Source organism: Caloenas nicobarica, chromosome 4, assembly GCF_036013445.1.
Source record: "Caloenas nicobarica isolate bCalNic1 chromosome 4, bCalNic1.hap1, whole genome shotgun sequence".
Lineage (NCBI taxonomy): Eukaryota > Metazoa > Chordata > Aves > Columbiformes > Columbidae > Caloenas > Caloenas nicobarica.
Window position 1 is genome coordinate 14,810,805 of NC_088248.1, and position 144,179 is coordinate 14,954,983.

A 144,179-nucleotide genomic window follows, 5' to 3' on the forward strand; every position below is an offset into this window, starting at 1 on the left:
ATAAAACGAAATAATGCAGACTACAGTACAAAGAACCTAAGCAGTGCTGCATGTTCACTCCCATGTTGTGTTTCATGATACAGTATCTGCAGACATGCAATGTTAAATTAATAGCAATACAGCCAAAACCAACGTCAAGACTACAAAAACAACTGAGAAAGTTTCATTTTTCCACTCCACATCCTATCTCCTGAGCTCACTCAGAGTTTGATTTGCCAGTGTGAAGCCAGCACAGAGCAGGTATTTCATAGAACAGAAAGGCCTGTTCAAAAGACAAAAACGAACTAACGCACAAGGGTAGAAAGGACACGCTACTGCAGGCACAAGCCCCCCTCACTTCACGGGCATAACATAACTTCTCGGGCTAGGGTATACATGTATGAATGTCAGATAACTCCCTAATAGTGCAAAATATGAAAAGACACAGAAGGTAAAGATGAATTGCTGATTTGAACTCTGCTACATGAACTCCACCCCTACATGCATCCCTCTAAGGAAAACAAAAAAATCATCCCAAAATCCCCTTATGTTTAATTAGCCCTTGGCTAAAACAAGCTGTATTGTCTCCCCAATGTTTTGTTATCCAGATGTAATTACTCTCCCCAAGAACTAAGGCTATGCTCTCAAGCCGTTCTCCCTGACTCTTCAATCACATTCATTAGTCCTACATAAAATAGCAATGGCATAACCAAATACCACAGGTGAAGTGAGCTACAGAACTAGAAAAATACAGAAAAAAGGCACAATAAAATGAAAAGGTTATGGCCAAATAAATCCTAATCTGATACTTTATGCCCCTAATCTTTTAGCACAGACTGAAGATAAGAGGGTAAAATACCAAGAACCACCCACAGCTCAATACCTTGAAGTCAATACCTTGAAGTCTTTGTTTGGGTACCTCCTGGCCAGAATGGCATTCCCTGCTCTGAGCCTAGCCTCTGACAGACAGAACTATATCTTATTTCCAAACAGTTATTTTAGGAACATAGAGGGGTTTATCCTGTATGGACTTACTCTGATATAAATCCTTGCATCTGATTGCAATAAAAAATTTGCGAGTACTTTTGACCAAGCAAACTTCTGAAAGAAGTCTTCCAGATTTACAAGCCTCCTTTCCCATACCCTGCTTTGATGAGAGTGAATGGAAAAGAGCAGAACAGCTTTTGGTGCAGGCTTATGACAATTGGCTTTGTGTACTCCATGTATTTTTGTCTTTGGATTTGCAAATGTAAAAAAAAAAAAGAAAAAAAAGAAAAAAGTATTCATGTAATTCATGTAAAGGCTTTTAGATTTGGAGGCAGCAACTTACTGCAGCTTGAGGCAGGTCAGCTGTGGATTTGAGCAGACTGATGGTGTGCAACAGACTACAACTAAAGTTTCCTCTAACTGAAAATCACATTAATTCCTCTACCATGGAGTATTAGAGACGCAAGAAGCCATAGAATCCAATGGAGGTGCTGCCTAGGGAGCACAGGGAGGAGGTGGGTTCTGGCATCACAAAAAGCAGAGAACAAGTTGTGCTTTAGTGCTCCTTCCTCTGCAGAGGGAAGCACAGCACACATCCCTCCTGTCAGGCAGAGAAGTGAAACCCTTCTCTTTGACAGCACAGATGCTCCAGGGAGTCTGATGGAAAATCTCTCAATCAAACCCAATCCCTGTGAGTTTCCAAGGAGTCCCAAACCTCAATGGTCTGTCAGAAATGATGCCTAGCTATTGCTAAGCTTTTCTAGAAAAATGCAAAGAGCCAGCTGTATGTCTTTGGCAACAATCAGGGAATTACAGCAAAAGCTTGCCTTTTTAAATGGAGTATTTATATTAATATAGTTGCTGCTGTTCTCTTCCAAAAGTTTAGTTTGCAATGGTGTCTCAATCTCAGCTTAAAAAAAAAGAACACGTAAATCCATATCATGTGATGCACTAACCCATCACATGAAACCTCTCTCTACATGACAAGCTGAGACATACTGCTGTATATACACAGCAAAAACTGTGAGAAATTGGGATCCAGAGAAGTGCTTATCTAGTTCAAAGTTGGAAACCTTGTCTTGATTCAGCAGACATTTTACTCAGACTAATGTACCCTCAACTCAAGACACAGACTTAGGCAATTTTTTCACAGAGTACAGCTAGTAGATTCTTATAATCAAGAAATACCAGACCTGCAAAGCCAGAAAACAGAGTCACCTTCGCAAGCTATTAGTTCACGAACTTACCTAAAAGGAAGAACAAAAAACTGTTGTTGTGCATGACAACAGTGCTCAACTCATGAATATAGACCATGACTTTAGTAAACACTGCTTCAGTGGTGTCTGTGTACACATGTGCCTACTGCACACACATACACCAAGAGCCAGCCCTATTTATAAAAATCAGAATGCCATTTGGCATGCTGCAAGCCTTCTGTGGGTACAAGAAGGCTATACATTCTTAGGGTAAATATAACAATAAACTACAATTAACAGCAGCAGTGGAAGTTGTCAGGAAATTCTAATTAAAAGTAAATTTTGAGATTTAAAAAAAAAACACTAGAAAAAATATATATTAATTTCTAAGAGAAGACATACTTTCTATTCTCCTGTACTCTTTACCAGCAAGTATTGGATTTAGCGACAAACATATTTATGTTCAAACACCACACTATGAAGAACATTACCAAAACCTTTACAGTCCTAATATCATATGACTGCCATAAAACCTCCTGCCTATCCCATTATCTATTACAGGAACACACAAAGTTACCATGTAAAGGCAGTGTTCCAAAACCTACTCTCAATGATTTCTGAATTTCCTCATAGCAGCTACACTGACAAAACCAAAGCCAGTTTGGCCCCACAGTTCAAAAGGAGAACTCAAGTCTCTCTCACTGAGTTTGTCACTGAGGTCCCCATAGAACAGTATTTTTCCCAGGCTGAGAAACTTAAAATTCATACACAGAAGATGACGAGATAACTAAAATTGGTGCCTCCCACTGAAATCAATGGTTTCTTTTGACTTTCAAGAAAAGCAGGCCTTCCATCCATGGCCTTTACACTCATATGGAAAAATCTTTTAGAATTTCATAACAGGGAATAAAACAGAAGTCCTTTAAAATTTGATAGTGACTAATCCTTAGGAATAGATAATTTATTAGAATTATAAAATAACTGCTGTAAAAATCTGTAGAATTAGAACTGAGCATCTGTTCTATATAACTTTTTAATTGTCATACAGAATTGGAGAAGAAGCGTAAGTTTTCTTGTTCATATTTAGAGGTTGATTCATAATTCATGTAGAAAGGTTATCATTTTCTATTAAATGCTAGAATACTTTTTCACACAGGAGTCTTATTCTTTTCTTTCTGCTAATGTCTTATTTGAGGAGGTGAACGCAGTCCGCAGCCAAGTCTCCATTATTTGCTTTGGACAGTCAGTTTTGTAGCTGAGCCCATAGGGTTTCTCCACCAAATTATAAAGCATGTCTAAATATTTCAGTGGTGGGTGGACAATTACATATGTCAAAACTTTCGTCCCAGATAATAACAAAGCTGCATGGATAACAAACCTGTTATATGAACCTTCAAATTAAATAATCAGCATCATATCAATTCTTCAGCTGAAATACCCTGCTGGGCAGCACACATGGAAATTACCTTACGTGAAAGAAAGAGCTATTCACTAGGGCAAGTATTAACACTATCTGGCATAAAAATCTTGCTTTGGCATAGGTTTTAGGTCAAGAAAGAATAAACAATGGTACAAGAAAACCTCCCAACTGAATATGTTAATGCTAGCTAAAGAAAGTAAGAGGTGAAAACTACCTACAAGACCTTTCTTCAGATAGCCTATGAATTACCTGAACCAAATTCAATTTCAGTCATTAATTCAAAAGCATTATCTCAAGTATCATGAAAAAGGCATCATCCTGACTCGGAAAGTATACTTTTCACTTCAGTCAACTCAAGTGCCTACATTAGCTTTGAATCCTCTGCTTCCTGCTTTCTATGGTTTTATTACAATACTACATGCATTTTTTCATAGTGACAGGAGTTCCCTCTGCTGCACATGGAGCAAAATTGATGATAACTGTAGAAAAGTACATTTCAAAAATGCACTTGCATGTGATGATCATTTTAAATGGTGACACATGAGCAACAGGAAAATATACTGACACCTACCAAACTAAAGATTCCTAACAAAATAAAATGCTCATAAGGTAAGATGTTTGATGCCCTCCACAACAACTTCCAGACAGGTCTTCAAAATGTAATCTTTCTAGTAAAGCTATAATAGTTCTGTAAACAAAAAGCAGTTTATGATTGCTTCTTTATGTATCAAGACATTTGGCAATGCATTTTGCAAAAGGGAATTTCCTGTTTACAAACTCATATTAATCCTGAATTCAAATGCATACTTGAAAAAAACCCTTCCACATGACTCCTCATCTGATTTCAAATGAGGAAGTATTTTAATGAGCTTTTTTTGCTTTAAGTTAACCATAATATTGCAACAGTCTGACTCCTTCATTTCTTAAAAAAAAAAAAAAGTACTAACAAATTAATAACAAAAAATGGGTATTACGGTGTAATATGCAGATATAAACAACTTTGTAGATGTGAGAAGCTCTATTTAGTTCAATGAGGCAACTCTACCACATAGTTGGCCATGTGTAAATGTAGCAAACCCAAAGCTTTTGTTTGTCAGATTTTCTCAACAGCTGTTAAGCTTCATTCACATAAGTCTGACTTTTTGTTATATTTATAATAATCCATACATTATTTTAGACAAAAGACTCATGAAATCATGCAGAGACATTAATTTACCTTCTTTTCCTGTTTCTAACATATCCAAAAAAGTCTTTTTTTTTCCAATGTTTTTTACCCGTATAGTCATGGAAGAACATGCGTTAGTTACGCTTTCACTACATAATCATCTAAGTTCAACGTTAAAAGGTGTTATATTAATGAAACCAAGTATTTATTTGTGTAAAAGAAAGGTGCCAAAGTCACATGGATGGAAATTAAGGTGAAGTCTACAAATACAGTATGAAGAGTATGATTGTGTCATCCACATACCACTCAGAACATCGACCTGGAGCTGTTCCTGAGAGCCACAGGACAACTCAGCCCCTATGTTATCGATTTCCAGGCTTCTGGGTTAAGATAGACCAAATTCCTAGTTTATTTGCCGGAAACCAGTCTAACTCTGCTGGCTTCAACTGAATTATTTCTGATTTACAGCAGCATAAAGGACTTATTACAATAACATATAGGATGTAAACTAGCCACAATACAATCACAAACCCTTGGTCACTGGTAACCTCTTTTAGTATCATGCCAGAATCTAGCACTGCTGCATACACTATTGAGGTTCAAAATCAGCCTCTTCAGAAAAGTGCCATATTTACTTACATGGACATTATATCATCTGAAACAGCTACCAGATATAGAACTTGTTATTCTGCTAGTTATGAATTTGGAGTCTTAGAAACCTGTTTCATAAAACTGTGAAAAATTACAGTGGCATTTGCCAAATGATGGTAAGCTTGATTTAATTTTTAAATGATATAACAACTCTGTCTCAGGCATTCTGGAAAACAGTCACTGGGCTAAAGGCTCAACTGAGTCACTTTCTGTAACACAGAAGAGTTTTTAGACATACTTTCAATAGTGCTTCTTATTACAGACCCTTACTCGGAAAAGCAATATTTTTTTGTATTTGCAAGTGAATCACTTTACTGAATAAGTATTTTTACATCAAATATATCCAGTTGCATGGGTACTATGATAGAAATAACACCCACTGAGTTAACAGCATTTTTTGGTATATTGTAAGCAGAATTCAGATCTGGTATGTATTGTGCTTCTGAACCTGGTGTGGCAAGGCTGCATAAAGAACAGTAAAGCTAATCAAGGCACTATAGAGCAGTAAAACTCAGACCTATTAAGACTGGATTGACTCATCTCACTTCTTCAGATAAGCAGACCAATGACTTTAAACCTAAAGTTTGTCCCCTTGAAACTTAAATACTCAGATAAAAAACACCTATTGCCAGCAGTCTTGAACTTGCTCTGCAGGATCCATAACTCCACTAAGAAATATTTAAAGGTTTGAAAATTGAAAACTGATGAAAAAACCCATAATGATTGGGCTCTGGGTAGGACTAGTTGCTTAATACTTAGGAAGCATAATCCCTGACCATTTGAATTACATATTAAACAAACATGAGGCTTCATTAGGTCATCCATATCTCACCCTTATGTGGCTTTAGGTGGGATGTGCTGAATGAGAGGAATCTGCTTTGGGAAGCACAGCTCAAATCCCATGCAGAGGCAAGTAGAGCCACTGCCTGGGAATGGTAAGCAGAGCAAGCCAATTTAATATCTTTTAAAATGTACATGTTTGGCAATCAGAGTGTACATTAACATTTTCAGGTGCAATTTCTTTTGCTTTGCAAATACCGTGGTAACTACAGTAAAACCTCACGAGCATTTAGAATACGCCACATCTGAGCACGGGAAGCAGAGCTGTGAGAACCCGTCTTCTGACTGGGGTAACGTGCTCAGAGCCACAGCGGACACAGCAACAAGGGGAATCTTTGGCTGATGCTCTCTGCTATTTTAATTGCATAGACATAAATTAAACATCTTCACCATTTCTCGGCAACATATGCTTCCTTCATTCCAGATGCTTTTATATGGAAATGAACAGAAAGGATACTTTGTGCAAATGTTCTTTTTTCACTTGGCAAATGTTCATTTTGCAAGGAGCTGGAGCAGTTAAAGATGCCGTTCCTAACAAATATTTGCTATTATCAATCAAGCTGCTCCTTTTCTGTGATGCAGTAGTTGACTTACAGATGCACTCTTAGCCCATTTCCCTGCAGGGAACAACAGACTTCTTTAAACCACATCAACTGAACAGTGGAAAGTCTTACACAGTTACAAATTCTCAATGTCTGACAATAGCCACAGTCTTAACAAGGCCAAACAGGTCAAAATTTAGCTTACCTGAAATCAATCAGGATTTAGCAAATAGGAATCAAACTGTCACTCCTCAAAGAGTTGATCTAATAGATGTACTTAATTTGTAAATATATAAATTCACATATCTATTCAAGAGGATAAAGCTCCTTGCAAAATGTAGCTGTAACAACTGCTGTGCTTTAGACTGTAAGTTGTGGTTTCATACAAGAATCTAATCATCAGAGCACTTACAACGTGGGAGACCCGAGCCCTTCTCTTTTACATCTGCCACGACCCGGGTGAATGATCTAACCACCAGACCCCAGAAAGGGCATTCTTCAGTCTTTTTGTGGAATTGCTGCCATGTTTTCCTGTAAAATGTGAGACTCACTGGCCCAGAAAAAAGCATATGAGAGACCATGTTTCTAAGTCTAAAAGTTATGTCACTTACTAATAAAGGGACAGTCTGGGTTCTAGTTCCAAGACTTTGCCTGTGTTTCACATCATTGTATTGAATATATAAACACTACCTAATTCCTTCCACCACTTTTTCTTTAAAAGAAAAGGGCAAGCATTGTTGAGTTCTTTGAGAGGAACGGTATTTTCAGAAACACTCACTGGACGTGCACCCGCTCAAGTCACCAGCCTTCCTCCTCAGTGAGGTGCCTGAATCTCAGAGGGTGATTAGAACCAGATACAATATTCTGCACTTCTGCCTTCAGCATTTTCTGTTAACTATCTTGAACAATCTCCCCACTCAAGGTGTTCCCTTTCTGAGACACTTGCTTCACTGCATGCCTCCTCCACAACACCAATGCACCCAGCATTTGGATTCCAGACACCCTTTGCAGTCAGACACTCAAAGGTTATAACTCCCACCTCTATAAGTTCATCTCTGCTACCCAAGTAAAATGTCTTCTGCACTCTCCAAAAGCTAAAACAAACACGTGCATATTTGAGCAGCCAGGCTCTGGAAGCCTGCTTTCCTCTAGATCTGCATCTTCTGTCTTTTTCTCCTGCCTCGATCCCTACAGCTTCCTTCCTCTTCCAGGCAGGACTCCCAGCTGTCTTATCAGATTGGCAAGTTGCTCATCATTGTAGCTCTGCTGACCAGCCAGGCAAGATAAACTTGTGTTATGACTCCTTCCCCCACAAGAAAGCAGGCGTTCCTGCCTTCTCTTGCTGGATGCATTCAGTTGGAGCTCTCATGCTTACCAGCTCCTGTTTTTCACAAAACATGCAGCAATTTAAGACCTCTAAACCATTAAATCTTGCAAAATTTAGCTTAATTAAACAGCAGGTTCTAAAGTTATTGGAAAGCAACATCTACATATGGACAGAGATTTTAACTTCGAGAGAATCAGCATTTATATTTAATAAGCAGGTTAGGCTGGGAAGGTGGAAGAGAAGAATACGTATTAAGCACGTATCTGGACATTTCTAAAGGCTACATTTACCCAGCATTAACACTGCAACCCTCTTGAGCAAGAAACCATCAGCTTAACAGTCAGGTCTCTGCAGAGACGGGAACAGAGACTACGTCTGTGTCAGCAAACTAAACAGGGTCAGGGAATGAGCTCAAGCCATGACATATTGTCCAGGCTGCTAAAATCTTAGCGTTAAAATCTTAGTGCTATGTGACACCACCTGGCTCTCTGCACACCAAAGCACTCTGCGAGGCAACACTCGGGTTGAGCCTGAACAAGGAGCACTTTTTCAGCAGTACTTTGGATGCAGTCACTCTCTTCTGTGAGGGTGACTTGAGCTGTACTGCTGCAAGTCAGGCTGGGCCAGTTGGCTTCAGGACCAGAAAACAATCCCTAAGGCTTTATATTTACTATGTAGAAGTAGCCAGGGAAACTGAGACAACATCATGTGTTAACGTTGGCCCAGCTTCTTGGTCACGCAGAGTGGCTGGGTAAGTCACAGGGAGAGCACAGCTCTGTCCACCACTGCTGCTCTTTGGCTCTTCCCAAGCAAGCTGTTCCGAGCCTGCATTCCCGTGCGGAGAGACAGTGCTCTGGTTCCAGGAACTCACTGTTCCCAGATCCTGGGCTGATGTGCTCACAGTAAAACGTGCACTCAAAATATCCCTCTTAGACAGTGATCTAATGTTTTTCCATAATACAGGGGCTGCTAAATCAATTTTTTTTTCAGTCCTTCTGTGAAAAATTGGGATTCAAAAAATTGACAAAAAAACATTAATAGAGCCCCATAAACAGCAATTTCTGTTGCCTATAGGAGTTAAAGTTCAACCAGTGCTCAGTGACTTCATTCATGAACCAGAAGACAGGCACAGTAACATGAGTTAGTGATCTGTTAGCCCTGGAGTTGAACCCTTTTTCCCCCACATTTCACATTCTGCACAGAGATGGCAAACTATAGATACAGAAACACAAATGCACCCACCTATTTGCATAAATATCAATACATATACATGTACCAATGTGTTTACACAAATAGGCATACTTGTATCCACCCAAATTCTTAACATATGCTGAGAATAAATATCTGAGTACTTATTTGAGTATTTAAGTTTGTTTAGACATATGGTCACATGCACATACACAATATGGATAAAATACATTAAATATTTGTTGGGGAACAGTTCATTACACACAACCTGAAATATTTTAGCAAGGGTACTCTTAAGGATGAAACTGGAGTAGTAATCTGCTAGAAAAGTACCTACAACTGTTGGCCTGACTTTGTGCTTCCCTGCACTACACACATGTACATACACATACAAAAACTCCCACAAAAGCCAACAGGAGCTTCGGGCAAACTTCAATACAGAAGTAGCCCTTTATGAGCACTTCAGCAAATATAAAGCATGTTTTGAGTCATTTCCATGACTGACAGAATAACCATTCTAGCTTGCATAATGAATTCTATTCTAATTCCTCCTGGATTTTTACAAAAAAACTTTCACAAACTAGAAAGGGTCAGGTAATCACCTTCTCCAGCAGTAAATCACACATTCAGAAATGAAAAGAATGCACTGTATTTCAAAACCTTCCAGCTTTACTCAACAGTAACCATTTTTTGAAGCTGACCTTTTCGTTAGGTTTCAAGTTCCTATTCCCAATATACTTCATATTTTATACAGGTGAATTCAGGAGCATGTCATTTTTCTGGAAATGTCCATCTCTGAACTCTGTCCAGCCCGATACCTGGTTAGAATTGGAAATACTTCCCTCTTATTGATCACACTCAGTTTTGTACTCTGTTGTGTACCTGCTATAAGGCCACTGAAACTGATTGCTCTCCCTTCAAGTCAATGTCTAACTTTAAAATCTGGGATCACTCAGTTACTTATGCCATAAGGTCTATTCTCCTCTCCTCATACATCCTGAGCTCCAGTTGTCACACAGATGGCAGTGTTGTTATTAAAAGTTTTAACATTAACGTCAGTAAGAGCATTAACCATTAATGTTAAGATCAATGCCTCTGGCTTTGTTCTTACCCTTCCCATCACAGTGTAATTTTATTAGCATGACTTTTAACTCTTGGTTATATCCAGTTCCACTATTAGCCTAAAAGGCAATACCTTTCTAAATATCTTCTTCTTTATCATTGACTGATAACAGCAGAGAGACAACCATTCCTGCAATTACTTTCCCACAAAATGCAGCCCAGACACTATCAATGAACTCTTTAGTCAGTGACAATTTCTGTAAAACAGATGACATCTACCGTTTTCTGTAACTGTGTTTACAGACTTCTGAAATACATCCTAACTGCCTCTTTCTAGTCTCTACAATATGGCAACAAGCTAAATGGCAAAGTTCCTTAGGAAATTAAGTAATTCAAAAGTACGGCACCATGATCATGCATATGCAACATATTGAAAACAAAATAAATGGGGCTATCCCTATTAAAAAAAAAAAAAAAAATTAAAAGGGACAAAAAAAGACAGAAAACAAAACTTCACAACCATTTTGAAAGAAAACTGACGATAGCCAAGTCTATAGAACTTCATTTCCTAACAAGCAGAAGTTTTTTATTTGAGACTTTTAGTCAGAAAATTGTAAAGCTGGGGGAGAAGCAGCTGGGTACTTCAGAAAGGAAAGGAGAAGGCTTATAAATTAACCAGTTGGCACAGTCCTAACTATAGTATCATGAACAGGGCTGTTATAATATTATTGCTGTAGGTTAATGTGATCCTTTATACAGCCTTTTTTTCTTCCACAGTAGCCCATTTTCAAGAAGTAAAATGGTTTCATTTGAATTGCAAATCCCAACACATATATAGTTTTATTCTTTTGGATCAGGATGAGTGACAGTGGTATATGAGAGCTAACAAACCTTACCCACTTTTAAATACATTTCTGGTATTGAAAGCTAACAGAGCTGAAAACTGAATGGGTAAAGGCTCTGCTCTGGCATTCATTCCTTTATTGGCGCCTTGAAAGGACCGTATGGAGGGAACTTGATAGAAATTTCGTGTCGCTGCTAAATAGAACTCAGTCCAAGGTAGAAAAATAAAAGGTTAGGTCTGCCGTCTTTTATAACGTTTATTCCTGGGGGCCAGCGCTTTCAAAACTGAAAATGGGGGCTGCACAGCCTGTTTGATTCAACTGGTCCCTCAGTTTAATGGACTACAGGCCTCACAAAATTGCTGAACCAAACCTTTTGAAAGACTCTACCTCCTGTACACAAATCCGTTAGTGTGGGTGGCAGTGACAGAAGATGAAAAAAAGCTGCAGGAAAATGTGCAGTGTGAAGTAGAGAAAAGTCTCCTTCCAACAGTCCTGCACTCACAAAGCCATTTTTAGGTCTAGTATGGAAGCTTAACCAACATACAGCCATACACAACAACTGGTTTTGCTAGCATCTTCATCTTTTCCTATTTCTCCCCTGCATGTACGGAAACCTAGCTTTCAACAGAATTTGAGGCACACAGGGAATATAGGAAGCAGTAGGCTTGCACGCTAACACAAATAATCTTACTATCTTCTCCATACAAAAGGTTTAGATAGAGCGTAGTGGCCCAGTAGTCGATCAAGTATTACGCGACAATAAACTTGAGGCGCACAGTAGGCATGCAGACACAGGACAAACAACACAGAGGTGGCAGAGAGTTGCCAGACCGAATTGATCTGTCAGTCTTCACCTTAACTTTTTTTTTTTTAAGAAAAAAAGAGATACACAAGCACATTTTTGTAGGAGAGAGAAATCAAATGTGTGGCACGTTCAAGAGGACAAACAGGACCCAGACCAAAGCTGTGCTCAGGTGCTCTATAAGAGGAAAATCTTTGCAATACCTGTCCCGTACCAAGCAGGAATTAAAGGCAGAATAGTTCAGTATCACCCTCAATATGCTTCCAAAATTTAAGGAAAAGATCAGCAGTAGGGCAATTGTAAAAATTGTACAAATATTCCCAGTTTAAATTCTTCTATAATCAAGCTACCCATCTGTTGAAAGTATGGAGAAGTAGAGCACTCCATACCATGGGCACACTAACACAATGTGTCCCAACAAAGATTTTTCATGTTTTCACCATTAATCTTCCATTCAGCTATTGCACTTTGTCTGAAGTGCCCTGGAAAAAGAAAGTTACCCACACGCCCTTCAGGCTGCAGCAGCTGCAACACTGAGGAGTGAGACAAAGAGGCAGATCTAAATCCACGGGACGACAGAGACCCAGAGTCTGTTTGAACCCAGTAACTCATTCTGCCATTTGAGATCCAGTGTTTAACAGACAAACAGACTTACAATCAGAAATAGAAGAAGTCATGCAAGTGAGAGACCTATAAAAAGAAGAAGTTGCATACAGGAGGAAGCATTAATATAAATATACCTTGATAGCAGCTTAACTGAAGAGTGCCTGATCACATTAAGTTTTCCTATTGATATTCAATAGGTTTCAGGTCTCAGTCATAAACAAGGAAATCTTTTATATTAACTCCTGTTTCTGTAAGACCAACACCTGTAAAATTCTTTGAATTTAACCTTTCACAGTCCATGTGACTTAAATGCTGGACACAAACACAGAAACTAGCATTTTTAGTGCTCTCATCCACTCCCACCATGTGCATACCAGAGACACATACAAGCCAAACATTTACTTGCCAAAATAGGTCAGAAGACCTTACTGCATTTAACAGTGTAAATATGTTATTATCTGGGCCATTTTACCTTTATTCTACCAACTACTGTAATAATCACTGTCTTGGGAGCACATCTCCCTAAGTGAAGACCAAAAATGCATCCATTTTAGATGCTTCAGGAATTAATTTTCAAGGTAATTTGAAGGTATATATCCAGTCATTAGTGGACATTTACACTTTTTTTACTATAGGCTTTCTAGCCTGAAATAGGGCAGTGGCTTTGTTTACTTCATCAACCTTAAAACCAGATGGAAAGTCAAAAAATTGTTAATAGCTTGCTAGTGCAATTGCTGCACAGACCATGTTTTTCATACATCCCTCCTTTTATGCATTGTCTCGATTCAGTAGTTCATGGGTTTCCAAGACATGAACGACAGATGTAGCAGTTAGTTTTAGCTGCCAAAACAAATGTCGGTCACTCCACTCACTGTCCAAAGTCTTTGCCTAAATAGATCCAAGATGTTAGTGCAAGGTGAAATTCTGCTCTACATAATGTATTGTAGGTTTTGGAATATCTGAAAAAGGACAGTCTGAACACAAAAATCGCATTTTAAAAACTGATTTTGAACATGTCTCATTGGCAGCACAGATTGTAGAAGTTAAAAGACAGAAAAGACCTTTCACAAAATCCACTTTTTTGCTAATGAAGGTCATTCCTTCCAAAAGACGCCTAATATACTGTTGTTTCCAATCTATGTTTGTGGAACAATTTGGATGATCTTCACTGAAAGACCTGTAATCAATACATCAGATCACACTTTTCCTCATATTCTCCCTGATGTTTGCCACTTACATCATTTAACTCTTGGTTTTTTTAATAGCCTAAACACAAATGCTTTCATTTTAATAGTTACTACTTAAGATTGAACATAGAGCAAGAAAGCTCTAAGCCACATCTGATCCCAAAATGTAATGAGAAGACGAATCTTTGAATTTTCCTAGAGCTATGGAGAAAGAAGCTATTATCTCTCTTCGTAAAACTTGTAACTGAACAAAAAGAACACACATTCACTTTGCAACAGAGGTGACTGAAACGAGTTTGGATTTTGATAGTCAAATTCAAGGACTGGGAAAGAAAGGGAAAGTAAAAAAAATAATTTCTTATATTCATTTATTTACCTACTATGAAGAAATAGCATCTTCCAATTGATCTGCTTACTTTCCACCTGCACTGCAATGTGCCTTCTTTTTGCCTCTTATGCAAGCAAAAGCTCTTTGTCATGTAACCCTGAAAAAGGAGCTATTTTTCATTGTTGATCAGAGATGTTTAATACAATCTGATTATCATTCAGGCTGTTCCATTAGGCTTGAAGAATATAGATAGTGGTACAATAGTAACAAAACCAGCTGATACAATGGAAGGATTCTCAAGGGGATTTCCACACAGGAAAGATTTCTAACAACATGCTAAATACCCAGCTCACTACCCACATTCATCTTATTACCTGCCAACAAAATTGCAGTGAAATCTGGAAAAATCAGGTTGTGAAGGCATGATGTAAACATTCCTTCCATCATTCAAGCCAGAACCCTGGGAATTCTTTTTTTGTGATGTTCCATAAAAACAAATATTGAGGGAAATCAGAGATTTTAACAAGTCTGCTTCAAAGTACTGAACAATAGACCTCTCATTTTGGCTCCTAATTCCTAGGCTGACATGTGTATCTGGTGAATTAATGTTGGATATGTGAACAATAAACACTTGAGGCCTTTTCTACTACTTCAGTGATGCAAAGCTTAATTAGATGGTTAACTAGGCATATGGCTACTTTGCATCATTGTAGAAGCAGAAAACATCTGACATGCACACCGCTCCTAAAATTTAAAAGCAATGTAATTGTTGGAGGTTAGTCTTCCTAGATGACAATAGCAAATATTTGGGGTTCTAGAAACATGGAGAATATGAAAGGTTTTTCATTATTTCTTTTAAATATCAATAATTATAAGCCGAAGACTGAATATACACAGTGACTATTTTTTATTGTAGACTCATCGATATGTCAGAATCAAACAACCGAAATACAGTGAGTGAAAACCAGCTATTTTAGTGCAGTACTTTGGTCAGTTAACAGCTCCAGTAGCTACTTCTTGAAAGTCAACTCCAGCTTTGAAAACTGATGGCAAATATTGTAACTAATGCTGCAATATCACCAAATGCAAATACAAATTAACAAAGCTCAAAAGTCTCAGAAGGAAATTTTTAAAGGTTGAACATTGTTCATCTGCATGATGGAAAACAATGTTTGTTTTTCAACGCTGAAATTTTCAGAAACTAATCACCAAAAGACTAACAAACCAGAGCTGTTCCTTAAGAAAGCGTGGCTGATCCTTTTCATCATTTGAAGTGGCAATCTAAAGGATTGTGATCTTCTCTAATGTATTCATTATTTAAATTTATTCACCAAACAGGTTTTGTAAAAGATACTTGGTCTACTGGCAATTTACAATCAAATCTCAGAGAACATTAAATATTCAGAACTCAAGCTCTTTTGAACACTGAATTTGTATGCTTTTCTTCTGTTTTTTCTCTGAAGAAAGATAACACTTAAAATTACATTTCCTATTCAGATTCACTTGCCTACAAACTTGAAATTCATGTTTATTGCTATTGTTTTTCAACTGTCTTTATCAGTGAATGTTCCAGCCCTTATGTTTGTTTCCTAATAAAATCACAGAAACTAAAAACAAAGGAGAATACGAAAAAGGAGCTTAAAATTTGAATGCATATCTATCAAAAGTTGTCTGATCACAAGAAGTATCATTTTTAACATTTTGGGAACCACAGGCATATCCAAAGAGCTGAAAAGACACACTAGTGTGTCTGGGTGTTGGTTCATGAGGAAGGACCTGGATTCCACACTTTTAATATGGACTATAAAATTCAGTACAACTTCTGTCCTTCCCTTATTAACTATTATTGTTTTAACAAAAAAAAAGGCTGTTGACTGTTGACATTCAGCTACCTATATGAGCACTTCTGGTGGAGCTTTCTATATGCATAAGAACGTAATAATAAGTCACACAGCCTTTATACCATACAATACTTGTTTCTGCCGAATTAGTAGTATTGCACAACTTGAACTACACATAATCTCCCTCATTAGAAAATGAAGAGGCTAGCAGTGGAGTCCTGCACAGTGTTCTACTGGCATAGTTGAGTATTTGCATGATTTGTCATATTTAATCTACCTTGCAACAAGTCATTTATCAGAACTGATCTACATTTCAAAGCAGAGCAGAAGAGCCAAATAAACGAATTTAGCCAAGTTTGTTCATTCCCCATGGATTTGATTCCTCTTAGTACACATTTTTCCTAACTCTGTGTTAGTTTTATGAGGCATGGAATACTTTATTTCATCTGTCAATAATGTCATTTGAACACTAAAATAACCTGTTTCCTCTTCTTTCACCAAGCTTTAAAAACTTAGGTCTTCCTTCACGTACTGCTGTTAGAAATAGAAACAGAAGAGACTGCAAATTATTTCTTCTAAACCTTTGAAATGAAATCAGTCAATATCAAGAAACAACTAATAGTGGTATATAAAATAATGGCAATAGGCATTCTTTGGTTTATCAACTAACCATTTACTCACGCGAACACAACTCTCTCTAGTACAAGGCTATTAGCAAGTAATGCAACCCTGTAGAAAAAGATTCCTAGAATCAACAGTTGATGCTAAAATCTCATCTATCAAAAATGAACCCGTAAGGTCTTTCAGGCAAGGACCACAGACAAGACATCTACAGATTTCAGCAGGGTTGGTACTTCAGCATTTATCCTTACCTGTTTGCTTTCTGTGACATTAGAACAAGAAAATAAGAGAATCATACAAGCAGCAACCCTCTGCAGACACTACAAAGTTTGCATTCCCTTTGAATGTCACTGCACATTGCAACCACTAATTAAAAAACTTCTTTTTTCTTTCAAAATTACACAGTGAATAATTGGCTTCAGCCAGCTCCTGTCTTTATTATAAAGTGGCTGCTGCCACTTCCTCTTAGTAGGAAATGATCCATGTGAGATGAAGGCTCCAATTCACGTTTTTAAAATAACATTTCTCCCCTTTAATGTGAAGTGATCCTCAGTCATTTTGTGTAGATGAAAGGGGAATTTGAAATGTATTCCAGCTTTTTATTCCCCTTTCCTATAATTAACATTTACCTATCCTGGTTGACGTGTCTTACATGTAAAATTCAGAACACCCTGACATGAATGAACAAGTCTACCTTATATGAGAGTTATATTTAATACGTAAGAGAAATAGTGCTAGCTTCCTCCTTGGAAAAGAAGAATCTATAATACACAGTAAGGAAAATTTTATTTCACTGGAAATGAAATGAAATAAATCTTATGTGGGAAAAATACAAGATTTGTTCCTAAATTCGAAGACTCTGTTATGAACAGCATGAGGCCACCCTGCACTGAAAAATAATAAAAAGCTTCAAGAATTGAAGTGTCTAGTTAGAAATATCTATACCTAAGCACCTTAGAAATTAATGTTCCAGTGTGGAGCAGGATTTGAATTCAGAAAAAGGATATTCTAAGCATCAGTGCAGTAATGCACCCAGACAAAGAAGTAAAAATTCAACCCTGCAGCAGGAAAGAGAAGGAAAAGCTTAAAATGAAAACAAAACTAAAAGCCATAGAAGCAATTCCCCAAGCACACAACATGACCAAACATTCACAGCAGCCCTAAGAAGGAATTCACGCCATGTCTAGCCTGTTCTGTTCTTCATCAGGTCTCACTGCCAGGGAGACTACAGCCACCCACCCAGGACTCTCCAATTTTCACTCCAGTCCCTCCAATATCGGTAGTCCAGCTCTGACGAGCGACCCTTTCCCAACATTCAGGGTAAAGCACAGTCCAGGACTCTATCAGGTGGTGCAAATAAGCACAGATCAAGCCACTTCTGTGGAGCTAACTACAGTAGTTTACACCATCTGGAGGATGAATCCACCATGGTTTATCACCCTACAAGCAATCAGCACCGTGGAGAACTGCAAGGGCTGTCCTCATCCCACAGCCTCCTTAAAAATAAAAACCTTTTACATAATCACAAATCAACATTGTCTCTTTCTCTGTGGTGCAGACTATTCACACGAACACTTTGACAGCCAGAACACGACCCTGGTAGCTCCATTACTGCTGAGAGCAGCCACTGTTGACATGGGCACAAGACCTGCTGGCCAGCCCCAGCCCTCCCGGCTGGCAGGGGAGGGAAACCAGGGGAACAGTATTTAAGGGAGGGGGTGTGCTCAACACTGCATCTGGTAGGCTGCTGAAAACCCAGTGGGACGAAGCTTTCAATGGGATTGAAAACAAGTGCTCCAGGAACGTGCAGACGTCAAGGGTAGATGGCCATCAAAAAGTGGCAGAAGATGACAGTCTCTGGAAAGAATCGTGGATTTTAGGCTGTTTCTAATGTTAGTATTATTACATCTTTTGGTAGCATGCTCTGTGTGCAGAACAGCACTGTGGGGCACTTGACACTGCAGGAAGGCAGAAGTAAACAACGGTTCCTTTCCAAAGGACTGACATTGTCAGAAGGGGGTTTCTGGGTGATGTTGACTTTTTAGGAAGTTCAAGACAACCAGACTTCACTGCCTGGCTGCTCTCAGGCACAGAGGTTAAGTCGCCGCGGGCATGAACAGAGAACGTGGCAGGTCAGGTGAATGCAGGTGAAACCCCTGCAGCGTTTTGTGCCCCCCGCCCTACGCTCTGCCCTGCGTCCCTGGGGCACCTCTCTCCTCCTGGCCATCCTGGGAGGAGGAGCTCCTGCTTTTAACTTAAATTAACTTTGATGCCTAAATTAGGAGCAATAGGAGTGGGTGCGTTAACAGAGTGAACAGTGTCTTTACCAAAAAATACTCTTTGGAGTCAAGGGTAACTGTTCACAAAAGTGAGCTGAAGCAAGCTAAGGGGCCTCAGATTTGAAAACTATGAATTAAAAGAGAAAAAAACCAAAAAACTAATTTCCAAAATGAAATATTATTTTATACGAAAACAAAATTTTATTCAAAAAAGTAGCCAAGAAACACCCCAAGCCAAAACTACCATCTTAAAATCTCTATTTAATTTAATATTAAACTATGTATCTTTTTCTCTTTTGCTTGGGAAAAAAAAAAAAAAAAAGACATTATTTAAATTATTTTTCCCTGGTTTTTTTTTTTCCATTTAGTCATTAAAATTGAAAAAAAATTATATCACCAACAGCCTAGTAATGAAAGGTATACACTGACTCCTTTGAGCCATGTACTAGCTTTCTGACTTTCCACCTGAAACCCTTAGTCCTAGAAATACTTACTGCAGTAATGGACAGGAACATATTTAAAAAACGAAGCAACAAAAGTGAGTAATAAGCATAGCGGTGGGTGACAGATTGCTTCCCAAATCAACTAAAGTGTGGCCTCACTTTTTAGCATTGCAGCTTATCTAGCAATTGAAATCAGAGAGACTTGTAGAAAACTAACTTTTGACAGGTGACTGCAGGAGACAAAACCTATGTTTAGGACACTGGAAAAACTACAAAAAAACATTATCACATTTACAAACCAACAACCACAGGATATTACCATGTGCCAAATAGATAATGCAAAGCTTTAAACAACCAAGGCATGAAAAAATGCTTTCTGTTTGCCAGTGTTATCTCACTGTATCCCTCATTTAACATGCTACAACTCATGAAAAACAAAATCTGTTTTAAGTCATGAATTAATCTTATAGGTACAAATGTATGTTCTACATGCACACATATACAAACACACATGTTCAATGACAAGAATTCCATATACTTCCTCGGAAAATGTGCTTCATATTTTTCCCATTTTTTAACAAAATTAAGTTTTCCTGTATTTATGCATGTGGTATTATCATGTTCTCCTCAGATTCTGGAGTGCACCGAAGTGCTCAAAAACCTCCTAGAAAAATATTTGCAAAGATTGAGCAATAACCTCAGGAAGTTAGACTGACACCCTTGGAATGCAAAGATCAAGGGTTTATTTTCACTATTTTTGTTATAAACAAAGAACTCAGTACAATTGCAGTGGCATCACTGGGGGAGGTAGAAGAAGGAGATGAGGAACAGTTGGAAAGCTGTAAAATATACAGATATTATTTGAAAGCCCTGCGTATATTCCCGCTGTACTCCTCACATCGCTATGGCAATGAATATACCCCAGATTTTTTCACCAAGAGCTTCACTTCTATCTGAATTAAGTAATAAAATCACAAATTGTGAAGGCTGTTTAAAATGCCTTTATGTCAATTAAAATGTGAATTGCAAAACATTTCCCTGTAAAAAAAAAAAGGTACCAAAATACAAAGAAAATAAATTTAAGAGGAAGAAACAAAATAAACTCTTTTTCCTGACCACGCAAACCATCAGGAATTGTTTCATCTTAAACATTAAAAGCCCGAGTCATTGCTAGCATGTAGAGATAAGACATTTACACCTCCACATGAGCTCTCATACAAACTGTTTCTTGTTTATATCCCTATTAGCCATTAACAGCAGTCACCAGGATTATTTCACTTGATTTGATTCCTTCCCTGTTCTCTATGGCTCATTTACAAGTCCTACACAAGGCTATTCACATCCCTTGGAAAGGGCCAAAGTTAGCGTTAGTACTCACAAAAGGCGCAGCCAGATGACACAAAGCGGAGCCCTTGCCTCCACAAAGCCAGTTCTTTCACAGCACTTCACCAACGCTCTCACCAAGGCCATCTTCTAAGGCAAAGGGGTTAAACAACTTTCCGTGCTGTTTCCATATTACTGCTTTTCCCATCTCTTGTCAATCTGTCAAAGTCAAAATGGGGTATAGTGACAACACGACAGGACAAAGAGGCATGAGGTTGATGTGTTTGGTTCACACAGCACTCATAGTATCCCATTTTTCCTGATACAAACTTTCGGCTACAAACAATAATAAAAGTGAGAGTACCTGAAGAAATAAAGTACATTTGGGTAGAACCAAAATACCTTCTCAGCAATCTGTTGAAACACATGGGTTTTCTTTTCATGTACAAGAGCATGAGAAAAGCATGTACTATGATGAGCCACTGTTTTTTTAAGTTTTTGCTTATTCAAGAGCTGAAGAGGATCTTACTCTACTCCAAAGAGAATATACAAAAGCAGTTCCCTCAGTTTCCACACAAAATAAATAAATAAAAAATGCTCAGCTCCAGATAATGTTCGCTGCTAACTGAAAACTAAAACTTCCAGATTATTTTGTGTGACTTCTGGTAAGTTATTGTCAGCCTACTGGCAAACCATATACTTACTGTGGCTTTGTGCAAGGTAGAGCTTAATTGACGTATGAATGCACTATGCATTTCTGCTCCAAAACCTGATGTAGTAGAAAAAGCTGACAAAGAAGATAAATAAATAAAGAATGGTTTAGTTACTGTGAAATATTTACAGTTGTTTCGTGTTAGGGTTTGTCACAGTTCCCGCCATACCACTTTTGTTCGTTGCGGAGAATACCGTCGACACTGCTGAAGAACCACACCAGAATTACTTTTTGACACATACCCAGAGTCCGCAATACTAAGCAAGCACTGGAGACGACTAGGAAAACGACAGTTCAAAAAAGTTTTGAAAAAAAGTAAAAAGATAACCCACAAAATGAAGGTTTTCTTGCATCCCTTCCTGATTGAGAGCCAGCCCGTTTGGATGAACAACCCCTACGAGAGAGAGAGGCTGGTCCAGGAGGCTGAGCATGGGCCTGAGTCAGGCTGCCCATGCTCACAGGGCTACCACTGCCACCCTGCTCTGCCGGTCTTTTTAGATGCAAGGAGACCAAGCCACTTGTTGACAAGGATGTTGCCCCTACCTAAGTTGTGGTCCCTCTCCTCGGCTCCCGTCTTGCCTTCCCCTGCAGAGCTGCCCCTCTCCTGCTGCGCTAACACCCGGCTCTTCAGGAGTATTCAGACGGGCCAAGCTTGCTGCTCTGAAATAGTACAGACTCTTTAGCATACTTATCATTATGGCACTGTATTATCCGCCACAAAATTTGTGGAAACTAACAGTAACTTTTATCTTTCTGTTGTCGGGGAAGAAAGTTATTTATTCTACTCATAAAGGGAGGGCTTTTATAAGAAGTCAAGGAGAATATAACAGCTAGTTGATGGGAATTTGCAATAACGGCAAGTTAAAGCAGATAGGTTGCAACGATCAAAACAAAACATTTCAGCTAGCAATGCTTGAAAATGTAGAAATATTTCATTAGCTACAAAAACTGTCACTTCCTGTGCCCAAGGCACAATGGAAACATTGGAGAGTATTTATTCCAATGCAACTTTTTATTGGATTTATGGAACAGAATTATTTTTCCAGTTAAACATTACAAGAAGGAAATTATTATATCAGGCTTAGAATATTTTTTAAAAAGAATATTCCCTACATCACAGTAATATTTCTTCTTTTCATTCTACCTTTAATATTAGAACTCATAACTGTTTTAACTGAGATACTACCCTCCTCAGTGAGTGTTAAAACAGTTCATTTTTACTGTCTTAACTTCATCAGTAAAATACAAAATGAACTGAAATTATAACACTGAACACTAAGCAACCTTCCAGAAATGCGTTCAGCCTTTAATTTAACCAGATCTCTATATTCATATCACATACTAAAATAGACAGTATATGCCATACTAACTAAAGAAAATCAAGGACCTGCAACTAGAACTAATAAGATATTTTTTCGCATATTTTTGAACGTAACCAAATAACAGAGGCTTCTGGAACAGCATCCAACAATAAATTGTAGAAATAGATATCTAAACTTGGTGTGATTCACTTGCACATGTGATCTGGGAATGAAATCTCGTTGAAGTATTCTGGAAGGAAATTAAAAAGTCAGTCTGAAGAATTTAAAAATAAGAGTGGGAAACAATAAATTATATTTAATCTAGACTAAGGCAAATAAATATAGTAGTGGAGAAGCCAGAAACATTTTCTCAAAGGCAGAGAGGCAGGTAGAAGTCAGTAGTAGTTAAAAAGAACTACCGCTCACAGCAAGGATGTTGTTTTTCATGTGTCTGGTCAGAACTAAACTTATGGAGCCTGCTACAGAATTACTCAGTGTTCATCAGGCTGTTGTGTTTGGGTCCTGCTGTGCTCCAATCTAAGGTTTCCTCCTTTGGTTTGGGTGGCTTCCAGCATTGTCTCCTTCCTCGGCCTCTCTGGCAGAGTTGCACCTTGCCTTGTTTAGAAGTGGGACCTCACAGACCAGGTTTGCTAAACTGAGTGCTGGCTTTCCTAAAAGTCTTGCTAACTTACACTGTAACCTGAATTTGCTGTTAGGATGAAGCTGAGCCACTCTGGAAGTTCAGCAGTTTTCTCCTTCATGGTTTTCTCCTCACTGCTCCAAGATACAAGGCTCAACCTCTTCCCTTGTACTGACAACTAGGTGAGCTGAGTCAACTGCCTAACAGGCAGAAAACTAACCAGGGGAGGGGGAGCAAACAAACAATCCACAGAAATGCTGGCAGTCAGTGAGCTGAACCAGCTTAAGGTGGGGATCCAAGTAGTGCCAGAGGCAGTACAAATTAAGTAGCAGAAATATATGAGGAAGACAAGAAAAGTGTTATGCAGAACCTTCTCCTTTTACCACATCAAGGAATTAAACTGACTTGGCCATATCATATAACTTCACCCCAAAGAGATTTCTGATTTACTATTCACCTCTCTGAGGACATATGATTTACAGGCTTCTAAGAGTTTTTAATAGAATACAATGACTTTTTACTTTAAATAACGTTAAACAGATTTTGATGGGGTCAGAAGATAATTACATGTCATTCTTGCCTGCTGTCTGAGACACACTTTAAAGCAAAATTTAAGGGAATGTACATTCCCCTTGAATGCAAGCCTTTGCTTTTCTGCCCTTCTCTCTCTTTTCTTATACAGAGACTCTTCCACAGCTAATTCTTCAGTCAAGGAGATCTTGTATGTTTGCAGAGTAGAGACTTCTCTTTTTTTCTCTCTATCCTTTGTCTCTTTAAATTCCTGTTAGTCTCTCTCACCCCATGACCAAGCTGATTTTCCAGATCTGCCCCTTCCTCACCAGTGTAATAAGGGCGGTACCCTTGTTTATTCCACATCTTCTTCCGAATATTGGGTTATATGGCTTAGAGGCTCCTGTTAGCCCAGATAATAGATTACACTTCTCCAAACTGCCACAGGGTCCCTTACTGACATCTCTGTACTGTCATAATATGGATGTTAGTACAAGCAGATATGGACAAGTCCTAGGGGGTCAGTGGTGGTGTCTATGATCGCTGACCTGAAAAATCAAGTTCTAGGTGTGGTTTTGTTTGTTATGTTTTTTGGGTTTTCTATGTGTGGTTTTTATTTGGTTTTGTTTTGTTTGTGGGCTGTTTTGTTTGTGTTTTTTCTTTGGTTGGGTTTGGTTTGGTTTTTTTGCTATGCCCTACATAGCTCTCATTTGTTCCTGGATGCTTTGCTAGTGAATGGAAAATCAACATTATTAGAGAGACTCAACCAAAAAAATGGACTTGATCAAGAGGTTGGTATACAAAGACAGAACTATAAATGCAGAACTATGAGCAGATGGTCTGCACCTGAAAGCTGCAAACACATCAGTAGAGAGAAATTCTGAAACATTCAGTCCATCCTTTTACTCCTGTCAGAAAGCAGTTAAACAGATGCTCCCATTTCCTCCAAGTTCAACAGCAAATGAAAAATGATGGTCTGATTTCTTATTTCGAGACTAAAAAGACTTCCCTTAATCAAGAATCCAAAAGCAATTTTTGGAAATACAGTGTTGGGAACAGACGAATGGTGAGAACAAGGTCTCAGTGGAATTGTCCTAGCTGTAATCTAGAAAGAAAATTAGAGAAAAGCTTGAAGTAGACTTTGTGGGATTAAGTATTGTTACACATTATTTCTCCTGCTTATATTTCACTGTCCTTGTCAGCAGAATTTAGCACAAAAATCTGTTCCTCTCTCCCCCTTCTTCAGTCTTGAATATTTTGATCTGTTGCAGACATTTCTTACAACTGCATAATGAAATTGTTTCATTTTATACTTGACATTTTCTTCCATGTTTAGATGTCATAGTGTATTCTTAAAGGAAAAATAGTAATCTACTGTAAATTATGGCAATACTGAACTTAATAGGGTGCTTGCCTGGGAGCTACAACTTTGTAAATTCAGGATGCAACAGCATAAGTTCTCTTGAAAATAGGTCTCTTCTGGGTGATGACCACTGAATTATAGGATTTTCTCTCTAATCAATTCTTTTCGCTACTCCTGAAATAAAAAATAGCTTTGTATTTTGTTTCTAAGCAAGAAGGAAATTATGTCAATAAAAAATCCCCCATAAATAAAACATTAGACATGCAGGGAAAGAATTAAAGGATGATGAAAAATTAAAATGAAGATGTGGGCATCAAACCAACCACATAAGTTGTCCTCCCATTCAGAGTATTTCACTAGACTGTGACCTGACGTCAAGCTTCACCTGTTCCATAAGTGCCAACTTCTGCCTCACTGTATAACCCCATTGTGCTCTGCTTTCTAGATCATAACTTCATGAACTACTTCTGGGTATTTTTCAGTAGGTGTATTACATTACAATCTTCTTTCTGATCCCTCCTTTCCCATTCGGTGCCACTGAGAGAATGGAAAGCCTAGTTTCCTCTTGCCCACTCCTCTCAGATGAGACCTCTCCTCCAGGAGACTTGGAAAAACCTCAGTTCAGCCATGGCTTTGCAATGCTTCCAAATGTAGGACCTTATGCTGAATGATTTTGGCTCTTTGCACAAAGTATGTTATCGGTCAGGACATGGCACTTAGAAGGCCTGAATCCTGTTTTTACTTTTTAAATTAACTCGTAACAGCTTTTCAGGAAAAAGCGAGGGCTAATTTTTTCTACATTATTGCTAATATTGGATGCCTCTATATATAGATGCATGAAGCCAGGCTTTCTGAAGCAACCGAAACACATTTAAGCACCTAAATAAAGGTCAGATTTCCACAAATGATCTGCAGCTGGAAGCTCTCACCACACTCAACATGCTAAGCTCTCGGAAGCCTAGCAATATATTTAGACACCTATATAAGAGCAGAGTTCTTCTAAAAACCTGGTCCAAATTGTGAACGCTTGCATTTCCTGAATATCTGCTCGCTGGAGACTGGTTTCAGAAAAGTTGGCTACATACAGCTCCCATTGATTGTGAATCCCTTTCTTCTCTGGAGAGCAAAGCATTAGTTGCCTGATTGGGGATCCAAAAAAGAAAATACACTTTCACGCTTTTTAATTTGAAAATACTGCTCTGTTGCAGCAGCAAAGTATTTAAATTTGTAAACGTTTTTCAAAGACCAAACACTCCAAGGTAGAAATTACAAAGGATGTACTAAAACTTCCTAATAACACTGTCTACAAACGAGCCACACTTTCAGTGCTCTAGAAGAGTACATTTGAGTTAAACCAGTTTTGTTAGAGGAAATACCACTATATTCTCGGAAGAAAAAGAGTTAAAAGGAGAGCCTTCTAATGGGAATTTTTGGCCAGGTGTGATTATGAATCCTTTTATACATTAGTATTTCATGACTTCGAAACCATCTGTTTTTTCAATTAAGACGTCAATAAAAATATAAGAAATGGATCACACAGAGTTGATCTTAAAAAGCATGAACGTCAACCTCAGTTCCGTGTTGACACTTTATAGCTTATTTTTCAAAAGCTCTAATTCCCATTCTCACAGAACTAACGTTTTCTTCAATTGTCACTGCACCACAATGATGACAGTACAAAACAAGGATTTTCTCATGACTCATATAACATGAAGTTATCCTCAATTTATCTTGTACTAAAATAACACCAAAACCGAAAATTATGTTTCCCATCCATGCTACTCCTTTCATACTGTAGCCCTGCAATGACTACTGTGATAGTTTTGTGTACTGGATTTTAAAAGCGTAGTAGTGGTATAGTTTTAAATGTATAATCTTCATTTCTACATCTAATAAGAAGTAACAGCCTTAGAATTTCACACTGGAATGTACTATTTCAGTCTTGCAACCAAAATTGTTTTCTTCAGGAGAGGAAAAAGAATAGAACTTAAAACACAACAATAAAAAGCTAACATATTAATGAATCTTAATCTATAATTTCTTTTACTAAAGCAACTCCAAACACTTAACAAGAGCTGATGAAATTGTCTCTAAATCAACCTCCCTGAAAGGTATAAGTATTACACCCGTTGTAATTTGAACGGTACCGTTTCAAATGTAGTAGCATGTCTGGATTAGGAGACAGACATCAGAACATTTTCTCACTACGATACTTTTGATGAAGAAAAAAATAAATAATAATAATAAAAAAATTAAGCCAGCTTCCTAAAATTCTCTCAGTATTCCAAACCACAAAGTTCCCTATGATTTTTTTAAGCACATCAAATAAGATACATTTAAACAGATTTTAAAGACTGACTGTCTTTATACTTACAAATATTTTCATAATCCTGGCAATACATGCCAAGACACATTAAATAAACCCATTTTATGTACTTGAGTAATTTTTCTTTATATATAGCTATTATATCTCAGACTGAGAAATCCACTGGGTTAACTATTCATCAAGCATATCTAGATTTTTCCCTTCACAATGACAGGCAGTTTTCTTGGAGGGAGTGTTGGGTCAAGGTTTGGCTTGGGTTTTTGTTCTTGGTTTTTGTTGGTTTTGTGCTTTGGGGTATTGTTTGTTTATTTGCGGGGGTTTTGTCTGGTTTTTGTTTGTTTTGGTTTGGTTTTTTGTGGCGGGAGGGAGCAAATCAGATTGCTGATTTCAGGAATACTAAGAGGAAAGAGTATCTGCATATACACACTCGAATTCAGGCCCCCACTGCAAAATACATTTCCCTGTGATACCAAACTGATGGACAAACATATTTCAGCATGACAGAGTAGAGGATGCATTCAGTGTAGCTGTAAATTTAAGCAGCACAACTGACATGAAGAAAATATTCATTGGGCTTTAAAACATCAAAGGACCATGTTTTTTAATAGTTCACAGAGCAACAGAGAAGGCACAACCTGAAGAGCAGGTTGCCTCCCTGTGGCAAATGAACACAGGAGAGAGAGGCAAGCTACTGACCCTTAGTTGCAGTTTCTTCTTCCAGCAGCCACAGCACTGGTTTACATGCAAATGGATTACGAAACATGAAGGCAAACTAAGACATTCTGTTTCCAGAACTGTTTGAGAACATAACTAAATATTTCTAGTACCATCATAAAATGTCAAGTAGCTATAGCATCAAACATTCCACTGAACAAGCTCTCCTTCCCTTTATACTGTGGCAGAAATCTTCCAGGAAAAATAAATAAATAAATACATAAAATAAAATAACCAGAAATACCACCACAAACAACAATCCACCAAAATTTTTCCTAACCTTGGGGACTGTAAATTTTAAAGGTTACATTCTATTTAGCTTTGTATTTGTTTTAATTAAATAGGATTCCACCAAGCTTCTCTCTCAGGGTCATTCTAACATAGATACAGGCACATTTTTATAAAGCCAGAGAATTTTGCAACACAGAAAAAAAGCTATTTTGTGCTGAGCTCCAATTAACCTCTATTCTTTCCTGCCGCTCCCTTTCTATTCTCTGCTGCTTCTTCTTGCTAATCAGTTCCTCCTTTCCTGCTGATGGCTAATCTTGCGAGAACTTCATAGTGCCTTTACTATAAGTTCCATTTCCCTAACTTTTCTATATCTCCTAAAGCATGTTACTTTTAAAAGTAAATCCAAAAGTTATCACACAGAAATAGCTGCCCCCCTTTCATTATTTTGTTAAAATCTAATCTAGCTAGCCATATCTCTAGAAATAACTATATTGATTTTATCCGAATGAAGACTTCAACAGCAAAGTCAATTACATTACTCAAATTGAATCATCACATACATGCTGTTCAAGTATTTTCACGTTTCTTCTTATTTTGGAAAACAAATACTCCCAAAAGGGACAATATATATATATTTTTTTAAAGGTCTTGTTCTCTCTAGCTTGTTCTTCAACAACTTCCTTTCTTCAATGAGAGAGTAGAAAAATGAAAGAAGGGAAACAAATGGAGGCAAAAATCAGGCACTGCCTAAACAAAAAGTTTTCTGGCAGCTATGATATTTTTGGACAAACCATAGGCTTTTTGTTGGATTAATTATTACTCAGATGGCTTATTATTTTTACAATTATTCATGAGCAAGTTTATTTTAAGGTAACATCAAAACTGGATTTCTTCTTGGAATCTCTTTTTAGCTCAACCTGTAAAATATTTTCCAATTCAAGATGGAAGACTCAGGTTTTGGAGGTGAACGACTGACCCAGAACCACGGCGCTGCCTAATGCTTCACAAGCCACAGCTCCACTCGTCAGATATCACTGCAGCTGTTGCAGCTGCTCCACTAAGTGCCTTTTCCTATGGCAATACAGCACACCTTTATCTAAAATTGCACCTCTTTGCTTTTGGTCATTTAATGCTACACCATCTATTTGGATGGCCTAAAATTTTACACTCCCTTATAGATTAATCTCCATTAAAAAAAAAAAAAAAAACAACCGACCAACCAACTAACACACACATACACACAAACCACACAAAAAACCAAACACCAAACTATTAATATACACTCATGCTCTTGTTCACTGTTTGCAGGTCTTGCTCTCTTATGCTTTTTCTGAAATATTTAGCTACCACTTCTTCAACATGTTGAATAATAGAAGAATCAAAGACATGGAACTGATCCTTTCTTCAACTGTGGACCCATAAATTGACCAAGCACAAATTTTTCATTTCTAGATGCATGTTTCCCCTGTCAAGCTCTGTCTGTTCTTATTGTAACATCAAGGCATGCCTCAAACAACCTCTTTAACTGTTTGTTTTTGAGCCCAGTTCTAGATAAATCATCTATTTATATAAAGCAGTAATAACAAACTGAAATTTAAAAAAAAAAGAAAAATCTTTATTTTATCAAAAGTGGAGGCCAAAAACAGATAGGGTTTTTAAAAATCTTACATATTTTTACTTTTTACAGTAAGTTCTCATCTTCTTTCATCCCTCATTTAGAAGAAAGTTGAGACTAAAACACCTTAGCAAAACGGAATGAGAACAACAGAAGTCAGAGAAGGAAAATATTTCCATTGAGTCATACAGTCTACCCCTGCAGATGCAGGATTGTTCCCCACAGAGCATTTTTAGTTAAAATGGAAGACTGCAACTTTCCAATTGTGTCCAAAAGGGAAACGTTCAAGGGTTCTTAGAGAGGAGCTTGTGCTGATTCAGTTTCTAATGGACATTACTCTGTTCCAAGGAGGGTTATAAATAAAAAGAAACTGGATTTCAAATGTTGGAGGAAAAACTGCAGGCCCATCAGGTGAAGCAGCTGCAGTTGGGTGAGAGGGAGAGGAACACTAAACCAGCAGGGTGGATTTAAGCTGCTGATGGCTAAATTCCTAGTCCTGCATTAAAACCCCCTTACTGCTTCCTGCATCATAGAAAAGAAGGATGGGAACGTGGCACCAACTTGTTCAACCCAAGGCAGGCAGTGACGGCTGGCCAGGAGGGCATTTTTCTCCTTAGCAAGGGGGTTCAAGACTTCTTCACTTTCCATTCATGAATGTCAAAATCTAGGAAATTACGATGAATTAAAACATCACTGTAAATGGATGCATTGGTTTAGGTTAATAAAAATTTGATCAGCTCAGTCTGAAAACTGGTGTTTCCACTTTGAACTGGTATCTCCATTATCATCCATTTGCGTGTCCAACAGAAAGTTGTTTCAACTCTCCAATATTTATTATTTTGATTCAAAACCAGATACAAGTATATTTAAAAACACAAGTTTTACCAGATGCTGTTTAAAACTAGCCTTTCTTTGGAAACAGTTTAGATTTCCGTGAATGGTGTTTCCCAGTGAGAAAAATAAACTTTCCTTTGAAAGTCCCTTGAGCAATTCTAGAGTCCATCTCTGTCAACTCCTTGTTCTACACACGGGTGTAGGTGCAACTGGGGAAATACTCTCATTCTCAGCACAGGCAACACACAAAGCAAAGGCAGATCCTGGAGCTGCACACACCAAGAGCCCCAGCACGGTCTCGCACTGTCCTTGCATCTCTCCAAAACACGCAGGGATGTGGCTGTTCTCAGAGTTACTGCTCTCAGGCACAGCTCGATAACCTTCACAGGGAAAGTCTGCTGGGAAGCGATCATAATGTTTACATCAAGACTGCAATACAGACACAGGCTTAGATGTTATACCAATTGTGTTATGGCGGCGTTTCCCTAAGCTTCTTCAACTCCTGTTATTCTCGGGGCTTTAATTAGCCCTGACGGAAGCAACAGCCAGATCCTGAAAGAATTCTTCCCTCTGTCTGCTGAGCACAAAGGCAGGAAAAATCCAGTCATGGTGTTTCAATAGGATACAGATAACATAAAAGAATAATGAAATACATAGAGTAAGATTAGGAATAAAAATAGCATTGTGTTAATGGAAGGATTTTATTATTTATTCTCACTGTGGTAATGCCCAAAGTTCTCAATGAGAATCAGAGCTCTACTCTGTTGTGTGTTTACAAACACATAGAAGGATCTAGACCCAACTGTAATATTTTACAGTTCAGACAAAAGCATTCTCAAAGCCTGGCACTTCTCTGTCATGGTTGAAATTTGTGTATTCTGTAATACTTCCACTTCAGAAAATAATATATATCTTTTCCTTAAATCAAACTGAAAAGCATTAGAATTTTAATTAGTTTAAGGACCAATGAGTGGATGTATACCCAAATAAGAGGAAATAGGAAATAATCCTGTGTAGTGCTGTTTCTTGAGCCGCCCAAAACTATATTGCGTGTACTTAGAAGAGTCTTTCAAAAAAATTTCAACATTTTTCTGTAATGGCAATTCAGTGGAAGTTACTTGATTTCAAGTCCTGAGATTCTACACATCTTACCTAGCAACTTCAGGAATCAGTTAAAAAAAAAAAAATCTTCAGATTTGTGTTCCTCTATTCTAGAGTTCACTGTAGGCAGATGAAACCTATCATGGTTATCATTATGTTCTGAACTGCTCTAATTTGAAAATAATTTTTCAAGTCAAGGTCTTATAATACTTTAAGACCTCCTCTTCTCTTTCTCTGAAATATTCTTGGATTGACTTAAAAGAGAACTACACATATGGTCTACTGGAATAAACGGGGAGATAGGAAGGCCAAATTATTACCAAAATTATTTATATTTCCTTTTACACTGGCTGTATATTACACGAGTTGTGAGCAAATGAATCTCTCTGAAATTTATAGTCAGCTATACTTTGGATTAAACAGACTATGAAAGGAGATTTTAAATTAACCAGAGAATAGAAAGTATGACCAAAAACTGAAGATGAGGGAATGGAGATCAGAAAGATCCTAACATGCAATCAGAATGCAATTGTTCCTATAGCATATACTTCACTTATTGTACTCATTATTTAAGTTAGGATTTCAAACCCTGTAAATTAGAACTTTGTAATCACATTAGCAATAAAAACAGATTTTTTTTTTCTTTAGCCTCTCTCTCGTAAAATAGACAGCAGTAAAGCTAACTATTCAGTGGATATTATGCTGTACTTCTGCACTTGAACGCAACAGTTCGTTAAAGAGAATTAGTGCTGTCCATTTGACAACACACCGATACCTCTTTAAGGAGTTTCTTGCCAAAATTTCCCGCAAAGATCCCATTACTTAGGATGACCTATACTATATTCAAGAAGCAGAAGTATTTTAAAAGGTGCATATTCTGCAATAATCTTCGCAAAGCTGATTTTTCAAAAACAACCTATGAAGAATAAGGACATCTTTACATAGGATTGAAAAAAAAAAAAAGAAAAAGGAAAGAAGAAAACAATAATAGGAGGGATTTTCTCTTCAGCATTTTTCAATCATCTGAGAAATGAGGAACTAGCTCCTTATAGGCAGGTCATTCTGTAATTACCTACTAAGGGACTTCTTGCACTTTAACCTTGTAATAGCCGGTTTTGTCTGACTGGAGACAAGGAGCCAGTTTGATGCAATATTTCAGTTTCAGCATTTTTGAGGGATATTAAAAGTTCATCCTAAGTAATCACACTGATAAATGTAAAGAAAAGCAACTGAAATTGGTTCAGGGAAGGGTTTTCTTTCCTCAGTAGAAAGAAAACTTCAGGAAGTGCTTTTGTCAATCCCAGTAAGACTTTGACAGCAACATGTAACCTCCATTCTTGACCTTGCAAGTCTGAACTGCGTTTAATTGGTCTGTCTGCAGAGCTATGAAAAATTTCTCTTTGTGTACTGTAAAATAAAATGTATATATTTTATACAGCTGGAAAACAATATCTACTATTCAGAGCTGCTGGCAGCACAACAGAGCACTTTCCTTGTTAAAACCTCTGAAACCATCCCTTTTTTTCCAACCCTGCTTTTAGGTGCATTGAAGAAGCCAAAAATATAAAAGTCAACAAGAGGAGAGCATAATCACTGGAAAACTAAAAGGATATAAATCATTCTTAGTAGAAGCACCACATTTAGTGGAAATCCTGAGAACCTTTCAGATTTGTTGGGCTGGTTTGTGGAGCTGGGGAAGGACCTATCAGAAAAAAACACTGACCAGACTCACTGAAATGAAATCCTCACGTACATCCTTGTCCTTTTTTTTTTTTTTCTTGACTTACAGATCTTCCTCACTGTTGAGATACTTCCCATAAATCTACATGACTAATAGTGCATGGACTTTTATGAGATAAATCTCAATACTACTAAGAATCCAGCTTATTTTTTAAAAAACCTAATCTTTTCAATGTATAATCAAATAAGCTTTCAAAGATGAGGAACTTACACAGGAAAAGACAGAAGCTTTCTCATCTATAATACATATGACTGTCAGTGTGAATACTCATGACAGTTTTAACAGTTTTATTGTTGGAAAATAGAATGGGTTCAGGCGTATTTACAGAGCAAATCAGCCAACAAATCTATGCCAGGAGACTGTTAAGAGACAACATGCTGGAATAGCTACACCAGTCACATCGATATAAACAAAGGTAAAAACAGGACCGCTGAGATGTAGCTACCCAAGACATTTTGCTGGCAACGAAATCTTGGTAACAGGGAGGGAGGAGGACGTGATCTTCCTGCTTTCCAGTTAATATACCTAAAACTAGCAAAATTTATAGCACAGGCAGAGTCTGAGCTGTGTAAAAACACAATCACTGAGAACTTGGGAAAACATTGTCTGGTTAAAAGGAAGTAAATGGTTATTTAAAGTATGTACATATTGATACTGAATGTAGACTTTTTCTCGTACTTGATCCAACAATAAAATGTCTGATGATGTGAGCATGACCACCTTACAGGACTGAAAACAACAACACTGATGTCTTGGCAGGTCTTCGCCAGTTGACATCTGCAAGCACAGACCTACTGTCCCGCAGCCTCCCAATAAAACAAGATTATTCCACATGCAGCACTACAACCTTCAGGGCTCCTATGTGACTACATCCATCAACTGCATTCTGGTGAAAGAGCCACCACCTCTGGCCTTACCTTCCTCCTCAGCCTGTTTCGTTCTTCGTTTAATTAGGGATGCTTTGAACAACGTAAGCCACAGAATCAATTCTGACAAGATGAACGTGTCAAGAAAGCATTATTTATTTTTGACTGTGTGTCACCTCTGAAGCGTAAAAAACTGTTCCTAAACTTACCTTCTGAATTTTCTCATTCCTGAATTCCAACTTCTTCGAGATCCCCACCTGAAATTAAATGACAAACAGGTAGATTAGAGGTGTCCTCTGTAGAAAATATGTTTAGAAGTGATGTACATCATGTGTAAGTTAAATCTGTTTTTCTTCTTCCAAATATCTTTATTTGCAATGATAACTAACTGGAGAAAGGGGGAATTGAAAGTATGCATATCTATGGTTGTAATAAGTACTTTGTTCTTCTGTTTTATCTTTATTTTTCTGCTTTCGCTATAAAGTCTTCAAGGCAGTGCATCTCCCACCATGTGCCTGGAACAATTCACATACATTTATGGAGTTGGTTTCATGGTGCTATTGGTAATGCAGAACAAATACAGCAATATTAATAATAATAATACTAGTATTTAAATGTATCACAAGAACTCTTCACTCATACAATGGTAAAATAAATAATTTACCAAATGCACCAGAAGCTTGCATGTGGCTTACAGAACCTATTCTGAAAAAGTCATGAAGGACAGTGAATAGTCACTAAGACCAGTCCAGAGAGTAGTCCTGCGTTTAAGTGCTGAGAAGATATAAGACCATTTTGAATCTTTAAAAGTGCTCACAATTTTAAAGATGTTGGCAGTATAAAGGCAGAAAAAAAAGTAAGAGTCTCTTACTGCTCAGTGACCTGGACAACCTTCTGACACAGGTTTCCTTATTGTATTTAACTAAAATACATAGCAATAAAATGATAACAGTAATGATAAAACTACCAGGTCCATTTTTCTTTAATCCTGAGTAGAAAAAAGCATTCCTTAAGTATTGATATGGTAGGCACTGAAGACGTGCTAGAATCACCCCCTCCTGTTTCTCCCTGGACATTGTTTGCTGCTGTCCAGTGTTAAATAGCAAATCACTAGTATTTATTTCATTTTATACCTACAGTAGTTTTGGTGAATTGAAGTCATCTTTCAGACTTCTCTAACTGTATGATAGTTACACAATGCAGAAATACACACTTCTGAACACTAATTAAAAACATAACCTGAAAGTACATATCCCGTTTGCTTTGGAGCATCAATTATAAAACCAAATGTTAAAGCCAGATGTCAATGAATTATTTTTCATAAGCCACAGCTTATAGCCATGTAGTCTCCATTTATCATCCCAGATGGGAGCACTTAATTTGACAGCAAACATTTTGGTTAATAGCCAGTTTCAACATTAGCACTTGTTTTGAAATTTTATGTGAAGAGATGTGATAAAACTGTCTATAATGAAAATTCTGTTATTTCAGTTCTGTACCTCAGCATTTACAAATCACGTATATCTGTGCATAAGCTGCAAATGTTTTACACATATGTGAATGTCTGTAGGAGTATGTCTCACGCAGGCATACATCTTTATACATGCAAGCGTGTATAAAATATACGTACAGATAGACAGATGCTGCTGCCTAGAAGCAGTGTTCTTCTTTCAAGAAATTTATCTTAAGACAATGGAAAATTTAAGGTCTTTGGTCCTGAGTTTCTTGAACGTTACAAATGCTTACTGATTTCAGTGGGTACTTTTGGTAAAAAAAAATGTTGCATCCTGTTACTTTTGCTATATGGCTGTCCTAGTTTGTTAAAAAACAAGTTTCTCTTTTAGTGAATTTCCCTGTCAGCTAAAGTCTTCTAAATAACGGCAGTTTTCCTGAAAGCTAGATACATGTTTTGGTAGACAGCAATGGAATGCGAGGTCATTGATAAGGATGGATGCACATCTTGCGAGAGCAGTGAACTGAAACGGGTGACCAAAAAACTGACCAACTAAAGTATTCCATCCCATTCACATCATACATCATATAAAAGTGGGGGATCACGAGGATCTCGTCCTTTTCCTTATGGCCGACATTGGGAGAGGACCTTGCGAGTTGTCCCTGCGAGCTGAGACCTAGTGACAGACTGAATCCAGTTCCAGTTGGCTGCAGAGTCCAGTCCAGGGCTTCGAGTGCCGGCCCTACATCTGCCGGAGCAGTTGCCGGGACTTTCAAGATTGGTTTTGTAAATTTTGTATTATTTTCTCTGTTTTTATTGGTAGCATCAGTAAAACATTTTTAATTTTTCCAGCTCTCTTCTCTCTGTCCTTCTTTCCCTCCCAATCGCCTATCCTGAGTGGGAAGCGGGGAGAGGGAGGGGCTGAAGGGGAAAGCCGGGGAGAGGGGGTTAACAATACATCTGCCACGGTTTTGTTGTCACCCCGCAATCAAACCACGACGATGGCGTAAATGGAAATTTAGATCTAGAACTCTCAGAGCAGCCTAAATTTAGCAACACAAATCCTTTCTTCATGCATGCTTCTTGCATTTCTAGGTAAAATCTATGCCAGATCTTCAGCTGCCATTAAACTGGTCCAGATCCATTGACTTCAACACTGTATTAAAGTTTCTTTTACATTTATGACAGCAAAAATGTAAATATATCCGTTCTGGAGCCAAAAATAGTGAGGAACGGGTTGATGCTGGCATACCTTACAGATCTTCCAATAGGTATCAGTCTGCCCTGATTTTAGCCCTGAAGGTGAACAGTCCCACTGCAAGACTTCCTTTGAGAAGACCTGGATACTCATACCGAATTCTGTGACAGATTTGTGAAAAGAGCAAATTCATTTTCATTTTCATTAAAGCCAAGATTTGATTCTCCAGATACTGAGAAGAGACAAGTACACTATTTTGATCATGACATTTCAAGTTTGAATTATTTTATCCAGACTGCAAAACACATTTTTTTTGGCTGTAGATCACACATTTTCATATCCAGAGGTTAATTTTAGAATAAAATCCTTAAGAAAAAAATCAAGCCGTATCACAAACACGTATTATATTTTACCATTTATACTTGTGAAAAATTAGGGAATGGGCATTTTGGTTTTTCCTATTCCCAAATCAAAGAATGTAACAAAATAATACATAGAGAAACTAAAGGGAAATGTACAGTATCATGTATCAATTAACTCCTACAAATGGGAAATGGAGATGAATCGTAACACACCTGTAATTCTTCAATAGGAGGCATGGTCAGATCACAGACTGTAACTGCTAAGAAGAAAAACAGAGTGTCTTAACTGTAGATTAACATAGGAATCATAGCCAACATCCTTTTGTGCTGACATAGAAGAAATGCACATGCCTGCTGTGTTTTGCTGTTAAAAAGGGCTTCCGAACATTTCTAAAATAAAAGAAGAGCATTTGAAATTTTTCTTCCTAGACTTATCTATCATAGAACCATTTTGGTTGGAAGAGATCCTCAAAAAGGGTAAGTATTCACAGCTTCATTATGTAAGAAGTTCTGAGTGGAAACGATTTTTTCTTCTAAAAACTGAAATAATGTTAGGAAAAAAAAAGGCATAGGGCGGGGAGGGGTGGGGGGAACATCAGCAGCTTGTCAGGTTTCCTACCAGTTTCCTTAGTAAGCTAGAAATAGGAATCCCTCAGCTTCTTTCAGGTTCACAGCTCTAAGTGAGCATCACCACTTAGAGGACCCTGGAATCAAAGAGCCCAGGACTCTTAGGTTCCTCAACCTAGGACAGCTTTGCTACACAGACTGCCTTAACAGTCGTGTCCTTAGGTCATAAAGAGTCACAGATCACTATAGAGACGCTGAAGGCCATAAGCATCCTGGCTGGGGCGATGAACATTTGTGTCTTCCACAAAGTTCAGAGGCGGAAAAGCAGAAGCCCCAAGGGCGATCAGGCTCCAAGAGCCTTCCAGATTCTACACTGATGAAGATGGGAGCATTAAGACTTCTGAAAAATAAAAGTTTTCATTGTTTTTATGATGGTTTCAGACTTCTTTTCCATTATTTTTTTCCTGTCTCAAAGACTGGAAATGACACCTTTCAGAATGGGTGGAGTGCCAGTCTTATGAGTGCTGGGCAGTATCTAAGTAAAACAAAATTGAACGTATTATTTGAGAAAGTTAGTAAATCAGACCTTATGACTTTTCTTTCCAGTTATAGAAGAAAACCAGTATTGAAACATGAGAGTTTCATACACTGAAAAATCAGATTTTTCAATATCCTATGGTAGTAAGTCAGGACAAGGCTTTTAAGTAAATCTCAGTTCCTTTCTTGTTTTTGGATGCTTATATCCAAGTATAATGTAAAGAGGCTGAATTCAGTACTGAATTTTTGATACATGCAAAATGAGGTTCTGACACAGAGGAAAATGCCTGTATACAGTAAATTTAACTTTTGGCTTCAGTTGTTATGGTCTGGCAAAAGGCTTTCAGTGCTCTTATGTCTGCTGGTATTATAGGAGCGGTGCATTGCAATTTAATTAACATGTTAACAAATGCATACTGAATGTGAGGCAATGAGAAAGTAATTTTCTACCTTTTCATATATATTCTTCAACTTGAACAGCTCTAACATTCAGATCATTAGCCTCAAAAAGTTGTTTTTCCAGTCGCCGACATCCATGTTTTTATTTCAGCAGCCATAACACTGCTAATGACTAAATGAGTTTGCTTTCCCAGAGTGTCTGGGAAATGGTTTTGCTAATCTCAGTCTACAAACTCATTACCAAACTGAATTCCAGCATCTTTTCTAGTGCCTAGCCAGAATATCAAGTTTCAGGCACCTTTCACTGCTCCTTATTTATGTAATTCTTTATTAAACCTGCATTTTACAGTCATTTTTTATAACTTGGGCATATTAAGTTACAAGGTTCTGGATAATTGGAGAATATTCAGCAACAGCTCCAGAGGTACCAGAGATTTGGGATGAAAGTGTAAAATAATTTACAGAGCAGTGATATATACAATGCTGGCAGTGGAACGATTTCATGTTGATGCAATTCACATGGCTGCTGCTGTGTGCTTTCCATTTTACACAGGAAGGTGCATTACATTCCTTCCCATCTCATGCTAGTCTAGGAATTTATTTCTAAAAAATAGCTATTTCAAGAGTAATATCAAATTACCACAGCAAGACGACCGACACAGCAGCTAAATAATCTGCATTTATGAAGTAGTGCAGACATTTGCAACACTGTGCAGACATTAACTCACTAAATCTTCACCATCATTTCAATGCAGGAAGGCAAAAGGGAACATACAGCACAAGTACAGTCACATTGTGGCAGCCAAAGGAGTGCAACAGGTACAAGAAAACAGAGACAGAATCTTCTCAGGGGTACACAGCAAAAGGGCAAAGAAGACAACAGACCCAAGCTGCAAGAGAGCAAAAGGGAAACTGCTATTAGGTATCAAGAGGAAAAAGGGGGGGGGGGGGAGGAAAAAAAACCAAAACACCTTCTTACAGAAAGGGTGGTCACACACTGGAACAAGTTGCTTTGCTATGAAGTCTCCATTCTTGGAGCTACTCAAGACTTGTCTTGAAAAGCCCCCATTCAACCTCAACTGACTTCTAAGTTGCATTTAACTATAATACAAAGTCAGCTCTGCTTTAACTGGCCTTGGACCAGACAACTGCCTCTGATCCCTTCCAGCCTAAATTATTCAACGATTTGTTCATATTTCCCATCTGACATTCAGGATTCCACAATTTGAAAATAGATAAGGGAAGTCTCCCCTGTGGAAAGTGGAGGCATCTTTTCTGTAGGAGGCAACAGAAACAGGGCATCAGGCTGAGCAAGGCAGAGGTAATTTAAGCAGCAGATGCAAAATTCTGTTTCCTTTTACATGTTTCCTTTATCCTCTACTACCTTAAAGAAAGATAGCATGCACTAAAATCACAAATATCATTACCCTTATTTTTTCTCCTCCATGTTTTTCTAGAAAAAGTTATGACACGCTGAGCTTTTAATGGACTTCTGAACAGCAATCACCTCCCTGCAAACTGAAGAAAGTCTACAGCTGGAGGTACGCCTGACCCAGGAAGCCTGTCATAATTTTATCCTAAGTTCATCACAGTGGATACACAACTAAAAAAAAAGTTGCTAACTTCTGAAAATAGCTTTTGCCAATTAAATGTTTGTCCTGGGCAACAGCTTTAAGCTGAGGAGTTCCTTTTTTTGGGGGGGTGTTTTTTGTTCGTTTGGTTTTGTTTTCTCCTTCTGAATCTAGTTTTCATGCGCATTTTAAAATAAGACTTCAAGTTACCTACTGAAAGACCAAAAAATAGTGCAAGTATCCTAAAGAATACGATCTACAACAATATAACTCATTTCAATTTTACTGCTGCAGTAAAAATAACAGCTTGGATCTGGCATTCTCCTTACAGTTCTCAAGAAAGCTAAAATTGTATTTAAACTGTAAAAAAGTTCTCATCTTATCAACTAATCTTACTAATTGATCTTACTAAAATAAGTAGTTCAGGTTTCTATCACACCGATGTCTATTTAAGTCTCATGAAGAATAATTCCTAAATATTTGCAAATGGAAATAAACACACTTTTTTTTCTCATTCTTCCCAGCTTCTAGGTTAAATTGTACAATTAGTTTCAAGATATTTCAGGTTGTTTCATTTTGGTTCTAACCGTGTTTCATGAGTTTACCGTGTATTTGTTCAAGAGTAAAATAGAGAAAGAAAATTAAAATCAAATACAGTAATGCCCACAGATAACATGTAGACTAAAAAAAAAACCAAAAAACCACAAACCACCACACATCATTCCATAAATTCTCACTTCACCCAGAGATGGAATTCAGAAAATTATTATGACTTCTAATTATCATATGCAAACAGCTGGCCTATAAAGCTGTTAGTAAGTGACCAAAAGTATAAACAGATCTGCTATTTAAATTTAATTCAGCCTGGAAATTGACTCTAGGAATGAAGTAAGCACATAACTAATTGATTTATACACTCTAATTCATTTATTTCAGCCAGAAGATAGACATTTCAAACACTGCTGAACGTGAAATTAAGTGTGAAATGCCTGATATTTCTTTGTTGCGTATTTTATCACTGTTCTTTTTATTACTGCTTTTTCTGGTGGATACATGAAATACAAAAAAGTTTCTGTTGTTGTAATAGAGATACACAAACAGAAGAATCTGGCTTTTCCCTGACCCATTGAAAAAAAAAAATCACCTATTGTCAGAATTATACATGGCTGTAGTGTTACAAAACTACATTCACTACAGATTATGTATGTGACAAGTCAGGTCAAACAACATTCTGCTCATACACTTTTTTTCTGCCACACAGATTCCCTGTATTTTCTCCCACCACTTCCCAAGATTTCTAGACACTTGGAGCGGCATCACTAAGGAGCCAGAGGGAAAATCCCAATCTCAAACATGCTCTATCATAAAAATTGGAACTGACCTGAAAAACACGTCATGAATAATTAAAAACATATAAACAGCAATTTTAAAGAATCTGACTTCAAAACCAAATACGTCAAGCAGACTACTTAACATTGGTTACTGGATGAAATATGCAAAACTAGTATTTTAAAAGACAAAACTGTAGTAGAGATATATTTGCATATTGCATACATACTGTACAACAACGAGCTCTCTACAATATGTCAAAAAACAAGCTCGCTGACAATTACTTCCTAATATTTTAAGTTGAATTAAAAAAGAAAATTAAAGAGTTTAGGTTTCATAGCACTAGGAGGTCTCATTTTGCATTAATATCATTGCTTAGTTACCTTTTATTTCATTTTTAGCATGAAGATGCATTTTTTAAAACAGAAAAATTGCCAGCAATTTGCCTGTGCCATACTTTTCTTCCACTGCAGAGTAAAAAAATATATCTGATATAGACAACATTTTCCAAAGCAAGAGGAAGCCATATCCATCCTATGTAATGTGAAGTGAAATCAGCAGAGCAATAGAAAGAACGACGGACTCTTAGTGAGCGAAGATTTGCTGTGGCATATTATCAGCACCAAGTATTCACTTCAATGGACTTAATCCTAATTCATGCCAATGTAATTGAGAACAGACATTGGCTTGTCTCCATTTCCCTGACTTTACAACTCTAATGGCATGACATTGGGAGACTTTTTAAGAATTTTTCTTAGAAGTTTTAGAATGGAGTAACCTACTACCTTTATTTCCTGTTCTCTAGGTCACTGCTAACAAATTACCTCAAGTATTACAGTTTTAAAGGTTTTTTGTATCTTTTATCTTCCTGAAAGTACACTTTCAAAATCCCACAAATTTAGGAGCAAAACCTTCAGATTCCTTTTTCTTTCATTCTTACCTTTGTAGGTTTGGGTGAATAAAATCTGCTTTGAATGTAATCCCAGGTGTACTTCAGTCCTGCCTTCATTTTGCTAGCACTTGAAAAACATTCCTGCATTTTGAAGCTTATGAAACAAAGGTGATGGCATGCCAACATCATTCACAATCTAACCCAGCTTCAAGGTTGGCCTCAGTATCTGTCTAAAGACTAGACAGACAAACATTTAAAATTGGAATCCAACTGTAACTACAAGACTTTCTTGCTGCAGTCTGCCAAAGCAGTTTTTGCCCTGCATGTGTGTGTGTATGAACGTACATAAAACTCAGCACAAAAAGCACTAGAAACAACACTGGAAAGTGTCACTAAGGCTAGAAAGAGACGTTAAAAAAAAATTATGTGACTCAAAGTTCAGAAGTCCAACAGAACTAGAAATTACTCTGTTCAGTTCCTGAGTAACTCTTGTTTCAGATTAATTTTAAAGTTAAGAGTCTAAATTAGAGTCTAATCATTAGTCTGGATCACTCAACAAATAGTAAGGGCCTCTCAGGTTACAAGATGCAGACCCTGGGATGAACTGCTCCAGTAGGTTCTCATATCCATTGTGACTGAACAAAATCTAAGGCTGATTGTACCTATGCCATGGGCCAGAAGAGACAATCACACCATCTAGTCTAACCTCCTTATACCACAGATCCTGAATTTCACCCACATATACAAACACTGACCTCAGTATCTTGTTACCAGTAATAGAGAAGCTAGTGTGTTGTGTGCAATACTGGATATTGCCAGCAAAAGAAGGAAGCTGGTTAGCTAAACAGGGAATGAAAAGCTTTATCGTTCAGGAAAAACACAATCCTGAATAAATACTTAAAATTGGCTCAGCAGCTTTGTTTGAGACTGTAGATAATAACTTGATTATTCTTTAAGGAGACTGACCCAAGCAATATAGGTCATTTGCCATGATACAACCCTTGGTTTTTTTAAATTTTTTTTTTAAGAATAATTTAATCAATTGACTGGGCTCTTCGAACTGGCTAAAGAATGTGTTAAGACTAGTCAGTATGAGTTTACACTCAATTCTTCGACGATTTTATTAAAATGTATTAGAACTGTGGTTAATCTTTTCAATCTACACATGTTTGGTTTTTTGGATTGTTTGGTTAAGGGTTGTTGGGGGTTTTGTTGTTTTGTTTATTTTTTTTTTCTTCTCCCCATAAGGTACAAAAAGTAAAATTCTATAAAATTCTGGTTTAACAAAATACATATAAAACCCACAAGCGGTCCACAACCAAAACAAATGCCTGGATCCAGCCAAGTGTGCCCCCAGCTTTAGGAGACTGAAGGCAGAGCTTGCCCATCCTGAACCTTGCTGGTCCCACTACAGTCATAATTCAGATGTCCCAAAGGAGCAAAATGAAGCACTTGAAGCTGCCAGTAACCAGTCTTCTCCCAGTCTCCAGCAATGCCTTTTACAAATCGCAGTCTCACATTATAACGGTTGAGTACTTGTTCTGCACAGACATGTCATTAACCAAGACCTCTTCCAAAATATCAGAGCAACCATAGAAAACCAGACTAATTCCTCCTTCAGCACTGGGCTTTCATCACATACCTGTGACCCTTTCTTGACTTCCCTACATGGTTGCATTATGCCCTCCTGTACATTAAGGGACCCAGAGACTTTCTGTTGTGGTTGCATTTCAGATGCTGGCATGAAGAGCGTGTCGGAAGTTGATGGCTGAGAGGAGCTCATGAGCAAACACAGAGAGAGCTGGAAGAAGTGAGCTGGGCTCACGCATGATTTTTCCACACACTTTCGTAAAAGCTTTAGACTAGCCCAGACAGTATGGGAACTCCCAAATGACAGATGATCTATTTTCATTACCCTCACATTTCCATTGCAAATATAAATCATATTGGACTTGTTGAAAAAAAGCACCACACTCAAAACCAAACAAGACGTAGCACATTTCAGAATACTCTCTTTTTTACAGCTCTATTGTTATTCTAGAAGGAATTTATATAAAAAGTAGCCAGCATGACATCTGCATTAATATATAAATGCAGCACCTATGGGTTTACTCTTTAATTAAAGCAAGAGCCTTTATGTCATTTGTACGGAGTGAGGTAAAGGACATTTTTCCTGCCTGAATAAGCTTTGGTACACCAGTTTCCTCCCTAAAGAGCACATAATAGCTACATTTAAGTAAATCAGGTCAACATGTCCTCCTTTATTTTATGTTAAAGTAAACTAGCCTTCCTGTCCCACTGCAGTCTAATTTTTCTTTATAGCTATTTAAAACCTATTATAGGTTAACATTAACATTCAGACTGCTTCCTGCACTGTCTGATTTTGCTAGATGATAAACTTAATAGCATTTAGTGACAGACAGCAACTGAGAAGTTGGGGGAAGGGGGAATTTCATCTCGAACAGCAGCCTACAACATCTATAGCAGTTTAATAACAACATCAATAAAAATGCAGATCTACTGCAAAATGCCTGTGGTGGCAATTACTCTAGTTTGTTTACTTTGGCTACAGCCACCAGAGCGCAGGATCTATTCTGCTTACTAAGCACCACCTCTTCTTTTCCAGTCCTTCATAACCCACGGCCAGACAGGGAGAGGAATAACTTGGGGTGGGGATCAGGAAAGTATACAGGACAGATACTATACCGCACCTGGCACAGACCACATTTCTTCAGCACACAGACATTCATTCCACTGTTGTGGCAGGATGCATTAGTATTAGTATTCAATGATCTGCACACAAAATATAACCTTGGAAAAGACATTACCTCACAAGAAAAAAATCTTGCACTATATTCATTTTTCAAGATTGAATTAAGCTTGTCTCAGTTAAATGTGAACGTTAGTAGTTTTGAAACCCAAACCTGATGTATATGTCACTCTATATTGCCTCAGAGGTTCTATCAGTGGATGTTTAAAATCTTTTTGCTGGTAGCAGGTAGCAAAAGTCACTAGAGAGACTTAACAATTATTTGTAAAGAGGTTTCTGATTCTCAAAGTTGGTCCTTTTTGTTCTCAGGAGTAGTGTGGCTTCTGGAGGCAGCAGCTCTGCAGTTGTGCTCTGAGTTGCTTTGGAAATATCTTCACTACCCAGAGGCAATATTTATATTATGAATGACCATGTAAGCTACTTTTACAACATTCAATTTCTAAATACACTGAGACTTAGCTGATATCTGACTCTCTGTTTCAGGAAAAAAATTAAAAGGCATAGAAAAGGAAAGCTTTCTTTTAACCATGACAACCAAAAAAATGGCTGTCTTCACCTCTTGGGCTTTCCCCTTTGTAAGATGTCTCCTTCAACCATGCAAAAAGAACACTGGGCTATTTAGACATAGCCTAGAAGGACCAAGCTAGAGCTATGCAACAAATTATTTGTTATTACATACGAAGAAATTCTGAACAATATCTCAGTGAACACCAGCCTAAGCAAAAATCACATTTAGACAGGCTTGATCTATATCAGGCTTCCTATGGTCTCATGCTTGAGGCCTTAACAATAACAACAACAAACTTGTCACGTTTATGATTGTATTTCATTACTACACAAGCCCAACTAGCCATGCCAGCATTTTTTCACCATGTATGCCTACTACATGCATGTTGTAGTTTAACCCAGCAGACAGCTAAAAACCACACAGCTATTCCCTCTCCCCCACTCCATCCCCCTCAAGTGGGATGGGGGAGAGAAACAGGAAAATAAAGGCCAACCTTGGGGCTTAAGGTAAAGACAGTTTAATAGAACAGAAAAGGAATAATAACAATAGAATATATAAGTGATTCACAATGCAATTGCTCACCACGCATCAAACTGATACACAGCCAGTTCCTGAGCAGCAGTTCCCCCAGTCAGCTTCCCCCAAAATATATACTGAACACAACATTGTATGGTATGGAATATCCCTTTGGCCAGTTTGGGTCAGCTGTCCTGGCTGTGCTCCCTCCCAGCTTCTCATGCACTTGGTACAGCGTGAGAAGCTGAAAAGACCTTAACTACTCAGTAACAACTAAAAAACAAACAAACAAACAAACAAAAAGACAAAACCAAAAAAAAAGTGTGCTATGAACATTCTTCTCCTACAAAATCCAAAACACTCTACCAGCTACTAGGAAGAAAATTAACTATCCTAGCCAAAACCAGGACAAAATGTAAACACAGTGTCCATGCTCCAGTCAAATGATATGTTATATATGACTATATGACAGTATTTTTTTTTCAATAGCACCTGTACAGGACAGACACTACATTTAAAATGTAATCCTTAAGTCATATGAAGATAAGTTTAGAACTTTTTATGTACTTATTCCTTATTAAAGATATTTTTTGTAACAATGGCCAGAATATTTTGCACTCATTAAGTTTTGGTAAAATGCAAATTGCATTCTACATCAGAAATTCACAGCTGGTTAGCTCTGTTTCTCTTGGAAGGTGAGAAGAAGCCTGAGGATCACTTGATGGTGAGAAGTAGTAAGTGAGCAAAACCCGATTATTTGATTTATTTTATGTTTGAGTTTTTGGAACATATGATATTAATATGGTACAACTGAACAATATAAATGGTGCTAAGATGATTCTAAGCTGGCTATGGGTCTTCCTGTCCTCAGGTCTATTTGGTACAGGTTAAAATGCATGGAATTAAGTGAAGAAGCTTCAGCACTATAAGAAATTATGGAGTCATGGATTTGCTCTGGCCAACAGTTTCCATATGGACATGGAAAAATAAGGGAATTTCAAAAACATCTACGTGCCTCCTGGGCCAGATTTAGCTACTTTGCTTGTGCATGTAGGGAGGTGTCACAGAAGACACTGCTACCTCCTTGCCAAAGAAATAAGCCAGACAAGTATCAAACTGTTCTCACTAATGCAACAGCACAAAGCATCCCAGTCTTTTTATATTTGATCTTCTTCTTCCTAATTCAAACAGCTAGGAGTATAAATTTTCCTATAGCTCTCTTTGAAAAAAACCAAACCAAAACAAAAAAGTCCTGTAGCTATTTTAAAGCCTCCAAAAAGATCTCCAGCAAAATAAATGCCCATCATAATCATAGAATGTCTCAAGTTGGAAGGGACTGCTCCTTGCTGGACTAGCTAAAACTAAACCATATGACTAAGAGTGTCATCCAGACACCCCTGGAACTCTGACAGGCTTAGTGCTGTGACCACTTCCCTGGGGAGCTGGTTCCAGGGACTGACCACCCTCCCTGTGAAGATCCTTTTCCCAATGTCCAATCTGAACTTCCTCGATGCAGTTTCATTCTATTTCCTCACGTCCTACTGCTGGTCACAAGACAGAGGAGATCAGCACCTCTCCTTCTGTTGTCCCCTTGAGGAAGGTGTAGGCTGTGATGAGGTCACCCCTCAGCCTACTCTTCTCCAAGCTGCACAGACCAAGTGACCTCAGCTGCTCCTACTAAGTCTTGCCCTCGAGGCCTTTCACCACCTTGGTCATGCTCCTCTGAACACTCTCCAACAGTTTGATTTACAAAGAATATCAGGGAATACCAGAATCCTAAGGGTCATGAAAATTCATGTAATCAGCAAAGACAGGTACCATATATGTCCTTTTTGCTTCCCACCCTCAATGCACACATCAGTTCCAGAACACAGTGGTATCCCTGAAGACTGCTGACACTCAGGAGTGTGGCTGGGTCTCCTGCCTCTCAGATGCCCCCTTGGAAACAGTTATGGCTTAGCATAAACTAGAGAAAACCTTGGAATCTTGTCTAAATCAGGATCTAGAAAAGTCTCCAGCCAGCCCAAAAATATGGAAGGCACAAATGTGCTGTAAAAGCACCTTTCCACTCCATCTCCCTTGGACTCCACAAGAACTAAGTCCAGAACCACACAGCTGGAGGAAAATACAGCTGGTTGGAAAAGGAAGACTTAAAGTCACTTGGCAAGCCAATCCCTGAACGCTGAGCCACGGTCGAATGCAATACCTAACACACACGTGCAGGTAGCATGTAGAGAAACTATAGCAAATGGCCACCAGGGCAGAAGCATTCTACTCGCCAGCTAATGCGAGATGACTGAACATTGCCTGAACACAGCCACAGATGGTTTTACTGACTGCAATAGGCAGCCAGCATCAGCCAAGACAGTCTGGCAGGGGAAACCTGGATGGAGGACAAGGTAAAAAGGGGGCAAATTTTATACTCCTTCTCAAAATAAGTTGCTGTTTTCTTTTCAAAGTTTCAGACTTTTTGGACCTAATTAAATTTGAAGAAGGAAATGAGGAGTAAGCAAAATTCTTGGACAAAGGGCTGTTTTTTTCAGCTCTACTGGGACTGCAAGCAGTGCATGAAAGGCAGTGTCAGGTGCTAAAGCAAAACATTGCATACTGTAACAGCAACAAGTAAAGTATGAACAAGAGACCGGATACATCTATTTTAGGAATGTAATTGTTTTATAGAAAACACACCAACCCCAGCATTTTTGTAACATTGCTCTTTAATACTGGCTGCTTGGCTCCGTTTAAACTCCTTCAATCAAGGAAATCAAAGATTTCATCTGATAGTATAAATATTTGTTCCACACCATTTCTTAGAGTTCTTAATATTTATATAAATCTTGGTTACTCAACACTGGTCCTGCGAAGAATTACGGAGCTGTGCCCTTACCTACCCTGTGCAGGCCACCTGCAGCACAGCTCACAGCCCAGGGAAACAGAGGAGCTTCTGGGAACCCCTAGTTAACTACTGCCTCCAGACCTTGGCAGTAGCCTTCCAGCAGCTTGCCATAGAGAGACCAACCCTTACTGGTCTTTAACAGAAGAGAGCAATTCATCTGTAAAGTAAGCAGACCATTTTACATTTACAGCATTCATGCCCATCCAGGGAAAGATAGATATACAGCACCAGTTCCTCCAGGCAAACCTCTTAACTGACTGTTAGTCTGCAAGATACTCAACAAGCCAAAACAGCATCTTCCTTCACAAATAAAATTACTGAAGATCTATAATGTATCTCTTTCATATTAATGTTAAATGGAGATAAAAATATATTTTACTACAGCCTTGTCATGGTTTCTGGCAGGGAGTAAAGCAAAATCATTAGAAGACTTTTTCAGGTTTCCCCTCAACACTTGCCTGGAGTCCGTACATCTGTTACACCACCCACTGCCACGCTCAAGTGCCGTGCACAGACTTCAGTAACTTTTTACCGGCAATAAGAACAGAAAGATACCAGGCTAGATTTTTCTGTAAATGGTTCAAATGGATTCCACCTATGTAATTCCAAGCACAGGCTGACAAATTCACCTCCTGAGACAAGTACTGGGACCTGGATGGCTGCATTTTAACAACTGCAGTGGATTGTGGAAAATGAGGAAAAGAGGTCATGGCACCCTGAAGCAGTGGCATTTCATTTGGAAAAAAAAAGTCATGTGAAAGCTAAGAGAGGTGTTCTTTGTGACCCATAACATCTGATGCACCGTAACACCAGGACATGGTAACACTGACATTTGAAAATATTCTGATCCTCAGCAGTAGGTAAACTGCTTTGATAGGCCTGTCTTGTGAGAAACAAGTATCTATATCTCAGTCTCACCAAAAAAAGCTCTAGTTTCATGATGGAAACAGCTTTGAAAGACCTCTATGAATGAAGGCTGATGTAACAGTTATTCCTACAATATTACCACATACTGCCTGACTACTCGCCCAGTCAAACACAGAGGTCACAAACGAACCAGTTCATCACACATAACATATACCTTATTAGTGAATACAACTACACATAGTTTAGCAAAGTGTTTTCTAGGAATATGTAGAATCTGCTGAAAGGAATTAGTAAGTATCTGTGGGCAACATCATCATATTTTTCAAACTTTTCAAGAAGCCATTAAAAAATACACCATCAAAAAACAACAAACAAACAAACAAAACTACAACATAGCCTCAAGCCCTTACCAATTATAGTTTTATAAAAGTCCTGGAGTATGGCATTTCAAGAGTTTGACAGAAAAAAATTATATGTGCAAAACATAAAGATATCTTCTCTTTGCCTCATACTGCCTTCTTCAAGAGTCTTTTGCGACATCCAATGGTTATAACTCGCCTGCTGAGACAGATTGGTGTGAGCCACCACTTTTAAGTTGCTACTATACCAAGTCTGTAAAACAATCACTTTATACATCTATATATCTCATTTTTGCCATGGATTTTCATGTATTGACTGCCCACTGATGACATAAAGGATTCCTTGTCTGCTGGTACAAATGCCACTGGGCTTCCTCTAAAATCATAGAACACATTAGATCCATTATCCCTTTCATACATTTGGTTTCAGGTCTTTATTGGGAAAAGTGCCCTGCATCAGCTCTTTCTTACGTGAAATCTTGAGTAACACTAAATTTGTGAAAATAAGCATACTGTCTTGGTATCATACCAGACCAAGTATGCTGACATTACAGCACAATAAACAACAATTATTTATAATTAATACCCCTTAAAGCACAGTCTAAAAATGTGGAAGTCTCCTACAACAAAGAATTCTCTGCTCAGTACTCAAGAAAGAAATTTTTATACCTTCTCTTATACTGCTCTTATGAACTAGGTAGAGGTAGTTCTGAAGTCTAGGTATTCAATACATAAGTACTGTTGGAGAAAAAGAATGCACATTAAAAAAAAAAAAAGCTTAAAACCAGCTCAAAAATACATAATAATTAGCTGTGCCTTGGTCATATACACCAATTGATCACAATTCCAAGAAGTACAAAAGGATTACTCACTGGAAGAAAACAGAAGTCTATAAAAGTCATTTTAGAAAGCATCTATTTTCTTTATTCACAAGACCAGACATTATATTTACTTATCGATAGCTCAGAAGTAAAACTAGCATAATATTTGGCAGTATAAGAATGACTACACAATGTCAGATGGAAGTTCCTCCCCAATCTGGCTGTAGCCAACTGCTGCAAACGCATGGAGAAGAGAACAGGACAGAAGCAGAGAGTGGTACCTCCTTGATTTACATCCCAGCAATCTGCAATACCTAGGCTTCCTGAACTTCATCTAATTCTGTTTGTAACAGCTCTGAGTGAGATTTTCTTTCATGTTCACTTTATTGAAGCCATGTAAACTTCTGGTATCCATATCATCTTCTAACCATAGGTGGCAGAGTTTAAATTTCTCACTGTGTGGAGAAATACCTGATTCAGTTTGGTTTAAATCTGCTGCCTGTTAGCTTCGTTTGATCTTGTAAAAGCCTGCCTGGGGAGAAGATGATCAGTGGAACTTTTGTGGAAGCTACATAAGAATCACAGGAGATAACTGCATAAAGAGATGTCATAGGGGCTCTTGCAAATAAAATGCAACTTTCTCAGGTTATTTAAATGATTCAGAACTCTCTGCCCCAGCTGATAATAGTTTAAGATTTTTATTTTCTAATGTCATTTAGTGGCCCACATGAAAAAGACTTCTGTCCTTTTCCATGTTTAAGATGTTAATCTACAGATTAATAAAAAGTGACCAAAACTATAATTGTCACCTTCGTTGGCCACCTCAATATAAAAACCTACAGCTATGTTGATCTAGGGCATCAGTTATCCTTTAAAATTCTTCAATTAGAATCAATACAAAACTTTGGAAAGTCACTGATAGTGCCTTCAATATTTCTCTGATAATAGAAGGGAAAATGTCATGTCTCACAGACTAAATTATTCAAACAGCTATTCTCCTTAGCTCAGCTTTACGACAGAGTTTGGAAAGAGCCCTAAATGAGGTTAGATTTAATATGTTAACAAATCTCCTTTTCTATTCAGCTTTGTTTACTAGCTTTTGTATCTCTAGCTGTTTATACGATCTCTGTTACAGTGATCACTTACAAATCTTAATAAAAGCCAGTAAAGATTTATTTTTTTCTAAGGGAACTCCTGTTTGCAAGCAAGAAATGTATGCAAGTGAGCTGAAATTAATGCCTGGAGCAGGGGGATCTTGAACAGGGAATGATGAATGCCCACACCTTCTCCACAAGCACAGACTGTCAGAGCAGGGGCCCTTGGGAGTCACCTCTGGAGGCTGCCATGTCCCCATGCTGCCCGCTGATCCCTGGAGCCCCTGCTGCTGAGCGAAATCCAACAGCTAGGACACGTTGTGGACATGATGACAATTTCTGTATGTTGTTACAAAGTCATTTCCCCATGTCCACTTTGTGGGAAAAAGTGAAAAAAAAAAAATTGTTTCATCCCAGTTCAGCCAGAAGCATACACTGAGTAAATTCTGAATGTCGGCCAGCTGTAATTTTTATTTAACATATTCCAGTAGCCCCCTCCCCTTTGCCTGATGACAGATGAGGCACAAAGTAATTTACACATGGACACGAAGCAGGACATCTGAACATGCTCTCCCAAGTCTGCTCTGGGTCATTCAGGATACTGCAGTTTGATATAGTATTACAGGTAAAGGAGAGCAGAGGAGATTTCTAGAGCTGTAACATTTTCCTAGAAGAAGATGACTTTCAAGAGCCACCCGCATCATAGGTGTGAAGTAGAATTAAATGCCTTGCAGTTGTGAAAGGTCTCATCAGATTATACTCCCTTATTACTTGGACTTCATACTCTGCTAGATCCTGGATAAGTGTTTAAAGAATAGAAGTGACATAAATGCTCACTCGACCTTCAGTAGGCTTTTTTTTACCCCTATTTCCTCTGAAAAAGGTTAAGCGATCTAGCAATATTCTGCTGTAAGTGCCTGTAGACTAAGTTCTTCTCACACACCACCTTTTAAACACGATCTAGCAGTACAAGTATTTTTGTGCTGTTTTGCATATCCTTCTGTTATAAATCACCTGAAAATTGAAAGGAATTTAAATATGAAGTGTTTCTATTTTTGGTGAAAGTAAATTGGATCTGCATGCAGTGCAACACGCATAGGTGAAAGCAAATATCAGTGTATTACAGCATTTAATAGTTGATCAGGTTTTCAATAATTCCATTAAAAAATGTTACTGACTAAAGCTTGACATAAAACTGAGTAAAAGTAATAATATTTTACTTACAAAACTGCCTTAAGGTTTGAAGAATCTAAGTATTATAAAGAACCAAAACAGTAAAAAAAATGCTCCAAAATACCAGATAAAACTCAGCATAAAGTATCTCAATAAAAATAAAAATCGATACTCATTCCCATAAGACTACAATAGAGATGTCATCAGCTCTACCATTATCTTGACTATTTCTAAAGAACACACGTGTAAGAATAAGATTTCTACTGGATAATTTTAACACAATACCACTGCTCAGTGGAAGCCACATTCATCACTTTCCAAGAGTGGTCTATAATTCATCTCACATATTTGCACAAATTCTGATGCAATGTCCATAACAAATAGCACAGAAGCAGGGTTCACTTTGCTGTAAGCTCAGTCTAAGTACAAATTCATGGTTCTCTGGGTCAGTGCTGTCTGAACAATCCCTTCAAAATAGAAGCAACATAGCAGCGACTTCAGTTATTGCTACATTTCCTCTCAAGCTATTGTTCCAGGATGCAGATAATAATAACTATGAACACCTTGCTTGAAGACAAAAAGCGATAGGCAACACCATCTGTAACAGTGCCATCTGGTGACCACCACTTAAAAAAAAAAAAAAAAAAAAGGCAACCGAAAAAAAAAGTGAACTTCCTCATTTTTCGATTAAAAAGATCAAAAATTCTTCCCAAACCACTTTTGGTTTCCCCAGGCCCAGTTCCCAAACTGTTTTGTCTTTCAGAAGTTGCAAACCCATCCAGATGTGATCAACCAGCAAAGCAGGAAAAGAGAAACTGTGTCAATGGCTGAGTCAGAAACTCCAGTGAGAGTTTCTCGCCCAACCTTAGATTTCCAGGGGAGAAAAAGGACATTCAAACGGCTCCAAGCAAACAGCACTCAGCTTAACTACAGCACTCCAGCTTTGCTCAGAAGATCATTTTGAGAAAGCAGCAAAACACCATCCCAGTTATAATTTGCTCTTTTGTCAAGAGATACTACAGGGAACATGTAGAGTGCACTTCAAAGTGCTTCTTAGATGAAAAATTACCCCCTTTTGGAGCATGCTTTAGATACTACGATGATGAATTTCATACCATATCATTTACTAGTCAAAACAAGAATTAATTATCAAGATTCCTGCACAATTACCTTAGCTTACAAAACTCAAGATGTTTTATGCTCTCATACACCATTGCTGACAACAGACAGATAATAAAAACCATGTTCCAATTCCCCAGTGACTGTTTTTTCATGTGAACCATAAATAGGGAATAATAAATTGAAAGAAAACAGCTAAAGATATTATGAACTTAGAGAAACCTGCAGGGTAACAGGGGCAACCTCTATTGTTTTGACTACCAAAATCTACTAAATTACATATTGTGTACAAACTAGAAACATGAGAACAGACTTCTTTTACTTTTTTTTTTTTAAATATAAAATATGAGCTTGGTGTTGGTTTTCTTTTTCTGAAGAAAGTTTCGCTTCACAAAGCTGTGAATGAGATGTGATTTCTCATCCATTTTATAGGGCTGGCTTTGACCTTTTCTATTAATTAGACATACAACCATAGAATCATTTTTGTTGGAACAGACCCTCAGGATCATCAAGTCCAACTGTTAAACTAACTCAGGCACTAAACAATGTCCCTAAGAACGTCATCTACACATCTTTTAAACCCCTCCAGGGATGATGACTCCACCACTTCCCTGGGCAGCCTGTTCCAATGCCTGACAACCCTTTCAGTTTCCTTGCTTTCTGTAACTTTCCTCTAAATTTCTCTTCAAAAGAAGAGTTTGGTCGCTAAAGTAATGACTACAAATAGGTTTTCAACCACCCAGCACTCTCCACAAAAATTACATACCTGTAAATACAAGTCTAGACCTTCTATTTCTGCATGGCTTAGGCTCAGTTCAGAATAAACATACACTGAAGCCTGTCAAAGTTTAATCTGATTTGAAGCATGACTGCAGAGTCATCAAATATCTAAGACATATTACAGTCACACAAAATTTAAAAAAAACTTAAAGACAATATTATGTGGAATATTTCTGATACATTCGTTTGATCTTATTTTAACATAAGGAATTTAAATGTAAGTCACAACAAAATTTCAATGCGCAGGTTGCATGCCATAAAGTTTATCACTGAAAGTAATTCTGAAAAAACTCTGAAACATTGAGAATTTTATTTGATTTTAAAACAGCTTCAGCAAAATGTATACTACATCTGAACTGACCTACTTAGCTAACCGCAAGCACAAGGCAAGGGAGAACTTTAACACAACCTATAGGCCCAAGAAACTGAAATGCAGGGCAGCATCTGGAACAACGGCAATCTTGACAATATCTGAACCTGGGATTTCAATAAACCCCTTATCACAAACAAAGGCAGATGAAAACCTGGGATCTAAAACCAGGCCAAGTTCTGAACTTTGCTGAAATTGTGACATTCAGAGCTGTATTCAAGCCACATATACTTTTTAAGTTCAATAATCTACAAACAAAATATTATTTTACATTACAAAAATCTACTCTTCATGACAAAACCACAAGTGTTTCGTAGTTTAATTCATAGGCTTGTATCACCATGTTCTTTGGCTATGGCTGCCCACTCTTTAGCTCTCCTAATATTTGTCCCCAACAAACTTCCATAAACTTCCCTCTCATCACCACCACCACACACACACACACAGAGACAACTCAGTTGTCCCCTAGTAAATACATATGTATTTTTAAACAACATCACAAGAGAGGCCAGCCCACATGGGCCACTTCCACAGTACTGGGGTTCATTTCCTGTTTTCTCGCTTCCATGTGAAGTTTAATATGATGATGGTTTCCATTTTTAGAGAGCAATTTTCTGAACTACAATTCAGATCTGAATCATCTGTAAATAAAGATGCCTTTAGCTTGGCATCAGCTATTTTCTCTGCAGCACTAGACTTTGTTCTTGCACTAATGACTTCTCAGTCATAATTTTTCCCAGATTCTGATAATACTAAATTTAGATCACAACAGATATTTTTTATTATATTCTCTGGCATCTTTGCACCACAACAATTGCCTTATACTAATTGCACTAAGTTCCATTCCTTTACTCCCATAGCTGTTTTTCAGAGTGGTCTAACAGCTAATTACATGAGTGAATATGCAGAAAAAAAAATTTTTTCAGATGCTTATCGTATGTTTATATAGTCATATTGTTACATAGATTTTTACCTCCTTTCGTACACATTTATTTTGAAAAGCAACTGAAATCTGATCTTTTATTATTAGTTTTCACACGAAGTTACAAACTTAAATACAACAGATCTCTATTTTAGGCTGGAAAAAAACCCCACAATATAGTTACAAGACTTTAAGCCTGAAGTCTAAAATTCTTAGAAATTTTAATAATTCAAAATCTTCACAAATAAGTGTAAACAAATACCAAGAAAACTTAGAACTTATCTGATATTCTCTCCCCACAGTGACTGCAGTGAGAACTTCAAACTAATTTGTCAGAGGTAGGAAGCTAGTCTCAGGAGATGGGCAAACAGCCCAAGCCTTTTTACCCTAAAGAGATGAGAAATTGATTTAAAGGTCCATCTTTTAAACATGGGAGATAGGAGAGAATGTTCATGTGCTGGCTGGAATAAGATATCACCCTAAAGCTGGTTAGATCACTTCAATTAAATTAGGTAAACCTCAACCATTTAAATGATTAGCAAAACATTTAGATTTTCCTCCAGCTGTTCTAGTAAGGATTTTTTCTACCAGACTGATCAACATGATAATACTGGAAAATCTTCTGGTAATGCATTAGAACTATGTCTACACCTTGGTAAATGGCCACACTTCCTGGTTCCCAAGACACAAGGTCCACCACACATATGCTGACACAAGGTTACGTGCCCTCTCCTGCTTCATGCGTTGGGTTTCTTTTGCACAGAACAGACACTACACACAGCAAGCTCCATTCGTCTCCCAAATTAGATTAATGCACAACCAATGTTCACACACACACTAGAGAAAGCACCTGCCTCACACATTAGACAAAGCTGAAATTGTATCAGCAGTATCTGGCCCTGATCGCTTTTTAATGATTCATATGTGTACTATTTTTGCAATGCTATTGCTGGATTTTCCACATGCTCTTTTATTAGCAACATCAAAGCTGATTTCCTATATGTTTCCTATAAATGCTTTGTGCAGTTCATGTTCTTGGCTTTTTTCTTTATGTTTGTCTTGTGTTGTTCTCCTAAGAGTAAGGCAAAGCAAAACTTATTTGAAGGGAGAAATAAAAGATTGGGTTAAGTCTGAGTATCTCGGAAACAAGAAAATCTCAAAACCCCAAACCACTCCATATGCAAATGCAGTGACCCTCAGAGTTTTGTCCCAGGTTTTGCCCTGTATTTGATAATTTGTTAAAAATTTTAAACTTGACCCTAACTTTATTTCTCTCTTCTACAATTAAGTCAAATGCAAAGAACACTCAAGGCAAGGTTTGTTGGTTTGGGGTTTTTTATTTACTTGTTTGTTTGTTGTCATTGGGGGGAGGGGGCTTGTTTGGGTTTTGTTTTGGTTTTGTTGTTGGGGGTTTTTTGGTTTTGTTGTGGTTTTGGTTTTTTTTTTTTTAGTCGGTTGGTTTTTAATAACATTCAAAAAATTCTGAATCAGACTATAAGTAGTATCCGGCTTTGATTTGTTTTATTTTTGTGTTGTTTTCTACATTCAGGTTATTTAGCAATAACAGTTCTTTGATAATGACAACTATCCTTTTCCTCTTCCAGCAAAGACTGGATTTTAGTCTCTTAGCTTCTTTGTACTATGACTCCAGGCAGTTCACTTCCCTTATCTTCTCACTGTCAACAACTTCAACGATTTTACCAGTTAGCATGACCCCTAATACAGGTTTATCTTATGGTCTGTTGACGAATTTACTTTAGAAAACAGATGCAATAGTATCTTCAGATTATTCATGGATCAATAACCCTATTCGCTACAAGCTGATACATCACTTCTTAAAACCTCTCCTTTTTGTTACCACTATCATCTTATTAACTGAACAGCTCTTTAAAAGTGACCAGCTGCAAGACAGTCAAATGATAAGAATTCCCAAACCACTCAAACATTAACATTTAAACACCCTACTACTGTCAAATCTCTGAGAAAACTGGTTTTAATAAATGAATCTTAGTGGTTTTTAGCTCCAAAATAGGAAGAGTAGCATAAGCCAGGTCCCTCTCTAAATTTTGCAATGATTGCATTTTGTGACTTTTGTGACAGAGCTCATCTCCACTTACCTGCCCAAGATTTTGGCACTTAGACCAAACAAGCTGTGTAGGCAGCCCCTGCAAAGAGCAATGAGAGAACAGCACCTTCAGATCGTGATTCATTCCAACTCTGTACATACCTACAATGCTCTTGAGAGGTTATGTTCATATAAGATGCATCCTCCTCTTCGTTGTGTTTTCGTAGCTGGCAGTCAATGATATAGTTTCTGGCACTGTATAGCTATTCTTTGAAATCCAGCCTACAGTAGGAAAAGAAATCAATCATGTATCCCAGTCCAATAACCCATCCTTGCCTGCAAAACATTTCCTTTTCTATACAAACATGCCATAATCAGCATAATGGCTGCGTGTTCACTCTGTTTCTAAGTAAATGTTTTATTCCAGTAATTTTCAGCCCATGGAAACGCAAGTGTTTCAGAACACAACTCAAAGCTTGATAGACACAATAAATCTTTCTCTGTCTTTTCTTTTGCCAGTACTCGCATCAGTGTGTTTTTGATCAGACCCAACTCACAGCACTTCTATGATTTTTTTCCTGAACTGGTTTATTTCCACTGTAATTAAGCTTGTTTCCTCTTTGAGGTTCTAAGACTCCCACCATTCAGTAAAACTGATGGTATCCACTCTTCTCGAGACAAATATTGATCTCAAGGTTTTCCATTTATTTTCCAGATGTTTTTTATGAAATTGCTACCTAATCAGTCTATGTTTTTATATCCAACTAAATATTTTCTTTAAAGGGAGCCATTTCAACAAGAAGCATTGGCAGGTACTCCACAATTTCTATTTTTGTCTGTAATCTGTGCTATGTTAGTCAAAATAATAAAACAATGACTCTCTTATAGTAGCAGTTCTGAGGTGTCTACAAAGGCAAAAGTTTAGAAACATTTCTGTTAAGAGCTTTCATTTCTTCGCAACCAGTATTTTTACACTCTTGAACCTGACTTATATGAGATTTCAAGACTCTCAGAAAGTTGTAGGAAAAGGTTTTCATTTAGCAGGTGTCCAAACAACATCCTCAAGATTTGCACATAAGAAACAAGATAAAATTTTATATCTTGGTCCTTCCTAGTGTCTATGGATCCATGCAGGGGCTAGAGTCATGGACAAGCACAGAGAATAAAAATTTTAGGATATCGGTAAAGGAACATGGTGGTTTCCCAAAGTCTCATTCCACAAACTCTATTGGAGAAGAGGATGATTGGTATAAGGATTGTATCCTCTAAACAGACCGATCACTTTTCAAGGATAGATCAGCTGGGCCTGTGCTATCAGTGGAAAAACAAAGGCAACATCACAAAAGCAAAAGGTGTATCTTTCCCTACTGATGAGTTCTGCTTTCCCTCTCACACCGAGAGCAATATTTACATCAAAAACAGTTTTCTTCAGACAATATTTTCAATAAATAGTGTGCCTATGACTGAAATGAATACTTACCTAATCATATCTTCCATTATTCTAGGTTCCTCCTCTGAAAGACCTGGTAAAGGCCTCAGTACATCTCAATACAAATAAATCTGGTATATAAACAAGACATTGTAAGGCCTCGCTATGTGATTTATAAGACTTCAGATCTCAGAGCATATTCTCTGATGTGTTCTGCAGCTGAAGTTCTCAACTGGTGGCATCACAGCTAGCAAAACAAGATTGAGCAGAACAACCACACCAGATAACTGGTCAAAACTACATTTATTGCTGTACCTTTGTGTTCTAATGTTTAAAACATACTGTGATCACCAGTTTCTGAAATCAGGTAGTTATTGGTTATCAGCAGCTCAGCATCACACATTCTGCACCTGTATCCCTTCCTAAACATGCTACAGTAAAAGGAATTACTCTTCAGTTTGGTCTAACCAGACAATTTAACAAAAATTCAGACTACAAATGATCATGTAACACTGAACCAGCATTAAATTCTGTTAAGATGGGAGGCTGAAGAACAAAAGACTTCAGATTCTCTAAGTCCTCCTGGGTCTATTGGAGGCAATCACCACTGATCACCTGCAAGACGCAAGCCTACTCCTATAACACCAACCCTTCATTTTATTGCTGTCTATGGGGCTAAATCCTACTGACATCTGCAAATGTGACATTTTCCAGTGCAGCATAAACTCCTGAAGCCAGGAGTTTTGCCTCAGATCCAATCTCTTCTCAAATTCCTGTTATGGCTGCCCACCCCATTCCTGACTCCTCCCCTGCTTTAGCAACTAGACTTGACTGCTATCCTGCCCAAGTCCTGCCATGTTCCCATACCACTTCGCTTCTCATGCTTTCACTCTTTTTTTTTTCCCCTTTCAATACCTCTTGCCACAGTGCTTTGGCCTCCAGGGAGCTCTTCAATCAGAACAGAATTTACCAGTTTTGTGAATATTAACCATAGAAAAACTTGACCCTGGAATATTTTCACACAAAAGAACCTGCTGTACAGCATTAAGGTTAAAGATCTTTCTTCTGGCTCCTGTAACAGTTCAAATCAAGATGCACAATCTTGTTATGAAACAACTAACTTTCTGGAATCCAATACCTTAAGCATGAACACACATGGGGAAAAGCCCAAATTCCAGTGTTGTCCTAATTACTTGTGATTATTAATCACAGCTCAGTTTCAGAGCGTCAGCCTTGCTGAGAGCTAGAGGCAAGCCTTCATCTGCATCTGACGGAGTGGCTGAGGACAAAGCTGGGTGGGAGGCAGCTAAAATGGCTGCTGCTTTGCTCATCTCTCAGCCTGAGAAAGATGCACTGTCCTCTGATACTTTCTGGCAAGTGTCATGTCAGACAGCTTAAAAACTCTGCTTAAAAGCTATAATTACCTATACTTTTACTACCATAAAACTGGCATGACCTTTCATTAAGCTGGTGTGATGTTTACAAGACTGTTCAAGCAGATTATTTAACAGTATGGAGGCATGTTACAGCAGTATTTTCCCAAGTATTTCTTATTTTATACATTTAGGCTATAACTCTAGTTCTATTATTAAGAGCTATTCCCCTTCAAAATAATAATTAAAAAAACTGTATATCAATGTTTAAGTTTTTCAAACTCTTAAATCACAAGGTTGAACTGAAAGACAAATGTAATAGGAATAAAGCTGACTCCTTCACACAATCAACCATGACCTACAGGACAACATGTACTAGAAGTGATGTGTTGTGTGGAAAGAGGAAATGCACTTTACTACCCTCAAGTTTCTGCATCCAAAGCTGCTTTTAAATAGCCTGAATGGGAAGCTGTTATTGTGTTTGAACCACCTTCAGTGACTTGTGACAGTTTTCCAGTCACCAAATCAAGCTCTTTCAGGTGTTATGCAAAAGCAGGACTCCCTACTCTCATCCAAGCTACAGGACACAGGTCCTGAGGGCACGGGCAGAGGGGCTCGGAGCCACGCTCAAGCTCTCAGTCTCTCAGGCTGTAAGAGAGTGCCCTACCTATGAGCCTATGGGCTTTTATGGCACTTTCTTCTCCAGCTGTTCTTCCACTTTTAGATATCTAAGTAAACAATTGGGAACTCAAATTTGCACCAACCAAATCCCAAAACTGGACTGTAGTGTCAGATTCTGGATTTGACCAGGAACTGTGCTCTGGAGCCAAGAAGCTTTCCCAGCTGTGAGTTTTGTTGAAACTGGTAGAGTTCCATCGAAAGTTTAAGTTTTGACAAATAGGCAGTTTTTGATATTAAAGTGACTTCGTCAGAAAAACTCCTAACAAGCTCAGGCTCTAGTTCTGAATAATACAGCTGAGCTTTCCAAAAGGCCACACAGGTCCTTTTGCTTAATCAACTGCTAATTTCTACTTAAAAGGAACAATACACGTTTAAAATCAAGAACTTGATGGAAATATTGGGACAGTGTAGATGATGTTGACATGCCTCAAAATCGTGAGGCTTCCCTCTGAACCAGGATAAGAAACATTGGATTAAATCACTAGAGACTGAATTGGGACATATAAAAATTGAAAGAAACATTGTTAATGACATGAACATCTGAATATTTTGTAGGTATGCTAATTCTCTGTTCAAATAAAAAGTGAAATCACAAATGTATCATATATTGGTTTTACCTGTTTTCAGATATCTCAAGAGGAGAGAAAATTGTAGAGGTAATGTGACAAAGCTGCAGCCTAACACACTTTTTCATGGCCTAGAGAGCCATGAAAGAAGTGCAAGTACTAGATAATAATTTGATTAACAGAAAGAGCTCATCTTTTCATTTTTCTAATCATAAGCTCCCTGATCTCTACTAAATATTTAGGGTATATCATACGAAATGCCTGTACTATACCATATATGACTAAAGGTAGATTCTTAAAGTGATTTTTAGGCGCTCCAACGGGGCTCAATTTTTACGAGTGCTGCACACCTCATCTTAGTCTCCCTGTGAGGTATAGGCTCTCATCTACAGTAAAACCCTGTTCATGATTTTACCTACTGTATTTCCCAGGATCAAAACCTCATCTATGTAGACCTCAATATTCTCCCTCTAGTATGTCATCAAGAATGTGTTGTATTTTCCTCTAAGATACCTCAGGTGCCAAACACAACCTACATGGCAATTTGAGGAAATTGTCTCAGAGGGGATGTTGAATGTGTGCAAGCACATGCTCTGTTTTTGTAAGGGCACCAGCCAGATCCCTGCTGATGCATCAAGTGCAGGAAAATATCTGGCACCAGCCCCTAGTCCCAGAATTTATCCCCTTATAGGTAGTGGAAAAATGTTCCATTTTTAGTTACTCAATTATGTGTGGCCTATACATAAATGAAGCATTCTGTCTGTCTTGTTGTGCAAAGACCAGTAAGTCTATCCACTCGGCTGGTGCTTCTAGGCATGGGAGGCCCACAGGCTGAACCTTTCCTGCTTGTATTTTACCCTCTATTTAAACTGAGCGGTATTTGCCTATGAGAATGAATCATGGGACAGGTGGGGGTCTCTGCGTTTCAATTGCAGGCCCTGATCTTTTCTCTGTAAATAAACCTAGCCCCGTCTCTGCACCTCCCAGTGAGTTTCAACTGTGGGGGGTGTTTTTAAGTGTCTATTCTGTAACTTAAGACTCATCTCTCATTTTACACTGAAAAATTTTTATTATTTGGGAATTGCTCAGAGGCAGAGTACCTAACAAAAGTTTAGCTCACTGGTTTTACGCGAGAGGCCTTTCTGCTGTAGAAGTAATTTCCACTGCTATAAGTAACACTTTCTGCAAGGTAGTTCTCCTCAAGGAGAAACACAGCAACAACAGGCACTCAAACTCTTAAATCTTAGTCCTCGGACAAAGCAACATGGACAACTCACTGGACTGTGCTGCAGCCTCCACAGCGGAAACCAAAATTTAGAGGGGAAAGGACACTGAATGCCTGAAGTTTGTCTTGATATAGAAGCAGAATAAAGTCATGGGAGCTGGGAAGCACACTGCATTCATTAACCTAAAAGATCAGTAGGAAGAAGATTGTCCTAACTGATTGCTGGGGGTTCCCCCTGCCCTGAAATGTAAAAAAACAAACAAAAAAAAAAACCACTATAGATGAAGGAAATAAAACCTGGGATCAGAGAGAGCAGACACTAACATGAGGGAACTAAGGAAGCCCTTAAGGCAGCAGCTGAGTGCTTTGGGAACAGGACAGTGGCAGGGGAAAGGGAAGCAAGGATTGCATCCAGTGAGTTAGGAGTTATTCATTGCATCAGGGAGTAAAAGGAAGGAAGAGCTAAAAATAAAGATGGAAAAGCCAGAAGTAAAGAGAAGGGTAAAATGTGAGGGCAGAATCACAGTTAAAATTTTTTGGGGGAAAAAAACAGAGTGATGAGCTTCAGAAAGACTGTGGTGCTGAAAGGACTCACTCTCCCTAAAATGGTGAACTATGGAGTAAGAAAAAGATACAGACTGAAAGAATGAGTTTCCTACAAAAGAGAGAGGCAAGAGCACAGTTCAGTCAAAGCTAACGGGAAAGACTAAGAGTGCCCAGGCAGGACAAGGAGCCAGAGAGGTTAAAGGAAGAAATATATCATGGCCAGACCTCTTCATTCAATTCTAGTTTTAACACTCATGCCGATATCTTTGGCAACATTATCAATTATATTTTTGTCACGTCTAGAGGCACCAACCATCTGAAGCCCTTCTGCACTCATCTAATACATTTCAGAAAATGTGTCTACATGTATTTGTACTTTAAAACTTGAATCTAATTAGAATAAACTTGTTTTATTTAACTAATTTCTAGCAAAACCAAAATATATATATCTCAATACACTGGAGTTTTTCCTAAGCGCTGAGAATCTTTTAGCTTTCAAACATCTCTGTAATGAACTTTAATAAAAGATTAAAAGGCTACTTTGTAAATGCTCAGAATAGATACAACTAGAGGGGAGACAAATTCCTTTTTATTTTAAACAATGCAGCAAAGTGTGAGGCCTTCGAAATAATAAAAGAATGTTTATGGCTTCCCTTCTTTTTCCCCATAACAACCTTGATGTTAAGAAAGAAAACCTCTAGTTCTCCTTCATATGCACATTTCTCTTCAGCATCTCATGCTGAAAAGCCACAGAAACATAGAAGTACTGACTTGTTTGGGGCCTTGTCTGACAAAAAGGTTGAAACAGCTGTTGTATTGGATTGCACAGAGAAGCAAGATTTACAATATCTGGAGATATACTGTGATGTAAATAACCGAATACATAAGAATTAGGAAACAAATCTGATGTTGCTCAGCTCTCTCCAAGTCATGTTGAAGTGAGGAAGAACATGTTTTCACTTGCACTCCACCAGACCCAGCCCTGAGCAGGTTTCCACTGAAAACAATGACATAATAGAAGATGAAAGTACATGGAGAGTGGAAGCACCTCACTTCTTTCCAGATATCATCTAGATTTATAGTGCACACAGCAGCCATCATGGTTTCTTACCACCAGAATAGCAGAAAGCTTCTGATTGAAGAGGACAACCAAAAGAAGTACCTTTCATTCACTTATCCACTATGAAGCAAAGAGGATCACATGCTCAAAATCTAGCTTTTCCCCCATCTCCACAACATAATGAAGGTCAAAGTCACCTGTAGCATTAAAAGAAAAACAAATTAATGATGAACTAGGCCAGATGGTAATTTTTAAAAAAGCATGAATTAAATATCTCCTGTCATCAATTTTAAGTCTTCCTAAAAATTGAGACACATTAACAAGCAGATCATTATTTTGGCAAAATTATTCTAAATTCTCATCCCATGCTTATTAAGGGTACATCTGGGCATGCTTGAGCTACAGATAATTGCGAGGACGTTTTCCAAGGGCTCCACACGATCCAATATGAATTCAGCTGAAGCCGTTTATTACTTGTTACAATTCTCCTTAAATATCTTTTTGCTCTGTCCACGCTCTTACAGGCTGCATGTCATTGGTTAATAGCTACTGTTCACGCGCCACAAACTAACAAGGGATTGGATCTTAACAGTTAGCACGAGCTCTAACATTCAGCATTACTTCACTACAAAATTGCTGACTTGCTGACTCTTGATTTCTTCACCGGACACACTTTCTCTGGTTCTCGCTCAAGGCTGCTCGAAGTCACGTAAGGCACGTAGGCTGTTTTGCTATTGTTCACATAGGCCTCACAGGCCTGTTCAGTTCAGTTCCATATAATGTCCATTCTTCTCAAGAAAATCCCTCAAATCTCCCACAGATAATGATTGAAAGGTTGCAGTCAACTGAGTAGGCCTTACCACACGTTTGCACGAGGAAGATCAGCACAATTAATCTGCTCTGCTTAGGCACCCTTAACCTTTGTAGGGTAATTCTACCCAAAGAGTAGAAGACGTAGTGGTAAAATCATCTGCGATTCATCACTACACTATGGTTTTCACGCCTGTTGCCCCATCAGCATTACACTTTTGCTCTCAGGATGTGATCTGCATGTTTATTTTCACTGACAGAAATGAAGCTCTAACTGGTGAGGAAATGAAGACAGTATGAGTGACCTTTTCATTAAGACACATTTTCTTGAGTAAATGCATGGATCTATGGAAAAATACAGCCTGCCTTCAATGTATATGTGCCTAGTCAGCTGTACTGCAATTTTGATCATCTCTTCTCTTACTTCATCCCCTACCTTTGCTCTCCTCCACCTCCCCAGATTAAATTGCATCCAATGAAGTTTAAAAATCAATTGCCAAACCATTGCTTTTCTCCCTTTCATCTCGGTGTACAAGGTCGTATATCCATGTTCAAATGAAGTTATTTGGCAGTAGTCTAACTGAGAAACAAACCACAGTAGTGTTTTCCTCTGTTTTCGGCTAGTACAGCTAGCAGCTTTATTAAGTAGTTTCTAATGTATTTTACAGATTAAACATTTAAAAAAAATGACTGACATCAAGGAATGGAAATATAGTATGGATAAGGTCTGGCCTCTGTGATGTATTTTAGATTAAAAATCACTTTGCATGTGCCATTTAAATGTGACTGGCACTTTTTAGGTTGGAAACAAGTTTCCCTAGGAATAGCCAATGGTAGAAGGGAAAAAGTGAATCCTGGCCAACAAAAAAATTGGCTTTCTTAAGAACTATTAATGAGAAATCTGATGAGAAGGGCATTTGTCTGCCCAACTGGGTAAATATGAAGTATTTCCGCCATTAATTTTTTTCATACAGTAAATCACTAAAACATAAACCAGTATCAGAAACATACTCCAGAGCCAACACATCTCTGGTCCAAAATCACTTGGTAAAAATAACTTAATAATTATACCTGTTATAAATACGTTTATGTTCTAGTTCAGAACTATTTTTTAAATGCTCCAGAAAGGCAAACAGCCATACAAACAGGTTGTTGCATGAAGTGCCAACTGAAACAAGTATGTAATAACATTGTGAAAATACATTATCTGACACATTTCAAAAGCTTATTCAGGTGCTTATTTAAGCCTATAAAACCTGTAGGAAAATAAAGGTAGAATGACATTTCAGTCAGCTTATCACAACATTTTTCTAGTGAAACTGCATAGCAGCATATTAACACTGAAAAAAATGTCAGCAGGAATAACAAACACCAATAAGCTAAATGCTTCTGTAGAAAAAAAAATGCAGCTACTAATAAGGTAACATCAGCACATTACAAAGGCATGACAGTCTTAAAAGCAGTTTACAACATCAAATATATGCAGTCAAAATATCGTAAAGCATCTTAACTGCACTCTAAATTGGGAAAACGAGGCAGTTTATACCACATGCTGTGTGAAATCTGCGTCTGAGATCATTCCGCCAATACATACAATTTGAAGGAAACCACCAAACTTTATTATTCTATGAACAAGCAGATGATAAGAATATCTCAGTGTCAGAGCTTTTCATAGACAATATAAATATTCCTCAACATAACTTAGTCATCAATTTGAACACTGAAATGAGACACATCATTCTGTCCAACATGATTTGTGCTCTCAAAATCAAGCTAGAAAGCAGGAATTGGTTGCTAAAAAAGATCTTGTTCATACCTAACTGAAATTCTTTCAGTGACAGAAATATCATGAAAAAGTATCCCCTTCCCCATGGCCCAGCTCATCTGCAAGTTAGTTCAGATGGGACTACACATGGAAAGGGATGCTTAAGGCAAGATCAGATGGGTGATCAGAGAGAGAAGCCTGTAGGAGTATGCTGCGTGAAGTTAAATGAAAAAAATATTCTGATTCTTAATATCACAAGGGGAATAGAAAAGACAATGCTATTCAAAATGCATAAAGTACCAAATCATGAAGTTTTAGTCAGCTGTTTTCCGTAGCTTAGTAACAGTCATCCATGTATTCTTTTCACACCCAAAATAGCCACTGAAGTTACACCACAAGGATCATCAAATCAAGATCTGGATGCTAAATGATTCACAAGTGGAAAAAAACCAAGCAGAATAAGCACTTGACCATCTGAAATTTTGTTCCTCCATGCTCTCTCAAACATGCACCATACTTTTCTAAATCTAGTTCCCAAACCATTCTTTACTCATCATACTGTTTCCCAGGAGAATCATCTGTCGACTAAGAAAAAAAATAAAACTGCAAAGAAACTAAAGAGACAAAAGTTAACCAACTTTGATGGTTACAACTTTGGACACATATGAATAGCAATATGATCTCCTTGATGCAGTTGTTCTCTTCACGGTCTTCATAGTCACTTTTAGTTCATTTTTATATCTCACTTGTGTTGTGTTTCAGCAGTGTCCACTCCTTAAACTCAGTACAAATGGATTAGCACCACTTATGTGGAGCTCACAGCAGCACTGGTGTCTTAGGCTGCAAGTTGCCCAGCTCTAAAGGAAACTCTTTACCTGAAAAACTTAGCACATTTCCAAATACATAATCATGTTTCCATCTAAACTCTTCCTTCAAATGAGGCAAATGATGTGACCATACTAGCAAAAAAGAATTTTCATATATTCTTACAAACACCTGTTTGTTCTTAAGAGTTTCAAACATTTTCCATTTAGAGCAAATAAGTATTTTGCTTGTTAACAATAAAGGAAACACAGTGTGTAGGAAGTATTTTATTTTCATTCTATTAATCGATTACCACAAGCAATGGTGCATAAAGTACAAGACTAGGAGATGAATTCTAACTCTCACAAACTGAGTATATTTGGAGGAAATAGAAGAAACAAATTTTCCTCATTCTATTACACATAGAAAAATACAAATATGAGCTTCTCACTGGAGTTTAACAAGACTGTACCTTTACGACAAAACCAGCTTCTAGAAATTCGTGCCCTCGTATGTTCATCCCATCCACATACTGCAGTTAGTTACATCAGCTGTGCCAATTTAGGCTGATAAAATCTGCCTTTAAATTAACATTTTAAATAAAGGGATAGAAGGAATATTTAACTTGGTGAACAGCGCAGGCCCACAGAGCAGCTGAAGCGGCACATCTGACAAGATGGCAAACCGCTACACAAGAATGTACATGTGGCTGAGGGTAAAGAGAGGGAAGAAAAACTCTTGAACCAGTGTCACAAATACAGTTACTGTCTTGTTATTTCACTGGCAAACTGTAAGAACCACAGTTTCCAAAACCACACTTTAATAGGAAACTGTCCTTCTTGCAGTGAATGAGTGACAGAGGGGAACTGCACATCCACCTCTGCCAAGGGCTGGGCTACTGGTTCCTTAACAGTATGGTCACTCTGGACCTGCTGACTGAAGAAAGTCTGTCCTTGCTACTGTAAACCCTGAACAAACCAAAACACTAAAAAACAGAAGCTGAAGTTCATCTTTGCATGATTCTATTAATACAAGTCATGTACTAAATCGCTCTCTCCAAGTGGTGATGTTTGTTGAATGGCTTGAACATAACACCATTTCCTTCAGCAATAAACTAAAACAGCTCAGGCCCACAAGTGATATCTAAACCTGTCCCCATAGAAGGCAAGGGATATCAGGTTGATCCAAGATAGTCTTCAGATCAAAACACAGGAGCTGGTGAGTACCCATCCAACACACTTGACTTGTCTTCGCCATGAGACAGTAGAGATTACTTGATAAAGGAATGAGGAGAACAGAGGCAAAGGATATTTGAATGAAGAATACAGAAAAAAGAAAAACGACAAAACACACACACACAAAAACCCCAAACAAACAAACAAAAAACCAAAACCACTACTTCCTGCTTTGAAGGAATGTAGAGAAGAATTTGCCTTTGGATATAAACAATGATGATTAAATAGCTAACTGTATTAGCTATACTATTAGACAAAAAAACGTCTAACACAGAAAGCAGAGCTAAGCCCCAATTGTTCTGTTTATAATACTTCTAAGGACACGAAAATCTTAATTACAATAGATCTGAAATAGTACACAATGCCTAGAGAAAAAGTCACACCTCTCAATGGAAAAAAAAAAAAATCGCTTCACTTTCTGCCAGCCCTCATGACGTCAGTGTTAAAGTGAACAAGTACCAGGCTGTGCCACCTCTCCTTGGCAGTCATTTGTGTTCTCACACTCCCTCAGACAGAAGTGGTGACACGAAGACTAAACCTGAGTTATGGGGCAACTCAGCAAGAATACCAGGTTCTTTGAAAAAAGCATGTAATGTGGTAAGTAGATCCTGATTTTTTTCTTATTCAAGCTCCCATCTGAAGCTCACTAGCTTTGGCTAAGCTTAATTACAACAAATAAAAACTCTGAAAATTGAGATATTTAGTAAAGAGATCCAGAGGATTCTCTTTGAATATTTTTTCCTACAGTGAACACTCAACACATCTTCAGAAGGAAAACAGAGAATTTAAATGCTACACAAAAATCATACTTTGTGAAAATATTTAATGCTCAATAGAGTATTGCTTACTCTTGCGCCTTTCAAGAGACATAAATAATGAATCTTCTCTGACTACTAATTAACCTGTAAACAGCCACAACCCTTCCCTATTCAAGGGAACTTAAACAGACTGTAGAATTCTATAAAAATTCTAATGCAATATTCAGTTGTAAATTTAAGAAGGTTCTTAGTCAAAAGAGAATAGATGCACAGCTAAATGGAATTACAGATCTAGTACTGCCAAAAATTCCTTACCTCTCATTCTCTCATCCATTTTTCTATCCACATGAAATTGTGCTATCTTTATAGTGGAAAAAAACTACAGATATTGTAAGATTGTGGTTTTGTTTTAAACTTGGAAGGAAGGAGAACAAGCCAGCATCTGTATCATTGCTTTGGCTTGCAGCAATATCGTGGTTTGCAAGTGAATCCCTTTATCACCCACACTTGCATACTTCGGTTCATATTTTAGAGCACTTTTGTTGAGGCTGACCTAGCTTTTCTTCTAATGAAATCGAACTGCAATGCTCACTCTGGAAGCAGCAGCACACACATGCCCAACCCTACTAGGGACACAAGGGTACAAACCAAACACTTATTCTTTGGGAAGTTTCAGACCACAAGAGGCTTAAGGAAGTGTCTTCCTGAGGACATAGCTAAACCCTCAATACCACATGTCAGGTAAATGCAGAGGACACAGCATCAATTCCTTCTATGAACTTAACCATTTCCTCTTACACCAAATTACTTGTTAATGTGAACACAGCTGGACCCACCCATATCTGAGTAGAGCCAGCTACGGTATGGAGCTTCCCAATTTCTGATGGTAGATCCCACGAAAAACAGAAGAGTTGTCAGAGCTGCTGGCTATTTACCAGAGCTTTGAATGGAAGAAAAAAGAGAGCTAGCAAAGGAAGAGAAGGGTGGGGGATTAGAAAAAAAAAAAAAAGAAAAAAAAAAAGAAAAAAAGCAAAACAAAAAAAACCAAACCCAAACAAAAACACAAAAAAAAACCCCACCGCATCAACAATAAAATGCTTGTACCATTGTAACTGAATGCACAATTAGATGTTGCAAATGAATGCTTCACCTCCATTTCAGGAAATACTTAGGACACAGGAAGCACTAGAAAAGATTGATTTCTATATGCTTACTGTTCCACACAGATTCTTGGGGAAATGATTTAGCATAGTTTATAGACTGACTAAATCCCCACTGGAGTAGTAAAGCTATTTCAAGGTGCAAATAACCTTTCTTTCACAGCAAAGTGAAAATAAAATATGTACATACGTATTTAACTTTCATGTTATTTGGCTGTCGTGGCTTTATGACAGTTGCAGACCACATGAACCACATCAAGGCACAGTCCTTTGCAAAATACATAGAAACAAAAAGGGAAACTGGGTTTTTGCTGTTGTTTTTTTGTGTTTTGTTTTGGTTTTGTTTTTGTCATATATAGACAATATTTGTCTTCCTACAAAAGTAAACTTTTTGAATCACTAAATACCATTTTCAAGCGTCATTTCAGTACTTGAGAGGTTATGCCATAGCACTCATGACTTTAGTTAGAATTTCCCAGGACTGATTCAAACACAATTTACCCTCAGGAAACCAAAGGGGGAAAACAGTAATTAAAAGTCAAGCACAAGATATAAATATTTGCTGAAGTCAAGGAAAAGCAACTCCATGGTAACAAAATTTATTATATAAAGTCAATGAAGGCTTCAACGATACCCTTCTTTGAAAAAAACTTTTCTCCTAACATAAAGCCACCAGATTAAGTAGAATGCTCTCAGAGTAATTCATTGCTCAAACCACACCAGGACCAAAATCTGATAAAAGCAACACTGAGAATTACATTAAGTCTGAGTTGCACACTGGTGACACACAAAGCAGACAGCAAATCATATACCTTTTTCTCAGTTATTTCAGTTCTGCTCTTTCCCCAAAGGATTGTGATTCCAGCCGGAAGCTACCTCTGAACCTATAATGAAGATTACGACAGTGTAGCTAAAAGCTGGAAATACAAAACTCATGGAAGTAATCTCTCAGAGATTTTCAAAGAGAACACCAGGTATTTTAATTCCAAGAAACACTAAAAGGCAAAACCTGACATCTCCACTCTCTTATTCCCATAGCCTTGTCAAAGAACCTCAGCAGAACATGCACATGTAAAGGTTTATTGAATGGTAAAAACTCCCAGGAAAATTCCCATTATTTTCTAGAGCATATATCTTATTTATAGATTCCATTTTCCCATTTAACATATTAATTTCCCTTCTACAGATATCAAGACAATCTGAAATTAGCTTAGTTATATCACTGCAGTGGTAGAGACATTAAAATTCTCAAAACCTAAGCTAAAAGCCAAATAGTAGAGAAACTTTAAACAAAAACATTGACCTCACATCATAATCTCAAAAAAAGTAACACTGTGCACTCTTTGAAGCATTATTTTAGATCAAATCTATGGTAAACTAAGACTTAAGGAGATTTGTTCATAGCACACTTACGTATAATGTCCTAATCTTATTTATTCCAGAACCTTGACCTTCCAGTAAAATAGCTGTCTTTTCCACTTGTACTTTCTTTGGTTTTCTTCAGAAGATTCTTGCTCCTGTATATCTTTTTGCTGTTACTTTCAGACATGAGCACATTTATTATGATTTAAGGGTGACTTACCTTCTCATTTTCTTTCCATCTACAATTTCAAGTTAAACTTTTAGCAGTTTCACCCTCTTGCCATTAAGCAAATATTTAGAGACTCAAATGCTTTAAAGACAACTGGACCATTTGTGCATTACCACAAAAAAAATACAAAACCAAGGCCAGCCTTCATGCTCTTTGAAAGGTGTAGTCCAAATCCAGTGTTTTTAACAACAAAATTTATCACTCATAAAAAAACATGGAATAATATCACAGACATTTGAATTCCAATGTTGCTATGTAGAGGAATTTTTCAGCATTTTCCTATTATATTTCCAGTCATAGAAAACCTACATTTTAATTCCAAGCTGACTAAGAACCCAAAACAAACTCAGACTGGTAATAAGCCTTTTTCTCTTGGCCAACAATATCTTAACCAAACTTTCCATTTCCTTTGTTTACAAAGTTCCTTCTAACTCCCATGTTACATTCAGCACAGATTCTGAGAGTACCATTCATCTAGGAAATTACTGCTAAATAGGGCAGAAAATGTTATGATGTGCAACAACAACACTGTCACTGATCACAGGTCCCCATGCTTTCTTCTGTATTTTAGGTACACAAGTGACAGAATTGATTTTGAAAAGATACGAGTGTGCAAACTCATCTCATTTTGACATTTTATTTGTTCCTTTTCTCCACAAAAACCTAAATTTCATCCTCCTTCAGGAATGCTGCAAAATAGTTATTTAAAAAGCTAATGCAAAAAAATCCATGTGTTTGTGAAAAGCACTAGAACAGTGAAAATGCCAAAAGACAACATGAGTTTATCCCCAGAGAAGGTTCTGCAGTAAAGTCTCCAACTGCCAATAAATCTCAATTCTTATCTGAAGGAACTGCCTTGGAGGCACAAGTGGATAGTTGTCTCCATGCCCATTCATTCCTTGTTAAAGTTGCCAATTTTGTCTCTTTACACAAAGGACCACAAAATCAGTATTTGCTGGGTTTTTCTTAATTCAGCTATGCAGCTCAGCTATGGAAAGCAGCAGAAAAATTCCATATATATTGCAGATTGAAAGCACAAAACCAAAACCTAAATCCAAACCAGTTTCTTTTTGCAGAGTGCAGGATTTGTATGGCGTATTTTTCTTCTACCCCACTCCAAACAAGATACACTGCAAGACATCAAATCTGTCTATTTGTAACTGGCACAAACCATCAAAAAGTGAAACAAATTCCACAGAACCACTTGGCTCCTTGTGAATTGCAACAGATGAAAAAGATTTCAAGTATAAAACTTGCTTTTGGGGAGATTTTTTTAATTGCCAAAATGCTACCATCTGTTCTAGGTTTACTGAGAAAGACGGGAAGGGCTGTTGCAGCCAGCAATACCAGTTTATTTGAGAAATCAGTGAGAAAATTTGAGTTGTACATTTGAGACCTTTCCAACCTGCTCTAGCTTTGGCCCCCTGGGCACCAATGTTCAAACATACGGACATGTCCAAAGACAACACTCCTTGTGAAACTATCTCAAGTTTCTTCTCAGTGCAAGGAAGTACCACTTCTCACATGGTCTACAGGGCGTCTTGTGGGTTTGAAATCTACTGCAAAAAATTGTCTTTTTGTTAGAATTTATTAGAAATTTAAAGGTGGAAGGAAAAATTTCCCCACATTCCTGGCCTAATCAAATAACTAGAAGTCCTAAAAGCTTTAAGGAAAATCAAGGTCATGACTGTGATCCTTTTAGGAGAGACTAGCAGCACATCTTTTTTTTAACTTGTCACCAGCCTAAACTTAAAACACTCCAGCCAGCACTACTGAAAACAGAGCTGAAGTTAATCAACTTCAGGTGACAGAGAAACAGGAAAAGCTGTGGGTGTTCCCAGGGAGGCACAGTGCTTCTTCATACTTGGAAACTCTTCTTTGACATGCTTTGACTCACTGTATCCTATTTTGCAGCTGCAGCATGAAGTACAATCTAACCCTAAGAGGGAAAAGGATGGTTTATCCATGGTTATAAAAGTCACACAGGATGAGACCTAAGTGAGGGCAAAGGGTATGCCACAGCTGAACAACACTGAATCCTTGCAACTTCGAATAGTTGATGCTGGTAGCTGCCAAAAATGAGATAACAAACTAGATGCAATTAGCCTGCCATCATAGCAGCAGTCTTGATTTTCTTATATTTCTAAAAGGAAAAAAGCATGTTGTATTTCTTCCTATAAATCCTAAATACTATTTCAAATATTAGGCCTTTCCCTGTGGATAAGAGAGTAAGTGTTAAAAAGTGTGGCTGTCTCTAAATGAAAAGCTAAAAATTGAAGGAAATATCTTTGCCAAAATATAAAAGCAACCTCTGAACTCTTTCTTTAATTTCATATCTGGCTTCTGTTTAATCAAAACAACGTCTTCCCCGCATTAAAAGCCATTTTGGCTTAGAGGTCTAGAAAATCCAAAGTGCAAAGTCCGAGCTGGAGCTGTTACTTGAAAAAAGTGCCATTTCATGAACATAGGGGCTGCATTGTCACCACAGTATGGCATTCATCATAATAAATTTCATTAATTTGTGAGATAATAAAACTCTATATGCTGCCTTTTGCTCAGGAATTTAGAGTCTTCATTCCAAAGCATAGAGCTTTTTCTGTCTTTCACAAAGTAGAAACCCAGCAGCATGGGTACTTCTTTGTTATAAGCAACAAACTAATACTGCTTACAGCTCTAGTTACAGCCTATTTTCAAAGTTTTTTCACAGACGACAAAGATTTTTGTAGAGATGCTGGTTAGTGATGCTTTGGAGTGGGATTAACAAGTAATCACATGTTTACCAAAAGGAAGATGTATTGTTTTAATTTCTTCCACACCAGCAACACTTGCACACAGAGGAAGACTCTGTGGGTCTGTCAATAGGATCAGTTCTTTCTCATTTTTCACAAGTGTTTTGTTGGGTCAGAGGGGCAAACCTTTAAAGTGATCACAGGCAGAAAGAGGAAGGATTTTACATCATGCAGGGGTAGGCACTGCCAACATCCAGAAATATTTCAGATTTAACTAGCACTGCCTGGTGTTCCTAAGGTTTCAGGGCTTCATGCCTGATTTGGAGAGATATGGAGTTCTTTGATTAAAGCCTAAAAAAGAAGCAGCAGCATTACTATAGCATATAATTTTACTTTCAGAGAAATGTCAGATATTCATACCTTTTTCGTACCAGATTCTCTTACTTTTGTTTAGGGTTACAGTGAACAAACATTTCTGACTTTGGAGACATTTCACCCAGAACAAAATTTCCCATAATTTTAGAGGGTATCATTAAGAAACTCATCCAGGGATCTGCACTGTGCAAGCAAGGAGCTTCAATTCCGATTCTCTGAGGTTTTACTGAAGTTCCCTGAGGCAGCTGCAGTCTGCCCCTGCTTTGTAAGCTGAAGGACCTATAATTGATACTCAAAATATTTAACTTTTTATGGGTGCACTCACTCTAGAATGCCAAAATACATATTTTTAGTGAAAACTCCAATGGTGGAGCACTGAGCTGAGTTACACTGTGTCTTAAAGGCTGCAATAACCTTTTGCCTTGATAGGATCAGTAAACAAAACTAAATAGTAAACACTGTGCATGAAATGTAAGTGTCCATTTGAGGACAGCCCACGATGATATCTCAATACATTTGTATTCTGCTCTAGAATTTCTTGTTCTGTTTCAGTTTCACTCTCTTTTGTTCCATTCATAGAGCAAAATACCATTTGGATGTACTCTGCTACTTCTTGAGGGAAGCAAATATCTTTTTAATTAATTTAGCAAATTATTCACATTCTGCTTTAGGCAGAAATAACCTCTGTACTAATATGAAGTTCAGTAGTCCTTTCATGGCAGCTGTTAACACCTCTTCTCACTGCCAGAAACTTCCGGATGATGACTTGGAACAGAGGCTTTCCATTTCACAGCAAGATAAGCAGTTCTAATTCTTTCTCTGTTGGAGCAAGACGATAAAACAAGGAAAAAAGAAAAAAATCAAAATTATGAACTGAAAAACTCTTAACTGCAAACCAATGCATTCCTTTTCCAAAACCAAGGAAGAAAATGAGCTTGAAGGAGAGACCACAGAGTGGAAGAAAACAGACAAAACCATGGGAGAAAATCAGGGTGGGGAAGAAGCAAAAGTGTGAGTAAGCACCAGGAGCTGAGGGCATTGATAAGAAGGTTATGGTCCAGGTGGAGAGATACAAATCATATGCCATAATTCAACTCCAGCTCCAGATGGACCGAAATGAAAGACAGGAAGATATTAAAGTGCAAAGAGGAGGGAGAGAGAGAGAAAGCGAGAACCACAGAGGTTATTTTACTTTAAACATCATATAGTTTATTAGAAACCTAAATGATAGTCTGCAGCTAAAGAATTGTCAGCTGCAAAGTTCATCTGCTATGGCTCAGCTTTACCCTTGTGTATTTTAGCAATTTTAATTAAAATCTTACATAATTCTAAGTAATTTTTGCTAATATATTTCTGCTCCAACTTCAGGCAATGAAACATGGTCTTACTCAGACACCTGAAACAATCAGTAAGTTCCATAAAGTGTGTACTGTCAAAAGGCCAAAGCCATAAGCCTCATGATTCTCTTATAGAATGTGAACAGAGCATTAGAAAATACACTGTAGGGAATAATCCTGTGCTGGCAAGGAGACAGGCAAGATGACTTAACGGGCCTTTTCTATCAATTTCTATGATGTTATCAGTGCAGTACTTGAACTTTTCTCATTAACCATGTCTGCTGCCACACGGGTGGTTTAAAGAGTTTTCAATGTTTTTAAGTATCCAAGGAGATAAAAGATAGCTGCATCATTAGATCATCTGACCTTACCCTTTGCTGCAGAACAAAAAGGTCCTTCTCCCATTAATAAAAACTAATTGAGGTATCATCTGCATTTCCACACTCAAGCATATAGGACTTCAACCCCCGCTAAAAAGGGCTGAAAAAGAAACTGAGGAAAATCATTCCCGTATCCTAATCAGCACTGGTTTCCTGAGCTGAGGAGCCACAGTAAACCAAGCTGGTTGTTCCTGTGCAAAGGAAAACAGAACATGTCGGTAGAACACAGCACACATAAAGATTAGAGGATGGCTGTCCTCTCCAGGCCATTTGAACTACCTCACATATTTATGCAAACCAGAAGGATACTTTCTCAAGACTATTAGTCCTGTACAATTCTAACATCTATGAGCAATTTCTCTTTTATAGTATTTACTACATTTAGAGTTTTCTGTAGATGTGTACCTCTGCTGCTGCCCAAACATCTGTAGGAAGTGAAAGACGAACAGTTGTACAGATACTCATGGGACAGTTCCCTAAGGGGTTCATGTGGCTGTCTTGAATTCTCACTTGCTTCTGTCACCCTGCATCAGCAAAGAATGCGACTCCAATGGGCATGAACCACGGACTAGAAATACCATATAGCAAAGAGCTGAACAGATTTATTCCCAATGGAATTTGTTCAGGTGGAAACATTTCAGTGTTGAGATCGTGTTCACCTGTCCATAGCACACAGCTAGACTAAACCCAACATATTGAAACACACAAGTCTGTTCACTTTGATCATTTAAATGGAGCAAAGAAGAAAATTTGTCAAATTATCATCTTTGATAGTTCACCTAGAGCCACAATCACTCACTTCTCCATTCTGTTTGGAATTGTCTCCTTCCATTAAGATAAATTTTCCCTAATAGCCTCTATCACGGAATTATTTTGCCCTCACACTCTATGATTCAACTCCCCCACATCCTGAAAGGAAAACAGCTGTCTGCACCCAAACCGCTTTACTGATCCAGCAGAACTACTGTAAGTAAGTCTGAGATTCTTATTGTTGTTTCATTTGGAGACCTAGGGAAGATTATAGAACAAAGCATCCTGAACTTGAACCTCCAGGGGCACAATATTGATTCCTTCTAACCACAGCGAGTTACAAAACATCTGACATGCAGTTCTTGGTGGACCAGCTGCCTTGCCAAGTAAATAAAGTGGAGATTCAATTTAATAATGGTACTCAAAATATGAAGTATCCTCCACCATTCCCGAGTTTTTTTCCCCACTGGTTACAAGTGAAGTCAGAAAGATGATCCCCCCACAGACTGTGCTTTGAGGGCTGGGTATGCGACTGGCAGGTACTCAAGCCTATATTTAAAAGCATAGTGGGAGTGGAGGAAAACCGGGTGAGGCGAAACGGGATTGCTGCAGAGAAGGGCGGGCTATTTTGGGTCACAAAATGACTTTGTAGTTTAGAAAGACTGTTTTTTTCCTGAGGAAATGGGAGGTAAGGGAGAGGGATGGAGGAAAAGAAAGGTTTTACAGTTACTTCAAAGCAATAAAAAAAAATACACATTCCAAAAAATAAAAGGCAAATCTAAAGACAGGAAATCTCTTAAAATCCTAAGTTCTGATAGTTTCTTCCTCAGCAGTACATGGACAAAGCCTGTCACTGAAACATAAATAGTAGCTGAACAGAAAGGACAGGAGTAAAATGGTTTTCCCCCTTAGAAAATAATTCTGTTCAGTATGCATTTTGAGCATGTCCACCACAGATTTATTGAGGTTCTACAAGTGGTCTGATAGTTCCCAACTAGAACAAAAGCTATTCTACATAAAAGAGCATCCCTATCCATCTTGTAAGACCTCACAAATCTCTAGTGAATGCATTAATTAAGAAGGACTAGGCCAACTGAAAGTGAGGATGTTATTTCACTTTTCAATATATTGCTAGAGTAGGAATTTTTTTCTTTGTAACTCAAGTTCACTGTAGATACCTTCTTACTTGTGTGATATATTAAAAAACATACTTTATTTCCTGACTAGCAGACCATATTGTCTTTATTAAAGATTATTCCTCTGACAATAACATTTTTCCACTTGTTTAACCTCCTTTTTGGGAAGTTGCTTAAAGTGCATAAAGATTAGTTAAAATGTGGTTCAGTAGATATCTCTCTTATAACTCTTACTGTATTTTCCCAAGAGATAGATGAAGGGAATGTTAAACTTAATGTAGTATACTGTATGGCAAAATGAACAGCATATTAATTAAGAAAGTCTTTACATTGTAAAATAATCTTTAAATGGTCTGAAAAGGACTGGAAGAATGCCAGAAACCCTTCTAGTGAACAAGGTTGCCTTTAATAAAAATTTGCCTCAAATTTGCCAAATTAGTCATAAGCTCGTTCCCGCTTCTTTTAAATCAAATGAGAACTGAAAAACAGAGAGTAAGAGCAAATAATCACAACAGCTTTTAAACATGAGGAATAAGTTACAGTTACCTGCTTGCCAGGCAGATCTGTAGTGGTCTTTATTCCCAGCTCTGAACCATTTGCTTCACTTCCTTTCCTTTGATTTTTCATCTGTAAATAACATCACTGAATTATTTTACCTCCTTGGCAGGGTGTTAAGATTAATTAGTTAATGTCTGGAAAGTATTAGAAATATAAAAAGCATTATAAAAGCACCAGGTAGCATCTGAGAGCTACAGAAAGGTGAGAACCTTGTTATCATTGACCCAAGTCAGAACAGTAATATTATAAAAACACAACGTGTTGGAATTTCAAGGAAAAGAATAAGCAAGAACAGAGGAGGGAAACCCTGCAAAGGATCGATTCTTAGTTTACAGACACTCCGGACATTGGCCTGCATTCTCATTAAAGCTAGAAGAATCAGAAGTTCTGCCAGATACATAATGTAATATAAAAAGTATTTTAAAATAGAAGTCCGTCTTTCCACAAAATACATTTTCCAAACCTCTTATTGTGCTCTTCTCACTTACCCATTATAACTCTGTCCTGCTTGCTTATAAAAATATTCTCTCACTGGTTTTCTTTTTACCTTATTCTGGCCATCACAATTCATTTTTGTCTATCTCTTGTATTACTATGTCCCATATCAAGATTAAATCCAGATGAGATTTCCTGCCAAAACAGAAATAAATTCTTTCATGGATTGGACCCATCTGCCCAGAGATGTAATGGGATTCGAAACAATAATCCTATAATTTCACTACTGCTCTAAAAAATACACTTCTTCCCTTCAAGACTTTTTTTAAATTTCATCTTCGAATCAGACTTGAAAGGATGGGAATTTCTCACTCTGCCTTTATTCAGCAAAAACATGGCACTTGAAGGGGAAACCATCTCAGAGATAAAGACGACTGAGGGGCAGTTTCCCTTAACAGTAAGTGGAAGGCCAAGTTTCAGATGCAAGACAGGGATGCAAAAAGGACTATACAACATGACAGTAGGACTGATGCTCCAGGGGTTCTCTCTTTCAGGGATCAAATGGCAGATGTACCAGTACATGCACACAGCATTGCAACTTTTGCAAGTCTACAGCCAGTCTTACAGCTTTTGATGTTTTCCTTAATTCCCCAAACTGCTGTTAAGTCACATGATTTTTATTTCAGACAGCCAGATTTCTTACTCATGCCAGTATGGTGAACGATTTGGAAATGTGAATTCCAGCCAATCAAAAAAAAGCAAAAGAACTAAGTTTAGTACTTTTAATGTAGTGTTTTTCATGGCTATATGGCATACACAGATACAGATACACATGCACAAACCAGTCTCACACAAGGAAAAGAGACTTCTTTCTTTCTCTTTCTTTTCTCCTTTCCTTTACCCAAATATGTCAGGCTGAAAGAGGAGAACAGCCAAGAGTCAGCATCTTCCACTTTTTCACCACGGCCCCAGTCTAATTTAATTAAACACAGAAATGTCTGATACTCTCAGATTGCGTATCCTTTTAATAATTAGTATGTCTTTCAGGAAAATGAAGAAAAGAGCAGCTAGAAATCAATCTCAAAAATCAGCCAGCATATCTGGATGTTTTGCCACCTCATCATGGAAGAGGGGTTATGGGTATTTTATGTAAAGAAATGAAAAAGCAGTAGGAAAATTCTGGGAAAATGTCCCAGAAATACTCTAAGCAAGGCATATTGTTTTGTTTCTTTCTTTTTATAATACTCATGCCTTAAGGAGAAAACAGCTGGCCTTCACAGCTATGTACAAAGATTTCCAACAGCAGATAGGCACCAGTAAATGCTTAGTGTCTTTTGCACAACGTGATTGTTAAAAACTTCCAAGGGATAACCTTTGGGTTTTTTTTTTTACATTAGTAAAAGAGCACAAGCAAAAATAAAGTACTCTTGTTTACACCTATATATGAATTACACTTAAGCACACTTTAAATCCACTTAAAATATATATAGCATTCATTGTATACTGTATGTACTAAATTTAGAACTTGATCAACGTCTAAATATATTATAGTAGGATACTCTAACAAGTAAAAATGTACAATCTGACAAAAACTAGACTTCTTTAAAAAGATTTACTTTCCTTGAGCTCATTAGAATCAGTTATGCTCCTATCCTCCACCCCTTTTTTTCCTTTTCTAAAAACACCCCACAGTTCTTGTCAATTTTTGCCCGGCTTTACATGACATGTATTTAACCAGGCTACGGTCCACAAAAATCACCATTTAAATACTGATAAATTCAATTTGTATAATTTTGCAGTATTCTTAACATGTTCCTAGATTTGTAACAGATATCTGCTTATCAAAGACTGAAAGAATTCAAAATGTCTTGCTAGGACACGTGCCTGGGAGTTTTCCTTAAAAATGCTGGACAGTACTATGTAATTTATCCAGCTTCTGCACTGGCATCAAGTACACAAGGCACCGTGTTCTCAGTGGGAAGTGGCCCATTTGGGTCCCATTTAGTAGCCAGGCACTGTCACGTTTCCCTCGAATGAAGAAGGCCTCACTGAATTAATCTTTATCTTGTGTTAATCAGTGCAGATGCACCAAATTAAAACAGTATATTTCAGAACATAGCTCTTCTCATTCAGGAAAGATGAGTAATTCCATCTCCCAGGCAAACCAATAGCACTTGCTAGGAGTCCTTTCCACACGAGCTTAAAAGCAAATCAATATACTGACAGCATAGCACAAAACAACATATTCTGGAGAAAATGTGTGCTCACTTGTTCAGACAGACGTACTAGATGCAGCTACAGGAATGTTCTGTTGTTTTTCTACCAGTATATCTGTAGTAGAAATAAAGAAAGAGCTGTGATCTTCAAGGAGAAAGCAACAAACATGACCAAGTGACAGCATCACCTCTGGAGGCACACTTACCCCAGAGGAGAAAAATCTGGAATTCGCGAAAAACATTAGCTACCAAATATGTGACCACAGAAATTGCCAACACCAACTATTTGACCACAGAATCCAGGATACTTTAACCACAGCCGTTCCCAATTTAAAGCCAGAAATATTAATGTAATGTATCTAAAATAGTCCAATATATCGGATGGCAAATCCCAGCAAGGAGAGGACAGCTTCGCTTGCCATCCCGCACCTGGGGGCAGGTGGGCCGGGCAGCGTGGGCTGGGCTGAGCTCCGGCCAGCTGGCAGCAATCACAGCACACTTCCCGCCTCCCTCTCTTCAGAGGTTCTTCAGCTTTTTAGGAAATTATTCTGAAGCCTTCCCCTACGCCCAGATTAGTACTTGGCAGGCAAGGGAAAAAAAAAAAATACACCGGAAGGAATGTAAAAGGACTGTTCTTATGACATGGCATTTTTAAACATTTATGGCAAAAGATTGAAAAAACTGCCTTCACAGAACAATCAGACATAAGACGTCAAAATCTATTTCATCTTAAAAAATGTTCAAGGTAATGGAACAAACCTATTTCCTTTTAAATTCCACAGAGCAGGATATTTAGGCCAGTTACCTCATTGTTCTTAAACATATACATATTTTTTTGAACAAAATGGAAAAGAACCATATTCATTGGGCCAGCCTTCTTCAACTACTGACAAGTATGTATGAGTCCAGACAAGACTGAATCATAGAACTATAGAATGTCCTGATTTGGAAGGGACCCACAGGATCATCGAGTCCAACTCCTGCCTCTGCATGTGACAACCCCACAGTTCACACCATGTGTCTGAGGGCATTGTCCAAATTCTTCTTGAACACTGTCAGGCTTGGGACCGTGACACCTCCCTGGGGAGCCTGTTCCAGTGCTCCAGGACCCTGTGGGTGAAGAACCTTTTCCTAATGTCCAACCTAAACCTCCCCTGGCGCATCTTGCTTCCATTCCCTTGGTTTCTGTCATTGGTCACTAAAGAGAAGAGTTCAGTGCTTGCCCCTCCTCCTCCCCTTGTGAGGAAGCTGTAGACCGCGATGAGGTCTCCTCTCAGTCTCCTCCATGCTGAACAAACCAAGTGACTTTAGCCACTCCTCATACGGCTTCTTCTCCAGACTCTTCACCAACTTCGTAGCCCTAATCTGATCACCTACTCACTCCTCACCTCCTCCTCTGGCTTCCTCCCCTCAATACACACTAGAGGCCAGGGAAAGGAGCACACAGCATTCACAACAGATGAAATATATCAAATACCAACATCAAGTGTCATGGAGGATAAAAAACCATGAGGGAGAATGAGCACTCTAGGGTTGGACCAGTCTGAGTGCAAAATTCAGCTGTGTCTGGCTTTCAAAGAGCACCTGTTAGAGGTGCTGATCCACTTTATTAATCAGGGAATAACTCCAGATAAGGAATGGCCACCATTAGTGGTTAGGTAGACACTAATAGAATGGTACTAAAAAAAAACCCCAAAAAAACAACCAACGAAACAAAAACATTCTCCAAAAATTCACAAGCAGTAGAAGATACACTCCCTTTAAGGAAAAGTATGTTTCAGCCAACAAGAAATCAAAAAGATGTAATGTGTAGCCATCTCAAAGAGAGAAGTAGCAATTGCTGAACTGAAATGGGTGCTACCTCTTATCAACAGGACAAACCCACTGGAAAACAGGAATATCAAAGCAATTCAGGAAAAAGCCGGCTACCTTTGCAAGGACTGAGGAAATTCTTGCAATGCAAAATCCATTTCAGAAAGTCTTCCCTGTTCATGTCAGAGTGATCATGATCTTAAGAAAAAGGTAAAAAGCCACAAGGTTAGGCATATTATTACAAGAACTGCATACTAAGCAGAGGTCTCAACACAATGGGTATATTTGCAGGTCACTGACACAGAAATACCAGCACCTTATTTCTAAAAAGATAAAAATAAAAATAAATAAATAAAAATATACAAGAAATAATGTTACCTGACACAGAGGTATCTTTCAGATAAGGCTGATGCAGAATTATTTTCTAGAATTAATGAATCAGCAAGTTTTATTACAAAAATCAAAACTTGTCATGGTGTTCTTAGCAGAACCTCTTTCCCAGACTATCGTTTGGGTTCTGTACAGCTTCCACATCGCTTGTCCGGAAAATACAACAGCTGCAAAGGGAAATAATTTCTACACAGAGCACATTTATGATTAGATATAAAAAAATGCAAAGGCACAAGTAAAAGTTGTATCAACGCTCTGAGTCCCCCACTCCTTCCAGCATCATCTTTCAAGCTCCCCTACTTCTTTCCTTACCACTGCAAGAATTTCTCCCTTACAGTTACAAACAAGTTCAGGCTAAAGTGAAAAGTGCTCATGACCAGGATTGCTCCAAAGTGAGTCATGAAAGTGAATGCAGCAAAGGGATCCAGGCTGGCAACAGCAAACCTACCAGTATACCTGCTCCAGACAGCGAAGCAGAAAATACAAAAGTTCCTTGAAGCAGCAAACTGCATAGGGACTTTTTGTTTTTCCCCCTAATCCAGATCCTAAACTAGCAAGAGTGTCAGCTTGCAGACTGGAGGAAAGGCTGGCTTCTGGGAGGCTGCACTAGCACGAGTCACACAGTAAAGTTTTCTACACTGCAAATAAAGGTATCACAGTCTGTCTTTAAATTCCGCTCTTTGTTAAATACTTGCAGGCAGAAAGCTGAGCATGCTTGCACCTATATACTAGAAAAAATATATACTCTCAGCTGTTATGATTGAGGAGGTGGAGGAGATTAAATTCTCTGGTACCTCTGAAACATAGCAGTTGTTCTAACGAAGGTTAATAAAAGCAAAATGCTTTTAAATACAAAAGTTTTAAATTTATTGTCTTCATACTGTGTGCCAGCTAACTTTATCATGCAGTCATGTAAGTATAAAATAATGATTTGCAGTTGCACCTTCTCAGATGATGAGGCAAAGAATCATGGCAAGGAACACAAGCAACTTTTACTGAAAACAGAGACTCTACCTAATTGACTAAGGATGAGCAAAACCTTTCAAATGGAGTCATCCAAACAAAAACTCTCAGCCTTTAAAATATTATGACAATGTAATAGCTTTTCCTCTCACAACATTCCTATTAAAAAAAAAAAAACCACCAAAAAAAATTCAAAAACTTGATTACTGAATAATAGTTAGTCCCAGGATCCCATCTGATGAGAGCCAAAATTGCTTGAACTTTTCCTATCCAGAATTACTTACAGAGCAAGCAGTGCTGAAGTCCAGTTGTCCAGGATTTTTTATTGTTAGAACATACTGTAACTATTGTTTAATTCTCCCACTTTCTGAATAGCTGGCTAAAGTGTTGGAAATCCCTTGTCATATTTATCTATTCCTGGATCCCTGCTATTAGTCCTTGTAAATGCAAACCAGCATTATCACATGCTAAACACCTAAGCAAACTATCACTGTCCGAGGAAAGCAACACGTATGCTACAGTCTACTGTGAAAAAAGTGCTCATAATAGAAAAGGCATGAGTCCCTTTTTACAGTTGTGGTTTGTGGTTTGTTTGGGGGGTTTTGTTTTTGTTTAGTTTTGGTGGGTTTTTTTTCCATCTCTTCACTTTCAACAAAGAGTCCTATGGAAAAGCCATTTTGGCATGTCATAATTAGGAAAAAAAAAGAAAAGTTGCTGAGCTGACATTTGGTTTCTACACAGCTGGAGAGAAAAATGCATTCACCTGTGCACAGTCAAAAAATAGAGAGTATATGTGTTTTAGAATTTTTATATTTGGAAGGGGAGTTCAAGGAGAGGTGGGCTTAGAAAGAGAGTATATTTAAAGAACAAAAGCAAAGAAGAGCAGGGGGTTTGGAATAGGAAAATTTCTATTCCCCATGACTGCATATCATGCATATTCGGACTAAGAACTGGTTTCTGCAAGGTGTTAAGTGTTCTGGCTTGGTTCCATCAAACCACTTAATCACGTACTTTAACTACATCCACAGTCCTGTAAGCATCAATTAAGCAGATCTTAAAAAGACTACTTGAAAATGCTTGAAGTCACATGCTTGTAAACTCCTGTTGACTGGAGGGAGTCAGCAGCCTTTAAAGCCTCCTGCTATTTGACAAGTAAAAGCAAAAGCTGTTAGAGCTAGAACTGAGGGAAATTTAATTTGAATATGGTTTGCCTTCAAAACAAGGTTTCATGAAGTTTTGTATTTCTCATTAAGATCAAAAATTCCAGAAACGATGCTCCCCCTGTTCTGCTGTTACTAAGCACAACAGGAAAAAATAATAGCTCCTGCCCTCTCTTCCCCCTCTCCTCCATTCCCCAATTCTCCATTTTCTGGTTTTTTGTTGTTTGTTTGGGTTGTTTTTTGGTGGTGGTTTTGTTTCTGTTTGTTTTGTTTTTCATTCTATTATCTTGGTTTTTATTCCTCAGTTTTGAGGAATCATGATGTGTCAAGAAGAAAAAGTGATGGGACAAAACCTTATTAATTCTATGGTAGGAAAGAAGGAAAAAGAAAAAGTGAGGAAAACATTAAAGTGTCTACACGTTATATTTAAAGGTCTTAAATTTAAAAAAAAAAATTATTTCTAGCCTCACTAGATGAAGTATTTTTGCTTTATGCATGAGCATGTGTGAGATTGTAACTTTTGGGTTTTTGAAGCTGTCATTGCAATCAGAGTTAGCACTAGTTTAAAATAAAACAGCACTCTGAAATACCAAAGGTCCAGAATAAACATCAGTAGCACAAGAACTGCAAACGCAAGTGCAACAACAGAGGAGCCAAGTTCCTCTGACTCTCAGCCCAGATAATTCTGCTTCCTGCTAACAAGTGCCCCTTTCTGCTAAAACTGTGCTTTATATGGCTGCAAGACAGCAGGCGCAGAAACCACCCCCTAGAAGTCTCCATGCTGGCTCTTTGACATCTCTGGCTACCTTTAGATGAAGTAGGGGGCTCTGCATAGCTGCGATCCCACCACACATCTGGTGCGTACACCAATACTACTGGGGTGAGAGAGTCCTCAGAATCCCCTGAACACATTCCCCGCGTCAGGCAAAAGATCTGCTGGGTCTACGGGTGCGTTTTGAACTGTGTGTTATTAACAAAAAGACAAAGAATGAGTAGGGTCGGAGGTCAGTAATTTAAGGGCTTACCCTCTAGGAAGCAGAACAGGAGAAGAAAAAATTCTTCTCACTCCATCCCATTTCTCAGTTTCCACTTCCAGGTATTTCTCTTCCTCACAAGTTGTGTGCTATCAGCTCTTTTAACATGGGGACATGCTGTTTCCTGTGGATTACATCCTGGAGAATTCTGTGTGGCTTTCCCCCCTGGAAGCAGAGTCATGAATAAAACATCATAAAGACGCAGAGAGTAACTGGACTTGGACCACAGATGACTTTCTATATTACAGTGAAAGGGGAAAATGTAATCCCAGCGCTTTCACAGTCACAAACTATTGTAGATGGAAAGGTCTAGCAGAAGATGTTATGTGACATTACATTCCTGCTGTGGAATTTAACTAGCACAGTAAATATTTCTATCCACAGAGGTTAAACCTTTCTGAGGACCCCTGCATTAGCCGCAAACACTAACTGGTCCTGATGTGAGATATGGAAGACACAGGAGTCACTTCCCAGAACATGAAACTGTCATCCCCAAACCCCTCCCAGTATTTCTGTGTCAGCATCACTTTTGAAAATTTAGGAAGCCTCTGCACATTGGATAAAAGCACTGGATTCTGCTCTCTGCATGAAAAGAAAAAAAAATCTGCGTAACGATGTGTGGTTCTGGAGCACAATGAACAGTCATATTTAATAAGAAAACAATGAAAAACCAAGAAACTGTTCTAACGCAAACAGGCATGATTAACCCAAGCTAATTCTAAGCACAATGTTAAATATTTTAGTTTTATACACTGGAGACAATTTAATCTTTTTCACCTAGACTTGGCTTCTTGCCATATACAACCGTATGTTGTACAAACTTCCCTGAAGAAACTGAAAAACTTATAGTCACTTCCTTCCTAAGCTGCTTCCCTGAGCCACCTATTTCCAGGAGAAATTCTGCTTGAGATGCACAAAAAACCAAGAGTACTAACGTCCTTCATAAAGTGAAAGCATTTTGTATCCACTATCAGCATATTGTCTGCAAAGGTTTTACATTTGATGCATTTTCAGCCAAGAAATGTTTTGCATATGCGTATCAGGCCATGTAACATAACAGACCATGTTTGAGAATTGAAGATACTCAAATTAAGTTTCTGTCCTTTCCACTGTTTTGAAATGTCTTTGGAAAAACAAGTGACACTGAATAGCAGACAACCAAAGGGAATAATTGCAGCTGCACCGTTCCCTCATATTAGTACCAACTTTCAAGATGACAACTTCAAATTACCACAAACCTCTATAGCTGTTTTTGCTTATCTTTTTAATATCAACTCATGAAGTCAAATTATTACCCAATCTTACTATTAATACTGTAATTTAAAAAAAAACCCTTCCTAATTGCATATGAAAACTTTAAAATTGTATATGATTGCCAACTATAAATATTAAATCAAAGTAAGGAAGACGAGAGAGTCAAACTAGTAAGGAAAATAATCTCAGTTTAAGCCAGCGCTCTTTGATTCCTAGGACAAAACCTTTCTTTTTTCTTTCTTTCTTTCACTGTATAGGATTGACACATCTGAGATATATCAAGAAGGAAATTATAAAAGGATCCCATATAAAACTCCAGTATTACATTTACTGTCTTGCCAGCAATGTTTAAATTGGTGATTACATAAAAGCATTTATATTGGTGCAGTGTATCAAAGCACAGGAGAGCAAAGCAGTCTAATGTTCTTGTGTATTACAAGTCTATGCTTAAGGACTGTTGATTTACCATCAGCCAGCTAAGAAGTTTGATTGTTTCCTTGACTCCTATGTAACTTACTAAGTTTGTTCTTCGTATTTTTTTGCTTTTCTAAAAGTTTCTCAATACTAATTTCAGCACAGGCAGTTGATAAAGAGCAAAATTTCAGGGACAGAAAAACCCCAGAGTAATCAATAACCTTGACTATTTTCCATTACTGCATTTGTACATGAATTCCTGCATCTGCACCATACTACCTTATTTTCTGTTTGCCTCAATTATCAAAAACCATGAGGTATGCAATTCAAAGTAGCTGGATTTTTGTTGTCTAACAGGTAATAGTCACAGAGATGCTGAAGGACTGTGCATGGGACGTTCAGTATTTGTCACTGTCACTTGCAGTTCTACACAATCATGATGCCCGTTCACTTCAGCTGCTGTAGAAGTATTGAAGCTTCTCAGGATCACCTTTCATTCATTTGTAAAGCCCCACATTTATAAGTGACAAAACATTTTAATAGCAATAGTAAAAGCCAGTAGTTGTGTCTTATTTACAACTATGTAAACCTCAGGCATTTCACAGTAGAAAAGCTAAATATCAGTGCAAAGCTCTAGATCATCACACTGCTTTCTTTTTGACATCCATTTAGAAATGTCATCCCTTCCCTCACTGCTCAGTTGTTAATCGATCTTGAGAAATGCAAAAGCAAAGCTAGAACATTTTCTGGAATATTGCCTTTTTCCTGAATTAGGTTACATCATTTACATGTTTGATCTCTTCCTGGCTGGAAGAAAGAGTTTATAGCTCTCTCTCAAACTATTAATATGCTACACCCCTGCAATGCTACCTGCTCATTAAAACAAGATCTTTAACCCAGGGAACATTCCCAGCAGCAGACTGGGGGTGTTTGGAAGGGAAAAAGCCCCCTCATTACGCAGCCTGTGCGCTGATGGCAACGCAGCACTGCAGCAGCCAGTCTGGCAGCACCCCCTGCTCCCCACTGCCAGTGTGGGAGAGCAGCCAGAAAACACACACTGCCAGGGCTCTGCTGGCACAATCCTGCCTCCTCCTTGACTGACACCTACTCTGGCCCCCTGGCTGTCTCGAACAATTTAACGTCGGTAAATCCTGCAGAGAGATATATTGGTGCATGCAGAGGATTACTGAGCCCGTGCACGGATCAAGGAGCAGATCCTACATACCACTGTATAACACAGGCTATAGTCAAAGTCTTTCAAACTTGTATAAGTACATATATATGAGCCTATACACGGAAAAAAAATTAAAAGTATATATTCAGCAACGAAACAGAAGCAACCACTGGAGTGTCCCCTATGCCCTCCTATCCATCTAGACTATAGAGATGTATCAAAGTACCCAGTGTCTTCTTTCAAATGCTTTGTCTCCATGAGAAATGTGAGGCTTGTACTCTTTCACAAAGTTCATGTGTTATCTTTCTTGAATGATCCAGCTATGATAACACTACTGTTTTTATGATTCATTCCTTGTATTAATTTATCTTTCTGTCAGATATTTTTACCAGCTGACTACTCAACTTTGTTAAGTGACTCATGCTTATTTAGGATGCAAAAGCTGTTCCTCTAACATAAATTAAAATGACTGCCAGGATTACTTCTGACACTATCAGTTCTTCATCAGAACATACAAATGGCCCCCATTTAATTTCTTACACTATGACAGAATGATAGTTTTGATAATGGTGTGTTGAGCAGTCAAATCAGCAGCTGTTACAGCTGCACCAAACACGGACCCATTCACCTACACTTGCACAGGGCGTAAGGCACAGCACTTTCAAGAAAGCTCATTATCTGTGCTCAAGAGGCAAATCTGAGTTCTAAATCCCAGACAATGTGCTAATAAAACATGACCTATACTGCAACAGTTTTACAACGACTCTTAAATCCACCCTCTTCCCCACGGCAGCCTGAGAAAGGCTAGTGCACAGCACAAATAAACATCAGTCAGCTCTGGAATGACTGCCACAGAGCACTCCGCATGGCTGGCATATTTTGCGTTGCTTGCAAAGCAGCGGGCATCTGCCTTTGTTGCCGATGCAGATTGTTTCCAATCTCTCAGCATGTCTTTCTCAGCCACTTGCTCCTGAAACTTAAAAGGAAAATAGTGCACACTTAATTTGAAAAATGCTTTGCAGATTTCATAGCAGAAGGGGTTGAGTAGGTTGGACGGGGTAAAAAACTGTTTCGCAGTGTTATTGAGGCCATGTGTGACAGGCTAAACAAAACCTTCAGGCAACTCTGTCACAAGTTATTTTCACTCCTTACAATTTGCACAACTGGGTGGGTGGCCATATGTCTATCCCTTCTTGGTTTTCAACAAATGAAATGAGGAGGGTTTTAATTTTTTTTAATAGTTTAGTTCATAGCCACTATGCCTTTATTGTTTTCAGATTGACTATGTGCAACTCAACAAGTTTCCTCGTTAAACACAAAAGCAGAAGATCATCATGCTGATGAGGCTCTTAGTAGTAGTGGATCACTTCTACATTTCAAGCTATATTTATCTTTCATTCTGCTAATAAAAAGGTCAGGAACAGTCTTACATCATGGAACCAGAGCGTATATGTAAAGCCAAAACACCAGCCTTTGTCTGAGATATTCAAGCAAAAATAAACAGAATCTGAACAAAGCTGACAGTAAGAAAAAAAAAGTCTCATTCTTCTTTCCTTTTCACACTCAAGCAAAGTTCAAGATTGAGATAAACATAAATAGGGCTTTTTTTCCCCATATTGAAGCATAGTACAGAACAAGGCTAGAGCTGTCTCCACAGTGTATATGGACTAAGCAGAAACATTACCAACAAAAATCTTGGTCTCAATAATGTACATAGTAACGGGACTATACTCCAAAATATTAGATTTTGAGAAAAGAGTCTCAAGGAAATATAACAGAGCTTCACGTCTCCAGTCTGTCTCACAGCTCAATCTGTTAAAATGGGTTTTTCTTTCTGGCTGCTGATTAACAGCCTTATCTTTTCAGTTCCTGAGCACGCTGAAGCAGCTGAAGCATGTATTTAACTCCGTGATCAAGTTATCCCTAAGAAACAGGAGTGGACCTTTATAATCTTACGATTTTATTGCTTTGCTCGTGTTCTCCCGTTTAAGCCACTTGACTTTTCTCAGTGAGTAGAGAACTACTTTTTTTTTCCTCATTCTGAAGTAGCTTGCTTACACAGAAAAGCAATTGTTTAGGACTAAAAGCAATACGTTCGTATGCATTTTTAATATCTGCTATAAAGAATTTCCAACAATGGAAAGTGGAAAGGCAGTTCTTTCACACTGTTCAGCATATCTATGAGATGTTAAACAGGAGTTCTGGTAAAACAATCACTTATCCTATTCCTCATTTAACTAAAAGCAAGTCAAGCCACACTCTGGGATAAGCATTGAGAATACCATTCTTCAGAAAGGGGTCAATCCGTGCAACACAGTTCAGCCCCACATTATTAGAAAGGTTTTGCATCATAATGTTACTCCCAGGGAGACTGTCTTCTGGAAATTGGTATTCCAGTATGGGAATTGTTTTACATTAAAAAGTGCGAAGTCTTTATTGAGTGAGCAATAAATATATATTCATTTGCTAGGGAACCAAGAAGGAAGTTGTTTGCTTCTCTTTCTCTACCTTGGTTCTACGTTTTCCATCCATTTATCCAAATTCCAGTCTCTTTTCATGCCTCTCAGTCCCTATTTTAAGTTCTTTACCAAGGCAATGCCACTCTTATCTTCCCTCCAGAATATAACTCCCACTCCAGGCACCCATCCTGCATAGGATTCCTTTTCATGTGCTAGTCTTGCTCCTTACATAACATCTTCAGCTCCTTACATACCTTTCTCCTAATCTTTATTTCCTAAATGCCAACACATTCTACCATCTCTACCTGTAATTGAATTTCCTAAACCTTTCCAAGACAAAAATCTTTCATAGCTCATAAAATACCCTAACAAAACTCTAACAGTGATGTTTTTCCCCAGTACACACTATCTGAAACTTGTTTTCCAAAATTTTCTGCTATTTAATATAGGTTATGCCCTTTGAATCAGTGCATTACTGAAAATTACACTGAAAATTACTGAAAATTACACTGAAAATATAAAGCTGTTCTCTGAAAGTCGTTCCCAGTTAAATCACCTTGACTCCGCAACGCAAAATCAAGTCCTGCAACTTTATCTGCTTTTGACTGCTCTCACAGTATCTCAGTTCACCATCAGTCTCTAAAACCTGTTTTTGATCTGGTATTGCTGCCTCCCTGGGAGATAAGAAAATGTATATTTGCATATGTGTATGCATATAATTATACACACGTACATATGTTCAAATATACACAATAAAGAACAAATAAACTCAATGTTGTCAATAATTCTTTCTAAAACTAAAGGCTCAAAAATCAGTTCGTCATTCATTTCCAATTCAAACTCCTAATCCACAATTTTGATTTGAGAGGTACTTAATTAGAAAAGTTGAGTGGTTTCAGCATCCATCCATGTATCACAGAGGATAAATCAATTTGTTTATAATTGACTGGACAGTAATGAATAAAATACCCTCACCTTTTCATCCATAATCCTCTGGGACAAAAATAATTTAGTTTGGCCTTTTCCAAAAAAGGTTGAGATGGCATTATATACAAATACCATCACTGAGTAAATATCAACAAGGGCAGAGGAGTGCTGAAGCCAAAGAGCAATGTTGATACAAAAGCAAAAAGAGGCAGGTCATGAACACATTTAGCTGGAAAGGAGACATCATTTGAGACAAGCCAACTGATGGCGAAGTGCCAGTTACCACCTGCGTCCCCTCTCCAATGGCAACACCTCTCAGACCCTGCTCCCTTCAGCCCCCTAGGCCTCCTCTACCACACCACATCACCCCCTGGCACACATCTCTGCTCCTGTTTGGACCAGACGATGCAGCTTGCATGCATGCAAAGCGGAGCACACAGCAAGGACTTGTCACAGCCTGCCCTCGGGGCACGGACACAGCGCACACAGCAGGACCGGGACCGGCGGGCACACACCACTCAGTGCGGCGACCCTGAGTCGGGACAGCAGAATGATTTCAAATCATCTGCAGAGACTTCCCAAAGGGAACCATATGCCTCTCATGTCATAAGACTGGATCTGATGGGTCAAAGGGGGCATCTTCCCACCCTCCAGCTACTCTGTTTTGTCAAATTTTTCCTTTATTTTATCATTCTTACTAAAATAACAAAAAAAACCTGCCAATATTCAGGAACATTCTCTGGTTCAAATACAACCTAGCAAGGTTCATGAAAGATGATGATTGATGTTTCTGAACGATCACCTTGAAATTTTACAAGCTCAGTTAGGATGTCAGTGAGACCAGGTGCGCTTCCCATTCTAAGAAAAAGTAATACTTCTAATTTCAAAAATGTTTTCAGAATTCTTCAAACTCCTTGGCATAGCTGGAAACTAGATTTTTAAACTTAAAACCCCAGTTGATTTTATTTCAGGAAGACTTCAGAAGTTTGGTATTTGTACTCGGTTGGTATTTGGTTACTATCAGTAGGAAGCAGCTGCTCACCCTCTGTGTCTGAAGCATCATGGTTAGCATTACTTGAAATTAGGAATATATTTTTTTAAGTATATCTCTATTACTTAGATGTATGAAGTATACTCATTTGGAGAAAATAATTGTTTATGAAGCACAAATATCATATAAAATTTGGGGCTTACCATTTCATTTTTAATTTTAAATCTGATCCTGTTTTCTAAGAGAGTGTTGTGAGAACAGGTAAGGACTGCAAAGGATGTTAAATTTACCAAAAATTAGCAGTTCTTGCACAAATTAATAGTACTCTACTTATATTTATCATTAATTGTGCCATTTGCAAAACCCTCACCCAAAAACACTAAAGAGGAAAATACCCTAAATTACCCTTGCCTACTACCTATTAAAAATAACTGACATACTGCCACTGCCTGATTTCTAGAAAGAAAAATTATTCTTCTCTTGTTACACTGACTGGTTACTTGTCCTTACGTATCTTCTCCCCCTACTTCTCCCACCAACCCCAAAGTAGTTCCATTGCCTCAAGTCTTCATTTAGCAAAGCCAACAGTATTTCTGCCACCAGCTCCAGGAAGACCCAGATTGAGCTTTTATATTTAAACATAACCAGATGATACGTAGCATGAAATGTATTAGAGTTACTATGTAAGATCTTTACATTCCAAGCAATTTCTTAGCATAATAAATTTAAAATCCATTGGCTTTAAGTGTTTGAAGGTCATCAGCTAGTATATATTAGCAAGTTCACTAAATTCATATTTTCATTACCTATGTAGTGCTAAGGAATCCCATTTATGAGAGGCTCTATTCTGTAAGCTTTTTAAAAGTTAATAGCCATCCAGACACTGTCTTTTTATTTCATTAGCTCTGTACAGTAATTTACCACAGAAATAAAGTACCAGGCTTTTTAAGAGAAAGATACATTTTCTTACAGAACACTCAATCTTGTTCTCTCTGAAACGCTCACACACGTTTGGGTCACAACGAGAGATGCACACAGAAATGAGATCAAGAACAACAAAATAGACTTGTTTTGACCAAGCCTCCACTTTGCATTCACTACATCCCTAAAAAAAACTTGCCCAAAATGAGTGAAATGAACATCCCTAGGGAAACACTTCTCTAGAGAAAGGGATACATGGCTAACTTTACAATGGGTAAGGTAAATTATTTCCTCCTTGGAGACAGTTCAATACATTATTCATATCTGACAGAGATTTATGTTAGAAAATGCATAGACAGAGTTGCATGCTACTCAAAGCAGGTATATCTTGGAGATTGCAATTTGAACCGTAGTCTATTTTTTTCTTCTTTCTTCAATGGACAGTAAATTAATAGAACAATGATATAATATATAAAGTGGCAGCTTTTATTCAAACAGATACTCAGACAGAATAACTCAGGATTCACAAGAAGTCTGCTGACATACAAGTATCTTTCACCCTTAAGACTCAGGCCCTGCAGCACGCACTCACGTCTACCAGAGACAAACTGCATGGTATCATGGCTGCAGTTTGGTCCAAAATCTGTACAGTTCTTTCTGTCTTTTTTGTAGAAATTATTCTCCTGCTTGCCTTCTGTCCTTTACATGGAGCAATCTCCTGCCTCTTATTTTCCTTAATAACCCCAAACCAACAAAGAAACTGTTTCCTAAAGCAAATAGATCACAGACGTGTAATATGTCGTTAGCACTTAATTCCTTCCAGGAAATTAGCAAGAAGGAGATGATGGCCACAGAAACCTGGGTAACATCACCTTCTCAGGAGGCAATCCAGTAAGCAAGAACATCGCTGCATTCCTCATCACTTCCATTCTGCCTTGATTTAATGAATCAACTATTCCCAGCAAGGAGCAGGGAGGGGAACTAATTTAAATATGACTATCCTTTTACATTTTACTTTCCTATCATTACATCAGAATAGGAATTTTACTTTTGTTTCACATTACCCCAGTGGGCCACAGAACAAAGAAAAATGAAGTCAAAAGATAAATAAATACTATAAATTTATACGCCAACAAATCGTGCTATTTTTCAACAATTGTATGAGAGATTTGGGAGTTTCCTTCACCCTGAGCAGCTGTAACTATAAAAGAGCGATGATGTAATATTCATTAATAAAACTTTCTTAAGAACCTTTTCTTATGGACAGATTCAGCATCTGCAAGAGACACCCATGACATACACTTTTTGTTGTGCTTGCCTTTTTCCATCACATTTAATATATACTGAAAATATGTGGTTGAATAGGTATGAAAATATCATGCTTCCAAACTCTTTCTGCTAAGTAAAACATACTTGTATGTATGTTATAAACAATCAGATATAGTAAAGTATTGCATAGATACTGCACCAAAGGAAATTCATTATATTACATGTGTCCTCAGGAGAACTCAGCTTAAAAGTAAATTGAGAAACAACAAAAAATTGGCCAGGACTTTCTACAGTGGTGTGAAGGAATTTCTCATTGTCTAATTTATAGTATCCACAGCAAGAAATAGCAGTAAAAACATTTTAAGCAATATTAAGTGCAGCATATAAATTCAAACTGAGCGATTTACAATGGGCAAAAATTCATCTGGCCAGTTCACACTTCAGATAAATATCTGTAAAATTGAGACCAAGATAACACACCAAGAGGCAGTGAGATAGCCAAAAGCCAGGGAGTTAAAGACGACCAGGAAAGGACACAGTGTTCCTCAGCCTGGCTAACCTAGATAACATCTTCCAGACATTAGTATGAAATTAAACAGAGAGAGAGGCTGAATTATTTCCAGTGTAGAGATATTGCCCCAGTGAAATGTGACAGGTGATCTACAACATAAAAAATGCACTTTACTGTAAAAACTAGAAAGTGAAGCTAAAAATGAGAAAATTAAAAGCTGTTCTCAAATATGTAGTAAAAGAAAAACTGGCATAACAAAAGGGAGGAGAACGAACAAACAGAAAAGCACCCACCCCATCCAAAAGCTGCACCATTAGGGTACAACCAAATTCTTTGTTAAGGGAAAAAAAGGAAAGGAACATGAATGTGCTCAATAACATTCAAAACAATATTACTTATTAGAAAATCATCTGCCTCAGTGCCTGAAGCAAAGGTTTTGCAGTTTATTCCACTATTTGTTTAACACCTCCAAGCTCAGAGCCTTGATTGCTGCCACAGTCAGTACTTTAAGCACTGTGCTATTACCATCCGCCTTACCTTTGTCCAAAAGCAAATGAAGAGGAAAGCAGCAGAAAGAAGCTGTAATAACAAGGAGTGACAAGAAGTGGTAGGCTCTGCACACATTTCTTCTAAGCAACAGCATCTATAGGTGTGGTTTAAAATTTATGTTTACTCTTTAATAATAAAGGATGTGCACTGTATTTATGGCTGTCAGTGAACTGTGTCCCCAAAAGGGACACATCAGACAACTAAAATTTAGTTGGATTTTTTCCTTTTCCTGAAGCTGTGCCAGTAGGAAAGGTAATATAGAACGTTCTCGAGCCTTCAGGCATTTGCGCAGAACTGGGATACATACTCATGCAGTCAAACTTCAGTTATTTAACTCATGGCCTAAGACATGAAGCTAGGCTGCTTTTAATAAAACATGGAGAGGCATCTGACTCTTCCCTTTTTCAACTGAGCACACAGATACTCAGGACAACATGTACATTCTCTGTAACATAGATTCAGGACTCGAGTGTAAAAACCGTGCCAAGAAGTCACAGTACTAACTGAACCTCATTTTTTTGCATCGCACCAGCAGGAGAGAGAGAGAAAAAAAAAAAGTAAAACCTATTTCATTTATCATTATAGGTGAAACCCTCTTAAATACACAGGCAGAGCAGTTGTATTTTGTAATGTTGTTCTCCATCTAGAAGTAGAACAGAGGCAGGGAAAAGGAGAAAATGAAGAAAAGAAACTGAGGAACCTGAAGCCAAATTTTCAGCCGTCACATGCAATCATACCTCTCAGTGACACTTTACAGAATGGCAATCACTTGCTGGAATGCAACTGAATACGAGCTGTACAATACGGAACTGCCCAACACACGGGCTCCTACAACCAATTATCCTCATACTCTTAGCCCAATATACGTTACAGTTCTAACTGAATGGCATTATAAACCAGGGGAGCATTGACCTTTTGGGGGCAAGTTTACAGTTATCAGACATAAGAACTTATGTAGCTATTTTCATTATTATTTTTGCTATTTTCACTACTACACCATCAAGTTTACTGTAGTAGCCATCTGAGAATCCAGGTTTACTACTACATTAACAATGCAGAACATGGCTCTAAGAGTGCATTGTACTGGATAAGGTATCAACTGAGAACCAAAGATGATCCTCTACCTCCCAGAAAAGGTAACAGACCACATACATGTGAAAACACTTCTTCAAAAATGTCTGAAATATGTTGGAGTAAGTTTAAGTATGTTGTAAAGTTGCATACCACTTTGCAAACAGAAGTCAGCCCACATGATAATTTTGGTTATAAAATCCAAAATAAAATATCTGCTTTAGAGTGCATCTCATTCCTTGGTTAAGGATACTTCATGCCAACATGAAAACAATCATGTAAAATCCACACCAGAAATTACTAAGAACGCATAAACTGTTTCCAAGATCAATTTATCCTTAGAAACTTATACAACCATGGAAAAGTGCGGGGGTGTTAATTTAGAAAAATCAATTCAGTATACAGGTCGTTGTGCTACTAATATATTAAATCAAATTACTCTGCCTTGATACCACCTCCCGAGAAAAGCATAAAGGAAATAAAAGTCATATAGGAGAAACTAGTGTTGGATGTAATCTATTTACTCAGACACAATACAAATGTCTGATTTATTCTCTTGATTTATTGTCTTAAGAAGAATGGATTGATTATTCTTCCACTCAAGACTATGGCATTAATCCTGTTGACTTGAATCAGAGAAAATTCAAGCTCTCCATGAGTTCTAACTCCATTTACTTTTCTTGTAGTATTCTGTTTCAGTGACAAGTAAAAAGAAAAGTGTCAGACATACAAGCTCCTTCCACATGTTTTTAATTTGGCATATTTCTCCATGCGAAAATTTCACTTATACCTGTATGAATTTAATACCCTTTCTTCACTGCACTCGAATCAAAGCCAGTAATTCTAATGACAGTTAAATGTGCTGGAATAGACATATAAGGTGTCTTGTGGAGTGAAGTAATCATATAAAACATTTGGTGATCTCCTCTGCTTCTAAAGCTAGAATCCCTTTGCAAGGAGCCCTAAGGAAGCCCAGATCCTAAGGTTTGTTTATTTAAACAAGAGGCTGTTCCAAATCACCTTTTAATTTGTATCAGAACTGTCTCTAAGGTTTTAGATATGCTCAAATTACACAAACTACGCAATATGTAAGAAAAGTTTTTGTTGTTATTGTAAAGAAAATAAGAAGGAAGATAACCGAGGCAATGGAACTTGAATTTGAAGCTACTACTTAGATGCTTTAGAACCTCAATAGGGAACTCCTACCTTTAGTCTTATCAGAAGACCTATTTTTTATTTCCCAATCATGTGAGCAAAAGGAAATACCATCAGTGGCACAGCCAGTCAAAATGAGGTCCTGTACACTGTAGTTTTGTCAAGGGTCCCTCTCAAAATCAGAAACTGTCCAGATTATATCTGCACAAACAGTGATGCTTTGGCAATTCTTGCATATCTGAACTATAAAAGGATTTTCCAGATCAGGATGATGGGTTTTCTCCAGTCCTAACTCCATGAGCAAAGTACACGCATACAACCTCTCCATAGTTCTCTAATACAAAGATGGAAGATGACAAAAACTATTATTTTTTTTCTCTTTTAAGGGAGAACTCCCTTTCTCATTTGCTTTAGTATCAACGCCAAGGGGGATTTTCCTCCTTCTATGAGAATATTCAATATTCCATAATATTAAAAGTTTTTGGACAAATTGAGCTAGATTTGAAAATGTGTAGTTTTGAGAGCTTACCCTGATATACTTTGAGAAAAAAAATTCAGTTGTGAACATCATTACAGGTGAAGAATTAAATTAGAAATAGAACACTTAAAACTCAGGGTAAGCATCTACATGCAAAAACACTTTGCCTCATCCACCCTTTTTGAAAAGCAACAGACGGGAAAAAAATGCATTGTTTTTAAAAATGATGGGTTTGAATATACACTGCGCACATCTGTCAGTGACTGCAGAACCAATACATTGAAAATGCTCCTACACCGATCTTTTGCAGAAGGAGCACTCTGGAAAACAGCTGGTGAAGACATATAGGAGTGATATGAAAGTATATTTAATTTACTTTATTTTTTCCAGATGACCCAGTAGCAGAACCTCAGCATGTACCAGTCTGAGAATTTTGGAACGGTTTAGATGGTAACAGACCAGTGAATATCACTGACAGTAGATGTTGATAGGGTGCACTGCTTTTGGTGCTATGTCTGGAAGAAGGACACTGTAATAAAAGAAGAATGGGAGTCTTAAAAATCAAAAATAGAAAAGTGGCTGACTTGGCTGTATGCTTTGTGGCAGCCAATTTATGAACTGTTTGAGCAGGCAGATCAAAGGTTCTTTTACTGACATTCTTGAGTGCTTATTATGTCACTCAGACAGCTGCTATCTCTTAGCACAGCTCTATTAACGTTAGTTTGATGACAATGATTTTAACATTATGATTAGGTCAATGAAATAGCCTTGGGAACTCCCTCTTGCTTTACCGCACAATTATCTGTTTTGTTCTTCTGTGTCTCTAAGCTTCAATCTGCACGTTTCTCAGTCCTAATCTGTGTCCACTTTATCCATATGGAACCATTTACTCATGGTGGAGTCAGGGATCTCAATCTGACCTCACACTGGTGTTACACAACTGCACATCCATCAAGGCTTGTAAAGTAATTTACCAAGTTATTCCTAATTTACACAAATAAAAGTGAAAATAGGATGAGATCAAATGTGATAGTAAATTCTCTTAGTAAATGGTATTTTTTAAAGTTAAATAAAAGCATCAAATTTCAAAGTTACACCACTTAGAATCAAGGTAAAACTCTGCTCCTGCAGACATAAACACATTTAGGGAAATGGGAGAAATACCCACCTTTATTATATCCGGATTTATCTCAGAATGTTTTCAAATACACTGGTGTACAGTATTACAGGAACATAGTATCTAGTCTACTTGAGCACCTTCTTGCAGTGAAGTAAAAATAATGTCAATTTCTGAATAAATATGTTAAAATTACGCCATTTCAGTCTGTAAATTAAAAAGAAAAAAAGAAAGTGTACAAATGAAAACTTGGTACAGCACTTTCAAACTTGAATGCTTGTGGAAAGATGTATAAGATTCCTAATGAGAGGTATTAGTATCTCTCCAGGTTACCTAAACTTGGGAATTTTGGTGCCGATTTTACACACTAAGAGCCTGACATTTTTGCACGTAAAACATACGTCACTGACAACAAACATTCGTAAATATACTGGAGCTAGAGTACATCAAAGGTATTAAGAAAATGCATTGCCTTAAACTAGAGGTGCAAAAGCACAAACACTTCTTTTGGTTTAGCATCAGGTTTGCTTCATCTGGGAACAGGCTTTAGCTCAATCAGATCAAGGGGACAGAAAAAAGTACCCTTGAGGCCCCAGCTCTATAAATTCTCTCCTTCTAGCTCCTCATTACCACCCTCGGCTGCACGTTACCTCCCTGGGATGGCAATGGATCCACTGAGTTTCAGTGAAAAGTCAGGAATACTAGCTTAAACTGACAGGTGAGAAAGCTGGTAAATTAACCCATTTTACCTCTGCGCTGAAGGCAAAAGAGGAATGTTTATACACGCAATTCCAACATTTCAAGTGAGAAAATTATAAATCCTGGATGAAGGCCAATAATAAACAGCTGGATAGCATTTTAAAATTAGATTGTCCCCACTCCACACCTTTACAGTCTTCAAAGAAAATTTTACATTCGATTAACATGAATTGAAGTTTAAAGTGATTTTGTTTGATCCACAGGTTTGGTAGTATTTTCCCCTTATATAACGTATAATAAACATAACGTGCTTAATGGCTGAATGTGATATTTACCTTCTCCTGTCTGGAAAGAAGAGAACTAAAAAAAGTTGTCCTGAATACTTGAACAGATTTTTTTTCACAAGGATAGTATCCTAAAGGACTTCATTTTATGGATTTTTTTAAGGTACTTTTTGATAACTAACACAAATTTTGGAAACCATAAATAAATAAATAGAGTACTCATCCAAAATTTAATGGCAAAGTACCTTCTCCAGAAAGAGAAAACTAATTCTCTATAGAGAAATCACTCACTTGAAAGTAAAAAAATTATCTCAATTGTTTTATGCAACTAGGAGTGAAGGGGCTTTCAGGAGTCCCCTGCAGCACATCATGTAAAAATTACAGTGGGAGCCACTGCCTGCAAGACATCCCGAGTGCAAAAATCAATCATCTGCAAAACACACGCTTATATGTTTATTACTCTGGCTTTGGCTGGAAGGTTGATAAAGATTCTGGAAACTGCAAAAGCAAATCTATTTTTTATTAAAAGTTTTGGCAGCAGGATGAGTGCGTGCTTTACAATAAGAGAAGGGTGGGGGGAACAGGGTGCTGAAAAACCTCTAGTCGCAGCACAGAGTTCAAGCACATCTGCTGGAGCAGCAAGCGCTGTGATTTCTGAGAGGCTTGTGGTTAACCTCATGGCATGGAATGAATTATTCCCCAATTCTGACGTTCATTAAACCACCCATTCTCTGAAATGTGTCGATGGAGTCGACACATGGCCAGCTACTAATCAGCAGGATGACGGTCCATTCCCAAGACACTCTCTTTTTGGCCAGAGTAAAACAGAGCTGTTCATCCCATACAATTTTAAGTTGTTTATATTGTGTCCTGCCTAGAGGTATGAACAACTATCATGATTTAAATAGCCTGTACACATTCATATTAATATTGGATGTCATGCAACCTGTCTTGTAAGCCCTCACAACTGCAATTGTAAATATCAATCAGATAGAAAGACTAAAGATGCATTGTTTAAAATGTCCTAAATTTTGAAGGGTAAGGACAGCTCACAACAAAATTTGCAAGACAAAACAACCTCTCACATTTCTACAGGAAAGCCTTAGGACAAATTACTGGAAAGCTAAAATATTTAGATATAAAGGCTTTTCTCTCTGCTTTGTGGTTCATCCCTCCTGTGATATATCTCTCCCTGTGTGGTTCAATAATGACATTAGTGATCAAAAATAATTGCTATTATGTGACACTTTAAATGGCAGAAAAACATAGAGAAAGAGAAAGTAAACACAATTGGAATCTTTTGAGCTATATCTAACAAATGAAAATTGTATGTAATGTTGGGCTACAATTTAAATTTAAGCTTTTCCCAGATGGTCCATTATTAGGTTTCTCTTGCTTTTGTAGTGTTCAGATTAAGAAGTCTGATTTGCTGGAGAACTGTGTTAATAATCGTAACAGGTATTACAAGGAACTAGGCTCTGAATAAATAAATTAAGTACTAAAAAACACTAAGCTCTCTGAGAAACAGGAGATAACATCATTGTATTATCTCACAGGGAGAACAGAATAGGAATAGAAATGTCGTGGCAATGACAGAGATGGAAAACTCCACAAGGAAACTGCTAAAACTAAATTCAGAGTGAGACTTGAATGCTATAAAATAAGTAAGGTATGTGAATTACAAGGAATTAAAAAAAAAAAAAGCATAAGTTTGGTCAGTAGCATGTTCAGTGAGCACAGACTACCTTTGCAGGATATTTGGAAACACTTTAAAATCAAATAGGGTCACCCTATCACGAACAGGTTGGCTGAAGGCTCCAGGCAATCACTGGATCCAGACCTCTTTCGATTACAGTTTAACAATTTTATGAATTCAGCTAAGTGCTCTTGGTCTTCTCATGCATCATAATTTTATTCTTGAGTCTGAATAAAATAGTTCTGTGTCGCTGCTGATTTGAGGAAAATAATTACTATTGTCTAGAGGTGGGGGGTAACCTTCTGTGAGTGTCACAAAATCAACAGATAAATGGCAATGGAGAAGGGATTTTAAAATAAATATTAAAAAAGAGCAAAGATAAAATAGCTATCTGTGGCAGCAGTTTTGAATTCAATAAGAGGGAGGAAGGTTTTGCAAAATGCATTAAGACACTAGGTCAATACTTTTATACAAGAGGCTGTTTCCCTCATATTGATGGCAGGGGGAACTGAACACATTTGCAGAACTTAAAGATTTATGCTTTGTACAACAAGTGGGTGAGATGAAATACAAAGGTATAATAGCCTGTAAAAAAATTATGTGCCTACTTCACATTTTTTAAATAAAGAAACAGAAGTTTCATTAATCTCAGAAGCCAACTAAAACGTATCTCTGAATTTTGGCAAGAACAACAAGCAATTACTTGCTGAATTTGGAGTGGTGGGTAGTGGTGGCGTTTTTTTAAGCAAGATTGTTGCCTTTTTTTTTTTCCCCCTCCTTAACCGACAACTATGAGAAAAGCCCCTCAACGTTGTACAGCAAAGAATGAGTGACACTAGAGGGAGCTACTATGAGCTGGCAAAATTTAAATCTGAAACCATTTTTTTACAAAAGGAAGTTCCAAGCAACCTTAAGTTACATGCAGCAACACTCAGGCCATCTATCATAAGAAGGGTGTTACTCCTACGGTGCGGCTTGGCAGAGCCCTCATTTGAGCGCTCCACCAGCTCATCCTTTACGCCTTCTTCCCAGGCTTTTTACGAACAAGTGAGCCTAAACTACTGTAATATAAATAATGGGCTTGGTTTCCTCACTTTTTCCAGTGTTCAACCTAATGCATTATGAATTAAGAGGTGTTTCAAAGGGATTAAACTTAACACCATTCTGAAACTTAGGCCTCTTCAGCTTTTTTAAACCTTGTACCCAAAAAAAACAAAGTATACATATCTATGTCACTGTTCACATTTAAAATTTTGTCCTGCATGCATTGTATCATCATTGGCTTCTGTCACAGCTTTAAATGCCCCTTGGTATCACTCCTCCTCTCAGGCTATAAAGGCAATATATTTCACAGTCTTTGGCAGTCCTGCATTGCTTCCCTCTCTATCTCAAAATTTCAAGTTGCCGAAATGAAGCAATTTCTTCCACCAGCTTCACAAACACTAATCCTCACTAATCAAATCTCCTTTTCACTTGCTTTACATTTATTACACAAGTCACTGGGATGAAGGAGAGGCTGATCAGGAAAAAATGAGGGTAGTGTTACATTTAAATAAAGCAGTAATAAAATCAAGACATGTACCTAAATGAACCTGAATGTCATTATTATTGTAACCCTGACTCTTCCTTTCCCTGTCCCCCACACATTTGCACATACGCTTCTCCTCTCCTCCATTGACTTCCTTCTGAAATCAGGGCAAGTTTTCATCCTAAGGACTGCAGAATTTCTTTCACATAATTTGTTAAATGCTCAGTGCAAGTACCATAAAAGGAAACAACAAGTCTAACAGCTGGTCAGGTACCAGTATGAAATTAGCCTAGTTCCCAGTAGGCAGGTAAGTTCCTTAACTAATACTTCTGTGGACACGGCCAAAAGCTTTTTCTTACCTTATTTTTGGTAAGATCTTTCATGATGTATATAATAATACATTATAAATTATAATTCATAATCTCTGCTATCTAAAGCTGCCCACTTTCCTGAATACTGTAAGACACATGAAGAAATATCTTTCCTTATTTGACTGCTCTAAGACATGTCAAAATTATCTCCTCGTTTTTAAGAAAATAAATAAATATTAGTAAATAAATATGATATTGTTAGTAGTCATTTAACAAAAAGAAAATAAAGTTTGTTCTTAGAATCCAATTGTCTCGATATAGTTTAAAACTCAATGGATTGACAGGTCCAAATAATAATCATAAAAAATCAAACTCAAAAGTCACACATTAAAATTTGTTTTGAACATTGTGAAATACATCATCCTTATGCTCAATGTTGCTACTCAGAATACAATGCAGAACCACAAGGGGATGTCTTCGCTAGGAGTAAATAAGCTACTGAGCTAAAATAGACATTATAGTTTCCATTTAAAAAACAGACAAATTTCAGCACACACAGTTTTTTGGTGGTGTTATTTAGTTTGAGCAGAGCTCTGTGTTGATGTACCTTTATCTGGCACTCGGAGAACTAGTTCAGGTCTCCCTGAACATGTTTTGCTTTATAACAGAATGACTTCATGAGCTGAATCTTTTCCATTGTAGAGTGGTATGGATGAGTTTCCTTCAGCAGGACTAAACTCACTGGATGTCAGCGAAGGAAAAGGGTGCAGGCACAAAACAGCAGCCAAAAAAAGGATGATCTGGAATGATTGTCTCCGTATGTTTGTATTGCATGCAGTAACCACAAGAAAGTGAGACCCCACTCAGCTAGAGAGGGTGCTAACAGGACAAGAGAGGAGTAAGTGTGGAGAGGAATATATTGCATAAGACTTTCCACTGCACACAGAAATAGATGCTTTGGGTGCAAACTAACACATTTTTCTGTTGCAGTGAGAGTTTCTTCAGGGAGACATCACACCTACCCACTATGTCTCACTAAAGACTAAAACAATAACCTACTCCTTACTGTAGTCTCCATCATTCACATATGTGCATACTGACAAGGCATCTATGAAACTGTGACAAAGGGTGCTTCTAATCTGTTTGTTTGCACATTATTTGAAATTATTTGTCCAGCATGCTAAATAAATACATCATGGGAAAAGATCACATGTTTACCTCACCCTGTGGCATGCTGTAACTCCTCGGAGGCATGGAAGCATCTTCATATGAATGTTTCTTGAGGGCAAGATGAGGCAATAGCCTACAGCATGCAAGTGGTGACCAGAATGCTTCTGCAAAGAGAAGGGAGCTGCAATCCAAGCCCTAGAGAAGACAGAAAATAAGATTTTTTTTTCTTAATATCTTAGAGAGAACTGATTAAAGTTCATTGTAACTCAGATGGCCGTAAAAAGTTGCTGGACTGAGAGCAAGGAGAGAACAGTCCTCCTGCAAGGGTACAGCGGGCAGGCAAGAGATCGGATCGCAATATTTTTTTATGGTTATTTTGCCCTACCCTACAGAACCAAAGTTTTCAATTTCTGAGGTTTTTTGGTTTAGCTTTCTAGAACTCAAAGATTCAAAATCCAGCTGGTAGATTTGTCTCTGGGAAAAGGCACAAGGTCCTCCACATACCCTCCTTCTACACAGTAACCTCCAGAGCAGCTAAGGAGTTGAGACAGTGCTTAAATATAAAGTCCAACCCCATCACACCTTGTAAGGCAAAGAGTGTTGAGTAGCTGTCACTGTCAACAATTCCATAAACATAAACAATCCCAAATAGCTACCGCTATTTTTGGTGTCCAAAATATAGTAAACTAATCAATTCCTGGTATTTTGACTCACAACAGAGATCCAGACAAATAATTGCACAATATTGCTTTGAAGAAAAATGTAATAAGTATTTTATGAAAGGGCCAGCAATACAGGGGATGGCTCTTTGTTAACTTCATTTAAAACAGAACCAGAGATTACCTTTACCTTGAGCTCTGACTTTCATATATATCTTTTACCATGAAGATCCACAAACTATTTCAAATAACTTGCCAATATTTAAAACATCTAACGATATTTTCTGAGACATCATAAAAAGAAGTGGACCAAGTTATGTCTGACCAAAGCACGTATTGTCCATTCCATAACGAAATAAAAATGTTTATCACTTACATCTGCATTAAAATGTATAAAACGCATGTCTTTTCAAGTGATAAATGGCTTCATTTCAGTGCTGACATGAAATGCTCATATTTGTAGAGGGCCAAGACATACATCATGAGGAGAGGTGTGCTGCAACAGCATATTGAAAGTTAAGTACAAATACAGGTGGCTACAACAAACATACATTCGTGGTCTGTAGCTCACTCATGTAGCAACGTTGGACAGTACACCACAAAAGCTGGTCATTATCAACACTGATATCACCACATCAAAACACAGAGACAGTTAAAATATGGTTATTCTTCACAGTGCATAAGATTTCGCAGATTCAATACGCCGGCATGGACCTTCACACAATACAGAATCTGGAGACACTTCAGTCTGAAGAGAGCTATTTCAATTCCTTTTCTATTTAAAGCACGGTGTGCTAAGAAGCTTTAGTAAACCCTAAAAATGAACAGGATCCAAATGTCCTGCATTTCCAATGACTTACATTCAGTCGGTCCAAACACATGCAGAAGCATTCAATTCCACCCAACAGTGTGGCTCATCATAGTTCATTCCCTGAAATACCAGCTTTACAAGAGGATAATTCTAGGTAAAGTAGTAGAAGCCAAAACCCTTAAAAAAATAAAATTGCAACATTAATTTTTTTTTGAGTAAACACTGTCTAATCTGTCTTTAATAATCAAATCTGCCAAAGTATATTTCCAAGTGACTGACCTCTTCTACCTGCACCATTATATTTATATATTTCTCTCAAAATGAGATGGTCAGCTTGGTGCTCTCTCCTGTTCTTAAGAGTTCGTGAAGGATTATAACAGATAAGAAGTTGCTACCAAATAAACTACTGAGGGGTAATGGATATATCAACAATAGGTACAATGTGGTCACTAAAACGAAATGATCACGAATAGGACTATAAAATACTTCTACAGATTTAGATTAAGTGGAGGGAACAAAAAGCCAAGAAAACATCCACTTAAAGTAGATATTTCCAAACAAGATACAGATACCACAGATTATACATATAAATTTGTTGCGAACAAAAGTAACCTCTTTCAGAGTGAAAAAGACTATACCAGTGCAAGCTTACTTATTTCCACACTTTGTGGGTATGGCAGCAAATGGGGAGGGGTTGGAGCACTTACCACACCAGATCCTATTTCCAAACCATTAGTCCGAATGACACAACTGTTGGCCAATACTGAGTTCAGAGATGTAAAAGAATCACCAAGCTCTGCTCTGGAACAGGAAACTGTTTCCCCAGTGGACTGATATGAGACAGAGAAAGCATAAAAAAGGGATGAGAAATAGCTGGGCCCTCCTGACTCCAACAACTAGTAGCCTCAGGACAAAGCTGGCATGTGTACAAATGGGCTTCGCCAATCATACTATGCTTATATGACATGGTTTAAAAACGTTTTCCACCTAAAGTGACTTTAAAATCTTGAGTGTTGAGTACCTAAAGAAGGCAAATTAGACAATCCAAAGCAGTCTGCTGTTACCTGGTAAACACCTTGAGCATTCTGCTAAATTAATTCTGCATTGCTATGTCCAGTGAAATAACTGATCAGTCCCAGCCCACAGCTGTAGCTTCAGGTAAGTTGAGCAATATGACCATATTCAAGTATTGCCAGCCCAGCCATATGTTCCCCCCGCCCCCAGTTGTAGTAGAACAAATGTCAGCAAGATTGCTGGAACTGTATCAAAGTACAAGGAAAATATAATTGCAGGAGTATTTTTACATGGGAGCAGTTCTTCTGTCTGTTTCAGAAAACAGTTCCACAGTTTTGTTTCTGCAGCCAAGGAAACTGCGTGCTGCACAGCAAAGGCAGCATAGAAATGCATTGAGCTAGTTACTGTCACTGAATTTTGCACACAAATCCATAGCTTATTGCAAAAGATATGTGAAATGGGAATATCAACAGGCAACTAGTAAACTCTATGAAAATTAGCAAATGGGGTGGGGAGCAGACAGAAAGTTTGGGACTACAGTGCCCATCACAAGATTTTTTTCCTAATCATTTCCAACTCCCTGTTTAGTGTTGCCAGACTTTTCAACAATGGGTGAAGAATTAATATTTATCATCCTCTGGTGGGCTAATTTTCAACTGATAGCAATAAATAATTTTCATTGTGCAGAGTCTTTGCAGGTCCTGTTTCACTGCTGTAGTAGTCACTTGACAAATTTGGAAGTGGAATCGAGTATCGATAGGATAAAGAGATTCATGGCAATAACAGAGAGTCAGAAGGTGTCACAATGAAGTACTTACATGAAGCAGTTCTTGGCTAGCTTGCTCATACATATTTACACTACAACTAGACTTAAGGTAGGATTCATAAAGGTTCCCTTAAGATGGACTAGACCGGGACAAAGGGGACTTAAAGGTTGTGCATGTTGCCAGGCTACAATTGACCTCAACTGACTTCAAACATTTGTTACTTGTTAGGCTTTTCTTCTCAAGAGGTGAGAGGAACAAGCACTGATGCCTTATGTAGTAGAGCAACGAGTCAGATGTTACATCAAGATCAGAGCAAAAGGTCAGATGCTGTATCAAGAATCTATTTACAGTTCCAGAATCTATTTTCATCAGATTTCAGTTAAAAAAACCCTCATTCTACTGTGATCAGGTTCAACTCCATGGTACAAGAGGCTACAAGGAAATGATGTCAGTCAATTGCTTTATTCAGTAAAAATCTCTTTCCTGAAGTGAGAAAATGAAATAAAACATGCAATAGCTTCAGAATTACTTGCTAGGTTACAAATGCTGGATAGCTATCTCTTTCTCTACGGTGCCAATTGCTCCATATTTACTTAAAAAAAAAAAAAAAAGTGACCTTTATTCTTCAAGGGGTAGATACAAGGAAGCGCGTGTACAGTGGTTTTAACTATATTACTGCTTAGACTATCTTTTCTGCAACAGCTTTGGTTTGTGTTTTGTTGTTGGTTTTTGTTTGTTTGTTTTCCATAATAATTAGATATGGAATAAAGAGTCTCTGATTAGACTCCTAAGATTTCAACTATACCAAAATTCCTGGCTTTTTGTCACAGAAGGATCATTTCCTTTTTTTTTTTCTCCTATTACAAAATTTGGAGTGTAACACAGAAACCATATAACACTGGATTAATTTAGGTGTTCTTTGTTTGGTTGGGGGGTTTTTTTGATGTGGTATTTTGGTCTTGTTTCTGTTTTTTACAATATCTGAGGTCCCAGAGACAGGTCAAAGAATGACTCATCTGATCTAGAGAACCTTGGAGAGCTCCACACAGACTCCTTGACCCCAAAAAATGTTCTAGGGCACACCTATTAGATACTCAAAAGAAAACAAACAAACAAACCAACCAACCACCGAAAAAAACCCCCACCCACTCATAAACAAATGCACCAAAGGCTTAGAATGAACTTCTTAATTATTTTATTAGTCTCTTGCTCTGTGCAAATTACTTCTAGAACACTTTAGCAGTTTTAATCTCACTTGTTTCAGTCCCACTGTGGTTATTGCAATGCCTTTGTGTGTGTCTGTGTGCATTTTTATTTAAAACATTCATGCAATTATTGGTCTCCTATTTTCTTCCCAACTCAGAAAGATCTATCATTTGGATTTAATTTAGAAACACCAAGGTAAAAGTAGAAACAGTGAAGTCTGCCAGTCTCTGCTTAATTTTTATAGGTTATTCTATGTCATATGCATGTGAATTCATATGTTTGTACATACATATGTATACACAGACATGAGTTCTAGCTAACAATAATTTTTAAATTATTATATCCATGCAAAATTCAGCAGTGGAAACTTCTAACATCTGTAGTAACATAGAAGATATTATGTTGAAAATGTTACTATGACATCTTTTTCTTTCCGAATTTGAAGTGCTATAAAGAAACCCAAAATAGAAACATTCTTTATTCCTTTAGAAGATCTAATTTTCTCTTCAATCCCAATCTCTTTCTAGGCTGTGTCTTTAAATACCATGCTCTCATGACTGGCTATGGCCACTGTCTTCACATAATGTCCAGAAAAAATAATCAAATCAAATCACATTCGCTGAAGTGAGCCTTCTCTCTCTTTAAAGTGAAAAATGCTTCAATAGCAATGCTAACTATTAACAGCAACTTTATGTCTCTGTAAACATTCAGAATACTGAACCTGGTTACACAAAGGTTAAGCAACAGGCCTTCTCATTAAATAAACCAGAGGAATTTAAGTTGGAAGGGACCACTGGAGGTCATCCGGTCCAACTCCCAGCTCAAATACAGCCCACTTCAGTGTTGCATCAGGTCACTTAGGATTTACTATATGCTTTGTATTAAGCCTGAAATCAAGGACTTCACTTTGTCCAAGATGCTATTGCTGGTAATGGTGCAGAGGAGAAAACAACATAGCTGAGAAATGCACAAGAGGACCAAGAATAAAAGCAGACTAAGCACTTGTGTGCAGAGCTACTGAGATACAGTTATTAGCTTTGCCTATACAGTTGGAAATGCACCACCAACAGCTCATGTGGGGTTATAATTCCACAAAGAATTACTACTGTTCAAGCAAAATTTACTTCAGAAGCTAAAGCATCAAGACTGAGTTCTTATAATATAATTCACAGCACAGTATCTTATTTTTACGGTTCAGTGAGTTCTAAACTCAAATAGAGCTTCATCAAAAAAAAAATTAGGAAGTCTATAAATAGCAGCAGAAAGAACTATAAGTCATATGCCTTCTGTTCTTGGTAAAAGTAACAAATTCCACTATTAGAATTCTGTAGGATCAAGCTCACCTAATAATGTTTTTTATTGATAACATCAGGGCTACAACATCATGCTCTTCTTAGACTGGGTTTCCTCTGGGATTCACTTTTAGAATTTGCTCATTGACTCAACCCAGATAATAAAAAACACACTGTTTTTTTCAGTTGACTGAATCATACATTTTTTGAGTCTATATTTCTGCTTACCTCCATGAAAGACACAGAAACTAGTTGCAAGCCTAACAAAAAATCAGAATCTATAGGAACCAGATCATAAAGTAATTACTAGCTGTTACTTAATACACATAGGACAGTATCACAGCTTCTAGCTAAAGATAACTGAGAAATTAAATTGAAACTCATGCTTCCCCTAGAGCTTGGACCCATATTCTACTCACTTCAGCTCTGCAACAAAATATAAGTAAAAATAGAAGACGTCAGTGGGTAATGGGGAAAATACTTTGATCAGGTAAACAGACAAATACAAGAGAGTCATCCATTTGGAAATAAAATTATTTCACACTTATAGTAAATCACCCTGTCTATTACATGACGTCAGGGCGCAGTAAAACTGAGCAGATGTTTATACCAGAGTATCAAATAGTACTCCCTCAGACAAGCTTGAAATCTTCTGATTTTTTTTTTTTTTCCATATTCTTGGGGCTGGATGCAAAGATGGATTTTGTTGGTTTGGGATTTTTATTTTAATTAATTCAAATAAGACAGTCCTCTTTAGCCAAAATTCAAACTGAATCAGTATCAAAATTCTTTAGAAAGATTCTATCAGTATTTGACAAAATATTTACCACTATTCATATTAATAGCACCCAAGTCTATCTATGCCTGTATGTACACCTATACATTAGACCATCAAGAAATCTCTGATATTAAAAAAGAAAAGCTAACAAATGGAATTCATTTAATACTACAATGTATTTGTTTTCCTTTTACTTGGCCATTGAGATTTCTTTCCAATGATGAGTGACTGGAATTACAATACTTCATATTACTTTTCTGTGCAAGTGGAAGCCTTAGCAAACATAAAAGAACATTGAAAGGAATTCATGGAAGGTCCAAGGCTGGCATTAGATCAAACCTCAATGTGCCGTCTGGCAATTTTTTTTTTAATTTTCTTTACTTCTGCTATGTGAAATGAGCAGGTGGATGAGTAGGAATTTGCTGGATTTTTTCCATCTTTGGTTTGTTTTTTTGTTTGGTTGGGTTTTTTAGGGGTTTATCTTGCTTTGTTTAGTGGGTTCTTGAGGTGTGTGTGTGTGTTCCTTTGGTTGGGTTGTTTTGTTTTGTTTTTAAATATGCATGACTAAAGAATCCCTATAGTTGTAGTGGATGACTGTGTTGCAGATTTACCTCTTATGGATTCCACAGTTGTGTTTCTCAGTTGTGTTTTGGTGCGGATGTGACATTACCTATTTGTCACGTAGGGCATCTGACCCAGCCCTGTAAGTCTTTTTTGCTTAGTACCCTCTGCTGCTTTTTACATCCCTTTGCCCTTTGAAAGTATCAGAGAGCCAGGGCAGGGTAAAGCTTGTAACGCTCACTATCAGGCACACGAGAATGTTTGTTATGAAAAGATGGAAAAACAACACTTGGTATGTGTTGGACTCAATTTGTATTTGTCATGATATTATCCTATAGGATAGTTCATAATAGGATACGAATTCATGCTTTTCTTGATCACTCCTGGGATACTTTTCTCTTAGTTGCCATTTTGAGTCACCTATAAATAATGAAAAAAAAAAAAAGAATCTGGCATTTTCTCCACTTACACATCTGCTTTAAGACATTCTCTCGGTGAATGTTTTACTTCCAAAAGATCAAGACTCATCTTTTCACATAATTTTTTTGTGGATGAAATCAAAAATTCCTTGGGAATAAGGACAAATTTCTGGATAATGGGTTACTGGAGGCCAGCTACCAAGTTTGCATCATTTTTTCCCAAATATTTCTAAAACACAGTGTAAGTAAGAGAAACACACCCTCTTCTATATTGTGACTTCTGGCACAAGAAGTAATATCTTTCTTTAATGGCCAAAAAAAAAATTCATAAATATTAAAGACCCAAAGAGACATTTTTGAAAAATAAGTATGTTAACCTCTGTCTTTCTGACCTAATGTATGACACTATTCTGATTCCCTCACCAGTTTCACATAAGCTAAACTTTCCGGCTTAAATTATTGCATATATATTAATAGATATAGCTACCAATATTCAGTCAACAAAAATCCACAATTTCATAGGCAAAGTGATCCTTCTATCTACCAAATGAAATTCACATAGTGTTTTGCAATGAAAGTATGCACGTGTGTGTATAGATTTGTTTTAAATACATAATAAAAGACAAACGTATAACTTTAGAAGGGCCACTGTAGTATCATGTATATATGCTCCACGAAGTTAAGTTTCTACAGGCACCGTCAATGCCGTATGCTGCACACGGTTTCCATTCTGCTCCCTTCAATGCTTTTGGAATCAATTGAAGTCAAAACATCCTGGAAGAAAAGTTCAGGTTTTGCACCCCTGGTTTCAATTATTTTTAAATCTGACACACAAACACAGCTTTTTAAGATATGTGAGTGGAGTGCCAAATAAGGATCTTTTGATTTTTTGAAATACATGTGGTTGAAATGTGAGACCTGCCTGCTGCCAAGCCACAGTATTTGGAATTGAGTACTGGCACAGGAAAATAAGCCATTGTTCAGAGTATAATTTTAAGAGGAACTATTCTGCAAAAAGGAAAACTTAAATTCCCATACTTTAGCTCATGGTTATAGGACAATCCCATAATCCTTTGCTAAACACTTGAAAGTCGAAATACAGATTCTAGCAATGTTTATCCAGGCTCTCAGAAGTAATCTTTTGATATAAACTACAGTAGAGCCTTCTCAAATTTTTCTACATTATAAAAAGAATCAAAATGGTGAGATGGATTAGTCCAACTCAATGTCATTTCTAGTCCTGTACTATATGTGTTAGCATTGCCTGGTTTTACACACAACTCTCTCAGCATTTTTGCCATTGACTGTAGCAGCAAAAACAATAATAGGCTCCTACTAAGATAAAAGTACCTTAAGGGAAATACCGTATTCGTTAGGTAAGGTTGAGCAATTTCACATCCCTGCTTTCAGATGCCAAAAGAGCATATTTGCTATATGCTTAAATACTTAAACATTCACTTGCAGCCATTCTAAGGAAGCTGGACCTTCAGGCACTGCCACTCCCAGCTTCGACTAAGAAAAAAAAAAAAAAACCTGGAAGGCAGAGATTTTTTCCTATGTTAATGAGTGCTCAGAAATGAATTATATTGCAAGTAGCTCTTCCTGAGATGATAGATAAGCAAGAGAGACATGACAAGATATAGCATAAAAATAGAGAAAGACACTATTTAGCTTTTGTGAGGGCTAAGCTTACAACATAAAGCACACAGTTGCATACCATGGATGTTCACATACAAAACCAACGGAAGTCGAAAGTTTAAACTAACTAAAAAGAGAAGGCTGTCATCCTGAAGTTAAAACTGAGTAACTTGTTCTAATCTCAGGTAGTGAAACAAAGGAAAAATAGAAAAGTAAGAAAGCAAATCATCTTTCAGTTCATTGAACAGAAAAACATACAATAAGATTTGGTGACAAAAAGTTTAATCTTCTAAGAGAAACAATACAGCAAATGACAAAAAGCACAACAGGTCTTTCTCAACAAATCTAGTAATGTCTCCACTAGTGTGGGGTTTTAATGACAAATGTGCTCCTTCCAGTGCTCAATGCCAGAGTTACACATCAAGTCACAATGTTTAAACTGGGCTTGGAGAAAAAAAAATTAATCTTATACTCAAGACTCAAGTTTCAGTTTTCTCACTCTCCTTTGTGAATACACATGCTCGCTCCAAGTTTTTTTCATAAGTTTGCCACTCAGGTTTCACTACAGTCAAAGTTGAAGCCTAGTGAAGACTCAGGTCTATCTTTGACTAGAAGTATCATTTTTAGCATCATGCCATTTTATTTTTCTCAAAGAACAATGACATCACTGAATTTTAAGGTGCATACATTAAGAGAACGTGCCTGCTTGAACAACCAAAAAAATTCCCTAAATTAAATATTCCAATTTGCCTCCTGGAAGATTGTCTCAATTTAGCCATTTGGTCTAGAAACCTTAGGAAATCCATCACTGTAATTAGTCATGGGTATGTTTCACTCTGACAGCTGTTACTGGCCAACAGGACAAAGCGGTGCCTTAACTCCCAATGACAAAATGCACATGGCATTACACATTACTGGGTTGCCTGGCAGAATCCCTAGCTGAGCATCCACAAAAACCAGACCAAAACTTCACTTGCATTGTAGTGTCTACCAGCCATCTAGACTAAGGTTAACACCTAAGAAATCTCCATTTCATTGTTTATCTTCTGGGTGCTTCTTGACAACATTAGGAATCCAGGCACACTCATGCCCTGGTCCATGTTACCTTAGCAAAGAGAACTCCATATACCGCACAGATTAGTCTCTTGTGATTTAGACAATACTAGGTGGACAAGGAGTTCAATTTATAAAATATTCTTGAGGGAAAATGGAACAAATTCCACCTTCAATATATAAAGGGGCCAATAGTTTTGCTCTATGCAACCAAGACCAGAGTGAGGACAGAAGCAAAGCCTGCTCCAGCAAAGGCTCAGTCAGGGGAGACACCACACTGAAAGGATGAAGTATTTTTGCCAGGCTGTGCAGGCAAAGCAGCCTCTCTGTGTGCAGCTCAGGCTGGCATATAAAGCACATGCAAGTACAGAAAAAACATCTCTCAATCTGAGTGTTTGTACACCCACATCAATTACTTTTCAGTCCAAGTTTGCTGCATATATTAAAACCCCAACTTGAAACAAGTCTGGCCATGAGATAAAAGAGGGTTATAAGAAAAAGAGAAAAATTTTTAGTTTGCCTTACAGTCAGGACACTGGTTCACAACACCAACATACTTCTCTCTGTCCGTGGCATAGATTGATTTCACTTAGCTTCACCAGATAACTGTCTTAAGGCATTTACATAAATGGAAACTGCTCCAGTGCTTATGCTGTCCCCAACAGGTTTTTCTCAGAATGCTTTGTTTCATAAATAACAAACTCTTCCTTTTTCTGCTCATCTTACATTTGGATTAAGACTCAGTATACGATATGTCATGTTTAGAGTGACATAGTGTCAGTATGTACTGACATAGTGTGGACAAAGCCCACCACAGATCACCATAAGTAAAATGGGGGTGTATGTTGTGCCCGCATGTGCATATGTGTATTTGTTTGCACAGAAATGAAACAGAGCTAAACTTACAGCAATGCTTGTCATCTGGCTTCAAGCCTTTGTTCTGTCAATATTCTGAAATAATCTGTTTTCCTTTGATGCAATAGAAGCATCAACACAGGACAGATAAATTTGGAAATTATTTATCACTCACTAAGGATTCTCTAAGTAGAAATTATATGAAACAGACTACATGCAAGGTCTACAAATTGACTTCCTCGGTCACTGAGGTACTAAAAAAAAAAAAAAAAAAAATCTCACGACATTCTCAGAGCAAACAATGTTCAGAAGCTGCCAATAAAAAGGCACAAATATTAAGCTGTGTTCAAGCAGAATCTTTCTTCAGGCTTGCATTTGTTCAGAGATACCTTCATCCAGGTACTCCATTCCCCTTCACTCATTGTGCCTACTTGGTCTTTTAAACAGAAGGGGTTTTTTCAACATGTGGTATATGGTGCAATCAAATAAAACATACCTGGGAAACCTAAGGGGAACACACTAATGTCAGGCAGCAGGCAGCCGGGCCAGTAGGGGATGTGACCTAACAGAAAGGTACTGACACAAACAGCTGGCTGCTTCCAACACTCCTCAAGCAATCCTCAGGAAGGTATAGTGACCTTGAATCATCCGGAGGCCTTCAATTAGCCTCCTTTAATTAGCATCCATTTTCTAAACTGTGTAACACCATTTCAGGGAAGTCATTATGCAAATGGTTTAAAGCAGTTAAGCAGGCATCTAATGCTACTCACAATGAAAAGTGATCTCTTCAACAGGTGCATAGTTTCTGGACGTGCGGCTTTTGTTTATTGACTCCATTTTATTATTAGAAACATGCAGATTTAGGTCAGTTTGGGTTGTCCTCTTTAATTATGCAAAGTGTCAATCACACTGCAAAAGCAGAAGGTGGATCTGTGCTTAGCTTATCCGCCCTCTTCACACAGAATCTATCTTGATACAACATTTCTACTGCAGGAAGTAAACATACCACTTCTCAACATACTGTTCATGAAAAAAAGTTAAATTATTCGAGAAATCTTAAATAAAATTTCTTTTTCATGATGGATGAACTTCACTGTGGAAACTCCAAGGAGAAAGGCTGTTCCTAGCAAGACTCCCATGAAAAACTTCAGAATCTGTTTCCATTTCAGGTATAATTGCAACAGTGTTCACAAACTAGGTTTATGAGGTTAAGCAGGTCTATTAGCATCAGTACAATTAAACATGAAACTCAACAAGATTCTGACTATGAACCACATGACCACTGGCCAAATACAGTAATATTTTGACATTCCAGACAGAAAATCAAATAAAAAAAAATCCAGCTGGCAAAAAAATCAATTATTCAAGATATTATAGTATGTGAGAAAAAAAAAAAGGTACCCTTATGGTACACCTTTGTTCACTAAAACTGCTGTACTTCTTTGTTAGCTACAATTAAACCATCACCAACAAATTCATAGGATGTGGTACAATCAAACTGAAGCCCGACGTGCTCAATTGTTCCAGTTTGCACTGTCAATAAATACATTTAACAAAATAATGCTTTCCATCTCTCCACTGAAATGTTTTCCATGTGGTGAGAATGTTCAAATCTGACTCTGAACTCATATGTTTTAATGCAAGGCAAATTTAAAATGAATAAGGTAATGCTGTGGATTAAAAAGTCAAGGATGACATGTCAGTTCTGTTGACAAAGGATTTGTGGTTTCCTACAGAGCTAAATATGCATTCCTCACTTGATAGGCAGCTAGACTCCAGTGATACATGCCTCTCCCAGTACACTTCTGTTCTTTACTGAAGGCCATCTATATTGATACAAGCTTGTTATATTTAAACATTATTACTAGAATCAGATTAAATATACGGCGGCACAATAAGGGCTGGTTATGTAGCAACATCCAGTAACACCACACACTTTAATAGCACTCAGTGCTCAAGATATTTGAAGTAATTTTTCATTTGCAAGTTAAACTTCACATCATTCTAAGCATAAGGAATATTATCATTCCCATATTTCGGATTGGAAAATGGGGATACACGTCCTATGTGAAATGTCCAATATCATAAAGCTTGTTGGTGACAAAGCTGGAAAGAGAACTCGACTCTCTCAAGTGTTTAAGCCAATAGATGAGGGAAATAGTTTGCCAGCCTCACACACACACAGAGTTTTGCTGTTGATCTATTCAGTTATTTGACACTGAAAATATTTTCAAATTTAACAGTGACATCCATAATTTCATTACGCAAAACATTGCACAAGTATGACAATTTATTTATAAGGAAACCTACTCTCCCAGTAACACGACCCACTGCCCTGACACCAGTGATGTAATCCAGGGCAGAGGCTCTGAGTAGCATCTGGTAAAACATGATGATTCAGTGGAATCTGGTAAAACTAGAACTGGAAGGGCCAAATACTTCTTTGAAGAAATTCCACTGAAGCTTGAGAAGGAGGGAAGCCAGCACAAGGATGCCAGTAAGATTACATCAGGGATTAATCTAGCCTGAGATCGACTTCATCTTCCTCTCTAACTACTCCACTTAGATCCATTAACTGGCTCAATAGCACCATTCCTCTCGGATTAGAACAGCCTCCCCAACTTCAAGGTTTCGCTCACCTCTGCTCCTGACAACCTCATCTCAATTCCCATGACTGTCTGGCTCGAACGCTGCACTAGCTCCCCTCCCCTTTGCTTCCTTCTTCCCCGTCTCACACAGCTACAATCCCATAGTTGCAGGCCACATGCTGCCTGCACAAACCATACGCCAAGGGGAAAGCTGCTCTTTCCTTCTGCTCGACTTTCTCTTTCCACACACAGGCTGTGCTAATGAGCTTGGGAACCCATCACATCATATCGGTTCTCCCTTCATAGCCCTCTGGAAGAAACTTTGCAAGCTCCTCCCAGTGATGTCTGCTCAAATCTCTTCTAGACCTTACTGCAGAGAGAATTACAGATGTTAACTGAAACTGTTTCCACTGAAACTTCTCTATAGTTTGCAAAACCAAATAAAAACCACAACACACAAACAAAACAACAAACTTCTATTTACTGAGCATTTTCACAGCCAGTCTATGCATTTCTTGATCAAAAAAATGAAAAACATTTTGCAACGGGCTTTATTGTGGGGACACAGCTGAGGAGGAAGTTTGGAGTTTTGTTGCTCCCAAAATGATCGTGTTTCTGCAACCATCATTAGGTTTCTTTGTTTATTGGGGTTTTTTTGGTTTGGTTTGGGGTTGGGTTTTTGTTTGGTGGTTTGGTTTTGTTTTTCTTTTAAGGGGAAACCCAAAAACTGCACTGGGAGAAAGGAAAAGATACCAACTGAGTTCTAATAAAAGACACTGATTTCTTCCTCTTCCCCCCTTCTCTGGGCCTCCATCTCTCCCTCGCCAGCACTGGGCAGAGCGCTTGCTTGGAAGGCAGAGAATAATCCAAAAAGCCATAAAAACAGTGAGCTAAAATCTTCCCAATAAAACACCCAGATAAAAGAGTACGAAAGTAACTCAATAAAACAGAGTACAAATCTAGAATAACTGGTATACTGGCTACTTGACATAGTGTGAGATATGATGTGCTTTTTTTGTTTGGGGTTAACATCATCTTTATTTCTTCACTGCATGATTCAACAGAGACTGAATGGATATTTGGGAGGGGAAAGAGATCAAACAATCATGTTAAATTGGTATTTCGAGGTTGCACTTCTAAAATACCCTGCACTTATGGTTTCAGAGAAAACCCTCAAAATTCCTTCCACTGAGCCTATAGACAGTTTGGAGCTACTAATCAAAGAGCTGAGTTACCTCCCCTTTCCTCTGTGGGACTTAAGTTAAAACAATTATCAGGCTTGGCAACAAAATTTGCCAATGTAAATCCACAAAACTTTTGTGCTGCTGCAGGTGAACTTAATTTTTTCATAACGTGAACTATCTCGTTATTTAATCTAGTGTCTTCACAAGTACCTGACCTGTCAGTCAACATTACTTGATCTCACTCCCATAAGACATAAAGTCAAATCGAAGGGAAAATTCCTCCCCTTCCTGGAGAGAATTCTCTAAAACTCGTAATCCACCGGGAGATAAAGAAACAGGATCTTCTCTTGGAGACCTTGTTTTACCACAGTTCCCCCCTCAGTCACATATGCTCACGCACTTGCACACACATACTTATATTCCCCATGACAAGTGGCAATTATAGCAATTGCTAACTTGGAAAGTAAGTGGGGAGGTGTTCCATTTATTTTTAGCAGACTTTAATGTAATTTAGCAGCTGTAAACAAATACAGGCAGCAACATACAAGCAGCCTTCTGGAGACCACAGTTTGGGAACCTCTGCACTACTGTCTCACATCTAACACACACACAGCCCATGGCTGTACTTCTATTCAGAGCCAACGATCCCAGTCCAGGAGCAAGAAAGACACTTGAATAAAAATAATAATGATACACCGGCCAGGAAGAGACCTAGAGATCTCTATGGTCAGGTAGAAAAATATGAAAATGACTGAAGAAAGTGTTCGCCCAGGATGCTCCCAGTGTCTCCTCCACGCTCCACCTGGATGCTGGGCCAGGAGGCAGCACGAGCCTGGTTGCTTCCAAAGTGCCTTAAGAGTCCACCAAGGGTTCGTATCAAGCGACCCAGAAACAGCACATTAAGAGACAACTACGAAGTTACAGAGTAACTTTTGTACAAGGACAAAAAGTGGGGTCCCATGTGGGCTTTTTTCACCTTGCCCAAGCGCTGGTTTCTGCAATACTAGTAGGAACTTCCTGCCTTTGACCTGCACCCTTATCTCTAGCAACGCATTACAAACAGAAAATTATTATACAAGTGGGCACAGCATAACTGCATCAACATCACTTTCCTAGGAAAGATGGCTAAACCCAAAGAAAGTTTAGAGGAAAAGAGGGAAGAACAAAACCTCAGAAGAGGTAGAGTTAAGACACTATCAAGAAAAACAGATATTTATCTACGATTGGCAATCTCTCAAGAGGCTGCCAAAGGAGATGGCCTATCCTGTATTCCTCGCTGTCTTTCTAAGGAAGGCAATTGTTTGAAACACTTTTCCCCAAGAAATAAGTTAGCAAACAAGCACACTCAAGAAGATCAGTCTTAATGTACATATTTGGAATCTCATATTTCACATAATTCTAAGGTACAAGAGCCATAAGGCAGTATCCAATTGTTCAAGATTTGCCCCTTGGAAGGAGGAAAACGCATGGGGACAGACAGACCATGAATGTTTCAAGGCATTACTAATGCATACTGCTTTTCTCAAAGAGCCACTATAAAGAATAGTTAAAAAAAAAAAAAAAAAAGGCTTCTTGAGAAATAGTCTCTGTGGTCAAGTAGAACTAAACTCTCTCCTGGTACAAATAGGAAATTTCCAGTGAATGGAGCTGCTTTCTTTTATGCTGCAGAAAATTTGTCAATTGAGCTGACAGAAGCTGACAGAGTCCATCACAATATACAACAGGAAAGATACTGCAATAAAATAGTTTTCTTCAAAAATACTTAAAGAAAATAAAATGCAGTTTTACACTGGGCTTATGCACATTTGATTTTTAAAAATGCCCAAAATTTGCTTGTTTGGCATTAAAAATATAAACTTTTCCTTTAATATTTGAAGGACAATGTGTTTAACTACTGCCAGACACATCAAATTATGCTCAGTGCTCCACACTGAAAAAATTAGATCCACTGGTGTTTATTTTAATAGCAACACTACCATTTAGCAGGAGGGTCAAAAAAGTTTTCTGCCATAAAGTGCTGTACTAGTGATCTGGCAAAGCTGACGAATTGTCAGCGAAATTGCAAATGTAGGTGTTACCAGTACAAACTTAAATCCTGAGTTCCTTATTATCACAGATCTAAGCATTACTTCCATGAAGCAGTTAATTAATGACAGACATTACCTGCATCATGTTCTTTCTTGTTGATTTTATTCTAGTGAAAACAATCTTCCTAAAATTGCAGAAGACACCGACAAACATAGAACTCTTAGGGCACAACTCAAACGCATTTCTTGGTGTACTAGGACAACTTCTATTCCCTTACTCTCAGCAGCTGAGGCCCATGTTGCCTACCTGGAAGGCAAGAAAACAGACATTTGTGAAACAGGCTCAGGGTGTTCGGTTGCCACAGAGGTGGCACCACATTACTGGGGCATCTCAGATTCTTTGGTTAGAAACATCACCACTGATTCAGCAGGTACCAGCAACAATGACTCTTCCAGCGCTATCACTTTTCCACAGGGTTCCTGCAAGAGCATTCCTCACATTTAAAAAAAATAGTGGCTTGTTATTCCTCCAAGTTGCCTTATTCATTCCTAATTATTTTAAAGTACTTTGCACTTTCTTTAACATGACATTTTCTGAATTAAGAACACTTCAAAACAGATGCTTGGGACAAAAACATCTGATATTAAAAACATAACTTTTTTTTTCCTTCAGCACTAGACTGCTCTCATATGGGAAGTGAGTTTATATGTATCATCTGTTTGCAGAATGTTGCTTTAGGGATCAAGCACTGGAAGCATTTAGCAATTTTTTTCTGATCTCTGCACTAGAAAAGCTCAAGAGAATTCCAGGACTTTGGAACTTGCTGGATGTCAGCAAAAATTATCAGAAATATGTAATACAAAAAAGTCTATATTAAAAATATCCAAGCTATTTACTACAATGACAACATCTTTATAAAAATCTATTCTGTAATGTATATTGGCTATTCTGAACTGCCCATAAATGCTGTTGCTTTTAGGAGAGACCCTGACTGGGCCTTTCTTTTATTGCCTTACAGTATCAAAATTGCCTTTTCAGTACTAGTTGCAAAATTGTTTCCCCTCTATTACAGATTTTAGTTGTTGGCAGTTATGCTATTGTATTTTCTTCACAGAGCAAACAAATAAGTCGTTACTTGTGTTTTTAAATAGTTGCATACATTTTTTTAGAGGTTGGCTACAAGTTCAGAATCATATCACTCCAATTTCATGAGCAATAAGCAACAGCATTAGTTCCACAAATTAGCTATTAAATGTATCTGCAACGCTTGAAAAATAGGGAGATGAAAAAGTAGTCTTCTGTGTTCCCAAAAATGTAATGTAGCTGGAAAAGTCAAGATTATTAGGGAACTAATGGAAGTACCAATAAAAACATTCATAGGCCACAGTACCATTACGCTAAACTTTAAACTCTAATGTCAAAAGGTCACTAATTCGAATCTATTTTTCAGTATTATTGTTTTAAGTTCAACCACATTTTCCCACCTGATTGGAAGTAGTGCCAGAGTCCACCCCTGTGAGCCAATTGCTAAAATCCAGTTTGGGACTCATGCAGAGCACCTAGGTCTGCTGTTCGCAAAATGTGTCAGATCGCTCCATAAAAAGAAACAGACTGAAGCATTCTGGTAACTGCCTGACATGTTAATTTACAAGATTTATGACTTTTATATAATGGTAGGATTAGCACAATGTATAAAAATTCCGATCGCTGACAGAACATTCACAAAAGAAAAAACCTAATGTTTTCAATAATTTGGAAAATAAACTGTAACATTTCCCCCACCCTATGCATTATTCTTTTTTTTTCCCTGAAATGCTCCATATCTTTCATCACAGCACCTTTACAAGCAAAGGCTCCTCCCCTGTTTATTACATACCTTCCCTCTCCAGGGGAAAACTCTTCCAGAACAAGGTCTTGTAACTAATGTGGTGCAAGTTCAAATGAGAAACTGAAAATCACATTCTGATTTCCCAGCCTTTCGTTTACTTGCCTGTCCTTAGTTAGTCCCCAGTTCTCACACAATGTCAGCTGTTTGAAAAGCTCATTAAAAATTCAAACCTACTAATATATACAAATTTGCTCTGATATATATGAACATATTACAGATCTAAACATAAGTAACCACAGATTCCAATTATAATATGCACTGTTCTTCTATTAATACTTACTAGTTCTCTCATTATTGTAAGTAGAAATATGTTCGCATTCTCTGATGAGGACCAAGCAAAGCCAACTGCTTGAGGCAGTCATGTGCTTAAAGACAAGAACTCAGTTGCAGGCTGAGGTGAATGCAGATTCCACAATTCTACATCTCTCATTACCACCAAAGATCTCCCAAAGCCTGATCAAAGGAAATTAAAAGCCCACTACACCTTCATCCCGATATGAGCACTAACATAAATCCACAGCAACTCCTGGTAGCCACGCAAAACTCATTCTACTGAATATACAGCTGGCCTCTGATTCCCATCATGAAATCTAAATTATAAAAGAATCAAACAGATGTGAGTGAACACTATACAGCGTATAAATTGAAAATAGTCATTTGAGTGTTAAACAGACTTCAATTAGAATTGGCCGCGTTTTCATATTTATTTTCCACAAAAAAGAGTCTCATTAATTTGTTGCTATTATAAACTCACTAAAAGAAAATTTAATTATAAATACCTTTGACTATCCAATTCCATACGTAATTGCAATGGACACTGCTCTATTTTGTAGTGCAGCTTATCCAATCAAGAAATAAAAACAGCTCTGAAACTGTAGTGAACAAAGAACCATTTTCCAACACGCTCTACTGCTGTAGCTCAAATCCAGGGCTATTACAGTATTGGCAATCTAGACAGAGAAAAAAAATCACTGGTATTTTAAGCATTTTTTAATTTAGATCTGCCCTGAACAGTTGGGTGATATGGTGGTGAACAGAGCAGTGGCCCTTAATAGTATGTCATATATGGCATTATATATATATATACACATACCCAAAAAAAGGCTTAAAATGAGGTTAACAAAAGTGTAACATTTATGCACAAATTCTCCTACTACGGAGAACTCTATATACACAATTACAGAGTCTGCCAAATGAGAAGTTGTTTTTTGAAGGAATTTCACAGGTATTTTCAAAACATGAAGGTATGTGGGATACTTTGGCTTTTGTATGAAATCCAAAAAGTACAGTGAAATTAGTTAAATATTCACTACAAATCATCTTTGTTCTACTTTCAGACTTCATGACCAGCGCTTTGAATTATATCAGGAAGAAAGTAGATGGCCGCAATGTCCTGAAAAGCTCAATTTACTCTTGATCTATACCCACATGTGAAAATAAGGCAAGGATTCTGGACAAGCATTGCCTTTAAGTGTACGCAACTGCCTATGGCACCAGACTGCTTGGGAAGCAAAATTCCCTCCCACCACAGTCCATCGATACTACTTGGGATTCAAGACTGACAAAATATTTGCCTCCACTAATGAAACCCATAGTGCTACCCACAGCAAGGGCAGTAAGCAGGAGCACATTAAATTATTTTCAAACTTGAAGTACCATAATTATTTCTTAAAGTCTCTAGAAAATATCCTTACAAGAGTAATGGCCTCCAATCACTACAATCTCAGAAGTTCCATCTTTAAATCATTTTTATACTACAATTTTCTTTTTTTCCCCACTAAAAGAAACCACTGTCAGGAAAGCTCTCATTTATGACAGAGAACATGTTTTTTTAAGTGGAAGATAACTTGGGCAGGGGGATGCCACACAGCAATTAGTGAATGAAAAACTAGTGAATGAAAACTTTTTTTTACAGATTTTTAGATACTATAATATCAGAGTCCTGAAGTCATCACCTCTGACCAAAATCAGCGCAACTCTCACACATGAAATAAATTTCTCCATGGAATATCCACAACAGTGCTGAAAGCAGCTAGCATTACATTCTTGGTTTGAAATCCTTTCTACCTCACTTAGAAGCAGCATTCTCCACTCCATAGTGTTACAGGTCACCAATTTCTTTCTAGATAAACTCTACTGCCCTAACTGCAGATTACCGTAAACTTGTGTCAAAAGGAAAATAAATTAAGTATATTACACATATTACTGACACCGTGTCTGGGTGTTCTGGTTGGAAATGATTTAGTCTTTGTTGTATGCCACAACACAGAGGTCAATGGAATGGACAGGGAGAATTCCCTTCTCTTAGTATTAATATTCTTATGGCAAAAACACAGCAGAGGAATTAGGGGGTTTATTTATAGAAAATTAAAACACATATTGAACAGTAATCATATTGAAAGCTTGTGTTTTTATTAGTGTACCATAGAAAATTTCATCTGCCATCCAGACAGCCAAAATGAGAAAGGTCCTTACATTTTCTAATGCATGTTCTAATGTAATGATGTGCATAAACTATGCAAATGTTAAAATACTTGAGCACTAGGCACATTTTGAAAATTCTGGCATAGCAAGTTATCTGGCACTTGTAGAATCTCAAAAAGGTCTTTTTTTAATTAGGAAATTTCACAGGAAATTAAATGAAAATGTGTTTTTCTAACTAACTGGAAGTGCATAGCGTTAAAAAAATATATATAATTTAATGCTAATATATGTCTGCTGTCCTTACGTCCTACTAGTTCATGAAACCAAAAGCTGTCGTGCATTCAAAATGTGCTAACCAGCAACTCATAAAAGTATAGTATCTAGATGAAAAACAAACTTAAAACCTCAGTGCTACTCAAATCAGCCACCCACACTTTTTTGCATATTCTGGCAAAGAAGATGTTGTTGCTACCACAGAACTGTCACTCAGTTACTCCCTCACCACCTGAGAAGTCTAACATCTCTTTTCCAAAATTCTACTTGTGATGTATCACAAGATGTCAGGTAGCCAGTCCGAACTGAAGTACAGCATCTTGGGACAGACTGCAGAGTCCCTGGATAAATATCTTAGCTACTCAGAAGATCTCATGTCATCACTTCAGCAGTCCAGCTTCAGCTACACACTTGGCAAGGTACCACGAGTTACATCACTGGAGCAGAAGAGACAGTTTGCAGATCTGGAAGAGCAAAGTGATGGACAAGGTGGTGAAGAAAGGGAGATTAAATCCCCTGTTACAAAGTGCAAGGCTCAAGAGAAGAGGGTGTTTGTGGAGAGAAGAATGGTGAGGGAGAGAGGGGAATTCTCCTTATGATAAAGATGAATTCCAGTAATTGATGGCATTTCCTAAGGGTTATATGAATGCAAACAGCAATCATAAATCTCTGCTGCTGCACACACGCACAGTAACACCTCTTCCCTTGTTTTAGCTGTGCACCAGAAGACTGAGAGTTTAGACCAAAGCAGGTACATAGGCACTAAAACAAGTGTAGGGACCAGAAAGATGCTTGGTGGAATTTACCTTGAAAGAGAAAGCTAGATAATATGGCATCAAAAATGTTTCTTATTACAATATTCATAAGGTAAAATGACAGAAAACATAAAAGGAAATTTAAGTCAAACTGAATCATAGAAGAGTTTCAATTTGGAAATCACCAACTAGCAGATTTTATATTCTCATTTCAGAGAAACTTAATTTTAAACTGTGTGGTCGTTAGTGAAACTTAGCTAGATGACAGATGTAGGCAAGTTCCAGACATCTCATTAAGTTAAACCTCTGTAACTACACTTTGATAACTGGTGTGTACAAACAATCCTGTAACTAAGTCTTAAGAGATTTATCAAGTTATATTACTTCTATGTTGTTTAAATACCACATAAATACAACAAACAAATGTAGCTAATATGTTTACTTGTACCTAGTATTCCATGATTAAATCTATAGAAATGTGCTCGTAATAAACTTTTGTATTTATCATAGGGGAACTGCATTAGTAGGTCTGAATTAAATCCTGATTTATTAAATTATCATAAGTGAAAGACAAAGTGCTACAGCTATCAGAACCACACACAATTAAATGCAGTAAATCTGCAAGTTACATAACTATGAGGGACAACACTAAAAACACAAGAATCAACATTTTTCTTCTATACTTCCTACCAAAAATGCCTTCTGCTGCTTTTAACACTTTTTAATTCCCAAGCAGCCAGGTGGTAGTTCATTTCTCATTCATAGTTTGCACAGGTAACTATGACCAAGAACATGACATTTTTCTTTCTTTTCCATGGAGCTCTGATATGCTCACCTGGTTGGGTTCCCATTAATTAAGGGGTACCCAGTGAGCAGCCCTTGTCTCCAGGGCTGCATGGTGGCCGGTGCATCCCAGCCAGCAGCTATCTGCTGGCTCCAGGAGCATGAACGGTGCACTCGGTACTGGGAAACACCAGCAGGAAGGAAATGCCGCGAGAAAGCCTTCTCCAAATAAATTCCTCTTGTGCACAATGTTGCCTCACCGTTTAAGGGTGAATCACCAGATATAAAGATGACATCAGGAGGGAATGGAAAAGACATGAAAAATACCATTTAATGTGCCTAACTTTCTGCACTTGCAGCCAAGAAAAACTAACTTCACATGTTCACAGAAGAGCTTTGATCAGATGTTGGATTTCCAGGTGTTTCAGCGCTGTTCTCTATGGAGAGCAGTGAAATTCCCCCCACCCATTTTTTAATCCAGTTTATTGAGGAAAAATCATCTTCCAGAGCATCAGATGTGTGCCTCTAAATTACCTTGCGGGTGACATACTGGGCAAATGTCTCAGAAGGTAGTTACCTACCAGTTAGCAAGCCAGATTATAACATGCAGATATAGTTGCTGTTCTTCTGCTGTGTGCAATTCCTCCATACGGAGAAGTTACGTTGAGTGGCTTGTCAAATAGCAGCACAAAACTATGCTGTTGAGCAAAGAGAGTCTTCTGATTAATATACTCTGTCTTACTGTAACTGGGTCCGTTATCTCTTCTGTTACAGAGTAAGCATACTGCATACTAACAGCCAACTCCAACCCTAGATTTTCTTAAACGCCACAGTGACTGATAGTTTTCTCCTATTACGTTCTAATAGTTGATATGCCAAATATTGTCATTTCAGTTTCATACTGTGTTCATTCTACTTAGACAATATATTAACTCATCAAACAATGCACAGGGAGCCCAAATGAGTATATAAACTTCTTTTAAACACCATAGACAAGATTAATTGGAGAGATGGCTCTGAGACTCTGGAAAAGAATGTTGATTAATCCAATAAATTCCTTAAAACAGGCCACATGAAATGACTTATTAAGCACATTTTGCAAGAAGCTGAGAGAAGTCCTTGCTTCACAGATGCTATTATTTAAGATCTCAGTTTGTAAAGTACTCAGAGATAGCAAAGCACGTGTGTAAGACCTCTGCCTAACTGGGGCCTAAATGAACATAACCACAATGACATAAAAATCTATAGATCTACATAAATAAAAATTGACCTCAAGCTACAAAGGGTTGTAAGTGATACAGTGCTCAGCATCACAGTTTCTAAGCAGTAATCACCTGGCCACCAGCAGAGATAGCATCCCATGCTTCCTCAGCCTCGGGGCAACCTGAAGCAGCAGGATGCCTCTTACTGCTCAGGATTCACAACTTTAAACTCTGGCTTAAGACTTTTGCTTACAAACCAACTGTGGGCTATGGTCCTTTATTTGCTTGGATTTTTTTCTGGATTGGAGGAAAAGGAGGTTGTTTCTTTACATAAAACACATGTCAACAGCATCATCCTTTATACAACAGAAGACTCATTGGAGAATCCATCACCCACCTTGCTAAGCCAACCAAACCCACATCCCCACCCTTCAGGAAACACCCCCAACAATCAGGCACAGGCTAAAAAAAAGCAAACCACACAAGGCAGGGTAAATGAAAAACAGAAGCCTAAATTACTTTTGGCCACTACTGTGGTTAAAAGAATAGTCATAATCTTAAACAGCACAACGAATTTTAAATTACTCAGGAGAGAAAGAAATGGGCAATTTTTTTGAATCTCAGTGGGAAAAGAACAGGAGCTGTGTTTAGGGAGTCAGACTAATATTATTTGTGCAGCCTAAAATGGGAGACAACCAAGTCAAGCAGAAGTCTTCTAGCCAAAACAAAGGAAAAGCAGATATGGATTTTAGCAATCATGCAGCATAATAAAAATGGGACCAGTTTTGTTGGACAATGACCTGAACAGACAACACATGGCCAAGGTGCTTTCCTGATGACAGTCCCCTGATTGCCAGGACTGAACAGGAAGGGAAAATGTCACACTTTCATACATTGGAACTCTCCCTTCCAAATAACCATCGCTGAACAAATCAATTTATTCGGTAGCTTGCTTGCTTTCTCATGTTCAATGCTAAAGTGACACAGTTTACCTTCAAAAATAAAATTCCTCATATATTGTCTACGTACAATTTGAGAATTCATCTTCCAGCTACCAAGGTTAAGTCATCATGTTACCTTTCATTTCATAACTGCTTGAGATAAACAATGGCTTATAAGTAGTATGTACTACATAGATAAATATTAAAATAATGTAGAATAGAAAACAAGATGGAAGACACAAATGCTGTTCTACTTTCCTTTGGTAATGTCTACTTGAAATGAAAATACCTTAATCGCTTCAATATTTTCTTTTCCCATGAAAATATTTCGATGTGATGTTAATGTCTCAAATCCATTATTAGTATGTTCTTTTCATATCATAAAGCCAGAGATTTGGGCCTCATGGACTAAGAAAGCACTGCCTAGGACTGTATGTTTCAGTCCAAATGATATCATGGGAATTACTATTTATTAAAACAACCAGAAAATAGGTTGTTAAATTTTTCAGTCTCTAAGTAAGAGCAATATAAATACTCGACAATATTGCTAACAAGGATTTCAAGAAGCTTGCAACTAACAATTTTCAAAATAAATCCAAGAAGTCAATGCAATTTAATCAAAATTAATGAGAAGCATGCAGTTTTGCATCAAAACTACATTAAACTATGCTGGTTAATTGGAAACCTAATCCTGTACCAAGTTTTTATCAACAGGAAGCCAACATCTACAATTATGGCTTTGTTGTTTGTTTTAAATCTATGCTAATCTTTTTCCTTTCTTTTTTTTTTAAAGAAAGATTGCCTGAAGTTCATGAGCTGAGCCACATCCAAATATAGCAGAGTCAAAACACAGTGTGATGAGGGAAAAACACTTTCAGCCCTTGTCACAGCCCTGCCTTTTCTGCTTTCTAAGCTGTTGGACCAGCACAAACTGAGGAAAACTCCCTATGGGGCTGGCTGCCCACCAGCCCTCTGAGGCTGGGGTCCTACAGCAAAGGCCTGGCCCTGCCTTGGTTTGGCCAGGCTTCAACTACACCTGGACCCATGCAGGCTTTTAGCATTACCCACAACTTGCTATTCTCCCCTGGGATTATCTGCACTGGCAGCTGCTACAATCTTTACCTACCCAATTAAGGTGACTTCTGACTGCTTTGCGTTGGCAGAGCTGGAGTGAAGCCACAGAAATGAGGCCAGCTATGGAACATGTGTGTATATATATGTGTTCTGAAAAAAAATACTTATATCAGAAGAGTCTGAAAAAATTGGAAAAAATATTCTCCTCTGATCTAATCCTGACCTCTCCAGAAATTTGTGACAGGCAGTTTTGCAAAAGAGAAGTACAACTACTAATAGTTAAGAAGCATCAGAGACTGCTGGTACTTGGCTATTTTTGAGGTACAGGTAACACTACAGAGCCTCTCAAAAAGGGTTAACCGTATTTCACATATGTTTGCATTACGTTTGTTCATTCATGCAAATGAAATAGTCATTGTGTTCTTCTGTATTGCCATTAAAAAAAAAAAAAAAAAAAATCGCTTGACTTGCTATCGTTATAACACATTACCAGTTTCCACTAGGAAACCCACAGCTGGATTAGTTTTCCAGTATGAAACATGAAAGGCTACAGATCACCACCAGAAGTTTCTCAAACATCTTTTTTTCAAAAAGTTCAAATAATTACACCATGACATGATGTTTCTTTATCAGATGGTAGCCATTTGTAATGACCTTGTGCTTGTTAACGCCTCAAATATATAGCCACGTAAGGTTTGTAGATACTTTTCCTAAAATACTCCTACAACTTAAATGTAAAGAATGAAAAAGGAGATACCAAGAGAAACAAAAGCGTAGACTATAAAATTGTAACAGGAGGTTGAAAGTATATTTCCATCAATTTATATTAAACAGTGAAGCTGTCAAAGGGGAAGACTTCATATCAAAGGTCATGCTTTATTTCAGTTCTTTTTTTCCCCCTATGCTTTCAATAAATTGCTTAGCTTTAGAAAAATAAAAAGTGGCTGTGTTAATGTAACAGCCATATGTTATACTGTTAAAAAGGTTAGCCCAGCTTTCACAGATTCTTGAGTTCAGCTACAGCTTGCTTGCATCTGGTCTTTGTCTAGATTTATTAATAGCATGGCAAGAAATCTAAATTATGCAGCAGTGTCACAGAGATCATGCAGCATACATTCACTCCATAGTGAAGTACAATATTTAGGAGTTTAAACATTTTAATGGGCTTCTTTAAAATAGAACTGGACAATGCACCAGAAAATACATTTGAGAACAATCCTCCTTTGAAAAAGGCTGATGAATTAGATGGTCTAGCCAGTATTTTCCACGATCCATTTCATTTTCTGTTATCTCATTATTCCAGCTCAGGATCCAGCACTAGTCAGAGATAATAATCTCTAAGCAGCCCAGAGGTTTGGAGTGCTGACTCCCAGTGGTTCGAAGAACTGTTTGGGAAATGTACAGCATCCCTCTCTTTGCCCCCTTCCCCACCACTGCAGCGGCACAGCTCAAGCAGTGCTGAGCTGCAGGCCCTGCAGAAGCGTTCCTCCATCCAAGCACGGCCCAGCCCACACACAGGCGCTGCTAAGTGAAACACAAAGATTTCCAGCCCCCTTTTCCTTTTCTTTCCAGGGCTCACACGCACTGGAGATGACATTTCCTTTCCCATCCCTTAGGACATTTTCTGCAGCAATAGACGAACGAGGGCTGGCAGCGCAGTCCATGATATGCAATGTGGCTGCAGAGAAGGCTCAGCTTCAGTTGCTTCAGGGCTCTTTCACTCCTTCCACACATACACACTCCTACCTACCTTAGGAGAGACTTTCTCCTTGGTCCTCCAAAGATCAGCTGCCCTGTTAATGGAAACCACGATTGAAAACATTCTTGGTGAACCACAACAGACACTTAATCAGGCCAGCAGGCTACACTTAGAAACCCCATGTCATGTCCAAAGCTCTGTTCCACACACAGAAGGACTTAACAGCTATGTCCTTCATGGTCTGCTGAAAAGCAGCCTCAGGCACGATGCTTGTGACTGCACACTTCCTACCCGCGCTTTCCTACCTGCCTGGTTATAGTTCAGGCTTAGAACATTAAAACATAAAAAAAGGCAAGCTTAGGATACCTGTTCGTACTGTAACAATTCACCCAGACCTGATGATCAAGAGAGTTGGATCCATTTTGGCTCCATAACGCTCAGCCTGAGCCCAGAGCTGGAAGCACGCAGATAAGGGGAATGCAAGTAAGTTCTGCATATAAGAATGGGCTTGGACTTGTGTTTCACTGGGAAAGACTTTTTCATTGCTCCCAACAAGAGAAGCTCACAGACACTTGTATCAAAAGCTTCATCACAGCTTTGCATTACATCAATTTAGTAGCATCAAGTCACCCACACAAAGGGAAAGCACTCACACCCAAGTGAAGGAGAAAACAAATCTCCTATAAGCAGCCCATTTCCCACCTTGTATGAAGCAGAGGTGGCTTATACGTAAAGGTTCCTATTTTTCTTCTCATCACTTTTGGTGCCTCAGCCAAGATGCCTGGAAAGTAGTTAAAGCACAAGTATTAATAAAAAGGGAGATGTGAGAGTTTTCAGAATCAGGTATCTAGATGCTACAGCATGAAAGCTCCATCAGAACAAGAGGCAGAGGTAGTTAGACATAAAACAGTTTTGGCAGGGAACAGAATTGCCTGGTGAAGGGATCCACCGGTCAACAGAATCCTTTCAGATCTAGTGGTAGAATTATTATTGTCAAAATTACACATGGGAACTTGTACTGCAGCACCATACCTCCGACATCTTTTCTGTGGCTGGAGGAGTACTATGTTAAAAATTTTGCCCCAATGATTTCCACAACCATATGTATAAATTCTTCATAAGAAAAAAAAATAAAATCTCTTAGCCTCTCCTAGGTAATTTGCTTTAACATCATCATGGAGCAGCCATGAAAAAGCTACTCAGATAGTGTCAGATATTATATTACTGTTTTTCTCCATGTGCACTTTATGTAGTTCTTGTACATAGGTAAAAATCAAGATTAAACAATCTGGATTTCACATTACTTGAATTCAAGAGCAAAAAGCCAGTATTTTCTGAAGTGTGGGCACAGGTGGGATGCTTTTATAGGAGAAGGAAGTAGAAGAGTTTTCTTTTCAGCTGTAGGACAGGAATGAGCACAATGTGGGATGGTGGAACAAGGATATAAGGCCAAATAGCAGAGAAACTTAAGTACCAAAAAACCAGCTGAGTTGGCATGCATTATAGTTTTCATCTGCGAAGTACCTACAACAGTTCCACACCAATATCCTGTGTTCATCCTGATATATTTACTGTACATGTCATTTTCAAAGAAGTTTCACTTGGAAAACACCATGAAAATCATGAAAAGCCAGCCAAATGCTTGTGTCTGATTTTCCCCTCTAATTCCCAATGGCCACAGTTACCCTGTTTTTATTCTTGATGATTGCTTCAGACTTGTCAGAACTGCAACAGGTACAAATGTAATAAATTAACGCTGAGTGTCAGTTGTCAGGCAGAGAATCAGTCTGCAGTGAGAATCAGAGTCTGCTAGAACCAGATGGGAGTTGTTCTGTACTTCGGATACCAGCTGCACACAATATTAGGGATGATCAACTTACAAGCTGATCAAACTAGAGACTCTGTGGTTCTGGAAGAATTTAGTCTTTTCTGTTTACAGAGGTCCATGTTCTACCATGTGATCTTCCAATAACAAAAGCAAACTGTGGCTGCATATTTTCCTTTAAATGCAGGGATCATTAAAATAAATAACTTTAAGAAAAACAAATGCAAATCTTAACAAAACAGAACAAAAAAAAGGGTGGTTTTCTATCCCCTCCCCAAAATTCTGTCTTCAAAATTTATTAATGTCACTAATTTAAATGAAAATGCAATCCTGGAAATATTTTTGTTATAGAGTTTTGAAGCAAAACATGACAAAAAAAGTCGATGCTGCATCATCCTGAGAATTCACCTAAAAACAAAGATGTTACCTTGATGCGAATCTAATGTGGAAAAACCAGCAATGACCTCTTAATTTTACACACCTTGCTCGGAAGAGAGAAGATGGCAAGCTAAAGACATGCCAAAGGAAGGGAATAATGATGAAAACAACTCCACAACTGGAGACCCTTTTCCTACTCCTTTGTTTTATGAGTAGAAGAGAGATGGGTCCCTACTTCAAGTTCCATAATCGGCTAAAAGAGGAAAAAGCCAGAAATTTCAGATAAATCAGGCTTGGAATTCTTCCAGTATGAAGGTTTCAGTGCACAGGCAATGGGCACTATATCTGGAGCCATGATCAGCAGCAAGAAAACAGTTAGAAAAGAGGACACATGTATGCAGCATTTGCCAATAATAGGTTATTGTGGCTCTATCTCACAGGTGATGAGGTATGGCACGACAGGATTTCTGCAAATGAAGTCTATTTTTCAATAAAAACATTGTCTCAAGTTCACGATAAAAAAGAGCAAAGATCTAAATAAAATTTAAAAATGCATAATTAAATCCACCTCCATTTACAGTAAATTCCTTACACATATAGGTAATGAAAGCTGCTGTAAGAAGATCATAGAAAAAACACCAGTGACCAGCCACACGTGCCACAAGTGTATCAAAGTTAGCTCCCTGGGTGCATCTCTAACGCATTTGTTGTAACAGCAAATATTCATCGATTTCGTTACCTGAATCAAAAAGCATGTGCTTTGGGTCAGGAACAAAATCTCCATTTGACATCTCAAAAGCATTTCCAGGCAGATGGCATGAACTTATCCATGAATCTGGCTCTTTGACCCAGCATTACTGCGAGGTGCTTGTCCAATTTCATATAGTGTCATTTCCAAGGAGTCATCCCTGGAGGATACAGGGATGTTCAAGCTTGAAAAGTGCTCTCAAGAAGACCAGAAGGAAAATATTTAACTACTTACAAATATCAAATAAACCTAATAAACTTCTCAAAAAAATAATGATAGCCATGTATAGATTTTCCTGAATGCCACACTGCACATTAAACTAGTATAATTAAAATCTGGCATTTTCCACCACAGCGTGGAACAGGCTTATAGTCTGAATTCCTAGAAACCATTAAATCTACAGAATTCAGGAATGCATTTTAAATTATATAACTCCATCAGTATTATTGGAAAACAGCCTTTAACCACCACTGATGCACTCTGCAGCAGCAACAACCACCACCAAAAAAAGATCTGGAATTAGATGAGAGCACCACATAGGAGCTATTGACTTTCTTCCTCATACCAACCTGCTAAAGACTGACTGATCTTTTGTAGTTGACTTCTTTTTTCCTTTTCTGTCCCTCTCCTTTTCTTTCCTAAGAGACAACTTTCTCTATTGTGAAGTTTTCCAATGCTGCTTTCCAGGATGACTACTCACAGTTATGCCCAGATGCTGTTTCAATGGCAAACCAATTAACATAGAGTATGGTACTTCTGCGAAGCATATTGATAGCAATTGTTCGAGAGTTTCGTCTGTTCCGGTTCCCTCTGATATTTAACAGCATCCTGTCTTTCCCAAGACTTATACGGCTAAGAAATAGCAACAATCCTTTTATATCATGCTAGAAAAACTCAGAATACTTTTGGGATGCTAGTTCCTTGCCCTTAACTAAACATAAAATTTTGTTGCACCTATTTTAAGGGCCCTGACTGAGATAGCGAACAAGGTGTGTCTTGCTCCAAAATTCAGAGAGCAGTGCTTAAGCTGTCTAGAGAAGGCTTGGCTGTGAACTGAGCGGAGACTGACATGATGCACCTCTGCTGGGAGATCATACCCCTCAGGCCTGCCCTGATCAGACTATCAGCTGCTGAACAGCTTTCAGCCTGATTTGAAAGAACAGCCCAAACAGCCCAATCCCATCATTGCTTTGTAGCTTATATAGCTGTGCAGCCAGCAAAATAACCACTCAAGTCTATCTCCTCTTGCACAAAGCTGGTATTTTGATTTTCATGTTCTCAACTACTTGAAATATCCTCGCTACTAAGCTGTGGCAACAAGGGGATGGGCAGAGCATCCAGGGGGTTTGAATCACTGTCTCGGTCACAGTATAATGCCTTTCCTCTTTTGATATAGCCCCTCGACTTCAGTTGTTTGCTCCTTGTCCAAGTTCATGTCAAAATCTAATGTGTGTGTATATATAGCATTATATCCTCTTAGCAACTTTTTCTTCTTGGCTCTTTCCCATATATATCTTAGAGAAAGCGAGCTTTCTGGAAGTATTTTTCTGAGGCAAGCAGTACTACCGTTATTTGAGTGTCTCGGTGCTTTGTTCATCCTGCAGTCAGTTATAGTGTCAGCATCCTTGTGATATCTCCCTTTGCAGGTGAAACAGAACTAAGGCACCAAGGGCACAGAGGGTAAAATTTCTAAGAAGGAATTAGATATCAAAATCCCCTAAGATTTCAATCCATTCTGCTCCTTTGAAGAACGTACTTTAATAGATTTACATCAACAAGGTACAGTGCAAAAGTGGGAATTAAAATATGAGCCCAGTTTCCCCCTAGTGATATTAATACAAGACCCTCATGCCCCAATTGCTTGAAGAGTAATAGAAATAATTAAAATATGCAAAACTTTCAGTCACATTAGAAGACAGTGACTTTCAGAGCAACCTACGTATAAAACCACATTTTAACACCTGAGGTGTTTTCTTCTCAGAGACCCCAGTGACAGAAATGTCTCCGAATCAAGAATTATTTTACCTATACTTGAAAAACCCAGACAGCACTCTGCCTCTTTAGCTGAAACATACTGGAAAGGTGTGTTAAAAAGAACACCAGTATGACTGAGTACAAGTAAAACTTTTAACACCATAATGTACCAAGAGACTATTTCAAAAGACTTCTACTGAGACTTAACAACTGTCCCCTAAACACTGAATTTACCTCCTACTGTTACTCGTTACTAAACACATTTTTCCATCTAGGGTGTTTGGTAGAGCAAATTAAGGATACCTGAGAAGATTTATTCCACAGCATCAAATTGCATACATACTCAAGAACCACAATCTTAAGTCTTCTATTTGCACTGGACTCCACAGCACTAATTTATTTCCCTCCAAGAGTTTCAGCCCTCCCATCTTGTGTTTAACTATTTTTGCCCTGAATTCTGACACATATTTTATTAAGCAATCACAAAGGAGCCTCCTCATTTAATGGTTCCACCAACAAAACCGCGCTCAACTTTGCAGACTGAAGCTATTGTAATTTTGTTCAATGTAATGGTTGGTTCTCAGCATGGGGTGGATAGGTGAAGTTAAAAAAAGGCAGATGGCAAATAATATAAATTGACAACGTACACTTTCTGAAACAGAGCTGCTCTAGTTTACTGTTCCAGGACTTGTTTTCCAAAGCCACTTAGAAAGGGTGACATAAGTACTATCACCGTTTTCATAAACAAAACAAACATCAAACACCAAAACAAACAAAAAAATAGACAAAATTAAATAGTTACCAGACCTATTGATGACACTTTACAGCAAAGACTGCAGATGTGCAAAGACACAGCTTTTAAGAACAAAGCCAACGGAGCCACAGATTAAAAAGAAGCCCAGATCAAAATAGAGTCAAACTTAAAGCAGGACCACAGGAAGTCTTGGTTTTATTCTCTTTCTTTGCTCAAAACTGACAAATACCTGAAGCAAACAGTCAGTCACATTAATTTCTCCCCAATAGGGTCTACCCAGACCACATTCAAATATGCCTCCTCTAAATTTAGACCTTATTCCAAGCAAATTCAGATCTCCCCTTTTCCCATGGAAAAAGGTGAAGCTAAGTTACTCAGAGCAAATGTTTATAAGCAGCATTTCTTAACATCAGAAAGAATACCTATGCTCTGCAATGTCTATGTTTTCCTCACCACCGACATTTTTCACATTTTTAAAAATCTGCAGTAATATTTTTTCATGTCAGCATAGACTGTGAGCTCTTGACTCCAGCTACACAGAGCCTGGGCAAGAAAAGGGCACTCATCTGGCAGGACGTCTGAGCCTGGCAGTAGAGACAGGGTTTAATTAAGTAGTTCTGCCTGAGGCAGAGCAACTCATGCTTATGTTCTTCTCCCCATACTGCTGCAGTTCTGTAAATCCCACCAGAGAAATACAGGGAGTTTAACAGAGAGCTCAGGAGACCTTTTTCGATTTGATTTTGATGTGTTTGGACAGTTTGTATAAAGGTTGTTCTTGCCCGATTGGTTTATTTTCTCTGCTTAGAAAGCCTTCTTTGAAAGCATTACTCTAGTCCTTCTGTAGCAATTCACAGGCTTTTGAATCAGAGAAGGCAATATCAATTGTTCGAAATATTCAAGCCTCACAGGTATCATGCCTGCATATCCATGAACAAACAATTAGGTCATCGTTGTTCTATTAAACACACCACTGAGATCAGCAGAGTTATTCTGGACTTGCATCAGTATAACTGCGTAGATAAAATACGGTGAACACACCCCTCTTCAAGAAAAAAAGCCATTTTACTGAAATTTCTTTTATAAGCATTTATTAAAAAACCTTATCTCTGTAACCAGCTATGCTGGCTGTCCCTTGACTGGCAAGTGCTAAAGATTAATTATTAAGTTATTAATTATTAAGCTATTAATTAAGAAAATT